General features: G+C 36.4%; 4 protein-coding genes across 18 annotated transcripts; 2 read left to right on the top strand and 2 right to left on the bottom strand.

The window, feature by feature from the left end:
* Positions 1 to 25,422: 25,422 nt before the first annotated feature.
* SPCS3 (signal peptidase complex subunit 3) lies at positions 25,423 to 33,687 on the bottom strand. Its single transcript, XM_068942556.1, has 5 exons — positions 33,315 to 33,687; positions 30,570 to 30,643; positions 27,965 to 28,041; positions 26,377 to 26,492; positions 25,423 to 25,872 (listed from the first exon to the last, which is right to left on the bottom strand). Exons 1-5 carry the CDS (start codon positions 33,455 to 33,457, stop codon positions 25,740 to 25,742), a joined length of 543 nt encoding a protein of 180 aa, XP_068798657.1. The 5' UTR covers positions 33,458 to 33,687; the 3' UTR covers positions 25,423 to 25,739.
* On the top strand, positions 32,975 to 73,078 carry ASB5 (ankyrin repeat and SOCS box containing 5). Of its 10 annotated transcripts, none has more exons than XM_068942552.1 (10): positions 32,996 to 33,389; positions 42,365 to 42,461; positions 42,933 to 43,230; positions 45,045 to 45,337; positions 65,518 to 65,597; positions 66,680 to 66,787; positions 68,349 to 68,499; positions 68,639 to 68,773; positions 70,919 to 71,110; positions 72,886 to 73,078. In XM_068942552.1, exons 4-10 carry the CDS (start codon positions 45,142 to 45,144, stop codon positions 73,011 to 73,013), a joined length of 990 nt encoding a protein of 329 aa, XP_068798653.1. In that variant the 5' UTR covers positions 32,996 to 33,389; positions 42,365 to 42,461; positions 42,933 to 43,230; positions 45,045 to 45,141; the 3' UTR covers positions 73,014 to 73,078. The 10 variants fall into 10 exon arrangements, with proteins under 10 accessions (XP_068798651.1, XP_068798653.1, XP_068798656.1 ...); XM_068942551.1 differs by lacking the exon at positions 32,996 to 33,389 and adding an exon at positions 33,721 to 33,867; XM_068942554.1 differs by lacking the exons at positions 32,996 to 33,389; positions 42,365 to 42,461 and adding an exon at positions 33,735 to 33,867.
* Positions 73,079 to 75,950: 2,872 nt separating this feature from the next.
* Positions 75,951 to 80,647, top strand: SPATA4 (spermatogenesis associated 4). Of its 2 annotated transcripts, none has more exons than XM_068940988.1 (6): positions 75,951 to 76,104; positions 76,194 to 76,323; positions 76,893 to 77,011; positions 77,393 to 77,613; positions 79,212 to 79,325; positions 80,073 to 80,647. In XM_068940988.1, the coding sequence occupies exons 1-6, from the start codon at positions 76,016 to 76,018 to the stop codon at positions 80,159 to 80,161; spliced, it is 762 nt and encodes a 253-aa protein (XP_068797089.1). In that variant the 5' UTR covers positions 75,951 to 76,015; the 3' UTR covers positions 80,162 to 80,647. The 2 variants fall into 2 exon arrangements, with proteins under 2 accessions (XP_068797089.1, XP_068797090.1); XM_068940989.1 differs by having other exon boundaries at positions 75,991 to 76,104; positions 79,212 to 79,329.
* A 194-nt stretch (positions 80,648 to 80,841) lies between these two features.
* Positions 80,842 to 143,730, bottom strand: WDR17 (WD repeat domain 17). Of its 5 annotated transcripts, none has more exons than XM_068942528.1 (30): positions 143,637 to 143,730; positions 122,662 to 122,790; positions 121,362 to 121,545; positions 119,436 to 119,666; positions 113,709 to 113,960; positions 112,882 to 113,004; positions 112,339 to 112,526; positions 110,635 to 110,803; positions 109,252 to 109,343; positions 107,937 to 108,019; positions 107,057 to 107,143; positions 105,571 to 105,735; positions 103,475 to 103,677; positions 103,191 to 103,340; positions 102,966 to 103,096; positions 101,156 to 101,281; positions 98,331 to 98,486; positions 98,011 to 98,075; positions 97,473 to 97,605; positions 95,776 to 95,867; positions 94,735 to 94,834; positions 93,428 to 93,567; positions 90,990 to 91,010; positions 89,693 to 89,804; positions 88,823 to 88,964; positions 88,629 to 88,731; positions 87,645 to 87,746; positions 85,601 to 85,696; positions 85,236 to 85,419; positions 80,842 to 83,603 (listed from the first exon to the last, which is right to left on the bottom strand). In XM_068942528.1, exons 2-30 carry the CDS (start codon positions 122,782 to 122,784, stop codon positions 83,484 to 83,486), a joined length of 3,873 nt encoding a protein of 1,290 aa, XP_068798629.1. In that variant the 5' UTR covers positions 122,785 to 122,790; positions 143,637 to 143,730; the 3' UTR covers positions 80,842 to 83,483. The 5 variants fall into 5 exon arrangements, with proteins under 5 accessions (XP_068798629.1, XP_068798628.1, XP_068798625.1 ...); XM_068942527.1 differs by having other exon boundaries at positions 143,664 to 143,717; XM_068942524.1 differs by lacking the exon at positions 143,637 to 143,730 and adding an exon at positions 132,936 to 133,407.
* Positions 143,731 to 144,179: the final 449 nt, after the last annotated feature.

The following is a 144,179-nucleotide window of genomic DNA, read 5'->3' as shown; positions in this document are numbered from 1 at the left end:
AAGCCATTAAATTATCACAGGAAACATACAGCAGGAAACAAGTAATCACGTAAGTACTAGCCAGTTTTCTCTCCACTTACGTCAATTTTAAATATTAATAATTTTATTCAGCAGCCTGTCCACACGGACAGAACCAGTACCAGAGGAAAGACAATTTTGCTTTCTGCAAATCTTTGATATAATTTTTTCAGGATGAAAAGGTCTTCAGGGATCTCCTCAGTACTGAAACACAACCTGTCTCACAATTCACAAGAGATTAGGAGGAGCAGAAAAAAAATTCTCCCACTCTCAGAAAAGCCTTGGGCCAGGTGAGCAGGTTTCAAAAAAAGAAGATGCATACAATTCTTAATGCTACTATTACTTCTGTAATTACATTTTGCATTTTAAATCTAACCTTTGACTATTACATCCAGAGAGGATTTTCTCTTCTGTTTTCAGCGTGTGGAAGGTGACCGAGTACATATTTCTGCCCCAAGACATAGCCTAGAGCCATAAATACTAAAGCAGAGTTTAGCTATTTCATCCACTATGATCTTCGTTGTTGTGTATGAAAGTGAAACTCAGCACATACAGGGAAGAGACATGCTCAGTGCCTGTAACGGCAAAGAGGAGTCCTAACCACTTAATAAGGAGTTTCTACTCCTATGGGCTGCTACTTCCTCATTATAAGATGACTACTAAAACACAGAAAATACAGAAATACTAAAACACAGAAAATACTTGCCGGTCAAAGAGTTAATTTGTACTAATATCCAACTCCTAGACCTTCAGTAACAGTTTTTACTACCACAAATACCTTAACCGCGGAAGCCGGTGAAAAGTACTCACTACTGATTAAGAGAAGGAGGTATCTTACTAACACACACACATCCTCCCATCTTGAATGCACTGCTGAAATGTTTTCCAGGTCTCAGCTTATAAATCAAAGCCAGGTAAGGAGCTTGCAGGAAGTCAAACTGAAGTAAATCTAAGCTCTACTGACTGAACTCACTTGATGACAGAAACAAGTAAACATAAGCATGTCTTTTTTTTTTGTTAGCACGTAAGTGGTCTACATACCTAACACTAGATTTCAAATCCAGACAATTTCATACCTAGTTTCTTGCTCAACTGAATGAAATTCAGTTTAAAAAGGAGACAGAGAACTTCACAAATATTTACCAGCCTAAATGTCTGAGATAAACCCTGACAGAAAAGACCCCTACCCTGCATTTTACAGTTTTGTGATTGCTCGACCTGCAGCAGGAGAATGCTCGTGTCTAATGACTATCATAAAGCGCATGCAACTGCACAAGCCTTCATGTGGAAGAAGAGGAAGTGATTTTAGAGTCAAAAAATCCTTCTTCAATTTTTTAATGACAAGGAGTGAATTGCAATGTAAATTTCATATGGTAATGGAAACTCTTGCAAAATATTTTAAAACTATAAAATCACCACCTGCTTAATCTCAACATGCAACATATATGCTCCATTACATGATCCATTAATTCTATGTTATAAGTATAGTACGTGACAACATAAATGCTTTAACTGAAAAATTCCTACACTTACTTATTTAGCTACTGTAGCTACACATTACAGGTATGCTACGTGCACCAAGCTACCCACCATCCTGCCACCCTCCACCACCCCTTGCAGCAGCAGGGGTGGTGGGTGGCTGAAGGACTAGCACCCAGTGGGAGAGGAAGCAGGGCAGGACCTCACGTGCAGGGCAACGGGTACATGGAGGCACATTGGGTCGGCTGCAGCAGGCAGCAAAAGCAGCTTTCTGTACGGCCGCAACCAGCCTCCAGGACTGCAATCCCAGCTGCGGCTGCTGTGGCACCACGAGGGAGAGGGATGGACCTGCTCGTAGGCAGAAGGACAGGGAAAGACAGAAAGGATGCCACGAGTGCAAGTGATGGGTGTTTTAGCTGAGGTGCAGGTGTCTCAGGTATGAAGCAGTAAACACTGAATTTTCAAGTAAAGCATTTCATCTTCAGGATTAGGTATTACAAACTGATCAGTAGGATAGAGCCTGAGAAGGGATGAAAAATGAGAAGGCAGAGATAATAATTTTTTATTAAGTCATCTGGAAAAAAGAAATCAAACTTTCTGCTTGGTGGAAAACATGCAAAGTGATTCGGAAACTTACAGAACATCTGATTTTAAGTAGTAAAATATTCATTTGTGTGAAACGAGCGACTGTAACCGCAGATTTTGCCTTAGTTTCCTTGATTTTTTTTTGGTTTTGTCAACTTGTTAGATTCTTAATTAATTAAACAAGTATGTATAAATGAAAAGGTGAGTAAGAAATAGATGGCAAACCACAAGAGCAGTATTAGCTGACGCCTAGGGTCGATATAGACCGATATGCTGATCTCCAACAGTGGAAAAAGCAAGAACAGAACAAGAATATATGAACTTGCCCCAGAAAGAACCTTTTAAATTATTTTCATCTCAAAGGTTATGTCAAGGCTTATGTATTTGCCGTTTAGCAACTGCTCATAGATCTCTTTCAACTACTTATCTAGTGTCCCTTAAACATAAGCAAAAGGTTTCCATGTCATTCATGAACACAATCCTAGTCCTGCAATTTGTTCTGAAAACAACTTCCAGCTGAAACATCTCTACAGGATCATGGCTCTGAACTTACATAAAGAGAATTCATTACTAAATAAGCAAAAGAGTATTCTAACAATACTGAGAAGTGACAGCGTGATTTCTAAAAGTCAGAATATTAGGAAAAATAATTGTATATATCTATAAAAGCCCTGGAAGAATGCAATAACGCTTCCATAGACAGGGAAAAAAAAGCTAACATCTGATCTGAGAGTGGAAAGGACTAACTATGAACACGTTACCAAAGTGCCTCTTGACCTGAAGATTTTTCATGATAGCAAATACGCATGTTGCCTCTATAGACTCTTGTGTTACTTTCATGCAAAGTAAATTGCAGACAATATGCTAAGTTTATTCCATTTAGAAGTGGCAGCTGAAACCTGTCATGTAGAGTTATGTAAGCTGGGAACAGTATGAAGACCTTGCCAGTAGAATGTTTAGCATATTATTTTCCAAGTTGATTTTTGTAAATGTATAGTTTGTATATTTTTTTAACCTCTTTTCCTCTTACTGCTGTAAAGAATATACAACTATATAAAAACATACTTCAGAAGTGACAAATCATATGAGAGATTAAGATCCATAGTGACAGAGCTAACCTCGAGGCACAGTTCTGCTCTCCCGTTTTTAAAGTAACACTAGGACCTTAAAATCCATAGGAGAAGACGACTAGGGGGGAGGGAGTGAGGGGACGACACCTTATGGAATATTACCTAGACCAACTAAGTTAAAGATTATAGAAGAATAAGAGAGCATTCGTTTTAAGATCATCTATGAAAAAACTGAAGCAGCCTCAGTTGCAAGGATTTGCAACTGTAATTCACAGCTGACTCAAGTCTGAAAAGGAGTAAAGGACTGCTTAATTTGAACAGGACTTCAATTTGATTGTTAGTCTTTTTACACATACATTTCAGCAGCTTCTAGCTTGTTTGTAACCACAACTACTTCATTAAACGATCTTGATTATAGGACAAACAAATTTCTGATGCATTACATCAGCAATGAGTAGCAATTTCTCTTTATCTCAAACAGATTAGCTTCACTGATATCACAACTTAATCAATACTGCATGAATCATAATTTATTGCGTATGATGTGAATTGATTTTTCCATATAAAGACATCTTCTATCTCAGTGCAGCTTTTCAAAGTTTACTGGCAAAAAATAGTTCAAAAAATAGCTTTCTGGAATTGCTGACTTATTTGTAACAGGACGAATATCCATTAGTCACTGTTTTCTTGTTTATAGTCTGAAGTTCCGTTTAAAAAAAAAAACAAACAAAAAACAAAAACAAAACAAAACAAAACAAAAAACCTGCAAAACCCTTATTTTATTTCTTATCTCATGTAAGTCTGCATATTCTGAAAGATATTACATGTACGTTACTTGATTAGCAAAGGCAATTTTAATTTAGTAGCCTCAAAGCTTTATGATAATCCCTGAACACCATCACGCTAATATCTCTTACAAGCCAGGAGTAGGTTTGTATAGGGCATCAGTAGAACTTACTCAGCCTCCAGTTTCACATGCAAAAACTGCAAGGCAAGCACTTCCCAGTTTGCTAACACAATGCAGCTTATATTTTCATTTATATCAACTGTGAAATAGGCCTCATCTACAACTTTTTGTTCTTTTCACTTCTGTGAAAAACTATGCTATTATTTTCACTCCTTTAACTTGACATCTCCTGTAATATCGCTGGGTACCTTCTCTTTGGCAACACTAGTAGATCTCCCCTCGCTGCAAACAGATCAAGCTATTTGGTATTTAATACTCCCAAGAAACCTAATTCTTTAATACTTTTAGATATCATTTGCACAGGACCACCTTCCCACAATCACACAAGTCTACACAGCGTTTTGGCTTCAGGTTTACGGGAACGCTCATAAAGGACTCCATGGAACAGATTCTAGGGGAGAACAATTGTATACAAAAATAAAAAGCTGGGGCAGGAATAGAGAAAACGGATAGAACATCTTGAAGCCAGTCCTAGCTTCCCTGCTGAAGAAGCGGAGCCAGCTGTTTGGGCAAGGGTCAGCGTATCTGAGCTGCTAGGTCCTGGCCGCTGGACGTTTGTGTATATGTGTGCTTGGTGAGCTTCAGCTGTCATGAAGCTCTTTAAAAATAAACTAATGAATCGTTATAACTTCCAGTGAGGTAAATAATTATCATCCTTATTTTGCAGATGAGTAAATAAAGATGGTGATTAAATAACTGGTCTGAGGCCCTAGAGAGAATTCAGTAGTTCCAGGAACGGAATACCAGTATCTTTTAGTTTCTGTGTTTACATATTCCCTTTTTAAGGGTTTCTGTCCCTCTCCACTTGCTGGTTCAAGTTACAGGTCAGTCTGTTAGGGCCTCCAGCTAGCTCACTTAGCTCTGAGTCACAGGAAAACCTCACAAGGGATAGAATAACATGTATACCATACAGTATAATACAGTGCAGAGATCCCTGAGCTGGATCCAGAACCATAACAGGACAAGCATATCAGCATAAATTAATTCATCAGAAGAGCAGAGCGACGACTTACTAGCCCAGGCTCAGCAAAGTCCTCCTGCAGAGGTCTGAGTTTTTAGGCCCGCTCATTTGCGGCACAGACATCTCCCCAGCACACACACATCTGTCACTTCATTAGGAGTTAGACACCTAGCTCTATAACGAAATTCCAGCCTGAACTATTTAAACTATAGCAGTATATTGCCGGATAGATAGCCTTTTATGCTGCCAGATTATATCCATATGAACCAGAAGCTCAGCACAGGTTTCAGATCAACTACCAGTTAATCTTGTTGAAAACAATAGCGCTGTGAGGAGCTGGTAGGAGTCACAAACTGAGTCCCTGCAACAGGATCCCACTCTGGCAACTGGTTACACTCTGGACTACTATGCAAGCATACCACTACTACTACTTCTGTACTGATCAAGCTGAAAGCTCTATATTTCAGGTTATTACAGAACAGCACAAAATAAGGTAGTGTAAAACAACAGATTTGAGAAAGCGTTCTGCTGTCTCAGCAGCAGATCATGGCCAAGCAGAAAGAAGTGGTCTGATTTACTTAAACTATTTATCAGTAAAGACTATTCCCTGACAAGTAAAAAGAGCGATGGAATCAGAAGAGGCTGCTTAATAAGGATGACTAAACAGTATCACGTGTGGCATATGGAGATGGAAAGGTAAGCACATTTGCTTTAGAAATAGAAACTGGGGGATACTTGGCCAGCTTATTGTAAACATCTATATTTGCAGACCATGGTCATTTTGAACCAAACTTCTGTGTGATCACTTCAAATTCTTTGAAAGCAGCATATTTAAAAATGGGAAAAGCTCAAACTTTTACTTTATGGGGAGGCTGAAAGTTAACTTCTTTCCTGCTTCATTTGTGTAATAAAGACTTAAGAAAAATAATTAGGAAAAAAACCCACAGTTGTTTCCTCCTTCCATGTTCACATACGTCTTTTGTACTTTCACGCTTCTATACTTTCTGAATTTTCATTTCAAATTGTTATTGCAATTTGTGAATTCAACAATGTAATATTTTAAAGGACACAAATTTGAATAGTTCTATGTTACATACTTCTATAATGCATTTTAAGACTTTTCTTTCTTTCCAAAGAGTCCCTTAAACTTGGAATCTGAGAAGTGTTTTGCTTTTGCTACTTGTTTTCTCTACTAGAAAAAATGTTTATTAGCTTCACTAAGGATAACATAACACCTCGATCCATTTATAGCTATCAGTTTGAAAGTTTACAGTTAATTTACAATGCTTTTAAGAAATATTTTTAAGACTGAACTCAGGGTACACATCAATGAAGCTTTGAAATGAATTTTTAAATTTTGTCCTGCAATGGGCAAAGATTCCAAGAATGCTAATGCGGTCCATAGGCACACCAAGTGAAGATACTGATGTCCGTTTTTGGGGCCATGGTTTCACCTTTGCAAAATTGCAGTAATCCACTGAATCAAATTTAGTATTTGATCAAAGTGCTTAGTGTGCAGGAATAGCTGTTGAGGGAAACAAGAAGAAATAACCGTATTAGAAGGAAGATAAAGAAGAAGAAGCTAAACAAATCAAAAGTAGACTGATAGCATAAATAAAATGTTCGCAGAAGTGGACCATACAGCCATCCTTGTAAACATCATCTCATTTTAGTGAGATATTTGCACATTTGGTAACTCGTGGTATGTCTATTTATTCAGACAGTATTGCTCTGTGAATTTCTGTACACTTTCTTATTTCACTACATTTGTGCATCATCTGAGGTTGTGTTTTTATTGAATTGCTCACTCTACAGCATATTTAGAGATTCTGAAAAGATTTTCAGTAGATAAACAATAAAATATCTAGTAACACGGTAACATAAATTTACCTATATAAAAATGCTTTGTGTGCTTTTTACTATACAAAGATTGAACATACACACTTTTAAGAATAGCTCTTGCAGATGACAGTTTAAAGAGTTTGTCAGAGATAGTTAAGGAGCACTGATAAATTAACTTGAAAATGACTGCAGGAAACTCAGTATGTTTTCTGTTTAGTGGATTAACAGGCAATGTTAGCCTATTAGCATTCTCAGTGCTATATATACACCAAATCACAACTAAAAATATAGCTTCTGTAATTTTAACTTGAACTCCCAGATACGAAAAAGACTCTTCTAACGTGACAGCTAAAGCATTAATAAGAAAATATCTTCTACACAGTCACGTAACAGAAGCCATATGCAGAAACACATACCAGCAGCAGATAAAAATGTTATTACATTGAACTCAGTTTCCCCAAGATACGATTCTTTTCTGTTTTCCAGTACAGAAGAACAACTATTCACGTGAGCACCTTTCTCACCAGTAAAACCCAGTGCTTAACCTGGGTTATTCCCAAGTGGGAACAAAGTGGAACATTAGGGAAACTCCAAGGGAGCTGTACACTTTAGCTAGGAAAAAAAGTCATTGGCAGAAGAACTTGGAAAGAAAGGCAGAGAGAGGGAAAGTAGTGTTCGAAAACATCATTCCATTATCACAAACGTGCAAAGTGCAAAAAAATTAAAACACAAAAAATCCATCACTGTTTATTGCTTATCACATTACAATACATACTCTTCCCTTGGCCACTGCGTTCCCGTTTTGGTGCTACTTCTTGTAGTACTGAATTGCCATGCTGAATTTATCTTTTTAAAGACCTAAGCCTCTGAGATACTACAGGTATTCTGCTAAAGGCTTCAAAAGACAGCTCTAAAGAGTGGAGAAACTTAACTCTAGAGAAAACACTCAACCTGCAGAGTTCAACTCCTTTAAGTCTTCAAAGAAAGGTAGTTTCTGAAGGCAAGTTATTAGGTAATCAATTATTAGCATTCCATTCATCCAAGGAAAAAAAAGTTCAAAACAAAATTGCAAGCAAACTGGTTTGCTTCTTAAAATGAAACAAAACTTTGCATGACATCGTATGTCTTTTGATTTGGCTAGAACATTATTTTGAGTTTTCTCTAGGAGACTTTCTTTGTAAGGTGGGAATTTACAAGGCATAGACTTTAGTTGTGAGTCATTACTATTGTTTCCTCTAAATTTTCTCACCAGCTCATCCTGCATCATTTCCCTTGTTCTCATGAATGAACAACAGTTATGGAAACTTATCTATTCGTAACAAAGCCTGAGAAAACTAATGGGATAAGTTTTCAAATGCCTTGTCAACAAAAATGTAACATTTAATTCTAGTTGCTAATGATTAGGATTGTAGGGAGGATATAAGAAATTTGTTTCCTTATTTAATGTGAACTTACCTAAGAAGTCACACGGCCACAAAGTTTAACAGTAAATAACATGCACCTCTCTTGTGCAACATTGTTTTATGATCCATTACAAGTAAAAAGGAAAGGGAATACGATTTTAATCTTAAAATAATATGCCATTTGTGTAAAGTCAATGCATCATCAAGGCTTCATTTCCCTATTGTGTTTCTGTATTTCAGCACAAGGGGAAAAAATGTTCCAAAATACCGTGGAATTTTACCTCCCTTCAAGATTAATGGGCACTAGTCTGTATGTACATTAAGAGGTCACTTGACCCCATCTTTTGCGCAATAGCCAGGCACACTGGGGATAAGTGAAGGAGACCGAAAAGCTTATTTTCCCCTCTATAATTCATTGCATGTAGTCTTTGTGTTGTGTGTTCTTCACTTGTTATGTCTGTGGAACCCCCTTTGATACCAGAGGAATTTCTGAGCATGACAAGTGCAGTATATTCACATTAGATTCTGTCAAGTGGTGCTTTCCTGCAACAAATTTCCCCAATTTAAGTGAGAAGTCACCCTCATAAAGGTGGGTTTAGATGTAATAAAACATGAAAAATAACTGGAATATTCTTATTTTACTAAATACGTACAAGTTTTAACAAACATTGCAGTACAGACACAGCTGCCAAGAAGCAACAGCAGATGCCAAGATCTTGCAAACTGCCTTCTCATGAAAGGACATGATGACACAAACTCTGAATAGATCTAATGCGATTTCTTTATTTCTCACAAAATACTGACAGTCCTTGAATACAATTGCCCATAAACATCACTAATACTTCTTTTGGGGATCACAAATACATATTTCTCAGGGAACAGCCCTGCGACAGGATTAACTGCCTCCTTCTGCTGCACTTTTACCCATGAAAACTGTCTCCAAAAGGCCAGTTTCTCTCCAAGTTAAAAACTTGCTTGTACACTTAAAAAAAAAAAAAAAAAAAAAAGTGAGATATGTAACAGTGCCATCTAGTGACCTGCAAGAATGCTTTCTCCTGACACCTATTCTCAATTACTTTTTTTTAAAATGAAATCTAGCTCAGAGTATTAGTACAAGGTGTTAATAAAAGATTATCTGAACCATCAATGCAGTTTAATAACAGTGAATAGTTTATTATTTGATTGATTTTAGAAAGTTTTTCACTGTGGGTTTCCATTTCTGTGAGTAACTTCTCTTGGTGCGTTCTAACACTGCTGATGAGAAATACCTTTGCATCAGTAGGGAATAGATGCTAGTATTTTCTCCCGCAGGAAAAGATCACACAGGACTGTCTGTATGGTTGCAGACTGTGCTGTTAGCACCCTGAACAGTTGTATGCGTTTTTACTTGTTTTACATTTAAACCTGAATCTTCTCCCGGTGCATGTTTTGCAGGCCATTATCTTGATCAATACTAGGTGTTTTCAAAATTAGCAACCTAAGATTCTAGCGCCTAAGCTAAAAAGCCAGAATCAGGCCAAAAATGAACCCTTTCATGCTGAGGATCAGTGACACGCACCTACTGCTGGGTTACAGCCTCCTTTTGGGCAGAAGTTTTCCTGAACGGACAGCCTTTGTGGTCAATCACCAGCGGGTTGAACGAGGCCCTGCTGCCCCAGGCTCACTGCACCAGCGAGAAACTGCAAATCCCCAGCGACAGAGGCTGGGGCTGATGCTCCTTAAACAGAGCTGGGTGCTCTAGCACCGTCTTGCTAAAGCAATAAATCTCCTGGGAGTCACAGTCAGCTCCAGCGTCACGGTATCCCCGGGTGCTCCCGCTCCCCGAGCTGCGTGCCGTGCCTCAGAGCCTTCCCAGCTACGGGGAGGCGTCGCTGCCCTGCCTCTGGCCACGCTTGGGACAGGTTTATAGCCAGCACTCCCACAAATAGAGGACATTTCCCAAGGGCCCACCACAGTTCACATAGATTAACTGGTTGACAGGGTTACTGCTATCTGTCTCTTACTGTATTATTTGTTCCAAGTAATCTTTGAAACACTGCTCCATTCCAGAAGTTATTTTGTATGCGTGCTGGCAGGGCTGGATGCCTGAGCTGTTTTCAGGCTTTGGATCCCACCGCTGAAAGCAACCTTTTGGTTGAACCTCTTGCAGTTCAGAGCTAGATGAGGTCTGAGAGGAAGGAATGAAGACCTAACTGTGCTGGAGGCTACAAGCAGGTAACACTGACCATCACCAAATGATGAGTGCAGTTTTAAGCAGATAGTGATAAATACTGTATGCATAACTGAAGAACAGTTACACTTTAATCACTCGAGGAAAACACTGCGTACCAGTAAGTTCTTTAACTCTCTTTTCCACCACTGACAGGATGCTTCCTTCTGAGGCATAAGCCCTTGAGCCAAATGTCATGGGCAGCAGAATCATTCAAAATCTCATCCTATGCCAGCAATTTTGAATGCCAGTTATTCTGGTCCTTTTTATTTACAGTAGCTAAAGTTGGGTAGGGAGAGGAATAAAAATAGTGGTTTGTTTCTAGTTCAGTGGGAACTGTCAAGGCAGGAGTTCCCATTTCATCCCGAATCCTTTTTGTTGTTTTTAGCAAGACTGCTTTGAGACTTGTGTTGTTGCATCACTAGCAACAGATTGGGGGTATCTTGTCTCTTTGCAAAGCAACTGTTCCCACTTAGCATGGGTAAACATTCAGAGCATAGACATTTGTCTTAAAGGAGGTCAACATAACGATTAGCACAGAAACACCAGCCTACTTCAAAAACAGCTATTTGTGCTCCACCACTCAAATATTTAGGAAAAATATTTTTTCTTTCCTACAGGAAACATTTAACTGCCAGTTAATAAATGCATTACATATAGCTTTAAGGTAATTTGCAGCAACAATGGACCATCAGAAATAGAATAATGATGTTGTCCAGTCTTTATCATTCTACGCAATAACCTCTAGCCAGAGTTAATAAATGGAGGTAACCAATCATTGCTCCTAAAAATTTTAAAACTTTGAACCGTAGTTTGTCATCTGTAACTTCCCCACTGGTCCACAACAAATTTGTAGGAGAGCCAAGAATAAAATCTCAGTGTTCTCACTCCAGTCATGGGCTTTACTGTAGATTTTTTTATTTGAAACAGATTCTTGGCCACGTCTTGAGATTAAACTAAACAGTACTTATACATCACATGGCATTCAGTGTCTAGAGAAAATAAAATCAAGGACGTCATTTATGTACACATGCCCATCATTTTGACTCATTTCTTACCAGATTATAGATGGCATTCATAAATATGTGACATAATCATAAATGTCTCAAACAGTGGCAGGCCTGCTCCATCTTAAATACCAAGAAGCCTGAAAACTCATTCATTAACATAAATTCTCTCAAGCCTAACAGGTGAGAAACTGCACAAAAGCACTATGTACCTGAAGTTAAAAATCAAAGTTTCTTCTACCCCATAGTGAAAATGGACACTTTTCGAGCTCGGTTACTTTATGAAGTGAATGCCTGACATCTGCTGGCAATAATTATGTAAGCTGGATACTGTTGTATCAAATTGTCTTCAGTTTACTGTTCAGATTAAGGAAGATTTAAATTATCGCACTGATGATGTAATGAGGTTTCAAGTGACAAGCATAAAAATACTTTTCATTGCAAAATCCAAGATAGCGTCTTAGAATTTCCTACAAAATTTCCTGAAGAAGTGATCAGATCCAATCCTCCCCAATAGGATCAATATTTGTGCATATTACTTTTAATAAATTAGCATAAACAGTTCTAGTGCAATTGAAATTCACATTCCCCTTTTTTAGATTAAAAGATTTTTAGACAGCTATTTCTACGCTAATATTTTAATCATGCTACCAAAAATACATAGTGGCTAACTGCAACAACAGGACTAGAAGAACACCCATTAAAAATGCTGACGTACAAAAGTCCCATTTGTGACAAATATTACAAAATGTGTCTTTATTTAGGCAGATTTCTCAGGAACCAGCAAAGACATGGGAGAGAACAAAGGGTATTACACTAGGGGAAAGGAAAAAAAAGGGGAGGGGCACTGTCCCAAAACTGATAAATTGCAGACTTTCATTACTTCACCCTTTCATGAGCTGCATAGCCTCTTCTTCAAAAATATTTGGAGTTATTAATATAACTCATTTTTACAATATCTGAGCACCTGTGATTTTATTAAGTAACTGTATACTCTCACGTCTCAGTAAAGCTTACTTCAGAAACTAATTTTGTTCATAAAGGGCCTTTTATCATCGGGGCCAGGACATTATAATAAAAATAATTCTGTTGAATCACAGCCAAAAAATAGGAGGGAAGGGAAGAGTATACATAGGAAAATGAGAAATTAGAAAACAGTCTATGAATTCTTTAATATGGAGGTAGCAAATAAAACGCCCTATTTGATTAAAATTTAGAGAGAAAAAACCCTCAAAACTTTCAGAGTTAACAACTGAGCTTTATTAAAAGCCTCATGGATAACAGAATAACCAAAGTCCATCAGTTGCAGAAACTGATCTTTCATTCCAAACAAAAATAAAATTTTATTTGACAAGATTTTCTCTTCCACTCTACTAGCATGACTATCAACCTAATGGAATAGAAGGGAAAAAAATAAAAGCTACTGCCTCCACACAGTTTCATTTTCTCATTTTTTAATCACCGACTGACCAAAATAATAGCATACAATTAAAATCCTGTAGAATATCTTCTGTTGAATCTCTGTATCACAATGCGCAGTTCTGAAAGCGTTCAAGGTAAAAGCCATAGTTTGCTATAACACTGCCAAAGAGAGCATAAGAGTGTGTATAATAAGTTTTCTGAACTCACATCATCTGCAATTCTCTTTGACAGGAGGAAATTAAAAAAAAAAAAAAAAAAAGGTAGATGAATTTCCAAATCACTGAAGAGTAGCAGAACATTGCTAGCTTTAAAGCTAGCAAACAAATTTATTGTCAGCTCCTTAAAGACTTGCAGCAAAATTTTTCAATTAGTGTTACACCCACTAAAATTGGACAGGTGAGTCTTGGTGCTTTAGACTCGTCTCCCCAGATATGTGAACAGCACTGGGAATATATTGCTAAAATTCCCTGGTATTGACTGGCTCATAAAGGATTACGCTGAACTGTAGATACACATACACAGCCTTCCACAGCTAATGGGTCTCTCTGAAGGAATGAACTAAATTTCTATGCTTTGTTTTCTAAAAGAAGGATAGAAAAAAAGAATATATATTTTTTTCCTATATATTTGTAAGAACCGAGTCCATCATGAATCCCCAAGCTACTGTTATTACTGTTATAATAAAGCCCTGATCAGCAAAACTCAGTTAATCACTAAACAGCTCTGAAAGACAGAATCCATTTTATGCAGGCACCAAGAGAAAGCTCTTACACATCTGCTTAAACAAATCTTTTCGTGAATTTCTTTATCTTATAGTAGAAGAAAACCATCTGCAATCCAGCAAAATAACTCTTTAAAGTTTAATCTTTGAGTTTTTTTAAAGAAAGGCATTTTTTGTTTGTTTCAACTCCACAGAAGTTCTTAAAAAAATTTGGGGAAGGAAACTTTTAAAATTCATGCTGATCTGTAACTAAAGCAGCAAAGTCACTCAATAAATAAGGAAAATTACTGACATATGTAAGTGCTAAAAAAAAAAAAAACTTGCTAAAACACAACATGTACTATAATTTTATGGAATCAGCATTTAGCAGTTTCATGTGAGAGCTCTCCATCCCCTCCATGTGCTTACAAGTCATCTATTAGAACTCAGCTAAATACAGTCTTCCTCTCTGCCACAACCACCACCACTTGAGCCCTCCTTACAAGACATCTCAGGGTTTGTTTTCTCCTTGATCCTGCTCCATCCTACTCCCTGTTTGTGACTACAAGCAAGGCTGAATGGAAATTCTTGCTCTCCCTTTCCCTTAGGTCTGCTTGCCACAGCATGCAGCGACTATAGCTAGGTAGGTGCAAGAGGGCTAAATGAGAAAAGAAGAACCATAAGCCGTTTCTGAACTTATTAATGGCTAATTGTTAACTGGTGACTGGCCCACTTATACAGTATGCAAAATACAATGAATGGTCCACCATTATTTGTTCTCGTTAATATCAAAAATAGATAAATTTTATAGTGCTTTAACAATTCCCTTTCCTGGTAGGATAACAAGAGCATAAAAACAAAAAAAATGAGATGGGGCTAATAAACCTATCACACTATTCTGCCACACATCCAGGAAAACAAACCAACCAACCAACCTTCTCTAAAGACGTTCACTGACTTTGAAGAGCATTCATGGCTTCCAACACAGAACTATCCAGTGATAACGCTGGCCTTTAAGGAGCAGCCTACAGTCCATTTTCAAGAAGTCAGCAGCTGCTTTTCAAATTCTGATCAATAACTTACAAGAATGGGGAAAATAATAGTGCAGATTATTCATCAACTCCAAAACAATACCTCTACACACTTATCCCATCAAGTTTCTTTAATGTTTCCTATAAATGTCCTTTTGAAAGGTTTAAGTATTTACAGGAACAAATCCCATCCATTTTAAGAAAATGAAAAATGTTAAATTTGCAATCGCTTTTACCTCAGGGACTTCAGACGTGGTATAGCTCTGTGCTGGAATGGTACAATATAGAGCTGCTTTGCAGTATTTCTACTTATCTTTTATGTTTTTTTTAAACAATAAATAAGATAAGGTTGTAAATTTATATGGCAAGAAAGCACATTAAAATCAGCTTGCTGAGATACAAAACATATCAAATTCCACAAACATACTCCACACCTAAGTCAAAGCTGTTATTTTTAATTCTAAGATTAAGTGGCAGCACATTCTCGAAGCAGCACAGCCTTCTGCTTTTAGTCTTGCCAGCTTTGGTTATAGAAGACTTACTTTGCTTTCTTGCAAAATTAGCTAAGCACCCTGTCATAGGGCTATTCTACAAATACAGAACAAGAAGGATTATAGACTTTGTCACAGTGTCAAGTGTCCAAGTTACTTTCTACCTATGAGGGTTTCTCTGTGGGCTTTTTTTTGATAGCAAGGTGGCAATTCCAGATGCCAGAGCATCAAAGAACCATTAACTATGGCAGATTTTTTCCAAGGCTTAGCACTACTTCACTTGAAGCAAGTCAGAACTTTTATTTCATCCATCTTCTTAGGATTTCTATCAATTTTAAGCAAGACATTTATTTGACCTAAACTCAAGGGTGAACTCCGTAACTGTGAGGAGTATAAAATATTTTTTTGGCCTTATTTATGCGAATTTCTGGCAAATGTTTTCAGTGACATACGCTAAATTGCCTGTAACAAATTTTCTAACCACTTTCATCCTGAGACCAGAAAGTTCCTTTTAAATATAATCATTGGCAAAAAACACTTGAACACCATTAGAAAGCAATATTTATAACACTTTCTACTTAGTCCAGGACTATTACAGCATCAAGTTGTTCAGTTAAAATGCAGCTTCAGATCTGCACTTAAGATTATGCAGATATTATTGCTCATGTACTTATCATATTGCATGCATTTATGCAATGGGATACTTACTGGGAACTAGACTACATTAAATACACTGAAGGAAACTTGTATAAACTGTGAAAAATACAAATATCACAGACCCTACTGATTGATAAATCAACATCTTAACACTGAGGCTATAAAAAGAACCAGAATCATCTTTAAGTCATTCATTTAGTCAGTTCAAGACATTAGTACCCAGATTTCCAATAAAGATTAACTGGCGGGGAACTAAAACTAAACACTCCAATGCAAGCACTTCATAAAAACAACTACTCTTTGTTATCTGATACTACATTCTGTTTTCACATGTGTGTGCAGTTTTTAAATCTAGATAGCAATAAAAACAAAAATATTACAAGTGTCCTCTTCAAGAAGTACAGATGGTTAGCTCCTACATCTGAATTACTCCTGGAAAGATCATCTCTCCATCCATCCTTCTCCTCTAGTTATCCCAAATCAACTATTAGCAATGCTTTGGACAGAGATTCGTTTTAAGTTTGTTCAGTGTCTAGAGCTCTTGTTACCAGCTGTGTCCCTATGGTTACACTTAGTAAAAAAGATCGTATTCCTAAAGCACAAGGTCACATCCACTACAAACATCTAAAGAGGTAAAGAATCTATTGTCTAATCTCTGGCAACTACCATTTTGGGGTCCTAATTCAGTTTCAGGGAACTTCGCTCTTATGCTTCATAACCCAGTGCAGCCCCATCGCAGCGAAGAGGAGGGTGCTGCTTCATCCCCCACAGAGCCGCTGCTCCTCCACCTCAAGGTGGGCCAGGGATGCCGGTGGGCCACAGCTGCTGCCTCTGCACTGACACAGACACCAACTGCTGCCCTCATCAAAACCCACAAGAGAAACACAAAAATCAGGACAATCTCTAATGAGCCAATCTGATCTATACCATCCCTTTTCACACAGGCAAGATCTGTAACATACTTCAATCATCGCAGACAGATTTTGGCCCAAGCTGCTATTTCCAGTGAGAGTTCCATATCTTCCTAAACAATCTCTGTTAATCTGAGAAAACTTTTCCTAATAGGTAATTTAAAAGTTAAATTTTAGTAAAGATTAATTGAATGGGGAAAGGGGACAGTTCAATAATTGTCTAGAATAGCTAAAAAATCTCACTCGCCAGAAAGGCACAAAACCAGATATTCCTTCCATTCCCATCTCCAATAGACACAATGTTTATTTTCCTTCCTATGTACAGTGATGTGTTGTGTATTCCAAGACCTAGAACTCAGGTACTCTTAAATACATACTCCTATAAGCTGTATATTTAAAAATCCCATTTTCAAACTCTGTGCTTCAAGATAGATGTGGAGTGAATGCAGGGAGTCCACTGTCAAAAACTGCTTCCAGAGTACCCCACCTATGACTTTTCCAGACCCATGTACACAGGAAGAATTATTTAATGTGACTTACTACCTACATTTGCTTGTATCTCCAAACAACTACAGCTTCCTCCTCTGAACCTAATCTCTGAATTTCAGTAAGCATAATTCCTATTTTATCACCCAAATCTTTAACGAGAGTAGCGAATAGCACTAGATCTGAGGGTGGGGGAAGCAGTGCACTGTAGCCTTCCTGTTTGATATTACACTGCCTCTAGTGTTACAGGTTTACACGATCTATGTATAATTTTCCACATAATTTTACAATTATCTTCCTATCTTCAAGTATTTTCCCCTTTACGGGGCATTTTGCTATAGCTCATTAATATCATGGAAGACAATGTCAAGGGTCTTATTTCAATCAAGATATCCTGATACTGTCTTACATATTTTTAGGAATGCTCTTTTGATTAGCTCTCCATTTAGTTCTTATTGGGCCTCAGCTTTTAAGAGCCATTTAGGAGTGAGACTTGAGAGAGGTTACAATGAAGTAAAGTTCATTTTTCATCTGGAAGCGGGTCAGAACTTAAGACAGCTGGTCCTTATAGGAAGCTCAGATGATATATGTGAAGAAGTATATAACTTGAAATAACAGCTTTAAATTGTACAAATTGCTTTGCTTCTCTTTTTTTTTAAACACATAAAAAACAAAAAGAAAATACAAAAGAGGAATGCCAGTGGGGGCTGCTACCACATACATAGGTAAATGGCAGGTGCCAACACCCCCCTGTATTTTCCACTAAGCTCAGGTTCTCAAAGCAAAAAAATAAATGAACAAATACTATTTAGTGGGAGATGGAAGGCTGTGAGGGCTGTGAAAAAGAAACTTTTGACTCTCCTTCTTTCAGAACTATGAGAGGAAGAAATAAAAGGGGGAAGGAAGTTAGCTCCTAGAAATAAAATTAGAATAGAAAAAAAAAAAGAGATTTTAAAAGCTGCAAACTCTTCACTTTTACCTCCTAATCACAGCTAAACTAACTTCAACTTAATCTTCAGTTACTACTCTACATAGCAAAAGAGCTTTCCTCCCTGAGTACCCCATCAGCCACTCACAGCTACTTCTAATACCAATCTCTCTTAAAGAAAAGTCTTTTTACACTTAAGCCCCAGCCTCACTTCCCAACTCCCACACCCCCATACCCATGATTATCTTCCATAGGCACATCCAGACCCCTTTTCTTGCTCACCCCAGCCCTTTCTGAAACCTCTCTCGTGAGTCAGGTCTAGCTCATTCACCCCAACACAAGCACTCAGGACCTTACCTGTCACCAAACTTGAAGAACACCGACACGGCAGGAAGAAACCCCGAACAAGAAGCCAGTCTGAACTAATAGCACTGTACCTATTCTCAGAAACAAAACCCCACGAGCAAAGGTCAAAGCCTGGTTCTGGAGGAGGTTCAATGACCACCGTTGGCCCGGCAGGCACCTGCCACCCCAGGTGGCACGCAGCCTGCCTCAGCCAAGCTCCTACCCTCTCGATTAACCCTAGCTAGGGCTGCGCCCTATGCTTGCTTGCAAAAGCACTTCCAAAACAGCCTAAGAACACAAGCCTTTCTCTGGAAATAAATGCAGCTCTTTTTCCTCATAAAGCTTTTGGAGGTCATTGAATTACAAATGTAAAATGAATGACAGTTACTACAAACATATGTAAGGGTGTACGGTAAACACAGCTACAAATCACAAAAATGCTTGCTTGTTAGCACAGCTCTCTAGCATCAGAAATAAATATATTCTCTTTAATCCACTTCTGCTGTGAATGTTTTAAAGGAGTAACAGGTTTTTATTTATAACAAATGGCTGAGAGCACTGCTAACGAGGGCAAGGGAGTAAAGCTAGCAAGCCGATTACAGTTACAGGTGAGATTGGTGTGCTTTGTTAGCACTGCACTCAGGGGAGGGCCAAGAGGACAGGAGGTCAGATAGCAGTTTGCATTGCACCTGAATTTTGGACTATACTCTTACAGATAGAGTATGCTCTGTCTCAAGAGGATAACCTGTGCTGCAGCTAAGTGACTCCTCCAGCAATACTTTCCTTCTGGAAAGACTAACAAGGAACACTGAACTGTCTTGCAAGGCTGAAAAGCACTGGAGTATGCCTGTACGGAAGACAAGACAGTGCTCATCGCAGTCAAAACCAGAACATTTAAAAGAAACCTATCTCAGCCTTTTCAGTACTTGACATTCTAAATTTGCAGCAGAGTATTGGCTTTAATCAAACGTAAGAAAGTACTAACTAAAAGAAAGCTATTGTTCAGTATTGTTCAGTAATCTCCTAAAATTAAAGCTTGGCAGAATCCTGCCCTGTTCAGTATTTGTGTTCCAGTTAATCAGCGTACAAGAGCAGAAAAATCTGTGTGTGACAAAATCCTTCACACCTAATTTATACTAAATTCTCTTGCAGATACAGAGGAGCTAAAGAAACCTCAAGCATTGTTGCTAGATTTAAAAGATTAGACTTTTCACTTCAGTCCTACAGTAAAAAAGGACTGTGTAAACTCCACACAATTCAGACACAGTATACTGGAAAAAGAAAGGTGTTTGAAACAGCCTTACAAATATTTAATAAATTACAAGCCAAGTCTCAAGGAAAAATTGATTACCCCTACTCTGGAAACAAAACAACTTCCTTAACAGTTAAAGTCAAAAAAGGACTTAAAAACTATAGACAAATTAAAATGGACTGAAAAATCCAAAATATATTGCTATGTAGAGAACCTTACCAGTAGGATAAAGACAAACTGAGAGGATTCATGGCATAACGCAGCTAAACACCATCTTAATGGCGATCTCCCCCCAAAACCCCATTTGTGAGCAATAAAGAACAAATTGAGGGCAATACAAATTGTTCCTATATACTGCATTTTGGTCAGTTATTTTTATTTTTAATCAAGTGACTTGTAATTCTAGATAATGTTAACATATAGATTCAGAGGTTGATTTCCTTAGTAGTTTATACATAGAGAATTTAGAATTTTATAATCAGATCCTTAATTGTTCAGCATATGCTGTAGAACCATGGCGTAAATAGAAAAGACATAGAGAGGACTCTAATCATCTTCTCAGGGAAAACAAGAGTGAATTAAGAACTGTTAATTAACAACAGTTATTAGTGGACAAACTAAATCTTAACTTGCATAAAAGGAATATTAGTGTAACACTATATTAGGGGAGAAAGAAAGCTTACCAGTGGAATGCCTAGGACCTGTTTACCTGTGCCTTACCGCTTTAAGAATTTGCAGATTCCAAAAACAGAGGCAGTGAACACAGCTGAGAGCGTTCCCAGGAGAGTGGTGGAGCGCTCCAGAAAAAGACCCAACAGCAGTTTGGCTTGTTTAAGCTACTTTTTGTGTTTTTTTTTTTTTGTTTAATGACACTATGTCGGGTCTGGTTAGTTTAACACAAATATTTACATATGTACTTAGAAGGAGGCACTTCATGCTAAAAAGTATATGCATGTTTCCTTTTCTTTTTTTTTTTGCATGGTAAACTGTTTTAATAAAGAAAAATCTCAATTTTCTTCCAAAATAAAGAAACCAAATAAATTAGAAAAACACTTAAATTTGGAAGTTCAAATACTTGTTTTCTGTGTATTTTCTGATACAAATTTCGAGAACATATTGCTCTTCCATTATCTGTGTTTTCATCTAAATTACTTTCATTTTATAGAACTGTTTCGGCAAAACTTCTGTTTAAATCCTTTTCAGAAGGATAATATTTTCACTGTTTGTAATCCAAAGATATTGAAGGAACTCTATTTTGTATATAAGCAACATAATAATCAGCTCTAGTTTCATTGTTCAGGAAAAAAAATTACTAAAAGGATAAACAAACAGAATAAAGGAATTTATATTGTTTTTCTATTTTCAGTATCTGTGGTGTTAATTAGTAATTACAACTGGGTGTTCAGGGAACTAGAGGTTTAAACACAGATTTTAAATAGTTATTTTGCTTTCATCCACATACGGCTTTCTGTTTCATACTGCATGCTTTTAACAGCAACTGAAAACCCAAGCTACTTTAAGAGCTTGCATTTCTTGGTCCTAGAACAAGAATGCCTGTTTCCAATTCCTCAAAAAAACTGCAATCTGAAATGCATCATAAGAGTTTTTGGTTCAAAAGGGTTTCAAGCTTTTTTGCATTAAGTAAATCACAGCTGCTAGAGAATACAGCTCTATGCATCAGTGCATAAAACATTGTTTAGTTAGTAACACATCAAAGACAACAATTAGCTGTTGGTAGTAGTAATTTGTACTTCTTTGTTTAAGATGTACCAGAAGAAAAAAGATGAACTGCATGTCATTTATTTCCCTGAAAGAAGGTTATTTTATACACGGATTGAGAATTATCACAAGATAGTGTCGTCAACTTATTTTTTAATAGGCTTTAAATAGAGGAGCTGAGGATTTTGCTTCCTTACTTCCCGAACCAAGACGGCAATAGAGCCTCCTACTCTGCTCTGTGGCTGGGAAGCTGAGAGCAAGCAGTTAGGGTATCATATAAGTGCTCATCTATACTCATCTTGTCCTCACGATAAAACTAAGTTCTCTTTTCTAAGAACTTTTACATAAACTCAGTAACTTCTCCATCTCTTAAGGCTGCTCAAACGTCCTCTCACTTCAAATCCATTATAACTTTTTTCCAGGAAAGCCTAGAGCAGCATCAAGGATCACGCACAATTTTAGTATCTCAAAATTGTGCTCCTGTTTGCTGGCAGGAATATACCATTTCTGCTGAAAGAAGGTAGATTTATCTATGTTTTTGACTGCAGATCCTTGTCTTTCTAGTTAAAGTACTTCTTTCATTGACAGCCTTTAAATTCATTAGAAGAAGGCTGCCAAAGGCATCCATGAAAAAGTGGTTGAATGCCAAGCCACAAGAAATAAGCTTCAATAAACATTCTGGAAAATAATTTACAAATAAAATTAAACTACATATTTCTCAATGAAAACAAACAACTCAACCAATAATCTCAAAAAATAATTGAAAGTTGTTTCCCTTCTGTGTGATGGTATTAAATTCTGTGTAACATTTAATTCTTTAAAGTAATATTTAGATTTCATATTAAAGCACAGAAAAAAATAGGATGGTATTTAACAGTGGCTGATTATGCTAGTCTTTGTAAAACAACACACGCTCAGAGAACTGAAATTCACATAAGTATGCTGGGTGACAATGAAAAATTGTCCTAAAATATTGCTTTGAAAATATTTTTAAATTTTTTTAAACAGCTCTCACAGATATTCCAGCAAAGAGAATATACCTACATGTAGCGCAAGTAAATAGCAATTCAGGGGTAATTCATAAATAGTGAAGTTACCTTTTTAAAAGCAAGTTGGTTTTCTCAAGATCAATAGCCCTTATGTCAGCTCACTACAAAAGGGAAGACTGCACTACCCTCTACTGTCAAAAGCGGGGAATGGAGTCAAAAATCCTTTTTCAATGATAGCAAGTTTGTTTCACTTTCACCTGAAATCCAGTAGGTGTGCTGACTGCTTCTTCCCTGTTCGATTGGGTGTTTTTGCATTTTCAGAGTGGTGCTTTCAGTATGACTACTACTTTCATTGAAAATCATTAACTGTACACACTAGTTTACCTGGCCTCATATTAGGGTTTATCTGTTGTTCCCTTACCGACCAAAAGGCATGCAACTTCTCTTCTAGCTCTTCTATTGTCTGTTTTATGCCCAGTCAAGAGTTACCTGTTACCCAATACACATGCTGTTTGCATTGCAATATTCCTGGCTCTAGCCTCCTCTCCTTGTTTGCATCCTTGCTGCTCCAAACAGTGTTTTCTGCAGAAAATAGTTCTGTATTAGTTGTATGCCCATGGTGTAGTGATGCCAGCAAGCGCAGATAGCGGGCTCCTTAATACTAGTAGGAAAGCTGCCGCAAGTACAAAGTTCAGGGCAAGCAGGCCACAGAAACATGTATTCAACTTCTGTTGGATTTTGAAGTTTGCTCTAGGTAGGATTCAAGCTCACTCCAGCCATGAGTCAGAGCCACTGCCAGACAGACTGTGCTGCAAGTCATTCTGGGGTCCCTTACTCCAACAGTGCCTTGAGGGATGGTATCTATACCAAAAGGCAGCACGACTGTAATATGACTTCTAGCACATACCCTCAACACAAAATACTAGGACAGTATTTCTCTAATAACCATTCCAAAAGAACAGGTGAACAAGAACGTGCATTTTTTAGCTAAGAAGGAGCACACTTAGCAATTAGGTACTTTACAAATAATGGTCACAATTTTCAAGTGTAAACTCGAAAGTCAAGTCTTAACAGCGTTAATATTGCCATGTAGGACACATCTTATAAACACATGAAAGTGCTGAGCACGCTCTGAAAAAAAAAAATCATTTAATATCTTCAATTTAGCAAATAAAAAATAACATATAAAGGCCAAGGCACCTTTAGTGGTTTTTCTTTTTCCACCTGGGGGGCAAGGGAGCATACAGAGGAAGCAGGGAGAGAGATAATTAGTACACTTCTAAGGATAAAGATACATCACAGAAAACAACATCTGTAGCCAAAGTATTCCATTACCCTTTCCACGATGACGGACATTACATCCTTCAGAGGAAAATTAAAGCTATAGAACAGCAGCTTATGAAGAATAGTCTCTGCTAAGGGAAGTTTCTTGTTACTTGCTGCTGTCCCATTGCAGACCACAGTTTATTAGGAAAAGAGAACATTTACATGCATAGAGTCTTAGTTCTACATAGTTTGTCTAAATATTGTACAGGAAGCTACAGCTCTGTTTCACATTTAAACTTCCAATTTCAATAATTGTATTCTTGTTTAAAATGTAAAACAAATTAAAATCAATGACCAACTTTCTATTCAGACATAATTCAGAATTCTGTCTTCATCTTTTTCACTATTTGTCTTCTAATCTTAACCTTCCAAACTTCTATATCTCTTCTTCTCAAGGTTTGTCACATTGCAATTATTTTCAGTTTCTGTATTATTGTTCATGATTCGTAATACTAAAAAAAAAAAAACCTTTTTAGCTTTAATTTCAAACTATGTTTGCTCTTATTGAAATTCCCCACTCCATTCAGAACATTCCAGGTGTTTGGCAATAAATCAGCTTCTAATAAATACATAAAAGTACTTATTATTAGAAATGGAACTCAGGTCTACCATGCTTTGCTCAGATTCTATGTCAGAAGAAGAAGAATGGCCATGTGCCCCTCCTTCTGGATTGAAAAAAAAAACAAAAACACTACTTATTCCCACTAAGAAACACTAGCTGGTTAGTATAAACCATCATTACTGCAAAGACCCAGTCCTTATATCCTGTATTTTTTTCCTCTCTATCCAACTATGACAAGCATTTGTACCTGTAGCTAAGGGAGGAAGTACATAGAGAGTAGGATGTGCTGCCACAGATAGGTCATATCTTTTTCAGTAGAGGCACTGACTGAATTTGCTCATGAAACGACTACACTCCTATTTTTCCTGGTTGTTGCAAACCAGGGACTTATGTCCAAATCCAAACTGATAAATCTGTCTATAGAGTCCTCTCCTATACTGCTGTCAGAAATCCTGTACTTCAATGTTTTCCTGGACTTTTCTGGAAAAGATTATCCCATTCCTAGCTAAGAAAGAGCCCTTCCACTGTCTAGTTAGCCCAGCAAACCCTGGAATAAGTGTCTTCATTTATCTTGCAGAGTAGACCCCAGTAAAAAAAAAAAAAAAAAATCAAGTGGTTACTGTGTAGACACAGTCTTTCTTTACTTAAAGCTTGTTAAAAAGCAATTTTTAAAGCTTCCCCTTTCCTAACTGATGTATGCTTAATACACTGAAAAATATTTATTTTTGCTCTACCAGTCAGCTGCATTATCATCTATATTATAAGCAGTTACTAAAGTGCTTTATATCGTAGAACTTCAGACCTGTTATGTTAATACACTCAGATGAGATCTCCAAACCAGCAGACAGATAACAAACCATCAGTTTCCAAAGTAGCTGCCGACATTCCTAGAAAGGAGTAAGCCTACCATACTGCAACATGCTAAGCATGCATTTAGCAAAAGCTGTAAAAGAGAATAGCCATTTCCTTCAGGTACGTGTAGATATTGGACTCTGGATTGTGTACCTAATCTCTGTAGAACTCCAATAACTATTACAGGACCTTAAAAAACAACCAGGCCAGTTTCTGGTTTTAAGATGTTTATTTAAAAGAAAGGTAGTCCTATACCCAGGTGGCCAGCAAAGAGAGTCCTCAGTTTTCCAGAACAAAAGAAAAACCCCAAACCGTAACTCAGCAATTAACCTTCCCTTTAAGTTTCAGCTTCAATGTTTTATTTAAAAAAGAATTGAACTTTCATTTCCTTTCCTATGCTGTTAGACCTGAGGAAATTAAGTACCTTTTATTGGAGGGTTGCAATGGGATGTGAGAAGAAACCGCAATAAAATTTATTCACAATATACAAGTATAAAAATATGTTGCTTAGGATTCAATATTATAATTTAATAACTTTTTGTTGTTTCATAGGTATCTGGGAATGGAACAGACACATGTCCGGACCCTGTCACAAGAGGTAGAATGCCAGCATTTGGTACAACGTTCCAGGAGAGAGTCAAAGTGACGTTCCTGTTTCCCCTGCAAAATCAACAAAGAATATCAGCACAAATACTCAAAGTAATCAATTCAGCTAACGAATACTCAGATTAACTAATCTAGGATACAAATAGCTTTACTGATCCAGAAAAAAATGGGCTTTTTAATTTTACATAAGGATGAAGTAACTTTCTATTTTCATAAAGTTACTTCATGGAACACTCCCTCCTCTCAAGATAAGATTTTTTCTACTATTATTCAACTCCAAAGAAGTTAAGTGCTGCCATGGCTGGCAGCACAGAACCAAACCCACAGATTGACAAAATGTCAGAAGTAGAAGCTCCACAGCCTACTGCCCTTATTAGATGCTTTCTAGTCTACAGAAACAGAACGTGATCTTGGGATATAACCAAACTACAAAGATGCAACAGACTGAAATAATGCATCAAAAGAATATAGCTTCCTTACCACAGCAACATCAACAGGTATGTAAAATGCAAAGTAAGTAAATCAAGTTGCTATGAAGAAAAATCATAATTTACTTACTTGAGACCATTTCCATCATCAAAGAAAAAATATTTTGACTTCATGTCTTTTAAGTACAGCCTTGGATTATCTCCCCTCAAGATGATCTTGTCCCAAAGGACCACCTGGTTCAGAGCCTAATACAATTATAATTAAATCAGGAAGCTAAATTAACAGAGCATATCCAGTAACTGAAATTTCAAGGTATTATCCATCTAGAAAACCTGAATTTGAACTACACGCACAAAAATCCATAAAAATAAGTTAACAAATAACACATTTATTGTTATAATAACAATATTGGGGAGAGGGGGTTATTAGTACTACTAAACAACGAAGCGTGGCACAGGTAATGAGCAGAAACAACAAAAAAACAGTTCAATAAAACATGACAAAACTATTTTAAGGATCAGAAGATTTCAAGGACTACAGAGTATGACTTTTTTTTCCTTTTTCAAAAGTCATATTTATACTTTGTTTCAAATGAAAGATGAATTGTACTATTATGACACTGCCAAGATATTTAACGTTTTTGCTGGCTTTAATGCAAAAGAAAAAAAATTATATTTTAAATGTAAGCATAGTTCCAGGATTTGTATGACTACCTCAAAAAGACATACCTCAAATTCTTAAATATTTGAAACTGTATACTGCTCTCTTGAGTTAATTACCTAGTAAGGATGACATATATTTGCAGGCCTGTTTAGTAACTTATGTTACCATTTAGATAAAGTATTTCGCAATGTGCTTATTTGTGAGAACTAGTGTAAAAATAAATTAAACATCAAACAACATAACAAAGTCCCACTCCTCAATAAAAAGTCCTAAAATTTGTTTTAGCACAAGCAGAAATATCCACCAGAATTTACAAAATTAAGATTTAAAAAAAAGCAAAGAGATAGTTTTGTGCAGCATGTTAAAAAAAAAAAAATCCAAATCTTCACTCCATCCTTCCAATATAACCACACTAGTTTAAACTAGAATTCAATGTTGCCATGGCAATATGGTGTTTATTAGAATAATTAATTTCAATAAACCGTTCCACATAGCTCCTGCCAGGTAAATGAAAAAAGCCCGCAGATATCCCAAGTGAAACATCAGTAACAACCAATTTAAAAGATGCAACAAGGGTCATAATTTTGAGAAATCAGTCAAGATAACGCAGAAGCGTCATGGCTCACGCGCAAGTATTTCTGTGATTATGTGTTCTGTGATCTAAGAACAAAAGATCTGATACAACTGACTGGACCAAAGGCTACTACATCCTATTTCTTAACTGCAGTCAATTGCAGAAAGTTAGGGAAAAGTACAAAAAAAAAGGACAAATAAGCGAAAACAACTAATTTACAGTCCGCTATTGTAAATGGACGACAAAGCTTGTGTTACTCTTTTCTCCCTCTGCTGGGCACATATCAAGTTTCATCAGTTATTGAACCTCCTATCCCTCCAGTTAAACTGTTGATGAAATAACAATTGTGACGGTCAGTGAAACTAGTTCAAACTGGTAGGAAATGCTGGTGCCTTAATTCTTCCCAACAGCACTACAGGATGTTAAAAATAGCTGCAGTACAAAATTGGTAACAGCTTTGACTTTCTTTGTGATACTTACATTGTTTTTTGTTGAATATTCTGCAGACAAATATAGAAACAATTGTTTAACATTCCAGTCAAATATACTCTGCAGATGTATGTGAGTTAAGAAAAATAACATTAAAGAGATATGATTTCCTCAATATTTTAAGAGATTTGTATTTGGCATTATAAGGCAGTAAGCAGAATCCACTGCTAGTTAGTCTGCTATAAAACATTAAACATAAGACAAAATTATTTATTAAATGTCTTCAGGCTATTATTTCTACTGAAAAAACACTGAGGTGTCTAACTATGGACCCTGATCCAATAGCATTAAATAATATATAAATATTTACAAAATGGGCAGAGAGCAGTATTACAGCCTCACAGAACCTGTAATTTCCACACTGAAAAAAAAAAAAAAAATTTACCAGATGACAGGGATATCACACTGAAAGCAACATTATGAATTATCAAATTCAATTACCTACATACTGCAAGAAAAAAATCTGCCTATCAGATCGTAAAAAAATTGCTCAAATTTCTTATCAACAGTAAAGAACTGACAACTGCTATTGGAGATTGCAGCGTAATAAAGCTATCTGATACTTTAAAATACTTGTCTGTTGTTTATTTACCGATAAAATGCATCATGTGCAACTGCTAAGGAAAATAACATTTAATTGACAATGAAGATCAGCTATTAAACCCCCCCTTTTTTTTTTTTTTTTAAGTTCCTGACACACACAGATACGCCTTTTTATTCCATTCTCCATTACCCCAACAAAGAAATGGAACAGATTCCCTAGGCCAGCCTCAAAATATCTGTTGTGTCTTGTTCTGTTTACCTCAAGTCAGAATCATGTTTTTAGCCTCTAACTCAAAAAAGAAATAAGTAAAGAGTTAACTAATTGATTACTGTTACCACAAGAACAGCTGGAACTATTTTACTTGAACATTTTTAGTCATCTGACTGAAAATGGCAAATGATGTTTAAAAAGCCCACACAAAAAGGATTTTGAAATCATTCCTCAAGTTCACCATGAATTAACGTTAATAAGAGTTTGTGAGAACTGCCTCTTCTCCTTCCCTAATTTTCTTTTTGTAACTGTCATTTTATTTAATTCCCACTGGGACTAACCACGTGTCTCCTTTATAACTAGAAGAACATATGTACCAATATCATTTTACAACTCTTATCTTAAAAGAGAAGGTCGTATTTTACAACTCTACACGCTGAGGATCAGCGAGATTTATTTATGTTGGGCACAAAAGATTAAGTAAGGGTTTTATAAGTAAATTTAATACTACTGCTAGTTTTATAAGTAAATTTAATACTGCTGCTACTAAAAACTCCATCTGTTAAAACATAGAATATTTGATGTCCACATATTGCAGACTAATTCTTTTTAAAGAACATTTCTTCCAGAGGTCTCCCATATCCCCCACCCCCAAAAGTATAAAGGTTGTCCGCTTAGAAGAATTTTAGCCTCTTACATATAAGCATTTCAGAAGTAAAACTCCGACTTAAGAGTTCACCTCCCCCGTGCTTCCAGATGATAAAGCCCCTTATTCTTGTGCCTCAGAAACCTGCAAAATCCAATTAACTTGTTTATCCAGCTTTCATATCTATTCAAAATTTACATTTTGTTTGGTATGCTTTATACAATTTATTTTCTCCACAACAGGAAAATAGAAGCACAGATGAAATCAATGTCTTGTCTAAGGCAGCGACAAAAAAATGGGAGAGAGGGAAAATCCCAGCAATCTCAAATGTGCTGCAAAACAAGGCTTAGTGTAATGACCTAACTGAGGTAAAACACGCCGCCTCATCTTTGGTAGTGGTTTCTGCAGAAAATATAGGATTTTTATTTCAAGATTCGAGATCCTAAGGATTCACTCCTATTGTCAAATAATCTATCCAAAATAAAAACAAACAAATCCTCAAACAACCCTGACCCCCATGGGGGGGGGGGGGTGCAGGGGGGGGAGGTTTCTATCAGGGAAGCCAAGAAGAGAAATGCAAAAAGAAAACTTGCACAAAGATAGCAGCAATGAGAAAGAACCTGACTAATTTTGCAGACCTCCATATGCTTCTTGATGAATTTCACACTACTCTGATAATTTAATATCTAAGCAAGTGAAGGATTATGACTATTCTATTTTCAAAGCAAGACAAGTACTTGTATATGACTATGATAAAGACAGAATTTTGAGAGCCATGCCCTCACAACAAGATGAGTTTGAAAGTTGCACCAGAGTTCATTAGACTCAGTATGATAGTCAAAATATCATGTTATGTAATCCCTAGAATTAATTCACAGCTCAAACCACCAATACAAACCTCACTTAACAGTAACACCACACTTCATTACTGAGCCCTATTTTAAAAGCAGGCATAATGAGGAGGAAATGATTCACCCCAAATCATTTACCAGCCACAGAACAGATATTCCAAGTCCTAGATTACTGCTTTAACTCTATAAAATACTATCTTTCACTGCTTTAAATCTAGTTTTCAAGACAAATTGCTGTTTTTCCCCCTCAAGTTCTGAATATCTAAAGATTATAAGGTAACAAAAAATATATGTCAAGATATTCTTTTTTCAAAGATTTGCAAACCATTTTTTCATTAAGGATATCTGCAGTAATGTCAAATGTGACGAATCCCAGATCACTTCTTTCTCTAGGTCCAGTGAAATCTTCTACATTTTTTCTAAGATAAAACAAAACACAAAATTATCTTTTCTCATTATTTCTCTTGTATATTTTATATAAATGATAATTTGCTACATAATCCCCTCATCCGTTTTCTGTACCTTCTTTTAAAGGTTTTTGGTTACAGTGTAATCACGTTGTAAAACAGTATCTGTCTCCTGGAAGGCTTGGAGACCCAGTCCTGAATGAGATACCTTGACACCACAGTAGTGTACAGAAGTTATAGAAACAGCTTCTGGACTTCTCCCTGCTTACAAAAATCTATATCCATCTGTATCTAAATTGCACTCCTTTTCATTATAGTAAAGTATGTGCTAGCCACCTCAAAATATACAAAGCTGACTGGAACATCAGCAGCATAGTTGTTTGTTGGCAAACATTTTAAAAGTTATTTCTGGACTTTCTATAAAAAAGGCCTCTAGTGCTGTCTCATAACGGGCACTCCGACCATTCTGATAAACTAGGTTTTATGTTTGTAGTTCACATAACTTACAAAATCTCCCTCTGGAACATACAGTCATCAAGTAGTAGCATAAGGAAAATGCTCATTTTCCTCTCTACATTATTTAAATGATACAGTTTTGATATCCAGAATTTCATTATAAATTCCCATTTGGAGAAATATCTGACATAACCATATTAGACTGCATTGGAAAAAAATTGGAAATCAACAGTGAAAGACAGCAGATACTTTCAGATGTATTCACAAAGTTTATCAATTTACCAAACCTTCTGTCTACAATTAGGAATACCATAAGCAGATTGTCAATGAACTATGAACTTTAACTCCTAACATAACGGAAAGATTTTAGAAAGTATGGACTTGTCAGTTACGTTTATTCCAGCTTGAAAATCAGCCCATTAAAATATCATTTCGTGAAAACTAAGTTTAGTGATCTCAAGAGAAAAAAAATATGTCTATATAAAACAGCTGGTGAAAAGAAGACTTTTAGAGATAAGAATTTAAGAAAACCACCACCAAAACCTCCTCGTTAAAAACTAGCTATGAATTTCCATCCCTTTGCAAAAATCAACATATTTGTAAGTAGTAATTCTTAGCAGGCATGTGACTTCATTTCAGAATCACTGTCAACCTAGGGGCATAAGGGCCTCAAACTGGGGCCTGCAGATTACTTCCAAGGAGCTCAAGAAAAGCAGCTAAGGTGTGCCACTTTTATTAACACTAGGATCTGTGCACCACTGAAGCCACTGGCAGTACAAATTTCATGCAGGTTGTTACGCATTCGTATGACACCTCTCGCCTTTTCAATTTGCCAGAACACTCAAAATGTGCTTTTATAGCACAGCATAAATACAGGGTGTGTTTTCTTGAGGTGCTAAACTAATCCAGAAAGTGAATGCAGTCCCCACTCTTCATTTGTATTAATCTCCCCTTTCCAACCCAGCTCCCAGCCATCCACTCCTGTCACTTACCTTGGGGTAGCTCCAAAGCTCATCAGATTGCTCCATGAGCTGCTTTAACTCACTAACCTGGCAGAAAACAAACCCAGCAAAAAAATGGACATATTTTGATGGGTTAGTGAGTTAAAACAGCTCAAAAAAGTATCTAGTGAGCCCCATTTCCATGGGCAGATCTGGTAAAGGACCACGCAGCTAGAAGTAGCAGCAAGATCTCCACTTTTTTAGAGGTGGGAGCAACCACCTGCTCAGCTACTTGTGAAACTACAGCCCTTCATGTCATATATACTTATCTGGCTGGAAGTTTTCTATGACAAAGTCTCCACTTGAAAATAAAAAAAATTGCCAAAAAAAAAAAGTTCTGCTGGCACAAGGCTGCATCAGCACTTTTTGTCACGTGGGCAAAATGCTTTCAAGACGGTATTACATATTCTATACCTGGTGCAGATCACCAGAAAATAAGTCCACTCGAGTGAGTCTACTGTCACTGAATCCACAAACAAGGCAAACGCATTACCATCGGAAAAATCTGAGTGAACTAGTAACTGAAAAAATAGCGCTATGGAGATAAACTATATGTTCATTCAGGAGCTTGCTCCCCACAAAATTGTCAAAAAGGGAGATCCTTTGTTGCATACGCTTCACTCCCCTGTGAGTCGCTACCCTGTTAAAGAAAACCCGGGTGGTGTTTTCACGCAAGCATGTGCGTGTGCACAAACAGACCCCGCTGGCATAGTAAGAAAGTTAGTAGTTTAACGCGAAAACCAGCAGAAACCAGGAGGACTAGACGGCCGCGGGCGCCGGCCCGCCCTGCCGGAGGCGGCGGAGCGCCGTCGTGGGGCTCCCTCATTGGCCCCGCGGGGGCAGCGGGGCAGGAAGCGGAGACCTCCCCGGCCCTCGCCGAAACGCCAGCGGAGGCGGGGAACCGGCCAGAAGAGCGGCCGGCGGCAGAAAGCGCTTGGCACCACCCGGCGCGGGGCGAGCCGGGCTGCCCTGAGGCAGCGGGCCCCAACTGCCATCCCTCGCGCGCCGCCCCCCAACGGCCGTTCCCCGCGGCGGCAACGTCCCCTCGCGCGCCGCCCCCCAACGGCAACGTCCCCGGGGAGCAGCCACCCCCTCACAGCGGGCTCCCGGAGGGCAGCCCGGGGGGATCCGGAGCTCCCAGCGCAGCTCCTCTCCGCCTCCCCCCTCCTTCCCCGCGGGCGGGGGTGGGAGTCGAGCGGCGGCCGCGCCGCCCGCCCCACACTCACAGCACGACCCGGGAGACGGCGATGCTGACGGGCACGCTACGCTCCTTGAAGGCGGTGGTGATGAAGCAGCCGAAGGTGAGCGCCGCCATCACGCTCAGCGAGAAGGCGAAGAGCGAATTGGCCCGGGACAGCACCGTGTTCATCTCCCCGCTCGGGCCCGGCCGCCGCGCCACGCAGGTTCCGAGGCTCCTGGCCCGACCTAGCCGCAGTTCCGAGGGGGGAGATGGAGGACGGCTCCCCGGGGCCCGGCGGCGCTAGGACACGGTTGGAGACGGGCGGCGGCGCGTTTCCTCAGGCCCGCAGAGGAAGAGGCGCTGCGGCGCGCGCGCGCGGCCGCCGGGGGGAGGGGCGGCGCCGCCGCGAGCCCGCCCAGCCGGGGGGCGGGGCCGCGCTCGGCCGTTGGGCTGCCGGGACCGTTGGCAGCGACGTGGCTGCGGGTCCTGTGGGAGCCGGCAGCTCCTCTCCGTCTCCTCTCCTGAGCTCGGCTGCCTGCGCCACCCCGCTAGCCTTTAGTTTTGGCGCCGCGGTGCTGCTGCGAGCCCCGCACCCTCCGGTACACGTCTTATCCTTCGGAGTTTGAGGGGCAGCTTTGTGTCCTCTGACTTTCTTCTCTGTCGCACAGCAAAGCTGCTCTTCGTTTGCGCTGTTCTTTTCCTCTCTCTTACCAGATATGGTGTCGAGTGATCGATTTTTTGCAAAGTAGTTTTGTGTGTTTCTTTGTCAACTGCTAGGTCTGGCTTATAGCAGAAAAAGGATTTGAAGATAAGTGTCCGTGTCATTCAGTAGCGTATAGCTGGTTTTTCTTCCCTTTTTTTTTTTCCTTTTTGGTGAGCAGTCGGGCATCACAACAGCTTGCCAGTCTGTGTCGCGTGTGGCTCTGGGAAGAGCCTCAGTGCTCAGTTGCAGCCAGGTCCGTGCAGAGTACTGTGTGATGAGGATGCAGCCATGTCCTCTGGGAGAAGTGCCCAGTGTGTGAGCAACTTCTTGTGGTTGCTTTTTGGTGCCCTCGTCATTAGTACTTGCAGTGTATATTCCTATCTTATTTCATGCATAGAAAAAGGGGTTGTTACAAACCTGAGCATTTGTTGTGAATTAATTGTTTGCCACCTGTTGCGTTTCCAAGGGATTTGCTTTTCAAGGGAAATTGCTATTTCCATCTCTAGTGGATTTTTGTATTTATAGCTATATAATAAGATGGAAATAACATTTGAGGGAAAGGCTTGTTTGTTTTTTTTTTCCTTGATGTGTCTGCCTTGCTTTACCTGGTATTACACCTTGCCATTCATCATGTTATTTCCTGGTGGTTCAGCTATATATCTATACTCATTTCCACTTTGTTACATACATATTAAATAAGTAAATAATTTAGCATCTTTGTTCATGTCTAGAGACCTCATTTAGTAGATAGGCTTCTCCTCAGAATTTTCTTCTTTACCAAATGGCTCAGTGATCCCACACCATTTCCAGGGTGAGGTACTCCATCACTCTATTGGGTGAAGATTTCAGAGAGCTGCTAGCAAAACTTAGCTCATCTAGCAAGGTGGTTTCCAGCTCATCTTCCCAGGCCCCTGAATTGACTCCTTTTCCTGCACCCTGGACTTCTGCATTACAAACCTGAGAACACGTGATATGATGAGTCTGAGGATGGGGGAGAGGAAGAGCATGTGACATAATTTTCTCTCCCCTTCCTTCTAAAAGGCTGTACACTAAGCATGGGTGAGAAACACCTCCTCCTCCCCCTCCAAGAGCCTGCACAGTGGTTTTTTGTACGTTTTACTGTGTTCACTAGGCCTGGTTAACAAGAAAAAGTACTTAGGGCTAACAACAGGTGTCAGCAGTAGTTCAGTTATGTTTAACTTCCTCTTCTCAAGGCTTAGACTTCAATGCTCTAAATTCTGGGAGTAGGAATGGAAGCTGAGCTCTGAGGTGGAAGGCTTCATGGAGACAGAAGGGATAGGGGAAGAAGATGCTAGTTGTCAGTCTCTTCTGAAAAAGATATCATATGTAATACAGGTATTGTTTCTTTACCTCCCCTGTAACTCAAGAGTCAGCCCTGAGACTAAGGGAAGAAATGAAATCTTTGTAGATAAGGGTGGGGGAACAGAAGAGAAAGAAAAAAGCAAGTACTAATGGTCTGCATTTCTACCTGGTCTGAGTATCTGTAACTGTATCTGTATTTGCTTTTCTCTTGTATCTGCAAAAAAAAAACTTGGTTACCTTTGCTCTTGCTTTTAGTTCTTATAGTTGCTAATTAGAGTTTTTGGTTAGATATTAAACAACTCTGCTGCTGGAGAAAACTTAATTGAATGAGACAGAAATTGTGGGAGTAAAGCAGTGAAATTTCCAAGGCAGCAGTTGAGTACCTGAACAAGGCTGAAGTAAAAACGGTCAGCTCCTTAACCAGATTCAGGTTAGCTCTATCTTAAGAGCTAATTCTTAAGACAGATGATTAAATACAGCTGTTGGTTATGTTCTTTTGGATTTATTTTAAAAGAACCTTTAGATAAGGTGACACTTAAAAACACAGTATGCAGGGAAACTCAAATGGTGTGGGGTGTTCAGGGACTGATTCGTTACTATTTCAGAGCAAAAAAGCCTTCTGTAGCCTTTATGTGACTGAGGTAAATCTTGCAAAATCAAGAGAAGAGTCAAGTTTTGAAAGGAAGACAGTTTTGAAGGAGAAAGAAAGAAGCTTATTCACACTAATTCTTGCACGTAAGTTGCCAATTGTTCTGTGAAAATAAAAAAAATGTTCGTTTTGTAAAGAATAGTGGCAATAAGTTAATGTCAGAAGTCATTGTCCGCCAAATAACTTGTGCTCGTCTGAGCAGATAAAATAACCTAATTACAAAACCAAATTTAGAGAATCTTGGGGAGCCAGAAGCATTTTGGAGACCGTTTCAAAGTTGCAGTCGTGCAAGGTATTCAGTATATCCAAGCACGGTACCCAAACGCAGACCAGCAAAGTGACTAAGGCACGGCAGTGCTCAGACTGTTTCTTGCTTAAATTTCTCAAATTTTCTTTACAAAATATTTGGACAGAATATGGAAATAGGACTGGGAGCAAGTGTGAAACTTAGAATTCTCTCTTTTGCCCTTTCTCAGGATTATCCCATTTTGAGGCTATATTTTCATGTATTCCTCTGACCTATGAGTCATGTGTGTGGGGGGTTTTTTTTTGTGTGTGTGTGTCAGTGCTTCAGCAAGATCAAACCCAATGTGCAGCTCGTGATTAGTCTTCTGAGAGAGAGGTTTTGAGCCTTGTTTAGTTGAGATGTTCTATTCTGATGTTCCAGTTTGTAATTCCTTTAATTGTATGTATAAATAAAATGGCAAGTGTTGACACTGACCCTCAACAAAGATTGCTATGAGTTCTTTACTTTTCTGGTGAAGTCAGGGTTGTTTCTACTACAAGTGTGTCTAGTGCTCAGGACACTCTTAGATATCTAAGGCCTTTGAGGTGGCTGAGATTTTTGGGGCGCACGATTTGTGAATTCCAGGTTAGAGGGAGATCGTCAGTTCAGCACCTTTGGCCTCCTCAGGGCTTAAGTTTCAAATTTTACAGGTGAAAATTTAGGTGCCTGTAGCTTCTTTGGCACTTAGGTAGTTAGATTAAGACTTTATGGAAACTTATTTTGATCTAGGGACCCATATATGCTTCCTAAATTTTACCGTAAGTGTCTACATCCTTTAATGAATTTACCTTTTATTACTGCTTGAAATAACCCTTCAAGAGGCAATCGGATGGAGGCTCTTTGGCAGCTCTGGCTATGCAGATGAGAATTAAAATAAATGTCATCAGATATCAGAATAAATGTGGTCATGAACTGCTTAGGGAATCTTTTGTCTCTGTTGCATCAGCCGCCATCCACTTAGCACCTCTCTAGGTGGGTTGGTTTTACAACTGGTGCAGGAAGGATGTGGGCCAAGAGAAGCAGTCTTTATGGACTGCACTCACCTCCTTCTTACCTTCATTTTTTCACTGTAGATCTAAAAAGTACAGAAACTAACAGGATCATCTAATGGCTGAAAGGGAATTTGCAGCAATAGTCCTTTCCCCATCCTGATGAAAAGAGGAAGCCTAGCAGGTTGGGTAAAGGGCTGTTGGTACTAGAGTTATACTAGATTTATGGCATACAGAAATTTTCACTTGCATCTGTATTCCTAGTTCTCCAGCAAGAAAATGTCAGGGAATTTTTAATTTCTGATTTCAGAATTAACTTTATATTTTATAATGCTATCTTATTCACTTGTATTAGAATGCTGGTTTGGAGATGGGACCAAATATTCTTGGCTGCAAAACTGACTCCGAGCATGTTTTGAAGCCCAAAACGGTTTGTTTTTGGCTCCAGGCAGATTTGCTATTGCCCATTACATGGCATACAAAGCCATGTAAGGTAAAGTCCTCTCATACATCACTGGTTTGGCTGAAGCTTTCACACTTCATTGTGCTTTGCATTCTGTGGCAAGAAGCCCATGTGCCATTGATCCACCTCACTCTAGTTTTACCTCATTTGCTAAGTCAGTTCTAAGTTCTTCATCACAAAGTATTTTTATGTCTCTTGTAAAAGTACCAAGTAGAGACTGTCATGCCTCAGCTTGAGGAAAAGAATGTTTTACTAGTTCTGTCATGATGATATCACTTAACTGATACCAATTTTAATGGATGGAAAAACATTTTGAATATTCACACTAGCCACAGGAGTCATCGTATAGTGACCCCTTGACATATGCTTGCAGTATAATCTTTTAACTGTCATCCCTACCAAATCATGTAATTGACTTAGTAATTTGCTTTTATTAGTACCATTTGTAGGCACCAAAAATACACGTTTCACAAAATAAAAGACAAATGAAGCCACTTTTACTGTCTAATCTAGAAGAAAACGTGGTAGATACAAAGTAAGGGAAGGAGGTAATTTCATTTTTTTAATAGAAACAAATGGTAATAAAGAAAAATCAATTAAAATTAAAAGATAGATCATAACACAAAATAAAACCTAAAAATTATGAAAGAAACTTCAAATTGGTGACAAAAACCATCTACAACTCAACTGTTGTTGAGGGAATTATACAAAGGGAATAGAGATTCAAAATGAGGACACCCTTCACCCCATATAAATTACAACTAAACATCTCTATTAATATGCAGCTTGTATATGTGTTTTGATATTACTCTCATGGTCTGCTATTACTACTTAGTTGGAGGTTACTGTCTCTGCAGCCAAAAAGGTGGTAGGATGTATTGCAGCATTTTTCAGTGTAAAGTCCAGCAGGTTAGCTTAAACTTAACAGCGGTTTAAACTGCCAGGTTTTGAAGTGAAATGGCTGAACACAGGCACGTATTCCTTCATGTTGATTTCCAGGAAGGAAGAAAAAGGCAAGAACCTTTAGCAGAGGAATGGAATGGGCAGCTGGAGGTGGTAACTTTTTTAACTCCTGCACAGCAAGGTTTGCTAGAGTTTGTCTGTCAACAGGCTGTGCGTGCCTGCTGTCTGACATGGTTCTGGTTTTAGTAATGTGTCCAAGTACACACGTGACTTTTTGGGGGAATCTTCTGCTATGTTACTCTCGTTATTTTTGTTGCGATAACTCTCCAGATAGGACTGAAACAAATATTCTAGGACAAACTTGTAAAGTTTCCTGGCACAACTCAGATTGGCTTTATTTCTAAACAAGTCAGTTATAACTGCTTTAGTTCTCTAGTATAGATACAGGACGTTACTGTTAGTGATTAGATAGAGCTGTTAAGCAGATCAAACATGCTGATCTGATAATGTTGCTGATAGCAGGGATTGTTTATTAGACTTGTTGTTGAGGTGGAATCTATCACCATTGTGACAAGCAGCTATCCAGTGGGCATAGAGCGAAGTGATACAGATTTAAAATTGCTGTGTATTCTTTTAGAGAACTGAGAAAGGTTATAAAACTGGAATTTCATTATCACTTAAATATCTGAGGTAGGTTTTACGAGTTTAAATGCATGTGTTATAGAGAACATCTGTAATGTCTACAGATACTGATTGGTATTTAAATCCTTGAACAGTAATTCCATTCTCTGGGAAGCCAGATATGCAAGACTATGTCAGAACTATTTTCCAAAGATAGCAGTAGTATTTTCAACAGGCAGGGAGTTAGAGAAAGACAAGACAGCTGAATAAAACTAATTTAAATTCATTACAAGATAGTAGTAGAAAAAGTAAACTTTTAATTATGTTGCAAACTAAAAGTTGTCATTCTTGTGCTTCAATAGTAAAATAACTTGATTTACACAATACCTAATCTGTAACAGACTACTGAGTTTAATACTATGGAGGGGGAAAAAAAAAGCCGTTCCCTGTATTGACTGTATCCACTCAAAGGCAAGAAACTTAGACTTTCTGTAACAGTTTGGAGATCTGGTGGAAATAATGATCTATAGCAAAATCCAGAGGGAAACTATATATATAATAAAACTTATATATGAGAATTTTTGTGTTGAAACTTTTCAAATGAACTGGTGTGTCTCATAGTCTTATGAGAGAAGAGAAATGGTGTTTGAATACATAATCCTCCAATAGAATTAGTGTCAGAAGTCAGAGCATGAAGATGGTAACATTTTTATGAGGCTTATCCTGATCTTCCCCTGTGACATGACACCTAAGGCAACATGTCATTGCCTTGCATTTTGAAAGACACTTTAATAAAGTCAGTAGTTGGGCAAGCAGTAGACTAGCATGAATTATGATAGCAGTGCAGAAATCTGAAAGAAACATGACTTTGGATATCTGTTGTAACTTCAGGCTGTATTATATGCATAGACTCTGGATAGACGTGGCATTAAGGCACTTGAAGAAGAAAAGCTGTAAAAAAGAGATTTAGGCATTCTATGCCTTTATTTTACAGTGTGGTGTTTGCTTCTGTTGGCAATGCAATACAACTTTCAGGTTTTTGTGATGAGAATATGACTTGGTCATATTGTAGAGTAGCCTGTAGAGTTTTTAAGGATAGCAGCAGGATGCAGTGAAAAAGCAAATCAGATCTGAACCAAGTTACACAATAAAAACAAAATCTCCAAAAGAAACAAAAAAAAACCTTTGGCACATGCAAATAATAAAGGAAATGCCGCATGTGACAATCTTTTGAAATTAAATGCTGCTTTCCTATGTAAGGGCTGCTAGGTGAGTTCTCAGTGTATGATTATCTACTAAGATTCTTAATATCTTTAGATACAATTTATTATTCTGGGTATGGGACTGTAGTATCTATGGTAATCATTTTTATATAAATTGCATAGTATTGACAGTGTGTAATATGCTGCATACGACAGAAAGGTAAAACCAGTCAGTGACTAAAGTGGATGAGAGAGGAAAAAACACAGGACACTGAATCCAGAAAAAGGCATACTGTAAGTTTTTGGCATATGAAAATATTAGATTTTTAAAAATCTGTTTCTGTTCCCTAATCTGTCCCCATTTCCACTAATTTTCCAGCTTAAGTCTTTGTACAAACTCACGTCGTAAGCCATCTACACGTCACGTCGTAAGCCATCTACTTGCTTTTGCTGGTTTCTTTCTTTGTTCTTGTCAGAGATGTCCTTAAACTGTTTTGCTCTTATTCTCAGAAAATAGTAGAGAAGCTTGGACTTTTCTGGACTAAAGTTTATGTTCTCTTTCTCCCGCTTTTCCTCTTTCCGTTCCCCCAAAATACTAGTACAGAACTGGTACTTCTGTGACCTCCTCTCTTCATATTTTATAAAGAAAGAGCAGTAACTGGGCTTGACTGCTTGCTTGGAAAAGAAGCCAACAGCTGTTTCTTCTTTTCCTCAATCATCTTTCCATACTGAAAATTAAGCACACCAATCTTCTGAAGTGCTGAGGAAATTCCCAAAATAAAATAAGAGGTCATTAATGTGATTATTTTATTAATCATTACAAGATAGGGTGATTATACATTTTTTTCCCAAAAGTTACTTGCTTAGGTTGTGGGTAAATTACACTAAAATTCACAAACACTTCAAGTTAGCATAAGCAGGTACCACTGCTGGAATACTTCCTTTCTGCTATTGACCACTTACTAGCACGTACGTATAAATGCATTTAAGGGCAAGCTACTTTGATATTCTGTTAATTTCAAACTGTAGTCCTCAGATTAACTACTTTAATTGTCATTATAAATGACAATATTGTTATTTTGAACATACTTTTAGAAATGACATCACAACAAGCTCTGTTAAGAGGTAAGTTAAGACCATAAAGCCTGGCATTTGAAGTTTGTAAACAGTTTGGAAATCAAAATAGTTAATTGCTAGAAATGGAGAAAGCATACAAGAGAAATAACTACTTCATTCTTGTTTTAATTTGCTGGGAGTAGGCTAGAATGCCAAGCTAGAAGGTACCTTGTCTGGCACAGTTTTATGTTCTTAAAATAAAGCAAAACAGAAACCTTAACATTCTTTGTCTGTAGTGTAGCTTGGTTCCATTTTTCCTATGCATTAGGATAAAACCTTAAGCGTTAAAATATTTTTACATACTATCCCTTTTGCAGCCATTAAATGAATGATTATTTCATTTCATACAAGTCTGTTATCCAAATTTCTTATTAAAACCAAATTTATTAAATATCTAACTAGTTTCAGTATTATTTTAATCATTTTTTTTAACAACGATGAAGGCATCTTCAGAATACTGTTGAGATTTAGTGGTCCTATTAATCCCATTTTTTCCCAAGTGAGGAAATAAAGTACAGAGAAATTTCTTTCCCAAATGTCAAAACTATTCCGGAAATGTGAACGTTCAGATTGAACGTCTGGTGTTCTCAAGTGCTTTAACGTTTTTATAGATTGTTACATATTGATGATATATCTCTATTTGGAAGTTGTCAGTGTTCAGCACTGCTGCAGCACTGCTGCAGATCAGCATCCTATTGCTTCACATTGCTGGGCAAATAGAAATTTGGCACACTTACATGTCAGTATTTATACTCTTGTGTAGCTTTGCATTGATTGTCAGCTCAGATTGTCAGTATTTACTTTCACTTCTACTTTCTGATTTCTATTCCAACACCTATAGCTTTCTCTTCCTGTTCTCTCCATATCCATGGGCCTGCCTTCAACCACTTTGTGCTCAAGTCTCAGTATTCCTGTTGTTGAGTCTTCCAAAATGCCGTGTGAGTATTAGCCTCTAAATACGCATTTTGGTTTTGTGACTGAGTGCCTAATAGCGTGGGTTTGCTAACACGCTATAATGGCCACTTCTGCTGAACCTTAGTAGCCTTAGATTAGGATAAATTAAATTGTTCTGTCCACCTGGAGCATTTCAAGTTAAGATGGCACAGAAGAGAGAGAAATGGAGCTAGAATACAGGAGTATTAATGAAAGGGTAATTTTGTCAGCCACTTTTGAGCATGTTTGAGCTGAAATTCTGAAAACTCATAATTTATTTCTTTCATTTTTGTGTAGTTTATAGCTATGGAGGGAAATTTATGAGGGAACAGAAGATGAACTTCAATACAGGGATAACCATCCTGCTCAGTTTTCATATTGTTTCTAATAGTGGAATGATCATTTAACAAAATATTGTATGCATCCACAGCCTTATTTTAGAAAGGGTTTTTATTATTTTTATTGTTACTTTACAGAAAAATTCAACCTGAAGAAGACACCTAACAATTGAAAAATTTCAGCCCAGCATTTTGTCTACTGCAGTTATAAGAAAGAGGAAACAGTATTGTAATGAAAAGGTTAACTTTGACTGCTGCTATTAACTCCATCTATTATGTATAGTAATTTTTATTTGAATTTTACCTCTACAAAAAGAGACTGTTCTGTTAATTAACAAACTGTGGGAGAAGTATAGGTGATGAAGATCACTTATTGTATGAAGTCATATGGTGTAAAGTGAAAAATGCTACAAAGAGAGATAAGTTTTTCTATCAGGTAATTACGATTCTTCTTTATTCTGTGTGGTACATTTGCAAAACAGAGGTACTTCAGATGGCTGGGGAATTCTGGGGACTGAATTAAGCTTAATAATGCCAGTAGAAATTTGGAAGTAGTATGAAATGCCAGGTACTGGATGTGTTACTAAGGAAAATATCATTTCTATTAATGATTGAAACGGAAATTGGCAGTGCTAGCTCAGAACATAATGCCTATTTATCCTTATGGAAAACATGACACCTCAATTCAGTGTCAGATAACAATGTGCCAAATATAAAAAGGGATTTTCGTTTGGCATTTTAAGTACTCCGTCCTACTTCTAACTATGGTATGAGGAGAGCAGTTCCTATTCTAGCTGGATGAGAAAATGTCTATAAATTTAAATTTCTCCTAAATATAAATTTAGAAGAAAATGATTTTTTTTCTCTGACTGATAGAGTTTACACTTTAAACTGTTTTCTTACTGCCTTTCTAGTTGTTATTTTGACTTTTGTGTGGGTTTTTTTTGTTTTCAAGGAAAAAGACTAAATGTCTGCCTCTCTCAAGATGAGCATAACTTAGTTCCCATCTGTTAAAAATCATGATATTTATTCTCAAGCCCATTTCCTTTCTCTTCCACCAGTGCCCTTTCTTCATTCACATAGGTTTATTTGGACATAGTTTTCAGAAAACATCGTTTTTTACTCCAGTAAATCTCTCCTGGAGCCTGGTCATAAGAGAATCTTCATTTTGCCACTTCTTTAAAAATATGAATTTGTAGGTTTGATATTCTGTTCATTGGAGTCAGGGGGGATCTTTGGATGCTGTGACATTTGGATCATACACTCTGTTCATGATGGACTATTGCCAGCCTTCTAAAATGGGTTTTTTTGATCATCAAACAACATCTATGCTCTGGGTAGAGCAGAAAGGGTGTTTCAATTTAAGATTGCTATGGGTAAAGTATTTTAAACTACAATTAAAGATACTAGTACTTTTTTATTTAAAAGGTAACAGAATCCTTAGCTGTACTGTGGCAGTTCTTTATTTTAGGGTTACAGCTTATTTAGGAGTACAGTTCTGTCCTGTGGCTCTTCAGTTTGTGTCATGTTGTGACCCCGTTATTTACTCACTAGCAATTACTCACACTACTGGAACTACTTGTGAGTAACTGCTGATAACTATGAGTAATTAGCTTATGGCTTATAAGCAATTTTTTCTTTTAAAAAAAAAAAAAAACATAGATTCCATTCTCCAAAACTTGCCGAGAAAAAAAGCCTGTCACGTCGTAGGTTTAAAATAATGGGATGCAGCACAATGAAATGTATATCATAAGCATTAGAGATTTTCCTTGTTTTATATCTACCAGTGCCTTTATTGGTTAATTTTAATTTTCTGAGATTTCCAAAAGTATTTTGAAATTTGATTCTTATCATCTGTTCTGAGTATTGCTTTTTGTATAACAGGGTAAGCTATGTATACTAGGTACTTTCATGCAGCCTGAATGAAATAACAAGAAACTGTCAAAGCTGGTATATTTTAAATCTATGTTTCTTCATTAATGTGTATTTCAAGTATTTACTGATGTGGTTCGGTTCTGTCTCTATAATAATAATAAAAAAAGTCTACCATAAACGGAGGGAGCATAAAAGAACAATTATACTTTAGAAGCAGGAGAACTTATCTTAGAATCTGTGTCTGTTATGTTCTGTCTCACTTGAATATCACCAGGCTAGCAGGAGCGGTAGTGAACTCAATACTATGTACAGTATAAATAATCCTCATATTTTGAGCAGCAAGCATCATGACCAGCTGATATTTTCTTTCCTCAGGACCAGTTGTTCCCAAGAGTGCGTGGCTGGAGCCATATGATCTTATCAACACATTTGAGAGCCCTACCCAAACACTGAGAGAGATTTTGCTGCAGCAATGACTGTCATAGAAGAAAGTCGCCCTTTTGCTCAGCAGCTATCCAATGTCTACTTTACTATACTTTCCCTTTTTTGTTTTAAACTTTTTGTGAAGATCAGCCTTGCTATACTTAGTCATTTCTACATTGTAAAAGGGAACCGAAAGGAAGCAGCAAGGATAGCTGCTGAATTTTATGGAGTTCCTCAAGGACAAGGTATATTTGTACTTTTATCTTAGTTTATCACTATTTTTTTTTTTTTGCAGGTAATTATTCTTCTGCTAGCCTCGTTTATTTTCAGTTTGTAAAGTGATATGTGTGAGGGTTTTTTATGTAGTTTTCTCTGTTTAATTTCTAACAGAAAGTATCTGAAGGAGTATTGTTAGATTCCTTGAGTTATAAGTAAGTAAAATTTTTTGTGTTGATTAATATTAAGTTCAGAATAAAACTGAGGTGTTATGGACTATTTCCCGTTTGAAGAGAGGCCTATACTTGAGATTGCCATTACTTCCCATTCTAAAACAATTTTCCCAGTTGCCCCACTTTACCCATGTGTAGGTTAAATTTTCGACATCTGACATGTGGCTAAAGTTAGATTATTCGTAACACTTTAGTGAAAGTAGTTCAGATTTTTTGTGAACAAATTAAGAGAAATTTCTTCATTAGATTAAAATGTTCCTATAATAATTTATTCAAGAAGACATAGTCCTTTGCTTTGAATTAGAGACTTGACATGCATCAGGAAGTTTACGGTTTGTCGGAGTGAACATTTGGGCATTGTTGTGAAAAAACACCCAAATTTCACTGGGTTGAAAGCTCTTGAAAATTCCTTTTTCTGTTTGATGAAGCAGAATTTTATTAGAACTGGGCACTGCTGTTCTCTCAAACTCATCTGCAGTGAGCCTGTACCGTTTTCATTCAGCTCTTTTCTGTGTCACAGAACACAGAAAACTTTTCTCAAATACATCTCCAAGTGCATGATGAAGCCATGCTTTTACGCAGCTTGGGATCCCTGCTGCCTTACTTTTCTTTGATTACCGTTCCTTGTATTCTGAGATCATACTGCATGAATTATACAACAAAACAGGAAGACACTCGCCTTGTCTCTCATTGCCTTCACTGCTCATCCCTAAATACCATGAACAAGAAGAAATAGCCTGAGTTAAATGCAAAGGGTAAACTCTAAAAATGGGTCAGAAACAGTTTCAAACTTAAAGATCTTTTCACTCTTCAAAGTTGGGATAAATGTCTGATATATTATAATTTTGCATGTGTATTTAATTTTACAAACCAGAGAGAGGGGCCTACATCCCAAAGTGGGGAATAGCCTGCTGATTAGGAGGTTTGCCTGAGATGGATTTATATCATGCCTATTCTATATGATTTAGAAAGTACTGAAACCCAGGATTTCCACATCTGAGTATGTAGCATCACATCACTGGATCTGTTACACGTGTGTGAGTATATGTATAGTTATGTATGTCTATGTGGGTGTATGTGTGTACATGTATTTGCTAGAATAGGAGGGAAAGGACTGACTTTCTAGCTTACTGGCAAAAATACGCAGGATGTGGTAGCTTCTGCTCCAAATCAAGAAGAATTTATCATCAAACACTTCCAGCTGCCTCTAAGGAGGATCGTTCTGGGCAGACTGACACACAATCTGAGTAACGAAGGAAAAAGACTGGGGGAAAAACTAGAGGGAAAGGAATAAAACACATTAGGCTAGAGGGTGAAACAGCCCGTCCTGTATTATCTGTTGCTGAACCCAGGAGACTTTAGGTTGACCATTCAAACATCAGATGTCTGACCTGCTATAGCTAAATAAAAATAGTAGTTGGCCCATGCAAAAGATGAAAAATTATCACTGTTGCATGTCACCATTTTGCTCAGGTAGCAGAAGTTTATATTGATCTTAAAGGCTCCAACACGTGATAGAGTTTCTGGTTTTCTGCTTGGTTTGTTTAATAAAAAAAAAAAAAAGCAATTATTTTGTGCTTAAGCTATACTTTTCACAGCTGGCTCTAAGTGTGTCTTAATTTTTCACTGCACTCAGTGTTTGGGTCTAGATTTAGAACAGGCCTAAGCACGCATTCAGCTAATGTTATGTAATAATCCTAGCTCTTCTGCACATAAATAAGGTTCCTCAAGATTACTATTTTATCTTAATCCTTTCTGTACCTTTGCTGTTTCTTCATAGCAGGCATAGCATGTTACTGCTCAACTCACACCTTGTTGTGTGAATTGGTTTATTTATGTTTGTAAAGCACAGTACCTTAGTAGAGTTTTTGGAATACAATATAACAAAATTTCTTGTTCTAAACCACTAAATGATCAAATTAAATACTGAATATCTGCCTAATTAGTGATATTCCGTGTTTTTTTTTTTATTAAACAGAGACATATGAGCAGAATAAAACAAAAAATAGCAAAATAGCCTAATTGAAGGTTATTGTTAAGAAGTAGTTCAGTTAAAGGAAATGTTAGTTTTTATTTTCTAATTTTAACCTGATTACAAATTCTTAAAATCCTGTTAGCGCTGGTGTTTTCAGTTTGCTTGTAATACTATAAAATCACTTTTTGCTGTTATAATGGGTGGGCCAGCATATAGTGCTATAATTCTGTAGAGGAAAAGAGCCTTCAGAAGTAATGCACTGCTAGCAGCAGGCATTATCTTGTGTTCACTGGACTGAGCTCTTGAGCTATAATAATCCTTTCTTTTATGAAACCTGTATAAACGAGGACATTTTAGAGTACAGAGTAGATGATGGAATTCCTGTTATCAAACTGCAGCTCTATAGGTCATTGCAGGATTTGGGGCCCAGGGATCAAACATTTCTTGACTGACTCCCTTTGTTTTGCGACTATTTTTTTGTTGGATACAAGGAGACAGGTTCACCTGGGTCATCTGCCCAGTGCAGTCTTGTTGCTAGATTTAAGTAGGGGAAAAAGTCATATTTTGTTCCTTAATCTTTCAGGAACACTTTCTCTCCAGTTTGGATAGCCCCCAGCCTACTGTGTTAAATCTATCTTTTGGATCTCATGTGTATATGAACAGCAGGTTTGGAACAGAGTCCATAACTAATTAGAAATGATTATCTTATGTGTGTGGCATTGAAATGTAAGAACTAGATCAATGTTCAGCACCAGGTAAGACCAGGAAAGTGCATCTATAAATTCTACTAGTTGTAAATCACATTAATTTGTTTATGGAGATTAAGTCTGAATCAAACTCCTTTTTAGAACTGCAGCAGTATACAGCTGAAAGGCACCTTGGGAGGTTATTTGGACCCATTTACAGTCAAACATACATAGGTTTCCCATGGCAAATGTTTATCCAACCTGTTTTTAAAATGCTTAATAATAGGGAATGCTGCAGCATTTCTCTGTATCCTTTTACAATTTTTACTGTCTTCATAATCTGAATGCTTCTAACTCCCCCAAGATCTATCTAAATCTTTATTTCTGCAAACTTAATATATACATTTTTAATTTAATAATATTTATTATAAAGTATAATTAAGGTATTTATCAGTTGTTCTCCATGTGTGAAAAGCAATCAATTTAAAGACTGTTATTACAGATCTTCTCCTGTCTTGTTTCCAGATCAGGAATTACTGTAGTGAGACTTCTTCCAGTTCATATACATCTTTCTTCAAGTCTAATGTTCCAAGTTAAACAGAGTGCTCCAGCTAAGACTTTATTAGTGCAACAAGTGGAACTATTAGTTGTATAAAAGTGGAGCAGTTATGTGCCATATGTATGATACCCTATTTAATACCTCCTGCAATTATATCTTTTTTTTCCAACAGTAAAGTATTATTAATTCAATCTGTAGCCCACTACAAACCCCATGTTATTTTAACCAGTATTACTATACTATGCATTTGCTTTTTCCTGTCTAAATATATGTTGTACTTGTCTTTAACTAACATGATGCTCTTGATTAAAGACACTTTCTCCATTTTGCTCAGATCAATTCGAAGTCTGTTTCCTTCAGAGCAGTTGCAGTATCTCCAATTTAGTGTCATCTAGAAGTCTTATAAGGATAAATGTAATAGTCTGTCATCCAAAATACCAAAACACTAGTAGCACCAAATGCATGACAGGACTCTGTAGTCTTTTACATTTGTTTACAGTAGATCAATTCTTGTCTTTAAAAACTATGAAAATTTAATCCTTTTTTTTTTTTTTTTAAAGTGAAGTCAATGGTATTACTACTATAAAATAATTAAATGAAAAAGGGATCTATCCTATGATAAAGTACCCATTTACTGGATTATTTTTAACTTTGGCACTGATCTTGTAAACACTTACTCATATACACAAACTTGCCCCATTGAATTGAAAGGAACTGATTAGTTATTTAGAGCTAAGTACTTTGCAATCTGGGCCTATAGCTGTGTTTTAAATAGATTATGTTGCCTGGCTTTTCATGTTACAGTGAATATGTATTCATTGTGCTAGAAAATTTGCAAAAGTCAACATTTTATTCATTTATTTCTCTTACAGAAAAAGTCATAGTGCACATAAGTGTATCTGTTTTAATATCCTGCGCTCTACAAAGTGATCTACGAAGACAAATTTACTTGCAAATTAATTTTGGGATTAATTATCTCCTTAATAGGCTATCTGCAGTTGCAGTGATTTGTAGAGAAGGTTACTTCTCTCAGTGTATTTCCTTAGCATAAAGCACAAGCAATCTGAGAAGCAGAAAACAGAACCCAGAAATCCACTCTCCGTAATTCAGCTGTTGTCCCATCTTGCTGGAAACCAACATTAGAAAAAGGCAAGGAAAAATGATGTCTTTTAAAATTTTCCTTCCCTGGACAAATTCCTAAAATGTATAGCTAATGCACAACAGATTGGCAGTCACTGACTGGTATCATTACCCTTTCAACACTTAATAAAATAAAACCAATTAAATCCACCTGAACGTTACCCTTATCTTAGTTCCTCTATCTGCAAGTACTAGTCTCTGCATATCAGGATTGAAAAAACTGAATTAATGTGTGACTCTTTTCATGCCTGCATACTACCAGGTCTATTTATGAATATAGGATTTTATAATTCAGGCTTATTATTCTGTCACTCTTATTTATAATACTAAAATTCAGAATGTGTGTGTGAAAATATATATATATATATATATATAAAAGGGACTTTAAAATGAAATATAATCTATCATGTTTAGTATGTGGAATTTAAAGGACACTTAGTTAAATTGGGGCTTGATGCAGTTTTGAATGAAATATTTTAATATGAGCCCTTTCTATTTTAAAAAGAAATAAGGGAAAACAAGAAAAAAATCCGTGAAAGCAATTACCAAAATTCTCAGATAAGCAAATCCCTTGAAAATAAAATTGAAAGTTCTGGGGCACTTTCAGAGGTTACCGTTTTCTTAACAACTGAAATGCTACAGATTTTCCAATGTGCATATATTTTATAATAGTTCTTAATGGAAATGCACATCAGAATTATGATTCGAAAATGCCTTACTACAATGAGAAAGAGTAAGTTTGTAGACTGAGAAGTATTTAGGTTTTGGCACCTGCAAAGCAACTGCTAGTAGGCATGCTCATTGAATAATTTTACAAATTTGACTCCCTATGAAGTGGTTGCACTTTGGCACAGAAACTTTCCTGTTTTCTTTGGCAGTAGAGTGTATAAGATGAAAAGCTCCTCTTCTTTCTGTTTGGGCCCAAGGCTCCTTTTTATCCTTATCAACGGTTTCTGGTTACAGTGTTCCCTTCCTCCCCTCTCTCTCCCCTCCCCCCCCCCCCGGGGCTATATTTCAGTTTCATGCTTACTTTGGGTATTTCTTTCTTACTTTATGTCCATATCATGTTGATCTGCCTTGAGAATGAAAAAGTTATTTTCGTTATCCAAACATGACATTTCATTATCCGTTAAACTGGATGGAGTTAATTCATATTTTTCAGAGCTTTTATATCAGTGTGTATGTGTAACCAGGTAGTTAGCACTGCATTATTTTAAACTTGGATACTAATGTATGTTTTTTTTCATCCTTATAAGACTGAATAATCCAGCCATAATAAAAATGAAAGTTGCCAAACTTGAAAATGGTTTTGCTGAACAAATTTGGCTGAATGGCCAGTTTGCCAGTAGGGGAGAAAACCCTGACTACATGCTCTTTTAGTAATAGCCACATTGCTTCTCCTTTTTCCCCTCTTAAATTATAGCAAGAACATTGCACTGAAATATCCGAATCCAGACCTGTGAAGAGTTAATAATTCTGTCTGTTGTACAGCTGTTGCTTGATACAAACTGGAGGATCAAAAGCAACCTTTAGACTCTTCCTGCCGTACCGGCTAGCTGGTCATATCATGAAAGTGCTCTGTATTTACAAGTGTTGCGCTGGAGCTTCAGTTGATTTTTATAGTCCCTTTGCTTTAGGATGAGGCAGTAGGGCTGCAGCAGTAAGTGATTTCAAAGTATAAATGCATGTATCAAGTCTTAAGACTTGTTGAATGTTATTTGGTCCGTAGGATATCAGCTCTACTGGTAAATACTGCTAAGAGCTTAACTTATAAGGAAAAGTCCATATTTGGATAATACAGATAACTTTATTGAAGTTCCCATTCATAAACTTGTGTAAGGGAAAAAGATTCTATTTTTATCTAAATTAAAACTGATATTCAGCAACTGTCAGAATGGTTTTAGCAGCAAGGAGAAGTTGTTACAGATGAACTTTCCTATGAAAGAATTATTTGGCAGAAGTTAACAAAACAAACAACAACAAACAATTAGTCATGTACTTATACATATACCTGGGGTCTGATACACAAGCTAAGTACTTTGACAACATGAAATTGAATCTGTTATAAATGTACTGCTTGAATTATGCTTTTTCTTTGCTATCCTATTTTTTAAACATTATTGTCAACTACCTGTACAGGTCTTCAGAGAATATCACTTTATAAATAATTAAACTATTTTAAAAGTATATTTGAAAATTATTTTAAAGCAGGATTTCTGTTTATAGGGTTTGAGTATGCATTCTCAAAATCTATTATATTGTTTTTGCAGAAATGGAGAGTTGAATATGCCCTGAATTCTTTTAAGTTTAAAAAAAAAAAAAAAGTCTACTGTTGAATGAAGGTAGTCAGTTCTAAGCTGTGCTGCTTTGCTGTATATGCCTTAGCTGTGGATGGTAGGAATGCCCAGTACATTAGCTATTCTTAGTTATACCAAATTAGGCCATCCATGGGATTGTCCCAGTTTAAGAGGGGAATTCGTATCTCTCCTCAGGATTATGAGGCTATGTGAAGAGTATTAAGCTTCACGTGTGCTGCTGCTTCTTGTACCCTGAGAACTGCTTGGGCAGACCTAAGAAACCAAGGCCTTTAAATACAGCTCATAAATTTGGGGAAAAGGCTATGTTTTGCTGTTGGAGCTGCACTGCTTGGAAAGCTTACTTTAATTAAATTTGGAACTGTAGTGAATGATGAGAGCAATGTTTTCCTACTATTCTATTCTAACAAGTTGCAATTGATAATGTCACTCAGCAACAGTTGTTAGGTAGGGAAGATAGGCACAAGGCATTTTCTCAACTTGCATTCCACAGAGATCACAGTTCTATTAATAAAAGCCATATAAGACATCTACTAGCTTCCTGGATACAATAGAGATTCATTTAGTAATGACAAGAATATTGTATGGCATACCTATTCACCATACCACTCAGTGTAAGACACCACATTTAGCGTTTGTTTTTCATACACTGCATGTAAGTTAACGGTGTAAAAATGCTTAAGATAAATGTGAGTGCCCTTTTTAAAAGCTTCAAAAGGGAGATTTTTCTGATGGAGTGTATCACCCCCTCTCTGTGTGCTAAATAACTCTGCCAGAGAAGAGTCATACTCAAAAATAATTCTCGAGATACTAGACATTTGCTTAAAATGAATCAAATAACACCATATATCAACAAGATAAGAGAACCTCCTCTGAAGAATATAATCTACCTTAAAGGGATTTTGGTGAGAGTTATGTGATAGAAATAGACTGGCATGGCAATTCCAGCAGTCAGAGCCCTGGCATATCGGTGCCAACAAAACCTAAGCACGCCTGTTGGCAGGCACTGACTTTTCCCTCCCCTTAAAGACAATCTCTGAGGCTACAGAAACTCTCTTGTGGATGTGCTTGCTGGAACGTGTTTGCATCCTTGCTTCCCTGAAAGGAGTTGAGGTATCCCATTGCATGTATATGTTTGGGGGGGAAGGGGGTTCACTTCCCTGAGAAAAGCATTACCACAAGCTCTGTTTTCTGAAAACCTTTACACATTTTCATCAGTATCATTCATGTTTGCCTCCTTGAAATTTGTGTCTTTTCTGAAGGTGGACTCTGCTTGTCACCAACACAGATACTTCTGGCATGCTTGATTTGCATATTCTAAATTAACTCGCGGAAATCCCCTTCATCAATTGATTTCTTTATTTTTCTGGATGAGATGAGTAATTAGCTTTTGATCTACAGACAAGTACAGAATGAAACAGTATGAACTTTGGTATAACGTAAGATTTTAAAGATACTTTAACAATAAGACTAAAAAATGATCCTGGAGCAAAGTATAGAGCAGCCTGCCTCCAAGGGCAAAGACAACTGTTATTAAAGGAAAGCCATTAGGGAATCTCCAATATTAGGTTGGGACAAGCTGAAATGTACCGTCTGCACTAGTCCATTTTGTAGTAGTGGGCATAAGGCAGCATGAGAAAACCAAAATAGGGTAGCTTCCTGAAGGTGATGTTTCCTTTCCACAGCCATAGATTTGTTGTGGCTGGGGTTCTGCTCTTCGCACGCTTCTCTTGTAGGAGATGTTCTCAAGCATTTGCAATGCAAGCAAGGAGTGAGTGAACTTCTGCCAGGGTTAGATGATGATGACTTTGGGGGAATGCATAACGTGCCGAAGTACTGAGCTCTATTCATGATTGCAGCAAGACTGACTGGTTGGTCATAAATTCATTACGGCATGCTCCATCTGTTACACTAGTGGATGTTATTCTTTGCTATATCTAGAGTCTTCCTGGCAGTAGATAGGAACTCTCTTTTCAGCTCTGTTCTCATACTAATTAGCTGAAGATTCACTCTGTGGTGCTCTATACAATTACCATGCCAGCTAGCCGTGTCATGCTTTGTCTCCTCCATCTCTCCTCCACTATCTGAAGCCTGGGCTTGTTTAGCAGTTGCTTTGGCCGTGCTGACCAGCTTCACTGCTTTGACTTGTTTTTCTCAAGTGTACATATTAGAAAATAATGCTGAGTTACCCCTGTCTGTCTACCTGAAGAGATCTGGAGGGTGCACGTTGCAAACTCACAAGGGAAGAAATACAGTAAATGTATCACTGTTCCATATTTGACTTCTGTGATGGCTGAGGCAGAGCCTTTATCACAGCAGAAATTTAAGCCCTTTCTAAACCTTCCAATCTGGTTCCCAGCATCCAAGAGTGCAAGGTCTGCCAAGTGTTAAGCCAGCACTGCAGGATGTAACATTGGCCCCCATGGCCTTTTGGGATGCTGTTTTTATAGGTAATAGTGATTCTGTAATTATTTCTAAAAGTTGCTTAATATTGGCCTCTTGTATACGGAAGAATATTGAAGGTCTCTTCTGGTTCATTTGTGACAATGTTAAATGACAGACAACTCCTAGGGTACTGGCACTGAGATCCAGGAAGTCTGCCCATCATGTCGCCTTCTATTTACAATCTATGTATCATACCAGCAAGAAAAGGCAGTTTCAGGTCCTATTCCAAAACTTAATGTGACAGGCTCCACATAGACACCGTAGCCCCGTAATTATACTGGTTGAAAAAGTAGATAAGAGTTGCTGAACCTGAAAATGCAAAATACTTTGGGAAGCCAGGTGGCACAACATTTGGCTAAATTGAGGAGGGTTGCACACAAAAAAGGACTAATCTGTGGTATGTGAAAGTATGGAAATTTTCCTCCAATTCTTCCCAGGGTAAATTGCTATTTTTGGAGTGTGGACTGTTTGCATCAGACTGCATCATGTGTTGTTTTGTGGTGGTGGTGGTGTTTCAAGTAACACATCTTCTTATGTATTAGCTAAATGGCATCTCTACGGCATTAAGGGCAGCCTTCAGAATAGAATGGTTCCCCGTTGAAATGGAGGAACAACAATTTCTGTCCCTATGCATTGCCACCTGTTAAGAACACAGTTGTCCCCACAGAGTAAACTCAGCTATTTGCTGGCATGCAAATGTTGAAAGTGTACTGACATTTCTTTTCATAACAATCTGGATAAAAAACATTGCGAAGAAAATTTCTTGAAAGTTTCCTGTAACAGTTCTTCCATATAAGTTAAGTGGAACTAAATATTAGTGAAATGCAACATAGCGGATTATTTAATGTTTGCCAGTTAAATTAAGTCAAAAGGCCAAGCTCTTCAGTAAAAGCCTCCAGTTTCCTTACTCTGAGACTGTAGTATCTGCCCCTTTGTCTTGCTGCTTTTATGCAAGGAGTTGCATTGCTACTGTGAGTAAACAATCTGAGAGCTTTCCTTGATAGCTTGTGTACCAAGGCAGGTGAAAATATGGTCTACTTTATTTACTTAGATGAAAGAACCTGTATTATATACTTGGATGTGTGTTTAGATTTTTATTGTAAATGTTATTAGTGGATTTTGGAACTGTTTAAGTATCTTTAAATCTAAAGGACAGAATCTGAGTACCAAACCTAAGTAGTTGCAAACATTAATAGTTTTATTACCCAATAAGGCAAATAAATTCTCATTTTTATTTTAAAGTTAATGTAAACTAGTGCACGGATGGCTGACTTGAATAAGATTGCGTAACAGTTCCATGTAAGAGATGGACATGAGTTAAAACTGGAGTAAGACTGAAGAACTCCATTTCATGTCCATCTCCTCTTGATATCAACATCTCAGTTTTATTTTCAGTACATTTCAGTTTGATTTCTGATGTTAGTCTAGCTTTCTTTTAAAAGAACCTTTTATTTATGTGCAATTTTAATGTGACTTTTGCATGGCTTTGGCCCAGAAGATGAATAGTTCTGCCTAGAAGAATTTAGTGCAAAGCTGCCTCTAGAGTCCTGAATGGGATGAATTTTGCCTTTTTTAACACATGAAGAAAGATTTTATATACGTATTTTATATGTTACATTCTGATATGCTCCAAAGTATTCAGAGTAAATGGACAATTGTCTTTGTAAGTGTCCTATAGAATAGAGATACTCTTCTCAATATCCTTGCCTTGAAGGTGGCAAATTTTTGAGGTAGTCTACCTCCATTGCCAGCTCATTGCTTCGTATACAGTTCTTTGGAGGAGAGTGAGCAGGCGCTGCTGGCTCCCTTTGAAGCTGTGGCAGCTGTCTGTGCATCTGCTGGTTTCCTTGCTGCTGCAAGTCACACTTCTGCAGATGGTGACAATAGTATAGTGCGGGGCTGGAGTATCTGTGGAAATCAAGCAGTATGAACTACTCCCATGCTGTTTGTACCACCTCACGGAACGGACCTAGCTTCATTCTCAGCTGACAACCTCACCCACAAAGCTCCTACAAAAACATGCAGGTCTTGTCTTCTCAACCCACTGTCAATCCCCGCCCTGCAGTGCTGGATGCTTTGCTGTATCCTAATCCTCACCACCTTCTCCTGAAAGTCTTGGGATTCCATTCTAAATGAAAAGGGAATGTAAAACTGAGCTGAACTCCAGAGTGCTGGAAAATGTAGAAATTGTCATCAGCTATTTGTCACCTGTAGAATAATGCTGATATCTTCCTGACGTGGACTTGTGTGTACGCATGATAAGGTTTCTTGTTCATTGATCATATTTTCCTGTTTTGAAAACTTGAAAAAGATACTACAATTTAACAAGTAATCCTGATATTAAAGTGACATATTTATAATGTGCATGCCCTTTTGCTCTGGTTCAGCTTTTACTTGCAGAGTCTGATTGCTGGATGTGCTTATTTCAGTCTGTGAGACATTGTGGCTGATTCAGCCAGATAGAATTTGAGGAAAATATCTTTCTGAATGCTGCAGCACCTCTGGGAGAATCCAGTTTTCTTCTCTCTTGCCAGAATAGAAGCAGCCCACCTACTTCTGTTCTCCTGTAAAGACATTCCAGTAAGGCACATCAGTTCTCATGCACTGCAAATTCAAGGTGAAAGATTGCAGCTGCCCCTTCTACGTCCCCGTGTCCTACCTCACTATGATATTGCCACTTATTTTTTTCTTAAAGAAAGACAAAAGAGGAACATAGAAAAAATGTGTATTGTGTCAACATTTAAAGGATACATTTTTGCCAAGTACCTGAAAGGGGAGTATACTAGGATAAAAACCGTAATGTTTATTTCCTTTTAAAAAGTTTATAAATGGCTAGTTTTTATATTAGTAGAAGAGGACAGAGAGGAAATAGGTGGAAGGGAAAGGCAGCATGTTAACTCATTACCGGTACAAGGAAGTCATTCTATGCTGGAATTTTATCATGGATCAGCTATTTCTTTTGCTTCTCTGTGCAGATTTCTGTTGTGCAGTAGTTTGTTGCCGTTGGTTTCCTTATATCTAAAATAGAGTGACTTTTGCCTCTTTTGATAAAATTGTAGCCTTAATTTCACAATGGGATCAGACTTTCAAAATAACCAGTGAAGTCTTGCTTTGCTAGTCAAACCAAGCTTTTATTTATTCAAAATGTAGTTTCCAGTTGACGTCTGTAGGATACCATGTCCTGTATTTAAAAAGCAAAGCAAAAACCAAAAAGTGTTTTATGATTGGATTCTTCCTAACTCCGAAATATCTCTGTTAACTGCAAAGTACATACAAGTAAAGCCTGATTCAGTAATAACTTTTTTTCAAGCTGTCATTAATAAAAGAATTGCCGTCCTGATTAACACAGTGCTAGTTTTTCTGTTTTAGACTGCTGTTATGCAAGCAACAAAGCAGTGAATACTTTTACTTTAAGAATGCTTCTTTTTTGGTTTAATGATGAAAAATTAACACCTTCTTTCCATTTAAATCATGTAAATAGTTAAGACTCATGCCGTAGCTAAGCTGATTCTTTCTCCGTTTTAAAAATAGAAAATGCTAGAGCGGTCCTTCCCTTCCCCCACTCACTAGTCCAAGCTAGTAAATGTTACTGAATGGATTTCAGTGTTGTAGCCATTCTACAGTAAGTACAACAAGAGCCTTTGTGAAAAACTGAAAAGAGGGGAAAAAAAGGTAGTAGAAATTCATTTGTGGATGTTCGTCAGACCAGAGCACCTGCACTAATGGTAGACAAGCTTTCCTCGAGAAACAAGTAAATAATGACAACAAATACCGCTGTTCAGAGGAGCTGCACTCACCAGAATCTCCCCAAAAGAAGCCTAGAAAGCGTAGGGGAGTGCCCTGCGAAACGAAAAGCTAGCTGGGGTATTCTGACCAGCCAAGGTTAGTACAGCAGCCGTTTCACAAACTGAAATATGCTAAGCTGACCCAGTTTATGATGTTCTGGCTTTAAACTGTTACTTCTTTCCAGCTGTAATGTAAATGCTTGTTTGTTAGTGGCACCTTATTAGCTTCCATGGGTTAACACAAGGCTGTTGAAGCTATTTTTTGTTGTTCTTTCTGCATGGAAATCAGCTGATCTAAAATACTCTTTCTTGTTTATCTGCTCTGTTTGTTTTATGCAAGTGTTTAACGCTTGACTTACCCTGACTTTTGCTGTCCTGCCACAAGGTAACTGGATACTGAGGGCTAATTGTTTACAAGAGAGAACAGAGAATGAAAGGAGGTGGAGGAATAACTTTATATGCCAAGTTTAGAGGTAACTGGAACATAAGGCAATGGAGGAAATACAGGTGACAATTATTGTATCCTATGCTAAAAGGCAAACTTGCACAGAGAAGTACTTATGAGGTATTTAAGTTACTGGACACAGAGACATTTTGAGCAATGAGGAATAATCTGAATGATAATAGAAATGTTTAGGACTGCTATATTGTATGTTCCATTTTTTTCTAATTTTGTCTTAGTATAACAAGTGTGTGAAAGAGGGCTTTGAGAAATTGTACAATTGAGTAATTAGCAGCTGAAAGGTGGGATTTTTTTTTAAAATAGTGATCATTAACCCTAATTAATAATGACTGTCTCATTATTAATTGGTTCAGAGTGAGCCAAAAAAAAGAAGGAAGTGAAAACTTGATAATGTGAAATCGAGTCAAATGTTTAAAAAGTGGAAGATAATAAAATAGTCAAGGAACGTAGAGAGGGCAGGTGATGTGAGGGAGAGATTGAATATATTTTGTATGAAAAGAGTTATGAAAATCCCATGTAAAGCGTAGCTATATGGCATGTGAATGGGAGGATGAGAGGGATTCTTAAAATAACTTTGCTAATTTCCAGGACTGTCAATTTTAGAATTAAGCAATAATCAAGAATTTAAGCAGCAGTTACTGTAGTTTCCTGAGTAACCATTCAACTGCAACAGTATTGTAAGGTTATATTTATTCATCAGTATTAATATGCAGTGTACCTTTTACCCTCTTACCACTCATCATTTGGGATAAAATTCCATGATCTATAGTAACTTTTATTTATCAACATTTCAGCTTATTAGATCAGCAGTTTCCAAGAACAAGGGCAATCTTCATCAGACTGAAAGGAAGTTTTAAAGATATTTTGTGTAAAAATGTTATCACTAGCTGCTCCTTGATATGGATCAGGATTAGAACAGGCTTTTTTTGCTATTTTTGTAAAGAATTATTCACAGTTAGCCAAGTTTTTGAATTTTTCAAAAAAACACAGCAAAATATGGAAAGTAAATGTTTCTGAAGATTCCATCTTAACAAGGTCCACCTACTTACGGCTTCTTTGTGGTGGCCAAACTTATACGTGTTTTCTGATAGACATCCTGAAGCTTCTGAGAGACTTCTGTTGCAATTGATGCTTCCAGTTGTTGCATGTCGCTTGAACAGCAGTTGTATCTAGTATCAGATCTGAAGGATCCAAACCATATAAGCATCCAAACTTGACTTTCTTCCCCAGGCACGCTAGCATAGCAAAGCCAGAGGAAGTCATACTGGAAGGCATAATGTCTGCAGATTGTAAAATGGGCTGAAAGTGGCCAAGAGGTCAGGAGACATATGTCATAGTAGATGTGGATGAAGAGAAAATGGAGTAGGGCCAGGCTAGAAAAAGATCTTCAGCCCAATGGCATGAGGGCCACAACTAGGCTGTTTTAGCAAAATCTCCTAGATTTAGCAAAAATCAGCACACTGGGCCCAGCTTTTCTGGCCAACTGGGTACTGTTTGCTGTGGCTACTCTCTGACAGAAGACTGGAAAAATACTGAGAATTATGAGCCCAGCTTGGGCAAAATTACTTGCAATCTGGTTTAGGGCTAGAGACCATTTGATGAGCCCAAGTCACAAATTCCTTTAGAAAAAGTCGTCCAAGATCTGATGTCAGCTCAGAAAGTCAGTATTCCTCTTCTGTCAGCTGCTACTTGGAAAGTCCACTGAAAAATTCTTTTTTTGCTTTAGTTATTAGTTCAAGGAAATATTAACAGCCTAAGAGTGCTACCAGCTGCTCCACACACAAATCAAAGAATATTATGTGGGTCTAACAGTCCATTGATTATAGAAGTTTAGCGGTTAATATGAGTTTACATCTTGGTACTCTTGCTGTGGCGTAGTTTGCTAGTTTGCAAGCTACTTTATGCTGGACAAAAATCTAGCCAATTGTTGATCCTTCAGGAAGGTGGAAAAACAAACTATGTGACTAACGGACAGAGGAAGGAGCGGTTGTTGCTGTGCTTTCACATGACAAGAGAAGGGGCCTGACACACTTCTTCCTGCATATGCAAGGCCCAATACAGAGCCAGGAACAACTGCTGCTGCCATTGCCAGTACCACTACCTTCGTGTAGCATAATGTCGCTTCTATACTGGTGGGAGCCAAGCAAGCCTTGTTTGGATATTGCTGTTGCTTTTTTAAAGGACTTTTAATACATTTCTGTAGCTCATGTTTCTCTGTTAAAAGTATGTTGAGTTGCAATTCCAAACACTCCAAATTTAGGAAATGTTAAAAGATACGTTGCCTATGTCACGCTGATTTGACCCTCCGATGTGTTGTAAGACAAAATTTGACAACATGACCTCGTTTGTACTTTTTTTTACAGAACTTCTACTTCGTTCAGTGCACAAGATGGACTATATTCTGAGAATGGATTAGATGTATATATGGAAAAATATACCCAGTGTTTTCCTATTTATTGGAAAGGTTAGAAGGCATGTAGTGAATGAAGTAAGAATTCACAAGAAAAAAGGGATAATTTTTTTTTGAGTTTCATTTCTGAAATTGGATTCTGTGCTTGTCTCTGCTGTGGCATCTAGACGGTTCAAGATGAGTTATCTGTCCTAAAACTTTGGAGTGATCATAGTTATTCTTGATATTATCCAAGGCCGAAATTTCAGAAGTTCCAAGCTCTCATAACTCTAATTAAATGATGCTTTTGTTGTAGGCTATAATGGCTAACTACTCTGGAAAAAATAGGTTATTATATCTGTTTTACAATTTGAGCCTTACAGTTATGTCTTTTAGTTCTGTAGTTATAAAATAGTATGAATGGACAATGTTGTCCTTGTTGGACAAGGGTTTTGAAGTATTCTTTTGTTATTGGGAGAATACCATGGAAAAGACAATATAAATTAATGTTTTTATGTTCAGATTGTGGTTTGGATAGCGTGTGTTAAAGAGCAAGAGACATGAAGATATAAAATAATTTGAATGCTAACTTATTCATTGGATATGACACAGGTAGTCTGGCAAAAATAATGTGTGAGCATATAATATGGCTGTATCAGACGTTGAACTGTGTGGGAAATAAATTTTGTTTTGTATAGTTTTCAAACATTGGAAGTTGTCGACATTTGAATTTGGAATTAAATCCTCACATTTTGAAAGTCTATGTGATGATGAACACTGGAAAGAACATTGGTTTTGAACCAGTCAGCATTTCTCTTTCATGCGTGTGCACATATGTATATGCACATACATACACACAGAGTAATTATATGTTATGTTTATAATTTCTAGCTATATATAATAATGTGTAGTTTAAAGAGGTGAGACTTTCACTGCTGACACATAGTTATCAAAAAACCCAGTTTAATGGCCCCCAAATAGTTAAGAACTTAATTGACACGGTAGTGAACTGCTAAAACAAAAACGCCGTTCAGTGTACAGAATGAGTAGCATCTGCCATGTTTGAAACGTTCTATGCTTACTTGTTTTCTAATATATTGTGAGAAAAAAATACCATGTGAACGTTTGGCAGTGCTTCCCTTACAAAGCTATTTGCTAATACTGATTTTTGAAGATACTAAACTATTGATTCATGTATCTAATTACATGAGGTTAAAGAAGGAAGAGTTTGTCCTGCAGTTCTGCAGTTCAAGCTTCTGTTGATTTCACTGTGAATTTCCCTCTTGCTGAAATTCCAGTTAGGCTCTCTTGGAAAGCACATGCATAGATGCTGGCACTTTTCAAAGTTGTTTTTTTTTCTTTTTTTTTTTTTTTTAAGGGAAAAAATAAAAAGAGCCACTGCCCTTTATAATAAGAAAAGAAACTGGCAGCTGTTTGAGTTCATATCTTAGAGCTGTGTTTACTGCAGGGTTTTACAGGTGAAAGTTCATATTACAGTGAGCTGCTGATCTCCTTCCAAACATAGCTGGACTGCATTAGGAACAGGCCCAACTAGCAAGAACAGATTTTTATTTCGGATTGAAAGAAATGAGTAGGATTTATAATTGCTGCTGGCTGGAAGTGCCATGGGGAGATGGAGATTTAGGTATTGTATGATCTTTTGTAATAATTTCTTTTAACCTTGCCTGATAATACAATGAATATCTTTAGTGTTTACAGAGCAGTGTGGACTGCCCTTCCTGGTAAACTATATATGAGTGAGCTTGGAACTAATGTGGTTTCTAAATTTAGTTAGAGATACTTTGTCTTCAGCATCTGTCAGAGACTACGTCAGTAGGGACTTAATACATTAACAGTTTTTGAGTAGAATATGTTTGCTAATACCACCGTTAGAGACAACAATGACTTTAAAATTTATTCATTTATGTTCTTGTTAATGCTTTCTAAGTAAGAGAAATGGCAAATTTGTAGCAGGAGGCAGGAAACTAGACAAAAAATTAATTCTTTTGAAGAAACCTATGGTATTTATTTATAAGATAAGTATTTATTTTGAACATGTTTTTATCCACTTGATATTCAATGATGAAATATTGTGCTTAATGATAAATCAGTTAGAACGTGAAAAGTTGTTCCAAACTTGGGTTGAACAAAATCTGTCTGCGGTCATTATACTTACAGATTTTTTTTTTATATAGAGCTGATAACAAAACTAAGCATTTTTTATTTAATAGATTTAGCAGAAACAGTTAGCTCTTCAATATCTCTACTTGAAAGCAGGGATATAAAGTATGTCTAGGTGCAAAATGGAGCTTGGAATGGGATCCAGCATCACTTGTTTCTCAAATGTCACTGACGTAATGATATCAACAGACGTCCTTCTGAGCAATCTAGGAGGGAAGGATATATAGGAAGGGAGAATACAAAAAGCATTTCTTTGAGATCCTGCCTGCATCTTTGTTCAGTTTAGAGTTATATGTGGTCACAATAATGTCCTGAGAATGAATATATTTAATGTGCATGAAGACTTAATGGCATTTAAAATTGTATTTGTTGTTTTCTATATAATAGTTAAGTGTCTGCCTTTTTTTCCCTCGTAATTTAGGAATAAAATAAACTGTCGAGAAAGAGAAATTATCTTCATTGAAGACATAGGGACAAAATTTCAAAACCAGCTTTTAAATACAGCTTTTAATGATTTTTGAGCAGTTCTTTGCAGCTGCCCGTAGCAGAAGTTAATATATTCATTGTTTATGAAAGCTTGGTTTAGTGCTGGTTCCCTCTAAAGAAGGAGGAGAGCATTGGTCAAAATTTTCATAGTGATTGTACACATCCACCTTGTAATAGGATAAGTATACTTGAGCTTATTAGAGTGGGAGAGGAAATGTTGACACTTTCTAAATATCAGGTCAATTTAAAATTTCTCAGCTCTGTAATTGTAATATCAAGCCTCCTAAAATCCCAAACAACTTGTATGTGTTTATTTTTTTCCTCAGCTATTCTCACTAGAAGTAAGAATTGCAGAATAGTTCGTTTAATGAATGCAAAATAAAAAGTAAAGGGAACAGCGTGTGTGTATGCACATATGTATGCGCGCGCGCGCACACACACACACACACACACACACACACAAAATCAGAGCTTAGAGCAAATAGTTCTGAAAAAATATTAGAATTTCGATCTTACCTGTGGTCTAGCTATTCCTACAGATGAAAAACAGTTCAAAAAGCTTCACAGGTATTAGACACTACAACATAATAGAAATCTTCTTGCCTTTTTAAGGTCCTGATTGAGATGTTTTAATTGCCAGTATTTTAGTTCTATAATCAGTTCTATCTAGTCTTGTGATAATGTAAAGGTTCGGGGGTGCTTTAATTTTTCTTTTTTTTTTCCACCTGTCCCAATAGCATCCAGTGGCACTGAGTTGCACAGCGTAGTTGTATATTCTGTGAGAAGATGGTCTGCTTAAGTTGCAGTTTCATAGAATGACTCCTTTAGTTCTGGGAAAAGGAAACTAGAAGTTCTTATCTTTTCCATACTGCCCATTATTTTATATGTTTTTAACTATCCCCTCATTTCTATTCTGGTTGAGCAGTCTTAATCTTTTCGGTCATTCTTCATTTAATTCTGTGCCCATTCTCATCACTAGTTTGTAAAATCCTACTGATTTGCTGAATTTTTTGAGAGTACTGCACAGTGCATTCCAGAAGATGGCAAATAATTTGGAATGGAAGATGGATTCTCACTCTGTATTTCTCTCTTTGCACTTGTGTAGTAGCAGCAGGTGAATCTCATCATGCATAGGGATTTTCCTATTGAATTTCATACACCTTAGCAGCGTTTTTAGTACTTTTCCAGGCAAGTTTGTTTGTTTTAGGTCTAAATATCAATGTGTTGAAATTTATAAGTTTCTCTGTGACAACCACAAAATAAGTTACATGATTTTTGTAAAAATTGATGAATTTATTAAATCACAGTAATAATAAGCATATCAGTACTTTGTTCTCCTCTGTACCATAGAATCATTTAATATAAATGCTTACAGTTAATATAACTTTCTTGTCTAGAAACTGATAATTTGAAATACAGTTTATAAAGGGGAGCAGTTCATTTCACAGGACAGTTGACTTCATTCTGAGTATTATCTTTTCTGCCTTGCTATATTCATTCCAGAATCCTTCTGATTTATATGGTTTACTCAATAAATGTTGTTATTATATAGGTTCTTGGGCAGATCGCTCACCTCTGCATGAGGCAGCCAGTCAAGGACGTCTTCTTTCTCTAAAGACTTTATTGTCACAGGTGAAGGCTGTGTTCTTAAAATTCCTTTCCTTTATAATATTACTTAATTTCTCAGCATAGATTGTTACTGTGGATTTAGTATGTTTTGCTTCGCTTTTTTTTCGACCTGAATGTTTCAAAGCATTTGGGAATTGTAAAGTATAAGGTGTAAATTAATATTTAAAATATTTTGCCTATTTTAAAGCTTTCTAAAAATTAATCTTTGTATCTAAATGTACATCACTCTCCCCCTCTTCTGTCCCTGTAGTTCCACTAATTTGAGTCCTCAGGTAAATAGAGCTGGTCAGAAAGAAACTTGTTGATGGGGAAGAATCATTGATTCTGTTTTTTGCATGGTTCTGATTAAAACAAGAAATTTTTTTTTAATAGCAAAGAGAGAGAATGTAAATCACTGAATTTTAATATTGCAGTATTGTGTCATATTATCTGTTACGACATTGATCAGTTATACCAGAGAATATATTTGATATAAGCCAATAAAGATGTTGATTAGCTTTAAAGAAACAAAAACACCTACTGCAGAAAATTTCAAGGGCTCCATTATTTTATCAATCTGAGAACAGTTGTTCTTGCTGAAACCCACTTGACCTTAAGGCAGAGAACCGTATAATCACATAACAGTTTAGATTCAGGGATGTGTAAAGTTTTAAAGAAGTCCACAGGTGGAGATTCCCCAACCTCTCTGGACTTCTGTTCCAGGGTTTGACCACCTCCATGGTGGAAGAATTTTCCTTCATAACTACTTGAAATTCCCTATGTTCCAACTTGTGTTTTGTTGCCTTTTGTCCTATCACTCTGCACATCAAGAGTCTGCTTCCATCTTCTTTACACCCTCTTTATACCTTTATACCCTATTTCAGTCTTTAATATTTCTAATTTAAAAAAAGAAGAGTTGAAAGCATATTTACATTCTCTTATCTACACTGATTGATGAAAGATCCATTTTGTGCTCACTCGATTTATGTATTGCATGGAGAGTTTTAAGCATATTTAGAGTAATATAAACTGTTCTTCTGCATGGCAGTGTAAGGAAATGACTCTTAACAGCTTTTCTATAATCTTTGTATTTATATCTTCTTTAGGGCTACAACGTAGACACACTAACAATTGACCAAGTTACTCCACTTCATGAAGCGTGCCTGGGAGATCATGTTGGCTGTGCAAGAATCCTTCTTGAAGCAGGAGCAAACGTGACTTTCTTTTTCTATATGAATTCTAGTACCTTCATCTACCTGAGCAGGATATATTCCTTTTTTTTTTTAATTGTTATTTTTCTGTACTCTCTCTATTGATTGCATTGATTTCATTTAATTGCAGCAAGTTGCCATCTGAAAGCTAGCAAAGGAAAGCGATGGGTCAAAGAAACACCATCAGAGAGATGATAAGTAAAAAACAAAATGAGAGAGAAAAAGACCATGTAAGGGTATGTGTAAGAGTAGATATCTGACAGAAGAGCAATAACAGGGAAAAATAGATGGGAATTGAGAAGACAGTAGTATAGATTAATGAATTGGAGAAAATCTGTTTGTAGTGTGTCACCAGCTGTACATTATTTCTCTTCTAAATTATATTACATTATTTCTCTTCCAAAATGTAGAATATGTCTCTCTCCTGTGCTGGCTTTCTCTTTCTCTGAGTGGCTTGTAAGAAACAATTCTTTTAATCTCCAGAGTATCGTTTGTCAGACTACACCTGCACACTCTTAAGATTCTTTAGTCTGAGTACAGAAGAGCACTGGCTCTTTTCTTTATTCCTGAAACAGGCTTTCTAGCTGTTATCCCAAAATAAAAATTGGAATTCACAGGTCGCTTTCACTACAATCCAGGCTGACATCCGACTCCCCAGCAGTTTAAATGTGTGCTTTCCCAAACTGCTGTTCTTTATAGTGGAAAGATTGACCTTACATGTTAGTTTTCAGAAAAGTGTAGAAAAATGTCTACAGAAGAAAAAAAAATTATAGGTGTGTTCCAAAAACAATTCCTTTCCACTGCAGCTAACACAAGGGATTCTAAAGACATAAACCTATACACGCTATAGACAAACCTATAAGAACAAATTGTATTTCCCCCTCGCTAGTTTTTTAGTACTTTTGACCATTGGATGTGGGGGAAATGAGAAGGCATAGAGGAGAATATGCCAGAATCCTGGAAAGTTTTCTCTCCACATACCTGTGCCCCTTCTTTTAGTATCATAAGCCCTCAGAAATTTGCCTGCTCACTCTCTCTGTCATTCTCTCAGACTGACAAAATTCAGTTATTTTAGTAGGGGGCTAGGTTGGTGTAAAAACAGTGAGCCTCTCTTATTAAGTCTCTATCCCACGGAATATCACTCCAACACAGAGGTAAAAAATAAAGAAGAAAATGGCATTTAATATGAACTATGCAGTCTGACAGAGGTACAGACAGAAGGTCTCCAATATTGCAACACAGTGTATAATTTTGATGTTATCAACGAAAAGAGCTAAGTACAATTACTTCTGAAAATTCAAAACTTTTTGAAAATTAAGTCATTTACTGCCTGAATATAAATGTGTGGTCTTTAGGATTCTAGGTGTATTTTGTATTATTCAACAAACTAGTTTCAACTGAGGAGTGTGGTGAGAGGTGATCGGCAGCATAGGGACTCAGCAGTTAAGCTATGTTATTCTAAGCAGTAAATTTGTTAGTATTTTAATGCAGTTACTACCTACATCTTGTTTAAAAAAATACCGTTATTTCAGTTCTATTCTTAAAGAGATCTTATGTATTCTAGGTAAACGCTACAACAATTGACGGAGTGACACCTTTATTTAATGCATGTTCAAGAGGCAGTGCATCATGTGCTGAGCTCTTGTTAGAGTATGGTGCCAAAGCTCAGTGGGAGTCCTGTCTTCCTTCCCCAACTCATGAGGCAGCCAGCAGAGGTAAGAAATTAGCTGCTGAACTGACATGGAATAGTTAACAAATGTTGTTAATGCAGCAGCGTTAAAAAAATGTATCCAGTTTTGTCTCTGAAAGAGCTTACTGAAGTCAGGCAAATTCTATCATTCTTTATACTGATAGGTCACAGTGAATGTCTGGAGGTACTGATATCCTGGGGTATAGATGTGGACCAAGATCTTCCTCATTTAGGAACACCTCTGTATGTAGCATGTGTTTCGCAGCAGATCCATTGCATTCGAAAGCTTCTCTACGCAGGTACGTGATTATTTAATTAAAGATATTGCTAGATTTTAAAGTAAGTTTACAGTATCCTCTTCCGAAGTGAGCTGTGCTCAGTCATCAAAACTGGAAATACTGTTTGCAAAGCTTTACTTGCAAGTTTACTTCATGATGAATGTTTTTCACAATGGTTTATTGTAACTCGTTCACCTTTTTTAAGGTATAGTATGAGGGGAAAGAGGAGCAAGACCAATAATAAGGGTGTTCAAATTTTCAGCACCTACTACAGCTTTGTAGATGTTCATTTTCTTCAGGAAAAAATAAGGTAAATGAGAAAGGAATTTTAAACAGTAACCATTGTGCTTTCAATAGATTTTTTTCAGCAGCGTAGTCCCACCCTTTTTCATAATTTAGCATGTTCTGATTCATCTTTTTACAAACTAGAGAGGCCAAGCTGCAAAGAGAAGAGGTAAGGTAAAGTAATTTCATCCTAAATTTCATATTCTAAATTTAGTGTCAAACAAACAAAAAAGAGATATTGGAGGTTTGCTCTGTTTCAGTCCAAATCCGGGGACGCTATCTGCATTCTTACAGGATCATTTGCTATGCTGATAACCACTTTTGTGGGTGTCATATCCCCAGATGCCCTGCTGAATAATGAATTAAAACATATATTTGAATAATTACAGATAGAGTGTACCATCACAGCCTTGCTAGCATTACACTAGCAGTTTTTCTAGTTAATTGCAGGTTATTTAGAGCTTAAGTAGGCATTAAAGTATTCCTCATTGAGTCAGTTTCGTTGTATGATTAACTATCCCGCTTTACCATTTCTAAATTTAAGAACCCCAGAAATGAAATACTTATATTTTGGGATTCAAATATTACCATACATTAAAAACAGTAACAGAAGGGGACTTTCTACGTTCCTTGTTGCTCTGAAGTAGAGAAGGGTATATAAACTGAGAATAATTCAAATCAATCTGATTTTTTTTCCATATTTCATCAGTTCATGAGAATGCACCAGAAGTTTAAAAGCAAATAGACAATGATATGAGCAAGGCAAAGATACTGTGGAAGTATTCTCAAATTGTAATTCAGAGAATAGTGAGCTATTCAGACTCTAAATCTAATTGGTACTCCCAAATCTAGCTATCCAAATCTAATTGGTATTGGCCTGTGAAATTATTATTTACTCAAATCGGGAATTTAAAAGGCAAAAAATGTTGATCCAGTGAGAAAAGTTAGAAGCAATTTTTGGTCTCACAAGCTCAGTAAAGCTCTCTCAAGAAGTAAAAAAGATTTGTTTTTTTCTTCTAGGATAGTCTAGAATAAAACTGTTGGGGCAAAACAAGTTTTAGGGGGATTAATAGCTTACTTATAAGGGGAGTTCTTCCATACTAGCTATTTTTGTTTCACTCTTGTATGGACAATTTTAATCTTGAATATGAATGCATTATTCTAAATTAGTTTAGTCCATTTAAAATTAAGTGTATTAGCAATTCCTGATTAATACAGATGGGTAACAATTGGAATTCTCTGGGTTTGGGGAATTAATGATTTCCCCCTATTCGCTTTCTTAACTGAATACCCCACCTTAATGAGCATTAATTTCCCTTATAGAAAAATTCATGATAAAGGCTGGACTGGATGCGAGTCTATTTTACTACCCTTCACCGTCTTAACACCTGAAAAACTGTAGAAATGGGCCAAGTTAGATCCCTCTTGCAGTTGGTGTTACTCATATGAACTTAGTATTTATAAAAATGTGTATACTAAACCTCAGTTTAGTGGGGTTTTTTTAAAGAGTTTAGTAATGAAAGTGCACTTTTATTTAGAGCAAGGTTTCTTAAACATCTGCAGAAGATACTTTCTATAATTAGGGCAACAATGATGTTCATATTACCTAACTTGATTTTTCTTTCTTTTCTTTTTAAAAAAGGTGTGCATAAGTAATAAAACTGTTTAGAATAAGTATATGGGATTAAAGGAATCAGTGACATGATTACATATAGTGGTATGCAGTTTAATTCATGAAGTAACTAAATTCACTGTGGCGGTCCACAGTGGAGATAGGTTTTTTTTTTTGCTTTTTAATTGATCTAAGATATAAAACATTCTCATTACTTAATGACCATTTTAATTAATATGTTCTTTCTCTTTATGTTTGTATACCACCAGGGGCCAATGTGCAGAAAGGAAAACATTTGGAAACTCCACTACATGCTGCTGCCCAGCAATCTAGTACAGAGATTGTAAACTTACTCCTTGAATTTGGGGCAGACATAAATGCCAAAAATACAGATTTTGAGCGGCCTGTAGATTTAGCTGCCCCAAGCAGTTTAGTGGAGAGACTGTTGCTCCTTCATGAAGGTAAGCTTTATAAGTATGTTTTTACAGTTATTAGTTGTAGTCTTCGAAAAATATGGAAATGTTATAGAAGCTAAAACTGTGCTATATGAAGTGAATATATTTACATTTAGCTAAATTAATTTCTAGCTGTAAAAATACCCAGTAATATTTATAATCTCAGGCCAGAGTATGTTGACCAAGCAGCATCAGAATTTATACAAGCTGAAAAAGTATCTTATGTTTATTAGGTATTTACACAGTTAGATATTTAAAGTACAATGTTTATTGGCTATCTCAAAACTTGTTAAAAAGAAGCAGGATATTTTAATTTCAGATTAAATACGTATTTACTTTTGGCCAGCTATCCCAATATTTTTTAAAATACATTTTTTACTTACATATAAAGCACTTCATTTTGATTGTGGGTAAAAAGTATGCAAGTATTGAAAGTATGGCTTTTTGGTTAAAATCTTGACATCTTTTACAAGGTATAATAGAAACTGTTTTAGTCCATTCCCATATCAATGCAAAGACAAATATTTTTTTAAAGAGAATATTAATGAGTTACCATATACGATTATATCTCATATGAGACAAGGTCCACAATAATAAGTTTATTTTTTGGATTAAATTTTCTTTGCTAAATTATTAGTGTCTGCAAAATAAGACTCTCAAAGAGCATGAAAAATGCTACAAGGGCATTATGATTTAAATATTATAGATATACATAAAAATGAAGTTCTTATTTTTGGTAGCAAAATAATACTGAATGCCATTTGTGTATATGCTATAATTTTCTTAGGGCTAGATCTTGCTTTGCCTTTATATATAGTGAACAAGAGAAAAGACAGCCTAGGAACACTTTTTATTTTTACCTTGAGTAGCTGGTGTGAAGTTGCCATTGGTGCCAGCACCTAGGGCAGCAGGAGTCATACTCTTAGGGGCTGTGCCTTAGAGATAATATCCCAAAGGGAAATGGATTTGTTCAGACAGATGTATGCACTGGATAAGAAAATAAGCCACCCAAATGCATAGGAAGTAGAGGAATTTTTGTAATAACCATGGGCATCTCTTTAGAATGCATATGTGCATAAAATTCAGTTTTTGCCCCCAGATATGATCTGGGTACTGTGAATGCTGTTTAGCTGCTTGCTGGTTCAGCAACCTCTAAAAAGAAGTGGTTGTCTCAATTTAGCCCTAGAGGCCCTTACACTAAATTACCAAAGCTAGTATGATTTTTAGAAACCAAAGATGTCAAAAAACTAAATAGGTATAGAATGTGTGTGGCTTTATTGCCCTCAGAAGTACAGCAATGTGTGAATTTTGAGGGAGTGGAGGGGGCGTAGGGAGACAAAGGCATTACCATAAGATAGTAGTACCACTAACCATGATTGGGGATTCTGAGGTATGGAGATTTTACCTGCTTGTTCCTGTTGCAGTAACGGACAACTTGTATTGCTGTAGCATGTACTTCATCTGTTCTATGAAAAAAACCAGCAACTTCAATCTTTAAAGTTGTTGTCCTCAGGTATTTTCTGGGTGCAGTTTTTTAAATTAAAAACATGAATTCTTTGCTGGATCTCACTGACTTTGCTTTTTAGATATTTGCCTGATTATTAATCAGGTTACAGCAGCCCCTTTTTATATCTTTGAGGAAAAACACTGTAGGAACAGGAAAAAAGATAAAGAATTTACAAAACATGAACTTTTTTAGAGATTTCATTATTGTACAAAACTGTTGTAAAACAAAATACTAGCTTTTATAGTTGTATAATTAAACTCCTTTCTTTTTGCAGCTACACCGTCTTCTCTTTGCCAGCTCTGCCGACTACGTATCCGAAATTACATAGGAAGAGCTAGACTGCATCTTGTCCCACAACTCCAGTTGCCAACAATATTGAAGAATTTCTTACAGTATAGATAACATAGTAATTAACCTTTAGAAACTTGAGTAACAAGTACTTTTTCTTCTTTCTGTATATTTTACATTTTACCTAAAAAAAAAAACTGCTGGGCGGAAAAAAAGCCTTTTGCATATTACTTTAAAAAGTCTTTGACACTCGGTATTGGGATATAATAATAGTTGGGAGCTATTCAGCAACTGGTACCAAGGTGCTAATAAGGCTGAATTGAATGAAGTGTGCTAATGCTCTAGGAAATGATCGTATAGCTTTAGCTTAATACTTACTAATTAGCTTTAGTGCTGTTAATTTTAATTGTATTTATACTTCATAATCTGTTTGACACACTCGAAACACAAAGTTTCTTCATTATTATTTGTTCAGTTGTCCATTTAGAGTCATTATTTTATGTGTTTTTAAATTTATATTATTTGTGTACCTAGAAAGACTTGGTGATAGGTGCATTATATACATCGATAAAATAAATAAAAAATAAATAAAGTGATAAACTTGTTTTATCCTTTCTCAATGCCTGTGTTGTGAACCAGAATTATACTGCTGTGAACATAATCAGTTTTCTTTTTTTCAGCCGTGCACAGTTTATAGATTCCAGGGGAGTATTTCCAGAAGCCTTAAGGTAGAGATACTTTCTGACATCCTCTTGTAACGCAGAATTATCTGGGCTCTCTCCCTAGTTTTTCATAATGCTGCTGTATCATAACTCAAGGGCATATTAAATAATTAGTTGCCTTAGGGAAAAATACATCTAATTGTATAATATCTGCAAGTCTTTCAGGAAGAGAATTTAAAGGTTCTCCAAGGCACATTGTGGAGATGAACATACCTCAGCTTCAACCCCAAGATCAGAAGGCGGATGCAAGGCTTTGTCTGGAAAATATGTCAATTCCTTATAACAGGAGAGGTCTCACTCTGAAAAAGATATTATTTCCCTTACTGTCTAGTTCACAGACAAGTTCCTAAGTCCAAAAATCCCTTTCAGATACCCAGATTGCTCTAGCAGGCATTTCTGTGGTCAGGTTGAAATTTTATTTTTCAACTCTCTAGCCAGAGCAGGAACGCTGACACCTCCAGAAGACATCAGAAGGCCCAAAAGATTTCTGCCTCACTCCTGCCTGTGCGTTGTGATGATTGCCAGTGATGTCAAAAAGGATGGTCTGACTAGTTCATTGAAATATAGTACTACTTCTCAGTCTTTTCATTCAGTCTTCCTTTGAGAACAGATTACTTCCTCAAAGAGTGGTACTCAACTCCTGGAAAGCAAAGCCTGACAGACCTGAAGATTTACTACTTGGCCTTTGTGATTCACCTTCTTCCATCCCTTTTCAACGACTGATTTTGCAGTTGTGTTACTACTGTAAATATGCTCAGTGAAGAACTATGGAGGTTTCACAAAGGAAGAATGCTTACTCACTTGCTACTTTATACTCACCCAGTAAAACAGAGCTGTTCGTTTGAGACTTAATGCTTGTTGAAAAGAAACTTAATTTCCCTGTTTCCTACAAAAACATTAGTGAGGGCCTCTTCTGGAATCCCTGTAAAGGAAGGCTAAACACAAGTACTAAGAACTTCTCAGGAGCCCGTATTGTGCCTACTCATTACAAAACTGGGAGTACATAGTGAACAAATTTAGTGTTGCTGTTTTTCATCCAGAAACTAATGATCTGCATTTTTCTGTGCAGTACCATTACTGTATATTTACCTCAGCATTGTCAAATGTTCGTTTCTAGAATAAGATCACTCGAAGACTCTCACCTTTGGGTGTGCATAGTGCTTTTTGAGTTCCTCTCAAGAAATCGATCTTGAAAAATAAAGAATGAGCTTTCATGTTCCACACAGTAAGATTAATTTTCAGCAAACGTGGCTATACTACAAAAGCTCTGTTTGAAACAAAACAAAGAAATGATATTAGGAGTTTTTTGAGAGTCGCATCAGAGTCCCTGCTGTCTCCTGGTTACCTCCTTGCTCTGGTGGCATTAGGAATGTCCATACTTATCCCTGCAGTCGTTCAAAGAGCAAACAAGGTCATCTTAAAAGCTTGTACCTATTCAGTACTACTTTTTCTTCAATTCTACAGCATTCTCCTTCTACCAGAGGAGTGGTCCACAGCTAGCTTCCAGTAGTGTTTTTATGGCTTGAATGTCAGGTAATACACAGTTGTCAGGGGTAAGCTGCTAGGAGATAGTTATATGAAAATAGAGTCACTTCAGCAAACTGAGCCAAGCTGGATAGGTATCACTCCTGTTACTATGTAACAGGAACAAACAAAATAGGGAATGTAAGTTGTTGCCCTGGTGGGACTACATACTGGAACAGGTCTCTGACAGATTTGGCCACTCTAATGCCACATACCAAAAACAGATGCTAAGTGAAAATAACTGACATTTTGGCCACGGTTTGGTAAAATTATTTTCAAAGAATTATCCCTTTTTAGCCTGAAATGAAACAAAACAGGCTTGTTACTGCTTCCATTATATGCTATATTATATGTTATATTATATTATATACAGTGGGCCGCTGATGGGCTCAATTCCTAGTATGAAGTAAATGTTAAGTGATGTATTAAAATAATATGAATTGTGATCTAAAACAAACGTTGAACCATGCCAGAGTACTGCTAAAGAATACTGCAACACACAGTTTTAAAGGAAACCTCCTTTTCTGGCTGTAATATTTGTGTCATTAACATTAGTTATATAGCAGCAAAAAGGTATTAGAAGGCATTTTCTGAAAGAAAAGTCATAATGCAGTATCTCAGTTCTGCAATGAAATCCAACAGTGCCATCGTGTGAACAGATGCACACAAAGTATCACACAGACACATCAGAAAACGTTTCGGATGCAAGATTTGTCGTGACTTTTTCGGCGGTGTCTCCTCGCCCCCCCCGCCCCGTCACGGGAGGCCGCGGCCCCGGCGGCTCCGCGGCGGCCCCGCAGCCCCAGGGCGAAGCCATCGCCCGCCCCGCCCGTTGCCTCGTAACGGCCGTTGCCACGACGCGGCGCCGCTATGGCCGCCCGGCAGCCGGGGCTGCCCCGCGCCGTGCTCCGCTGGCTGCAGAGCCTCGACCTCTCCGTCTGCCCCAGGCACTGCCGGAGGTGCGCCGGGCCGGGGAGGGAGGGGGGCGGCGGGGAGCGGGAGCCGGTGCCAGCGCCACCTCCACCACCTCTTCGTCTTGTTTCGGCAGGGACTTCTCCAACGGGTACCTGGTGGCGGAGATCCTGTCGTGCTATTACCCGCGGGACATCCAGCGCAGCGCCTACGGCAACGGGAGCTCGCTGGCGGCCAAGCTCAGCAACTGGTCCCGCCTGCGCAGGGTGAGGGGCTCCGGGCGCCCCGGCCGGCCCGGCGCGGGCCGGGGGCTTGGCCGCCCGCCAGCCGTTGGGCTCCGCGCGGCGACCGTTGGGGGCCGTCAGAGAAGAGGCGGCGCAGGGCCAGCTCGGGCAGGGCGGCCAGCATCGCTCCCGCCCCCCTCCGCTGAAAAAACGCGTCCTGGGCAAGCCTATCTGCCAGTCTTGTCAAGTTATAAAATTTAGGAAATACGGTTTGAAACGTTTTGAGGGATCTTGGCGCTTCCGCTTCTTTCCATTTGTTAGTGTTTCCTTAATGTTGCCAGTTGTTTGCGGAGGCAGGACGTTTCAATGCAGCAACCGGTTATGGCCTCCTTAATTTTGATTTCCCACTCCACAAGAATGAAAAGTATAAAATGGATACATCCCGGATAACCAGTTGCTTTTGGGAATGCTGGGCTTATTTTTGTATATGTACAAGTTAGATCTTAGTACTGAGAGGCTCCCTAGATGAATTAACGGCGTTTTATGGGAACAGGAAAACTCGATTCACACAGTAAAGGCATATTCTTCACTTTTTTCCCTGTTGCATAAAGTTTTTTGCAAAACAAAAGCTCAACTTTGCTGAGGAAGTAATAGATGGAACAATTCACTGTAAACCAGGAGCAGCAGAAGTTCTGGTGCAAGACATCTACTCAATGCTAACAAATAGACGGTGAGTTGAGGATGCTTATGTATGGGTTCTTCAGTGTTAGTATTACTCGGTGTCTTTCAACAGCTTTTGCCTCTTATCTTGATTTGACAAGAAATAGCGCAGCTGTGAATGTAAACAGGCTTTAAAGTGAAATTTGACTCTAGAAGAAAAGTTTGAGATGCTTTAACCTGCTGGATTGAGCTCACAGGCATGGATAGTGAGTGAATCAAGCTATTTAAGATAATTCTGTTTTTTTGTTCCCCATTTACAAAATGAAAGTAACATTTGTACACTACAGAACTGTAAAAAAATATTTAGCCAATGCTTTTTTTTTTTTTTTGCTATTTATTATTATTTACAGTAATTAATTCCTAAATGCTTTTTTTCCCTCCCTCCCACCAGACTTAGAAGCATTCAAGACAGGGAGGTTGATTTTACAGACTACTATTATCAGGCACAGTTACCCATGGCTGCCAGATCAACAGCTTCAAAGGCTATCAAGAATAACATTAAGCTAACTGAAATAATGACTGAGCCCAGTGTGAACATAAATAGACAGAAGGCTAATACAATCATTAATATGCACATGAGAATGAGAATGCAAGAGAGGGAAGAGGATCCACGTGAGTATTTGTGTTGCTGGTTTTTGTTTTCCTCAAAAGGAAAAGAGCAAGACCAGAGCTTGTGACAGTCTTATTTTCCCACAGTTACTGTTCTAGTTTCAGGCTGATAACTGAAGATAGAAAGCAGCATGCCTAGTTTGGTTATCTTTGTCATGGTTGCCTAAACACGACTGGGAGATATTGTTAGAAGTGTATGTGTGAGTAACACGAATGGGGATTGGATAATGAGTACAATTTCCTGAAATTTTCCTAGTGTTTAATGATGTTTGAGCTCTGCTGTGTGGCTACGTTCAGCTTTCCTTGTGTGGTATATTCATGTTACGTTGTTGGAGATGAAGTTGAATTTAATAAACAGCACTTTCACCAGTAGCACATTATTGACAAATACTCCCCTCTGCTACTCCTTTTTACTAAATGAAGCTGCTGAGTTCCTGAGATAGGTTTGACTGAAACATGCTTTCTGTAGCAGAGGTGTTACAACTTGCCACTGATTTTCTTTGAAGAGATAAATGGTTTTGAGAACAAGGGGAGAGGTGTGGAGATCGTATGGCTTGCCTTTAACAAAGACCCACAGTATCCTTCTAGTCAATTGTAGGGCTGTACAGTGGGTAAGTGGATGATAAGGAGGATGGAAATTGGCTGAATTGTCAGATCTATGGGTTCTAATCACAGGGTTATGTATAAAGTCCAGCTGGTGGCCAGTTACTAGCAGCCTCCCTCAGGGATCAGTTCTTGGGCCAGTACCATTTATCATCTGTATCAATGGCTTGGGCAAAGGGCACTGGGGAGTCACTGGGATGTTGCTGTTCAGAGGGGTCGTGACAGGCTAGAGAAATGGGCTGGCAGGAAATTCAACAAAGACAAAGGCAAAGTCCCGCACCAGGGATGGGGTAACCCCATGCACCAGTACAAGCTGGGGGCTGACCGGTTACAAAGCAGCTTTGCAGAAAAAGACTTGGGAGACCAGATGGACAAGTTGAATGTGAGCCAGCAAGACGGTAACACACCAGCAGTTTTAGAAGTGATCAGTTTGCTCTGTATGTGCAGTTGGGAGACTGCATCTGCACTACTGCGCGTAGTTTTGGACTACCCAGTACAAAGCATACATTGAAATACTAGACAAGTGCAGGAAGGGCCACCAAGATGGTTAGAGGGCTGGTGCATATGACACACAAGGAAAGGCTGAGAGAGGGTTTGCTCAGCCCTAAGAAGAGAAGGCAAAGGAGAAATCTAATTGCTGTCTATAATTACTTTATGGGAAGGTATGGAAAAGTTAAGACCCAGGTTGCTCTCAGAGGTGCACAGTAATAGGACAAAAGGCAGCAGATATAACTTGGAACATGAATAATTCTAATTATAGATGTGGAGAAAAATTTTTCAGTCAGGGTGGTCATACACTGGAAGAAGCATCCAGAGAGGCTGTGGGATCTTCATCTTCAGAGCTATTCAAAACCAGACTGGACAAGGCCCTGAGCAACTCCATCTAGCTGAACATGGAGGGTAGTAACTGTTTTTAAATAAACTGAAAAACTGAACAATTGATCAAATTCTTAACATCTTGCTGAAATGAATAAGTTATTTTTCTTTTTGTTTTAAAGAGCGCTTTAACATTAAACCAAGTTTGGGACAACGTGCGCTTTGCCATCCTTCTTGTACCACAGCCTCTGAGAACACAGTTAGTATCCTGAAGGAAAAATTTTTTGCTGCATCATGTAAGTAAGTCTTCATTTAATCTTTCAGAACTTTAAGAAAATAGGAGGTGTGGGTTTATTTTTTCTTTTAACATAATGTTGCTTTGAGCTTTTCTTTGGTATGCCATCTGCAGATATTATTTTAATATTCAAAACTGCTGCCCTTTTCTTCCTCAGAACTTCATTTTATTCTGGATTAGGACTTTCACAATATTGAAATCAATTTTTCTCTCTCCAGTTATGCATTGAAGACTTTTGTTTTGTTGGTGAAGGCAGTAATTCGCATAGCACTGATAGAAAGCTTGCCTGTGTAGGGAACTGTAGGATCTGGTCCAGGAAGAGCAGGAAATGAACGGGCATAGCCTGCTTTGTAGCAAGTCGCCGAATCCTACTCAGTGCTGAATCATACAGTGGCCCTATGCACATAAATGCCATCCTCTTCTGCACACAGATAGCAATATCCATAAAGTGATCTGACTTCAACACTTTCAAGGTTGCTTCTATGTATTTTTCCACTTTGTCATCAAGGATAGCCTGCATTGGTTCAAATAATCATACCCTTGGAAGATGGTACTGCTTTGTGTACAAGGCTAAAATGGTGCCCTTCATGTGGCAAGATGAGACTTTCTTTCAATGTTTAACTAAAAAATGGTACAAAAAATTCAAACCAAAAAGCTGTCAACGTGCATCTTAACACTGTCACCTTAAAATTACGGAGTTTCAGTGCTTTTAATCTTTTTTTCCATTTTTTTTCCCTCTTGCATCTAGATTCCTCTGAAATCAGAGGCAAAACAGATGTTCATTTTAAAGAAATCCAGGTGAAACAAGCTGACAGATCCCCTGTTGAGATGGGATGATGTTTGACACCTCCAGCAGACCACTGAAAGAATAAGCTGAACCTGAGGCAAAATCCCAGTGAGTGGAACTTTAAAACACAAACCCTGTTCTGATTAGGGTGGTGGTGATTGCTTCAGCAGCAAGGAGAGACTGAAGTTTACCGTGTGTTAAATACAAAGTGATTCCATTCTAAACGAAATAAATTAAAAACTTAATGTCATTAATTGTCACACTTTAAAATAATACTTTTGCTTAATATTTGTAATCTCTGCAATATTGTAATTTCTGTTTGTATAACAATGCTGTCTAACTTCCTCTTCAGCTTCATTTCTTAATAGAGTTGTTTTACTATTTTAAGTAATCAGTGAAATTTTTAGTTAACCTGAGTCATGCCCTCATATCTTGACCTATTGCACAAGTGTACATCAGGTCTTCACAAGTCCTTTTCAAGATTACTAAAAAAATAAAAGTTGATTTTTTTTTTTTTCTACCTACAGCAAAGATGATCCTGGACTTCATTTCATTCCTACATAATTATATAAGCTTTAAATTTAAAATAATTCACACCTTTCAAAAAAAAAAAAAATCTAGTCCTGGTAATTTTGTTTTCTGGGTGAAGAATGAAGGTAATTTCTTGCATTAGTGTCATCTTAAACTGTTGTAATTCTGTATTTAATAATTTTACCCAACAAACGTTTTTCTTCAACAACACTGGTTTAAAGTGCCATATAAAATTTTAAAAGAAGTCTTCCAAATGGGAAGAGTTCACAGCATGATGTATTTTTTGTATTAGAAGCTAGCTAGGAAAGTGTTCTGCTCTGAGGATGTCACATTTGATTATAGCCTGTGAAGCTTGAAAGCGTGTCATTAATGTTGGTCAGATTCTTTAAACAGAACACCACATTTGATTTTTTTAGGGCTAACTGTTAAACGCTTATCTCAGGTACACTGAGATTTATAGTAATTTAAAAGCATTAGCTAGATTGCTTGATAACTTTCTTCAGTAAAACAGAAATACTGACTTTCACAGAAGAGTCAAACAATCATTTGAAGACAAAGGATTCTTTAATGTTAAAGAGAAATAACTATATTTGACTAGCTGTGCCAGACAATGAAATCACATATTAGCAATCTGAAATTATAGTTGAAAATGATGCATTTATGTTTCGACAGTTGCAACCACAGTTTTAACAGTAGACACAACAATTTTTTTGTGTGTGTTTCCCTCACTCACCACATGAGGTAAAACTACCTTAAAGAAAATGCAACTTCTTTTTTTCCCACAATGACTGCTACCTGACAGATTCCTAATATAAAAAAAGTGCCCTTTGACTTAATTTTCACATTTCAACAAGGAAAAAAATACGAATCATCGCTCTAAAGAGGGAGTAGACTTGTCTCAGATTCCACGTTAAGGCACAACTCCACAAATTGATGCAGTTGTACTACATGCTGTAAGATGTTCAGACTGTGAAATAGCAGTAAGAATTCTTAGGATGCAAAAAGAGATTTGAAGTATAGCAGAGTGGCAGTTGTATCAGTCCTTCAGATCCTAATAATCAAAAACAGGGCTGCATATTCAGTTCTTACCTTTGCTTGCTAAATTTGTATTTACAGCTATTACATACAAGGACATATGATTCATCTGCTAAAAGGTAACAGATCTTTCATTTGACAAAAGCAATTCATCAGATACTGACTGCTGGAAAATTCTTTTACTAACTGAATTTTTATTTCTGAAATGCAACTCTCATTCCCTGGGTTCCATATGATTAAACAAAGGAAAATATTTTCCAAACAACACCTGCAAAAAGTAGAACATTCTCCTGCAACACTTAAGTATTTCTGTGTAGATTATAAAACAGCTAAGTTTTTTTTTTCAATATAGTCTTACACCAGAAATCATATAACAATACTCTAGAACATTGACAGAATGAAATTTTATCTTTCTAAAGATAAAGGGAGAAGAAAAAAAAAAGAATTACTGAGTTCTAATTTCTTTCAAGCTTTCTGGCTTTGGCAGAATACTTGATTGTTTCTGTGTTTTGGTTGGTTAAATGAGGGCACTGCTTACCCATCTGTTGAGGATTATATTATGTCTACCAAAAGAGACTTTGTGTTATTTCCAGTTCCATAAGTTTCTTTAGAAATAGTTCTGCCTTTTTTTTAATTGCATTTTTTTTATATAACTATTAGGATTTTAACATTTATTTTAAAGCAGCAGCAGAAAACGTAACAACAGGTCATGTAAATTTCTGCTTGTGTGCCATCAACTGCTATAATAAAGAATACAGCCAAGGGATCTTCTAGACAGATAAATCTGATTCTAAGATTTGCCTTATGATTAAATGTTATATTATATACAGTTTTAAAATTTAAGTACAGTCTATTGCCATAATTCTCTTCCCATTTTAGCACAGCATTAGTAAATAAAAATATATGGCCAAATATTTGTGTCTGGGCCTTCATGCTATCTGCATGTTTACAACTAATACAAAATATAGAAAGAAAACAAATATTTTAAATATATATAACGTATTGAAATAATTTAAATACATTTGTTGTTTTTTCTTTACAAACCATTTATTTAAAAAAAAGTTTATAAATACCTTTTAGCTTCCAGTGGAAGTATAAGGGGGAGAGTTGCCAAAGGTGAACTTATCAGAAAATAGAGTATTATAATCTAGATATTCAAACATATCTAAACAAACCATTAGTAAACATTTCTGTACGGCTGTTAAAGCATAATATTTAATAGATGAAAAAATCATCTTAAGTACTTAAATTTTACCTTTGTTATAGAAACCCATCTACTAACAATTCATTAAAAATAAAAACGGGAACACAGTGTATGAAACTCAGCTGCAGGATTCTGATGATCCTAAAAATAGGTTGCAGTGGCTACCCTTAAGTCATTCTATTCTTACATATTTAAAAATGTATTCACTAATTTCACAGTTTCCATTATACCAGTATTTTAATAATGTGCAGATATTTGCCTACTTGCTTTACAAGGCATTTGTTTACACAAAAATAACTGAAATATGTCTGCATTGGCTGACAACAGCATTTGCATTACAAAAAAAAAAGACATGGCTGTCAATTAAGTAGGACATTTTTCTTTGGATTCTCAAATACCTTTTTCTTTGGATTATCAACAAATATATATATATATATATAAAATCTTTTTCTTGTTCTCTTTTTATAATTTGCAAAGTCCAAGTAATTTTCCTTCAGGAAGAATCAACTGCCATCTTTATGCCTTTGATAATCGAGGTGAAATCAATATTAACCTCCAGCGTGTTACTTTAAGCACTATAAAGTAGAGTGGAAAATATCTCGTCAGAACGGGTTAAGTCGTATTCCTGTTCCTAATGGTGAAAAAGGATTCACTTTGGCCCACATCAAAGCATCGTTCAGTGAAATAGCAGATTTTCCATCTTCGAGGAAGAACACTGGACCCTGTATAGTGAAAATGTTTAGGGAGGGAAGAAAAAAGAAAACATACATTGCATAAACCTTACTACAAAAAAGAGTTTTTAATCTCAGTTTTATCTGAGGACATGAAAACCATATTTATCTTTATTATCTGCACTCAGGCAAAAATAGTATCCAGTCAAATTAAAGCTCTGATACTTAATTTAGAAAAATGTAATTATTAGGCAAACCGATTATGTTCTAAAATGTGTAGGCCCCAAACTTATTAATTCTTACCATTTTTAGCTTGATTTTATTATAATTGTTGTATTTTATATATGTTTGTCAACTATTCTGTAATTAAATCTACCCTGAATTAGAGTCTGAGATAAGCACATTTTAAAGGAAAAAACATGTTATGTCACTGTAATGTCATTATCTGTGGTGTTCCCCATGTTTCTCCATCTACAAAAAAAGGACATAGTGCGTCCATGAACTCTTTGAAAATATGGAGTCTACATGCATTCCACAGAATAATTTCAGGTGCTCACTATAAAAAGCATGAAGGACAAAGTATTAAATCTATTTGATGGAAAGAGAGCTCTTTGCTAATTCCTTCATTTGGCAAAATACTATCTCAAAGCTGCAAGGTTTTTAAGTGCCTTCTTACAGAGGCACACTCTCTGAATTTGCCACTGAAAACTTGTAAAATCAAGTAATTGGGATATTATACCTTAAAGCTAACTAAATACTGTGAGCTGACCTGCATGGCTAAAGCAGTGATCCCTAACATTCACTCATCCAGACAGAAGAATTTTGTAGATAAGCTGGTGATATCATATCTGCTGTTCTCATCAAGCGGATTCTAACAGTGGCAGCTTCCAGTATCTGTTAGCAATGTTGAAACATTTTCCTCTGAGCCACAGCAGAGACCACTGGTTTAACGTGCAAATATTGGCAATAACGTTTTTTGGACTTTAGGGGGCTCAGTTGTGAATCTTGCTTTCCTCAAAGCTCTTGCTAATATTTTGCGTCTTCAGATTCTGATGCAAAACTATGCTTCTCAATCCCAGAACAACCTTGTTATTTACTCTTTGGGCTGGCATCTTGCATTGGATAGAGGAAACAGACTCAGCTACATAAAAGACAGTGCCACACGGAGGCACTACTTGGAGAAAGGAGCCTTAGTACAGTGTTTTCAGGCCCTGCTAATTTTTTCTTTATGGAAATAATAACATATAGCAAAGGGGTGTTGTAAGGATTAGTATACATTCAATATATTCAAGTGATGAATATCTAGCCTTCTAATAACTGGTTTTAATCAATCAAGTATAAACTTTATTTATTGTTATGGAAATGCATACTATACTAACAACAGAATAACGGCAACATAGGATTGAAAATAAAACATCTCCTGTTTTCATTTAAAACGTGATGAGGTAATAAGCAATGACAGACAGAACATTTGGTAGAAGAATTTTGTCTTTCCCACAGAAGTTTAAGTTTTGAACTGGACAACCACACAATTATTTGATTGGATGATTCTTTATACGGCCTTTCTTATATAGCAGATCTCTGCACCTGTCCTCTTCTGCTACTGTGACAACAGGGAAGACATGCTTCCTTGCAAATGATGGACAAACCTTAGATTTATGGCAACCTTACATCTAGCTGTACCTGTATCCTTAGCCCTGTCAAACAAGAGATGTGAACATCTGAATGACTAGGAAGATTTGATCCAGTGACATAGTCTGGCCCAACCATTCCTTTCAGAGGCTCTTCTTGTATTCGTGTTGCCAATACTGAATACACCGTCTTCTGTGATTCAGATGGCGGGGTGCCTGGCAATTCATCAGTAGGCCTGTGAACAAAAGATACTTAGTTTTGAACTACACGTTCTAATTTGCATTCGGAATTAGACACACAGAGACCTCATTTTTTACATTCATATTCAGATTATATAAAGCAAATAAATATTGTATTAACAACTAGGACATTTAAATGCTAGTAATTTCACTCATAATTTTATATTTTGCACTTACTTGGCTAATTGAGTACAAGCTCTCCATGCATCTAACTCCTCAGAGAGCTGTTCAATTTTCAAAGGTACAGATACTTCCCGTCTTTTTAAAAGCTGACTGAAAAGGAATGAAAAGAATTCAAGTCCAAACTAATTCTAACAATAAATAGTTTCTTAAAAGAAAAACAGACAATAGTAATATAAAACTACTTTTGATTGAATATAAGTGTAACATCTGATCCTTCTTTATAAATAAACTGTGGAAATATTAAATTCCTAGATATAAAAGTACACCTTTTAAATTTGTCTTTATTTCTATTCTTTGAGGCCTTTCTATATTTTAATGCTGTATATGCTTTTATTTCTTAATAATGACAATTTCACTGAAATTAAGAGCGCATTCTTTCTAAAAATAATAGATGTGGGAAAAAATGCAGTTAGAGTGATATGGTTCAGTACACGGTCTAGGATAGTCTTGTTTCATCTGATTACTTGTGGAAAACAATTTCAAAAAGGTTGCAATAGATGTATTCCTTATTTATCAAAATATAACACAAGGGACAGTTTTCACTTGGCCTAATTCAGCAAACTTCTGTTTCAGTCAGGATGCCGTTAAGAAAGCATCCAAGTTTAGCATGTAAGCGCCGAGTTTAAGCCGGCTGCAATCTAAAAAAACAAAACAAACAAAAAACCCCCAACAACCTATGAATCCTGAAAATAGTGGGAGTCAGAGAAAAATTTTCAAGCAGTGTTGTTCTAAAGTTCTCTAAATCCCAGGAAAACTTAATGCTTGACAGCCGAAGTATCACAAACAGTCTGAAAGAATGCTTTTTACCGGTTTCCAAATCAGAATAGTCCTTCTGTAAAAGCATATATTTTACTCATTCTTTTCCATATGTAAGCCTGCTGGTTCAGAAAAGAAAGAAAAACATTCCCCCTTCTCTACTGCTTCCCTAAGTACCAGGGAAGAGGGTAGCTAAGAGGAAAGCAGTGCTGCGTTGACATCTGATGGAAAGAAGTTGAAGAAAAATGGCAAACACAGACCTAAAGCATATTAAGTTTACTTATGTTGTTTTGCTACTCTTGGGAGGCAATTCTCTTGAAACACCAGGAGCTGTAGGAAAGTTTACAATTCTAGAAAGGTGCTAAAGAACTGGATTTAACATATATGCAGCATTTATTCTTGTGGAAGAGCTAAATTAGCAGAAGTTGTTAGCAAAGCTGTAAGTGTTCAGTTAGAACAGCTAGCAGAGCCTTAACAACTGGAGCAACGCCAAAGCAGCTTACATCATGAAATCAGTGACATCGTGGACCTGGCCTTGTCACCCTGCAGAACAGGTGACAAAACCATAAAATTTGACAATCCCAGCTTGTGAGGGAGAGGTTACCACAAGAGATAGGAATCAGTCAGTGGGACAGCAGTGGCCTTACCAAATCAGAGAAGAAAACTAAGTAATTGTGATATATTTTGAGAAGGAATAGTAAGCTATCGTATGCAAGCTTATTTATCTTTCATTGTCTTAATCTTCCTCCTTTGAGGAAGATGCTGTTTAATAAACTAGTACCAACTGATTCATGCCTACAAATAAGGAATACTAGCTCACTGAGCACCAAAAGGTCCAGTCAAGTTTCTTGGTGGGATTGAAGTGAGCGCTCAGTTATGACTCCTTAAATTTGACCCATGTCCTTGTCACTACTGAGCAAGTCTTGGAAAATGGGTTACACATATATACAAAGTGAAAACTACAACTCTGAACATACAATTACGCATGGAGGAAATGCTGAATACTTATCTACTTTAAAAATTTCCTTTTCTACAAGACTAAGGGTTTGACTGAAATACCGGTTTCGCAACTAGTTGCACTACACCAGAGTCTTCTACTTGTATGACGCACAAAGACAGCAAAGAAAGCTGTACTTGCAGGCATGGGTACACACTTGTACACCCTTGTAACTTTCTAACAGAATTGGAATCTCAGCTTTTCAAATTTTGGGAGTTGGGATTATGTAAGGTATATACCATAATAGGGATTGAGATGTTACTGAAAATACAATAATTATATTACCTTGTGTATTCATAAAGTGCAGGTACAATGCTATTGTACTGTCTTCTGATAGCAAGCAAAGCACCAACGTAACCACACAAAATCAGCAACTCATTCCGAAATCTGTAAATGGAAACACATCTCAAGCATTTACAAAAACCCTACACAAACTAATATTCTAATATATGACTTTAAATAGTAGCTTATCTGCATGTCTAGTGTGGGGAATATATGTTGGCTCATTATGCTTACTTTCTTTGTGATATAACTGTTAAGACAGACTTCACCTGCTTTATGCTGACCTCAATTATTAAGTTTCACTTTAAATAGCAGGCACAAAGCACGGTCACTGAGCGCACAGGCAACCACAAATTTGTAAAATTAAAAAAAAAAAAAGCACTCAGACCTTTTACTGTGATAAAACTTTAAATGTAAATGCAGTTGAAAACCACATGAACACGTGGGACAATTTCTTCAATTTCCCCAAAGGCCATACAAGCTAAGCTTTTTGTTCCTTTCAATTCTTCACATGCACTCCTGTGAAGCCACAAGCATAGGTTGACTACCCATCCTACAGGTAAGACATAGCAATCCAACTATTTTAGAGTTAATTTTGAGAGCAACAGCTCTAATTTCCTTAACACTTTGACATAAAAATTTGTATTAGGTGTGGCACCACTGCTCTTTTTCTTCAGGCAACTGAAACCAGAGCTGATCAAAGTGAGCTTCTTCAAATAAGAAGAAAATTTCTTCATCCGTTGTAAATACCACAAAGGGAAAGCAGCAATGAAGTATCTTTTTTTACTTCTTACTAAACTTTGAACGTGTAGGAAAAATTCCACATTCTATTCTCCAGACTGGGAGTTAGCCTGCTTGCTGCAATTTGTTTGTATCCCTCTTTTGGTCAAAAGAGATGCTACCAACAGCAAACACCTACATTTTTGGATTCCAGAAGTTTCTTTTAATGAAACTTCCACTTTTATAAGTATGGAAAAAAATACTCACTCGCTACATTTATGCAACACTAATCGTTCAGTGCGTATGTAACTTAGAAGATCAAGATATGGACAGACTGAATCTAAAGTCCAATCTGAGCCACGAAGCTGTTCTGTTGAAAAATAGAAACAAAAGAAATATCTGAAGAGGCAAGCTATACAAATGACTTATGCTCAGGTAAGTTTCTTCATCCAGGTATCTACCTTTGATATACTGTATGCCAATAGGGAGAGCCTTTTCTGGTTCTGTACTTAACAGATAGTACTTTATAGCTTCAAATACATCTCCGTCTGCTTGAATTGTCTCTGCTAGTTGCATACATTCTTCTACATCAGGAAGATTACACTAGAAAACAAAGAAATATATAATTGCTTGAACATTCTAATAAGATGCACAGAACTACTTAATTCTGCATGTAGCATAATAAGATCAAACTCTCTCTGAAAGATAACTCATTGTCTGAAGGAAATATGTGCATGTAATCCGCATCAAGAAAGTTATCTAGACCAGAGAACAACATTCCAGGAGTTTCAGCAACTAATATATGACTAATGTCTATTTTCATTGCTAATGTTTTTGTGAACTTGTTAACTCTGTTTAACATATGCACAGTCAGGGTTAAACATTAAGGAGGTTAGTAGATTAGACTCTTCCACTACTGAAGAGGGCACGTGAGGATTTAAGCAGACCATAGACCCAAGACATACAATAAATCAGGACTGTACAGAAAACTGATCCTTATTAGGCTGCACTTCACTTATGAGGAGGTTTTAAGTTCTACTGATAGGGAATTCTGAAGATCATAAGCTACTTCTGGAGGTAGCCTGTGCCATGGAAATACTGCACACATAGTAGGATTAAATAATTAAAGTTGCTAATGTGCTATACTGAAAATAAATTCTACGAAGCCTGAACAAAAAAGAGCAGAAAAAGATATTAAATGCATAATGTGTAAGATTATTAGCGATAAATTCATCCTATAAACGTATATGTCCCTAAACACTCTAAAACTGAGAAACAAATCAATACATGAACCTCATGCAAGCGTTGAGATAAACTATTTTTTATTGTACCTTTTCATGTAGGTCATTTATTTCTGCTGTGCATCCAGGATAAAAAGCACATAGTTTTACTAACTGCAGTTTATTATCAGGAATCATCATAAGAAGATCAGCTGCTAAATCCCTGTGCAAACAGAAGAAGACATTTGATAGTTACTCTTCGTGGTTTGTAATAGGAGAAAACTTTTTTCTTTTTTACACTCCTTCTCTAAAGAGGAATTTATTGAACAAGCACTATTTTCAGGTAAGAGCAGAAACAACCTCATTCTCTGAGACTATATTTTTGGTTCAAAAAAAATGAGGCTCAAGATTTCATTCAAAAGCTCACTGAGGCCTGCTGAGGGATGTTCTGCTTCTTCCTTCTCTGATCTCCACTTTCCTCTCTACAGGTCTGTTCCTACTTTCAAAGGCATGATCCTCTCTCTTATGATGCATCTCCCTCTGATGCTCATATGATCATAAGGTAAGAAGATTCGGCTCACTAACCGGCAAAAAATAATCATCTTTTTTGGGAAGGTATGTGTTAATTTTCTGTTGCTCTAGTGAGCTGAATTAAACAGCTGTGAATACAAGTTTCCAAATCACCTCTAAGTGGGTTGGAGGAATACGTGAACAGGGATGGTAAGGGAGAGTAGGATCTCTCTGATTTGAACACCTTGTCATGAACCCATACTCCCAGCCAAACTTCCAGAACATCGAAAGGTAAATGGCTTCTATCTAGAGCACTATGACATCAACATCAAGCATCTCTCAGTCATTCAGAATGAGTACTGCTTCAGTGACATTAAAAAACAGAGATTATAAAAGAAAAGAATGTGATACCTACTTTTATCTACCTGAAAGGGAATTTGTGTTTTAGCAAACTGCCATTTCTGAAATATTCTCTACCTCTCACTATTTGTTACCCCTATTTTACATAAGAAACAGCAGCAAGGTGCACATTCCAGTATTAATAAATTCTTTTGAAAGAACTATTCTATTGAACTTTTAATAACTTGATTATCTTGGTTGTTTTGTGACTCTCCTACACTTATGCAAGCAACATTTCTCCTGTGACCCACAAAATCAACTATGATTTGCCTCTGTGTAAGGCAAAAACTCCTACTGAGTTCCCTTGCATTTTCAGAATGCAGTCCTTGGCTAAAAAAAAAAAAAAAAATTGAAGTAAGTTACTGTCTAATATTTGCAACTGCTTGCTATCCCACTTCCAAGCACTGATCAGAATTAAAAAGTGAAGACACTTAGTTTAAATTTTATTAGAAAAGTTGCATGCTTTTCAAATCTCTAGCTCTAGAAATGAGCTAAATACCTGTATCCAACTGACGGAAAGCTAAAAGGAAGACATTGAAACAGTAATGAACAATTTTGTTATGCAGTTTTACTTTACAAAGGAAAAATCTAATAGACAACAATTAAATTACAATAGCAAACCTATGAGTCAGATTACCTAGCTTTGTGTAACAACAACAACAAAAATCATTCCATTGCCATCTGAAAATCTAAACAAATGCCAAAAGGTCTTCAGGTCTTTAGATGACAATCTGCTATGTCATTAATACACAATACGCACTTTTCCAAGGTACTGAAAGGCCCTTTACAATATAGTGTATTTCACAAAATTTTAACCTATTTTCAAGATCAGTTACATGTGCTGACCTACACAGGCGATTAAAAAAAAAATTAAGTGATTAGAAATTGCTCTGCTGGAGACTGAAATCAAATATTTACTAAAAAAAATCCAAAGAAACCTATTCACATAAAGGCCCTAGAATGTTTTTAAAGAATCAAAACTGAAAACATTGCCAGTAAAAAACCCAAAATAATCAGATGGCTGAGTCTGGACATGCCAAATTCAGTATTTCAAGTAAAATTATGGCTAGTCTTGTAAATAGCAGAAGGAAGTCCCTCTTAGCAGTATTTAGGTGCTAAGCACAAATAAAATGAAGACAGTGTTTTTAAATACTCACAGGTTTTCCAGTGGTGGTAGATTTGAAAGGCTGGGAATGTGTATTTAGTTTTGATTTTTTGTTTGTTTGTTTGTTTGTTTTTTATTTAGAACGCTTCTAAGAAAACATTCCACCAATAACTGGTTTCATCATCAACTAACCAAGGATCTTTCGGTATTCTGTGAGGTCGCTACAACAAAATGCTTCCAGTTGGTGGATACTGCTAAACATAAAAATTAGTACATAAACAGGGAACCCTTCAAATATCAGAGGTCCTTGAGTTTTGACTTCCCCACACATGATTTTATGCATGCTGAGGACCAAAGGATGCTATACTGTGCTGTCAGTATCTCTTTACTGAAAAATATGAAGAGATTCAGGAATCTCTGATCTTTTCCATGTAATTGAAAAATATACTGTAACAACTGCAAATTAGAATCCAGGATTGCAGGGTACAGCTGTAATAGGCGTGCTGTATAGAATATGAAACCTACTGACAAAGATAGATGTGTATTTGGGCAACATACAGCACACTAGCTTAAAATTATATCACGTATACTCAAGCAGACTTCTGTGTGAACATATCCTAAGTTCACAGCCATCTCAGGTACATATTTACCTATAAATGCTGTACTATTCCAAGCATTTGTTACAGTGCTAAGGATTGGAAGAAGTTTTACTTATGAAAACAGAAAAAATCCACATTCTTTTCCTTAACTTCACCTTCACTGCTTCCTATCAGAGGCTCCTCACAATGATGGCAAGGAAACTAGAGAAAGAGCTTCAGAGACTAGAGCTTTAAAAGCTGAATGTGGAAGGTGCCAGAACAACTCTGTTACAATTGTTGCAGTTTGCACATGCCAAACCATGGTAAAGTAAAAGCAATAAGTCAACCTTTTCTTGTTACACTTCTTCCTGAAATGCTTCATTGTCTAACTTAGGCCAACTTAGGCTCCTCTTTGTAGACAGGAGTTCTATTATGTTTCTCACAGGCTACTTCTAAGTACTTGAACAAATACTAACTTTAGCAGCAAAACTGAGGCTGGATTACAATATCTGTTTAAGCACTTCTATCTACTGAATGTTAATTCTCAAAGCACCTGAACAGCTGCCAAACATACCTTAGTATGATTTTCTGCTTTTCACTAGTAGACAAAAATAGACCAGAATTGTATACTTCAAAGTAAAACCACCACAAGGAGAAGGAGAAAATTTAACAGAGATGTGAAGTTTCCCCTATACGGAATAGAGAAACGGCCTACTCCTGCAGAGCTAAACAGTAAACCTGCTTCCTCCTGAAAGTTTTCAGCTCTCCTGTATTCCCAATACCAATATAAAATAATTCCTTGGCTTCTTAGGTGTTTCGATTTTCAAGTACTTAAAATCACTCCATAGATCCTAGTTAAGCTCCTGTTCCCTTTGACTTTATAATTCAATTCTAGCCTTACTCTGTCTGAAAACCTCTCTTCATTTTCACCCAGTACAGACTAGGAGCTACTAAGCTTGTTTTTGCCCAAGCATAAAATCTGGCTGTTTCAGCAGGCTTCACATGACGGGCCTCTGTAAGACAAGGAGTCTTCACTCATTTACAATACATATGTCACGTATTTTGAGATTAAAGTATAATATTTGTGTTCTCTGTGCATCATTGGTCTAATCCTGCAAATCTTACTCAAGCAGAAATCTACCTGTCCATAGTGATTTGGTCTACATAAGAGTTTTCAGAATGAGGTACAACTTTACTGTTTTGTCAGAAAAAAAAAAAAAAAAAGAAGTCTTCTTTGGAGTAAGAAATTCTTACCATGTTGTAACTGTCATACATTTTCTTGCTAGCAATTCTAGGGCATAATGTGTTGCTTGCGCGGCACTTTCTCCTAAGACAGTACCCACACTGATTGCCAACTCCAGTTCATTTCCACGAATCAGGTTTGCCATGGCAAGCTTGCTCAATAAAAAAATTATATCATTAAGGGACACAAGCATTTTGGGACTCACTGTGTTGACCACATTACATTCATTTATGAGACTGCTTTTCACAGAAGGACAAAATATGCATTAAAGAAACTCCTACATAAAATTTGGGCCTCTTGAATGAGTCAATAATTGTGTACCATGTGTGAATTAGTCTTTAAATAACCAAATAAGTTTCCTTTAGCTTAATCTTCCTTTATTCACTCAAAGAGATTTAAATATATATATATATATATATATATATATATAAAACAAGCACAATGCCAAGTCCTTTTAGTCCTGAGTAAAACACTAGCATTCAGAGTACATATTTCCCATTTCTTTTGATGAAAGGAAACTCAAAAAACAGAGATGAATCTCCTGATCTTATTATCTCTGGGAAACTGGACTTGCTGATTGGGATTGTAGAATGTTAAATGTTAGAGAAAATGCCAAAACTTGAAATATCTCCATTTTGAAATAGAAATGTTAATTACTGCTTTCTCTCCGAACAGCCCATTAAGATGGAATCTTACTCGTTTGAGGTGGCGAGGGGGAGGGATAGAAGACGAAGAACACGCTGGGTCAGCAACAACAAAACCCAGAGAGAATAAGGGGAAAAAAAAAAAGATCTGTGAAGTTACAAACAAAAGGAAATTTAATGAAATATGTTTCTGTATTGTCAGCTGCATTTTGGTAGTGATTTTTTCCCCCGTTTACCTAAATATTTAGATTGCAAATTCCTCAAGGTGGAGATTACATATTTTTAGCACAATGAATTTCCAATTCTGAATGGATCTGCTGAATTACCATAACAATATAAACAGTAAAAAACAATACTTCTGTTTATATGTAAGGTATTTTCTGATATAACAAGATTCTGTATTTATTAAGATACACTTAAATAATAACATATGTCTTTCTGTGAATAAGGGTGAAATCTAATCAAATTAGGGGAGTTTTGCCACTGATTTCAATTTTGTAAGCGTCAAACTCTATATAAATATATACAAATCGAATACTAAGGTTAAGTAATACATTTTAGAATGAGGTAGTTATATTTCAGAAACCAGTTAACATTGGGATATATAAAAAGGAAGTCAATGTTGGCCTTTCCATACATATACAGTTAAAAAACATACATTAAAAAAAAATTACCTCTATATTTTCAACAGCCAAATGGCAACATGCTGCAAGTATTGCACGGCCGTCCTGGAAATACCATTCTGCCAGTTCTTTACTGACCTTATGTAGAAGGCTGTAATAACAAAACATGAATTCTGCAAGATCACCTAAAGGTTGGAGTTGTTTGGCTATCAGTTTATAAAGAAGTCGCCACATGTACTTCTGTACCCTAAAATTTCTGTAATGGTATTTGAGTTACAGATAACGACATCACCAACATCAGTGCAATCATTTTGAACTGCGTCTACTACTTATGTCAGTGCATATTCAGATTGTCAGTGTTACACAATCCACCCCAGCATGGAGAGCTCTTCAGATTGACAGGGAAAAAAAAAAAATCAAATGTTTGAATACCCATTCTGTACCTGTGAACTCTGCATGAATATTCCTCTACTTGCTCAAAAACTGCACATGTAAATGAAGTATCTATACACCTTCCAAGCTCCTTTTGTTACTACAAATCCAGCTTGATAATGCCTTTTAGGGTTTTGAGTATTGTTTTAACAAGGAGAAAGGGACGGTTTCTTTTGTGGCCACAAACAATGAAAATTAGGCCATTAGCGTACATTCTTGGAATCTTCACTGATGAAAAAATAGTGGAGCCTTCTGGAGGAGAAGATGCATAAAATAGAGCCTCAAAGATACTTGCTAAATCTAAATCTTATTCTATTTACAAAAAATTCTACTTTAATAAGCTACATATTTAAACATATTTAAGTGGATGGAAATGCACCTTAAAAATCAAACAAATAAAAATAATACCAAGCAAATAAAAATATTTATAGCTGTAATTCATACATATGAAAAATTCATAGAAGGAGGCACTATGGGAGGGATTATTTAATGTAGTATCAGTTAGTTAATAATGGGGTCTCCACCAACTAAGTATGAGGAAATGTAATACTCCCTTTTCAAATGCTACATTACTGGTGCCAAATTAAACCAATAAGGTTTATTTCCTTTGATATGCTGTACTAAAATGAGTCTTTATATTTAAAAAGTCAAACAACTTACTCATTATAATCATCTGTATTGTTTCCATCAGAATTTGAAGATCCAGCTGTTGTGGAGAGTGGTGACATTTGTATATTGCCTTCACAAGCTGCCTAGAAGTGAATAAAAAGAAGCATTAACACACACACAAAGCACTCTGGAAACCAATCATTCGAAAGGATGAATGCAATAAAGGTAATGTTTAAACCAACAAACTTATTCATAGCAAAATTTTAGCCTAGTTTTACTCAGCTGTACAAGAAATTTGACTGAAGTAAGAGACCTCTGTCTTCCTATTCTTCTTGCAGAGGATTTTCCCAGCTTTTGAATAAGTTTAAAATGGACAGTGAATACTAAAACCTTCTTTTTTACTCCTCTAGACGCACATGGTTGTGACTGAAGAGTGAACTTTGTGACCACTCCTTAGTGGGAATTCCAGATCTGAAAAGGTTTACATAATAACATAAGCTGAATCTTGTTCGTTTTTGGCAATAAATTATTTCTAACACTATAGGAGAAGCAATTAAACTGAGATTCTTTCACGTGCTTTTGCTGGGTTTGTGCATTCAGGTGCAGCTGGGGTAACAACACTAAAACTCAAGGCTCAGTTAAAAGGGAAAGAAAATTATTGTCTTTTATTGCTTAATACTATCTGATTAAACCTTTGAGAAAAGGGCTATTCTAGGAATTGTAATAGAAGCAATCCCTGTAATGCCTCTCTTACAAGAAATCTAAAGATCTTTCTAAAGCTTTAATGTGCTTTAAGGTTCAAACATAGTAACTTGTTGAATTGAAGCATACCTCAAAGTTTTATTCTGTGCACTATACAACAACTCTTCAGAAGAAAAGCAAAATACATACAGACAATTTCACATTCATTATTCAAGTTCCCCCCTTTGAGGCAACTAAACATTATAGAGGCATTAAGTAGGCATTAGATAATGTACCAGGGATGATTCTTGAAAGCTTTATTAAACACAAACTGTATGAAATACATCAAAATTACTCACAAAGAATAAAGTAAGAGTGAGAAAAAGTGAAACAGCGAGTGTATAAAGCGTGCAAGATTTAACTCATGTTTAGATTTAGGGAGCAGAAGAGACACACAAGTACGCCAAAATATGTCCGAATACTAGATATTTTCGGAACTGATCTAGTACTCACAGTGAGCTCACTACCAAAATGTGTTTGTGAAGACCAGAGTGTTTTAAAGAGAAGAAAAAAAGCATTTAAAATACAGTTTTGTTAATCTGTTGTACTCCTTTTTGCATTCATTTATAAGCTTGATTTCCTATACTGATTACTACTACAATTGAACAGTTTCCCATAAAGACTCTAAAGAAAGTAGAATAACCGAGAGCTTGGTAGAAACACAAGGGAAATCCTACGTGCCTTAAAAGTTGAAGGGCAGTTCTGACCCCTAGAAAACAAGTAAATCTTTTACCTCAAGTGTCAACCACACACTACTGTATCAGTTTTCATTATGGGTATTTGATTCCAGCTTAGAGAAATCAGGCTTAAAATATCTAAGCATGAGATACCTTTCCACTGTTTCCAAGTAAAAATGGGCCAACAGAACACGAAAGTAAACAAAAGTGTTTAATTATGCAGCCATTTTACAAAAGTGAACAGAGCTAGCCTTTTAAATACTCTTGTGCTCTTTAGACTTAGAAATGAATATTTATATGCATCTCTCATGCTCATCTACATAATAATACCTGTGTAACAAGTAGAGCCTCTTTAAGCTGGCCTCTGGAAGTAAAGAAAGAAACTAGTTTCTTCACATCTCCAACAGCTATACAGTATGGGATGACATCATCATTTTCTTCCTGAATTAACTGATCAGCTCTCCTAATTAAACAAAAAATAAATAAACAAAAAAGATCTACACGTATAATTTATCACTAAACTTGCCTCTCTGATACAGGTGTTAGATTAAGCTACATACAGCTCACTGAAACCCATCTGCCTCTCCAGATCTTGAAAGACTTGCAAGCTACTAGAATATTGCACTAAAGGATTTCCAGTTTAAAACTTGCAATTTATACTCAACACTTCAATTTGCTTTCTGTACATAACACCTTTGTTGAAATGCTTAGCCGTTCCATCACAAAGTTTATTAACAAAAAAAGTAACATCACTAAAATGCTGTAATAGAAGATAAATGCAACTGATGTTATTAGCATTCATCCTTTATTTACCTTTTTTTCTTAAATGGACAAAAGTTACAATTCAATACAGTTTTTATCATCTTACCTTTGCATTAACTTCCTCCAATATTTCATTGATACACCAGGTGCAACTGAAAGAGCTTTGTCCCACTAGAAAAAATTAGCAATATACTTTGCCTGATTATTTTATTCGGATAAGTAGTTCTATTTTTCACTACTTTTAATGTTTTTCCATTAAAAATATATTTGTTATGAGGCTATATGAGTTAAATTGCATATATGAAAAACAATATAACCGAAGAAAGCTCATTCTTGATTTATGATCAATTTTGTTGCTACCCAAGCAAAGCCATTTTTATAAATGTTTACATTTTATTGTTTTTCAATAGTGGTCTGATATTTTACCTCTCCAAGCTCTACCATCAGTTCACAATATCTCTGAATTTGTCCTAATCTTAAATGTATTTCTGCAGCTTCTTTAAGCCTCTCCTCTTTGCTTGGTGCACCAATACCACTTCCAAACTTGGACATTTTTACTGTTGTCAGTTCTTGTGCTTTGGACTGATAAAAAGAAAAAATACTTTCATTAGTTTTCTGTTATAAAAATAATTTTTGTTAAGACATAAATGAATTAAAACCACATGTTACAACGGAATATAAAAACTATTATTTAAGAAAAAAACTCATTTGATAGAAGATTACAACTAACGAAGAGATTATAGTGAACTATTTATATTGTTAAAGCAACTGTATTAGTGTTTGGTTATCCATATGCATTCTTTTCTCAATTATCTTCCTTTAATCTTTGTTACATATTTTCATTTCACTCTTAGACATTTTCTCCTATGTAGTACTAATTCACCTACATGCCCACCATAAAATCTCTGGGTATTTTTAAAATTTCAATAAATACACGTGAACATAAAATAAACAGAATTGGAAACGGCAATTACCACCACTGTAAAGAAGTCCAACTAAAGAAGGAATAAAGCCAGCAAGCTTAACTGGTGTTCCTTGCATCCTCGAGATCTATCACACCCCATGAACCACATGACCAATGAATGACTACTTTATTCCTAACCATTACAACTTTTGTAACAATTGAAGAGATAAGAGTAAATGCGTCCATTTGGCAGAGTCTGACGAGAATTTACTGAAGTCAGAAGCAACAGGGTCACGTTTAACACAAATAAAGCAAAAGTGAGCTTCACTTCATATTTCAAGAATCCCTACTTTTTAGTTCAACTGTATCTTAAATGGATATGTGACAGTGTTTGGCTATTAATAGCTTCACCATACTATACGTGGCGAATGGAGAACAAACTTTGGACATTCATTATCAAAATAAATTGCAATGTAGACCAATGTTAGCTGCTGAGAAAGACAAAGGATCTGGTTTTCTTAATCAAACTATGTTACTGCCCATTTGGTGATCTATCTTTTGTATTATTGCCGTGTTAAAATTGCCAGTAAATTCCCTAGCTGCTCTCAAGTAGGATTTTGAATCAGCAAAAAGACGACAAAAAGTCTTTTAATGAATGTGAACACTTAATTCAGATCCAGAGAATGAACGCAATTACCCTACTTCCTCTAGGTTTCTTGAGTTATAAATGCATGAAATGCATAAGTGCTTGCACTGCAGGAGTCAAGAATGAATTTCCTCATAGGGGTAACTGACTGAGATAAATGTTTTTTGTGGATTTTTTTTTTTTGCTTGCTTGCTTCATAGTATTAGCAGAGCAGCTGCAATTAATACCGTTATCATTATCAACAGAAATGCCCAACACTTAAGAGTAATGAGGTAGGTAGGTCACCCTCACTCACATGAAACAGATGGCCTACAGTAGCAAATAACAGGTGACATCCGACAGGTGTTTAGCCCAGGCAACAAAAGTTAAATACTTCCTGATCCATACTAATAGATATCTTTCCTCTATTCCACTTGTTAGGTTATGGGATTATTTAGTATCTCTGACAGGAATGTCTAGCCACACACCGTACAAATTGTGTATCTGGTTACATATTTATACAGGCAGCTACAAATAAATTCGTAGCCTGGTACTTGAATTTCACCTTGGCATCTGAGTCATTTTTCAGACGCATATCTCTAATAGTGAAGGTTCCTTTTGCACTCCTTCTAGACAGCTGTGAAGTTTACTTCTGCTACCTCTACTCCATTTTCAGGCCAGAATTCCTCTGTCCCTTTATCAGAACATAACTACAAACTTTGTGTTTATAAAATCAAATAAATGTGACCTTACTGAATATAAAAGTACAGTATATATTATGGGGCAGGTAAAATGGCTCCAGAGCACAAACGGTAGTTATGCTTTCTTTTCAATTTCTTGTTTTCGTTATTTTGAAAACTGCTTTTGTAGTTACTAACAATAACATAGCATTTTAACATTGAGTATGCATGAAGCCATATATACTTAGCTAGAAAGTATTGTTCTAACAGACTAGTATTATACAGAGAATTTTTTTTTTTTTTTAAAGTGATTCTTAGCTTGATATACTCTATTTGGAGAGCTGCTTGATAGATTTGTACTTTGTATTTCTGTTAATGCTTGTGAAGCTGTGAGTAAAATGGAATGCAGGACAAGTCAAAAATAACAGCATTTATTTTTTCAAGGTATTTTATATATTATTCATTCATATTACAACTATACGCCTGGTTACATATGTACAAACAGAACACTAAATGTACACAACTAATGACAAGATGCAAAAAAAGGATTTAAGAAACAATCAATTCCACCTCTCTAAACAACACTACTTATGGACATTTATTCAAATGTCATCTACTATCCGTTTCTTTTAGATATCATGTTGGAAGTGGATCTTGGGAAGGATTTTACAGGAAAAAAAACTGTAGATGCATAGATGTGAGCTCAGAAGCAAAGGAAGAATTCCAAAGAATAACGAGAAAGTAGGATTGTTGTTTGCAGGAGAAACAGTTTGCTTCGTTTCTGGAAGCCTGAGTTCGGCAAGACAAAAGAAGTGAGAAAGCTTATATTCTGTAAGGCCTTAAAGGCTAAAACAAATCATGTCCCAAAGCAGTGCAATATGTGATCCAGTACAATTGCCACTAGAAGTGCCAGAACCATCTTGAAATCTTCAGACATAAAATAAATTGTGATCCTTTTGTAAAACATTATATGTTATTTTTAAAGACTGAAATATAAAATTAATTATTAACCATTCTCATATAACGTGTATGCTTCACTTACCATTCTAAATCTAAGGAGATGTTTCATATGCATAATCCCTTTGCAGTAGTTTTGCGGAAGCAAACTATCATCCTGTCCTTTTATTACAGCAACTAAATCCCATAAATTTTTGCTGCCTCCTGGAGGCTGTAATTGTTAGGGGGAAAAAAAGGAAAAAAAAAAAAAAAGGAAAATAGTTGCAATACAATAATGTTCAAGAGAAGCGAAATCTGTTAAGACCTAGAAAAATATTTGTCAGTCAATTCCAAGAAATACAATTTTACACCATTTCAACATTAGAAGCTTTACTACAAAGACATGCGTTAGTTCAAGATGCTAGAACTCCTTCAGTCTTCTTGAAGTCCGTGTAGATACACGAATTCATGAGTATTTGGTTATGTGCCCACATAATTGGGGGCGTGCCATTAGACCTTTCCGTTTTGCTCCTAGATGGATACAATCTCTGTGGTGGTCACTACAGGCATGAAACAACATTCAGCTGCTGGGCTGCAAGAGCTGCCCAAATAGTTGTTTATTGTCTTCTGTAATGCAAAAGGGTGGGCCAGACAGAAAATAACTTCAAGGTTTGTCTGCCACAGTAGCAAAGTTTTTTTTGAAATTTTAAGCATTTTAACTGGTCTAACTCTTGAATCCTTCCCTCTCACTCCAGGACTGTGGGTTACCATTTGACCAATTCTAGAGAGAATGACTAGTTAAAAACTAAAGAAAATTATAAAACATTTGATCTAATGGAGCTTTTTAAAGAATAACAGGATTACAAGTATGGAAGGCTAATTATTTCTGAACTGCTAAAAAGCAGAGGATCCTACTGGGGAAAAGCTATTACCTCCTTTTTCAGTGCCTTAAAGCTTTTATTCTACTCCTAGCAAATTAAGCACAGCACTGTAGTTACCTGACTCAAGAAGTGCTGAACATAGCTCACCAAGGAGTTTTGATTCTTGGAACATTCTAGTATTCTTACATCAGTTTTAGTCTAGAAACAACACGGGGCATCAAAACGTACAATTTTTGTAAGATAAGGAATTCCATAAAAATGTATTTTTTAATAAAAGGGTCAGGATATTTCAGCATTTGTAACTGAAGAGTTTTTCCTCAATCATAACTTTCAATTTAGCTAGGAAAAAAAAAATATTTTGGAATGAGTTAGGTCTTTGCTGATCAGTGTATTCACTTAAATCACAGCAGTGCCTGACCCTAACTATAATTCTAGGTCATCTTTGTTCTCGTTCTCCTCCCAGTTCAGCTCCCATTTAGTTGAGCACTCGCAGGAACCCTGTAGCTTATCATTTTAATTCAATTGCAAGGAGAGAATGGAATGATTCTTAAGAAACATTATAGTGCAATGGAGCAAAGTCGACAGATGACCCAGACCTACAGCTCCCAGAAGGCGATGCAGCAGTCCAGCAGTCCTGACAGACACAGACACTTGGGCAGTTCAAACTTAATCCAGAATGAAGGTTGCCTTTTGATGGATCAAAACTAAGTATTCCAATGTAGTTTGATGAAACAAATCTTTTCACTTTCTCCAGTAGCAAATTCTTATCAAATCAAAACTTTTCCTATGGAAAATTAAAAATATCCCACCAATTCCCCTTTGTGATAATTTGGTGCTCACAACTGACAAATAATTCAGTTATGCACGTTTTTACATGCAAAATTGTTAAGGGATGGAAATGATTTTTGCATATTTTTCTCAGCAACCTTTAAGAGAGATAGTGAAGAAGAAAGCAAAAAAATTTTGTTTTGGAGACTGTCTAAAGAAAACAAAGACAGGCACACTGACAACATCCTTTAAGATCACAATACTTACTGAAAAACATTCTGAAAACCATCTTAGTTTTTTTCCTCGAGGATTTCCCGTCAATTTTTCCACCTCTTGTTTAATATCCCTAGAAACTTTACCACATAGCAAAGGAGGAGCACCAGACTCTACAGCGCGATCTAATAAACAAGAAGTTTAGTACATAAAAATAATTTTTAAATGGTATATTAACAGATAGAAAGTTAAAACAACAGTATGTACAATTTAACTTACCTGTATTACCAATAATCTCATCCCAACATCTATCTGCTAAGATATTTATTTGCAGAGGGTTTATAAGAGGCGTCAATGACCAGAGTCTCACAGTGGAGTCACGAGAGCAAGATGCCATAGTAAATGGACGACTAGGATGACATGTTAATCCTAGTAGAGAGAAAATTTAAAAATGTATTCACGTTTAGCTAATCACCTAATGACTATTTTATACACATTTAAAACATTTAGAAATGCACTTTAATAATACAGAAATAAAGTATTCATATTTAAAATGCTATTACCATATACATCTGCACCATGATCATAAACTGTGTCCAAACATATTCCATCTCTTGTGTCCCAGACTCGAATAGTATAGTCCCAGCTGCCTGATATTAGTAGGTAAGGAATTTCAGGATTCCACATCAGTCCCCGTACTGGAGCTGTATGTCCACTAAGAACATTTATACAGGCATCCTGTGTATAATCCCATATCCGAACAGTACTGAAATAGGACACAAAAGACCCATGTCCATCAAACAATCTAATGAAATACGATTATATCTTTACTTCAGCAATATTCTAAACTTCAAATTTATGAGAATATTTATTTGCAATCTGTTTATAAAGGTTGTAATAAAAGAAGTTGAAGCCTATGCCTTTCATGTTTTAGGCAGGGTAAAAAAAAAAAAAAAAAAAAAGAAGAATGTGTACACTAAAGTCAGTTCATGAGAGTAAGAAACTAATCCATTCCCCACACTCTCTCAGAAACCCACATGCTCCATTACCTGACATGTCAGTGAGAGAAAACAGGCTTTCCCATACACATGGATGCTTAATAAATTTGGCTGTTCGGACTCTTAAGGAGAAAAATAGAACAAAAACAAATGAAAACTGTGACATCTATCTTTCCTATGGCTTTAATAGCCCTCTCCTTTGAGCAAATTATTTGTCATATAGCAGAAGCAGAGGCCACACTATCTTCTTAAATCTGTGAAACTCCTGTCAGAATTGTACAAGTAATGAGCAAGAATTCATACCACCTTTTTTAGCTTCCCTCCACCATTAATCAATTAAGTTTCTGACATTTTATTTTAAGTACTTGGTATTACTGCGTACAACTAACCGAGTAGACACAGAATTAGGAGGTAAAAGAAAAAGTTCAGTTTCTTGAAAAGATTATAATAAATTCTGGCTAACTTCTAATAAATTACCAAAGCTCACTCATGGCAACAAGAGACACATATGGCCAACTTATTACTGTTTCACCAACCCTGCAAAAGGGCCATTTGATGGACCTTGCAACACAAAGTGGAATCCACAAGTTAGAAGGCCACTTTGTATATTTACATGCATATTGTTTTATGTGACCCTCACATACTACCTTTAAGTACTGTGTAAGTGTAGGTGTTGAACAGGTCATTTGAAATAGTTCTGAGTGTTGGACTATGAACTGGAGTGTTACAAAGTAAATTAAGCCTAAAAGACTACTTACTTTCTGTGTAACCTGGAACTAAGTTATTCTACACTTCCCTTCCCTCCAAGTAAAAACAGACGCATTCTGTAAATAATTCTGTAACTAGTACTTATTACATAGTCATGACTGATACAAAATCAGAGTATCTCATAATTACACTATATCACAGAATTTCTGATGCATTACTTCTTGTTCATGTGAAACAGGATTTACAAGTAAAAATATTGTCAAATTGGGCTCTCAAAGTTGGGTCTCTTTAATAAATCATCACATTATGAACTGAAAAGACTTGGCTGGAAATCTGTAAACATAGTCCTCTAATAAATGGTACTGGGGAGAGCAGTGGGAGCCAGTTCTCCAAACCTGTGATCCTTCACAGAAGTGTTCTGTATGCTGTACAGGGAAGTGGTTTGTAATCACAGAAAAATCTCTTTCCCCCTGCTTACCATAGCGTGAGGCTCTGTTCCTCACAAACTGTCATAAAAATAACACTAGAGGGATACCTGAAACCCATTAAAGATCTCCACAGATTCTACTTGGTCATACTTTTGAAAGATATCCAATGAGACTTCAACTCTTGCACCACATCTTTAGACGTAAAATGAATACGTAGTATCATCCTCAGTAGTAAAGGGTTAACAGTCACTACACTACTCTCGGGAAAGCATTTGAAAAGTTACATTAATACAGCAGTTGTGACAAATTTAGATAATTATCCTGCTGCCCAAACACAGTGTTAAGCTAACAGAAAGCTCCAGCCTGACTCTGTACAAGGCAAAGATTTCAACTATTACATTATTCATGGACATAATGACAGCAGAGCTTTTGAAGGTGCCAGTACTAATATAACTAAAGATTTTAAGTTTCTCTAACAGTCCAGCTTGAGGCCTAAAGTTTTCCTAATGCTTCAGGAATACACACCCATCATCAGAGCCACTGCAGAGGATTCCTTCTCTCAGAGGAGACCACCGTACATGAAACACCTTTGCAGTATGCCCTGTAAAAACTTTCAGCGGCTGATCAGAGCTCGTTGCTAAGTAATAAACACGAACATTTTTATCCTCACAACCAGTAGCTATCATATCCCTGTAAAATAAAAATAGAAAAATCTTCAGTTACTGGGATCATAAAAACACTTAGGTTTCATAAATAAATTGCAAAATATGCTTTGTACTTAAAAAATTAACACATTTTTGCTGCTTCTTTGTCTCTTTATGATGTAATGATTGATAACCCAAGTAAATATCCTAAATCTGAAAAAAAAACCTGATAAAGGCCTATTATGTGCAATGTGGAAAAAGGGATTGCACTGCAATCCCAAGTATTAGAATTGGGCCGATAGTTATTTAAATAAAATTTTTCAAGATCTTGTTTTGATAGATTCTATTTCTGAAATAACATTTTTAACTATATTACTCATGAAGAACGCTGCACTGATTTGTTTTTACTCTTGTTAGGATCAATTTATAATACTATGCAACTTACAGTCACTTAAATTTTTTCTGTAATTGTTCCTTCAAGTCCCTTCAAAAGTAGGTGTATGTTGGGTTCCTTCTGATGAGTGATGACATCAAATGTGGAATGTATTTAACCCTTTTATTTTACAGAATTGCAACGCTAGTAGTTACACATAAGTTACTTCAGCTTATGCATATTTATCACTATCAAAGTAACATATAAAGAAAAACACTACATTTTCTCAGAATTGGATAGTAAGCAAAAATTACACCTGTATTGGAAATGTATTAACGTTTTTACATTAAGCGTTTTTCCTTTAGTTATCAGAAGAACCTAACAGCACGTTTCTACCATGTAATGCTGTACAATATAGTATAGACGTTGCCAGAACTAGAAGCAATACCTACATTGCATTGTTGTGTTTTGCTAGAAATAAATATCTTCTGAGAGAATGAAACCTACTGGCTCAGACACAGCACTATGCTGACAAAACATTATTGATTTCAGGACCAAAGCTGGTATCTCTTCATAATATACAGTGCATTGTCGGATTCCAGGCTATTCAAAGATAACTTAAGGGATCCCTGAGCCATATTTCACTGCACAGGGTATACATTTCGCAAGCCTGAGAGTTTGATTACATCAAACTTTTTCATATAGCTTTTCCTCTTATATGTACAGAACCAGAGAATTACTTTTTTACCCTCTCACAGTACAAAGGTATCTTCTTTCAAAAGTTAAGTAGTCCTTGTCCTACTCGACGCATAGCCACGCTGTGCAATGAAACACACTACTGGGAATATAGAGCTGCTGCAAACATATCCTACTCTGAAACAAAATTTCAGTGCTCTAGTATCATAGTTAATATCACAATCCAAAATAACTGTGTGTTACCTTATCGAGAATTCAATTAAATATTATTATTTAGGACAATTAATTTTTTACTCACTTGTTGTTTTGACTCCAGTCACAGCCAAAAACTGCAGCTGGATGTTTGTACTTGTGAAGAACCTTGCCATCAATGGTTCGAATAATACTGAAACCAATTACAGTATATATTATGAGGAAAAAAAATAGCATTCCAAGTAGCCTATCCAAAAGTCAAGTTTGATTCTACTCAAACAAGCCAGATACCACAACAGCATACAAACAAATTTGAGAATTGTTTGCATTCCTACAGCCCCTCAGTTACAGGGCTAACTATGTATTTCTTAATACCACACATTTAATTGGACTGCAGACTTCACGAAATATTCCTTCAGAGGGGTTTTAAAGATGTACGCTGTGGTAATTCCCTCCCTGAAGGGAGATCACAGGCCACAACCTAAAACATAGCTGTGTCTTCAACATACAAAGAGATCTTTAGGGATTTAAAAACCAGATTGTATTATTTTCTAGAATATAGACTTCACATTCTCTTCATTAGGTTTGGGTTGAAATAAGGTGAGTAGCAAGGGAAAGGAGCGAAGAAAAAGATTTTAATTTGTACCAGAAGACAATACATACAAAAATATTCTTGGTGAGCATTTGCAGGTTTTACAAAAAACTACTGTACTCCTATAGTAATACAGGTAAGTTTGGATAGCTTTTGACAAGTTTCCTCTGTGCCCACAGATAAGAAACCTAGAAGAATATTCTTGGCTAAATAAAAGTCAACATTCAGTTTCAGTATCACAGGGTCTTAAACACAATTCCTGTTGCAAACGTACCCATTACTTTTTCTTAAAATCATGAGTTTAATCATTGATGGTGTTGTCAAAAGTGATTGCCTTGAGAAGCACATTTAGATTTTTTAAATTTTATTTATTTTTTATTTTTTGGAGACTCACCAAAATCCATCACCGCTGCAGGTTGCTATTCTTTTGGAATCTTTATGACTCCAGGCAATGCAGAAGATTCCACTCTTTCCATGCTTCAAAAAATGCAAAATACCTATCAATAAGAAATAATTCACCCCTTTTTCTCTTATTTACCGACTCCTCCGTTTTATTACGTTTTCCTACGGGCTTTAACCCTATTTCCTATGGGCTTTAACCCTATTTCTCCCAGTAAAGTATACTGTATAAAAACACATTAAAACGAGACCCCCAAATCGCTGGGATACATCGGATAAAAAGTCCAGAAAACTGGGACTAAGGAGAGGGGGACAATACAACTGCTATGTTTCCTAGGATTCAAGAGACAAGATAGGGTTAAAAGGAAGAATGAACAACCTATGACTATATGAACCTGAAGCTTTAATAAAGGTTAGTTAGTCATCAGCTCCTTTACTTTCTAGGAATAAAGTCAGTTGGCATGAAAAAGTGTGGTAAGTGAAAACTTAAGTGGGATGTGTATCAGTACCACTGCTGGAAAATAGATTTTTAGTAGCCCAGTCAAGTGCAAATCATTGATGTGTTAGACGTGTGTGGGTGGGTGCGCGTGTGCGTGCGTGCGCATGTAAGTTTTTTCCCAACCCTGTCTTCTTAAAGTGCATCCTTTTTCCTCTGATGCAGAAATAGCCACAGCTAACTAGGTCTATCTAACCTACAGGGCCCCCATTAGGGCTATATACTGAGAATACACAAAATAGTACAGAATACTGCAATATCGTATTACACAACCCCTTCTGCCAGTATTAAATTATGCTACTGCTTCAGAACTTGCAAATGCCAGCACAGATTCCAGGTAACACAAGGCAAGGTACTAAATGAGCCACACTGTTTAATGCGTTGCCAAATGCAGCTTTACTGGTCTAGACTTCAAGGACTGAAAATTTTGTCTGGGCCTTATGTTTGAAAATAGAAAACATCACTTCACCATTTTACATTTTGATATCCAGCTTTGAAGTCTGTATGTCCATGTACAGCTACACATTTAAGCAAGAACCGGCTTTACTTTTGCTGTGTATTAGTAAAGGACTGATTTTAAGACAATGAAGACCATCTTGTGCTTCGTCAATTCTCATGACACAAACTCAGTCTGAAGAAGTGAAAAATACTTCATCTGCCTCAGAGATAAAGTAGCAACCACAGCATTCTTACTACATTTTTATGTTATGGTACCTATTTAAAACAAATTAACATTGATCCATCTTTATTTTTTGGCATTAGAGGAAACCAGTAACTTGCATTTAGTAGACCAAAAAAAGTAAACTCATCTTACCTCACTGAACCGGGTTATCATTTTGCCTCTTGGGACATCCCAGATGAAGCCACCATTTCTGGATGTTGCACCTGCTATGCAGTTCAGATCTCCTTTAGAGAAAGACACTTATAAGATCTCACAATGAATACAAGATCACAGTACCATTTGATAAATATATTTCTATTTTTTAATTCAAGAAATGTAATATAAACAAAAGTCAGCAATGGCACATAAGCCGCAAACTGCAGCATTTGATACTAAGTCACAAATACCAATTTCACCAAACCTGATCTGTGTTTCGACATTCATATTTTGAGCACCAAGGGCAATGTAAATGTTGACTAGTCGCAAAAAGTGTTCTTAATGTCTGTGGCAACCCTTGCAGCTAAGGTAACAAGAACATAATGTTTATTTTGCATGTGACTCCTAGAAACCAAAAAGGTATAGTACCTCAATGTTTCAAGCTCAAAGCAGTAGCAGTTACAACATTTTCTTTTACAGCTCCCTATATATTAAGATAGACTAGAAAGAGTGCTGCAGAATATATGAGTATTTTTTTTTCTTAAATCTTGCATCACTGCAGCCCCTGAGCACATCAACAATGCACTTGAGTCTGTAATCACAATACTTCTGCAGGACGGGAAATATGAACGTATGACTCACAGCAGGAACCTGAAACTGAATTCAAAACCCAAATCCAAACCCACCAGATCCTCCCCTCCAGGGGGACACTCAATCTCAAAATAGCTATAACCATATAGCACAGATAGGTAAGTTTCCACTGTAATTTTCTACTGCACTTCAGAGGCATAAAAGCGGGTCTACACAGGGAAGAGGAGCCTAATAGGAAAGCCTACTTATCAACTATTGACATCAATAACTTTATGAGAAAGGTACTCTCAAGCTCAACTAACTGTTCCAGGCTCCGGAACGTTTTTAACAGCAAGTTTCCCACTGAACTTCACAGACTGTTTTGCTGAGAAGATGACCATTTGCAGAAAGAGCACTGTCTATTGTAATGAAGTGAAAGCAGAGTTGTTCTGTGATTCGAATCCTACACAAAGGAGGAAAAAATAGAACTACACACATCTGTTCCAGTTTTTCAGTGCAACATGGAATTTGAATGCCTTAAATCAGCTGTCTACCATGCAAAGACCACCTCCTCTGGGTAACGTAATGCTAGAAAGGCTTTAGAGAGTTTCTTCTGACTCACTACGGAGTACAGAGATGATCCCTCACAAGGATAAGCCGCAATCACTTCTGAAGGATATATTATTATTTCAGTCACATTTAAACCTTATAGGATATCCTAGCATTTAAAACTAATAATTTTATACCACACATTATTTGAATTAGCATTGGTTAACAACAATATTTAGACCTAAAGTAGAATATTCTTACCTGGAGCCCAAGAAAGGGAATAAATAACCCCCTCATTACCAGGAGATGTGTAAACTGCTGTTAAAGTATTTATGTCCCAAACTTTTATTGTGCCATCAAATGATGCTGTAGCAAGAAGATCAGGGTTATCAGGTTTGAATTTACAATCAAAGATGGTCTCAACATGTCCCTTAAATAAAATATAAAGGGAATTAGTATCAGGATCTATGTCTTAGCCAATAACAGCATTTTAACACCATTACCAAAGTGCTCAAAATCTTTTGGTAATAGTTAGTAAATAGAAAAAAGAAAGAAACAAAACACCCAAACGAGAAATAATATCTGCATTTCTCTTGAGCCATTGAGGACTAATATCATAAATTAACATTGCCAGATTCCACTGGCTCAGGTTAAGTTTTTAAACTTTTAGGATCTTAAAAATAATGAAAACTATTTTTATTATACTTAATTTCATTCAGAAGTCCAACTCTAGTTCAAACTGTAAAATACACTATATTATAACTTATCAGACCAGTTATGAGTTTCAACAAACCCTTATGTTATGGCTAACCAGTCAAAATTAAAAGGCATATAATAACCTGAGTTATAACACTCCTCCCTCTCATATATCATTGTTAATAACAGTTGCATAATACACTAAAAAAATTCTGCCCTGGAACAACATCAAGAACTCATTGAGTTGCTACAAAATAATTTAAAAATACTAAGCTAGAAGAACACAAGAAAAAATAAGTTTTAAAATAGAATTAATTTTGCCCTTTAGGTAAAGGGTATCTGACTGAAAAAACTAAGCTTTGTATGTTGATTGTTATGACTCATGCTGTATAATAAATTTTCTGATGTTCCACTCAGTTTTCTGTGTTCTAAATAAGGTCAGTTTATGCTCTACTGTAATTAAAAAATAAAAATAAAATAAATAAAAAAAAATCAATCCTTTACAACACTCACATCTCAACTGCTTGCTTTCTAAGACACGCTCTTGTGGAACTAAACTAGACAAATACATGAAAAATAGATCTATGTAAGGACTTCTTCTTTTAAACCTCAGCTGCTTTTCAGAAACAAAATTCACACAAATAGAAACAGAACAGCAACCAGCAGCTTCTATTCAAACACGTATTAGGATATACCCCAAAATTACTGAAGCCTTTCAAGGAACAAGGGATGGGGAAAGAGGAGAAGAGATAAATCCTCAAGAATAACCAATGCAGTGGAGGTATACAGGCTGTGGAGAAGAGGCTCACCTAATACATGATAGACCAAGTTTTGTACTTGTGCTTCAGAGAAAATCTGTTTTTTTGTCCTTTTAGGCTGAGTGACCTCAAGTACTTTCTGATTTCACTAGCGCTTTCATTCTGGACAACAGAAAACCCTCTAAATAAAATTTCAGGGGGTGGGGGGCGGAAATCATGAAATCAAATTCACAAAATTTCACTTAAAAAAAAAAAGTGTTGTATTTCTGGATGAAAAAAAATTGTCAGAATACTTCCAACAGGATTCATTTTTTTGCAATAAAGAATTACTTCCAACATGTAAGAACTCTCATTTGGGTTCCTAGAAACTTGGACTCTTTTTAGTAATAGCACTGTAAAATGGAAGCAGTTTCTATGAAGACTATCCTCTGTTTTTTTGTTGTTAGAAGAACTTGTATAAACCAAACCTAACTGTACCGTTCTGAAGTTTAGAGGTAGAAATGAGACATACCAAATCTCTAAGGAAATCCCATTTTTTGGCTCCCATGTCATAAAGCCCCACTCCACCATCCATGAAACAGCAGACGGCGTGACCAGGAGGAAGAGAAAACGCTTGGTTTTGGGTTAAAGTTGGAGGAGGAATTGCCTCACTTGTCGAAGATGTATGATGATTTTTAGTAGGCGATTGTGATGAAAATGCTTTATAAATGAAAACATAAAAATAATCATTAATGTGTTTGCATGTTTTACTTTAACAAAAAATATAAATTACAATGAGGAATTTGCTTTGTACTCCAGTGAGGTTAAAAACCAAAGAAGGGAAGACTTCCTATATTAGGCCTTGCCTACTACAGAAGGCCCTTATAACGGGCTTGATCCGTTCTGCATTCATTTGTCTAAATATCCAGGGCCACCAGAGGGAAGTTTGTTTAATTAACGACTACAGAACTGACAGAAAGTCACAGAAATTTTGACTCGGATATACCACGATTCTCAAACAATATTTTCTTAACTTGCATCCACTGCTATGAAAGACAATTAAAATCACACTTACACTTTTTTGGGGGAGGAGAACTTAGCACATGCAAACCATGGAAACCAGTTTTCTTCAATTTAAAATTATCTATAGGGGTTGTACGTGAAACGTTCCAAATACGCAACACACCAACCTGAGAATCTGAGATTTAAAAATCACAAAACCCAATTAATTTTTTGGATTTATTACACTTTTTTCCCATACATGGAGGCATGTACTTTAAAGACTGACTTAAACAAAAATATAATATTGAATTAAATTTATAATCTTAAAATATAATTTTATAAGCAGGCATTATCATCTTCGTGGTAATATCACTATTAACAACAAATAATTATTAACGTTAAATAGTTAGACTTCAGTAGATAAACTCTATGGAATCTCTCTCACTATTATATAGTGATATATTTTATCACTATAAAATACTCTCACAGTCCCACTTTCCTCGTTCATTAGTTCTCCAATCTGGGCTCTAATATCCTCTATGGTGCATAAAAAAGGCAGGAAACAAAATCGGAGAGCAAGAAGTAACAGTCACTAGAACAATGCATGTTTGTCCCTATTCTCCAACTATCTCTAATATGCTGCTAAAGTATGCACAAGAAAAATATTGCTTAGCATAAAACAAAAAATTTGAAGTCATTTGTGTGGCCAACAAGAATAAAACATGTCAAAATCGCTCAGAGTAATTTTCTATTATTTTCCCTAGTTTCATTTATTTTTTCCTACCATACATAAAAGCATATATGCTGTCATTGGTGGAAACGTTAAGATACAGAAAGATTAAATTTGAACACAGTGTTGTATTTATAACCTGTCCATAAATCAGGAAATAATAGGCTTACCTCCTGTTATAAACATTCCAGGTGCACTAGAAACCCAGGCTAAACACTGAACTGATGCTGCTGCACTGGGAAAATTAAAAGTTGTGATACAGGTCAGAGATTCAGAATCAACTAGTCGAATACCATTGTGCAAATTCGCAACAAGAAGGTAGTCAGTTGACAGAGGATCCCACTCTAGCGCTGTAACTGGATCCTCCTCATCTGTCCCTTCAAGAGACTCTGGTCTTAAGACATGTTTCTGACTTTTAGAACCTTTAAAAACAAAAGAAAATAGATTATATCAAAATAAAATCAAATATATTTTTTCAGTGGTTACAAGGTTGGCAAGCATCATTTTTGTCTCTGGCAGGCACGCCATTGATATCTCTCCCTGAAATGCTTAGTAGCCTGTTCTACTGACAGTCCCAGAGACTAATGAAGCTGACTTTGCCATATTTGGCTCAAAAAGTACTTTTGACTCCAGCAGACATTACTTTCTTTTTAATACAGCAGAAAATAGAAATCACTTCGGGTTTGTTAAAGCAAATTTGCACTAATGAAAAATATATTAACTCAGATATATTGCCCAATGAGTATAGGTCTGAAGCAAGGAGTCCAAGATACAAGTCATTTGAGTATAAGTAATCTGCATAATACAGCAAATACAGGCAAAGTAAAAGCAATATGAACTAGAAAACAGAAGAAATCATAATAATCAAAGCAGATACAATTTGTTTTGCAAACATTTATAAAAATGAATTTTAGATTTTTTTTTTCCCAAAATTAGGCATGGAATTATGATAGGTTTTAAAGTCCGAATACACCACTAAATACCTAATCTGACATCTATAAACAGAAGAAATATTTCACTCCATGACTCATATTACCCTGACCCACAATTTTTTTATCAGGTTAATTCCCTACTTTTGTTTTTTATGGAGAGCTGGCACTTAGTTTTATAAGAAAGGGTAGAGTCCAAAGGAACAAGTAACCACAGAAATCACAACTTCAAAAATACAGGTTTCATTAAAAAAAATTTTGTGTCACTCCTGTAGATGTAATGAATTTACATCTACCATGATTCATTTTTTCTACCTTTCAATTTTGACAATGAAGAATACAATTAATTTGTCACATTTTGACAAATGCCAAAATCTACTTTTTTCACTTAATGATTGCTGTAGAACAAAACCTACTCCAATTAGTACCAAAAATACTGTGGGAAAATTGGTGAATATTCTTTCTTAATATTAAAATAACTCACTCTCACTATAATTTTCTGGAGAATATGCTTATTGGTGCACATTATATCTGAGGCAACTTTACAAAACAATTACCAGAAAGATAGGGAATAAAAAAATTAAGACTGCTACAATTAATAGCTGCATAAGCCTATATAAATGTCTTAACTTTTCCATTCTACTTATTTTTACGTATAATATAACTGCCAAGGTGCATGATTTCTCCCACCTCCTTTTCAAGTATCAGAAGTAGGCTTTAAGGTTACTTAAGAGTTGGGCAATGACAGGTATAATCCGATTTAAATATTCAAAGGTAAATATTGGGGAAGGGAGGTTATTTATTGTTAAAGAAGATTTTAAACATTTTTTGAAAGTAAAATTGAAATGGCCTTAATAAAATAAATGAATGAAATGTTTTCTAATTTTGATATCTCACTAGAAATAAAAAATACTGGTTTATGTATAATTCAGATAAGCCTTGTCTGAAAGGGAATTCATGTTTTTTTCTTTGGAGAACTTGTTCAGCAAAGTATCAGAATGACTTCTCATTTTTCTTCCCCTCACAAATTCTCCACGTTCTCCCAAACACTGAAATTTAGTTGCATCTTTTTTAAGCTTACTTTTATATGTAGCAGACTCTTATTATGCACTTTGTGAGCTACATGTGGTATAATTCCTGAAAGAAAGAGTTTTTGATTCTGTAATAATTAAAGATTTTGATTTGCAAAAGGAATTAGTTTAGATTTCTAAGAATTTCTGTCCAGCAGCTTATTCACCAGTTTTAGCAGATCTGAAATTATTGGCAATGTCTTCCTGAAATCCCCCAAAAGAATTGAAAGGCCTTTCACTGCCATTCTGCCCCTTACTACCTCTTCCCTCAAAAGCTCTCTAGCCAGCCTGTCTAGAAACGCCAGCCAGATTGACAGTCTCAGCATTATTCTAGCACAGGGTCTAAGTGTTTATTCCATGAATTTAATTCCTAGAAACCCCAGTCTCTTCCACAACACCTCTTCCACTTTGTGTAAATTGCATAGTCACCTCCTAGAGAGAGATGGGTATTGGAGATTGGGAAAAAATGCAACATTAACATGCCAATGTGGCTCTCTAATTGGAGCAGGGTCATGTTTGGCCAGCTTAGTATCAATGAGAATATCACTGGGATGAAGGTATTTGCCTGAAATTAGGCAAAACCTTTAAAATTCTCGCTCTCACAATGTGCTCTGCTTATGATTCCATCCAGAATTTTTGTGTAAATCAAAGCTGAAAAATTTCAAAATTCAAAACTGACAAAGTAGAATTATCATTTTGCCGTTACTTTTTGTGAAGCTAACTGAAAAGTCCTCTTAAGGGGCTAGTAAGCAACACCAGTCATATTCAAACATTGCAGTCTTCTTTAGAAAGCCCAGTCAACTGGTGGGAGAGTATAGATATCTAAGAGCTATTCAGCTTTACTGCAGCTTCAGAAATATAGTCCATAAGCAAAGCTCACAGAAACCCTAATGGTTAAATTCTGTTTTCCATTAAAAGACGACAGCAGCACTGTGAATCATGTGAATGACTCACAGGCCATTTAAGTAAGCAGTCCTTAATTTGGGAACAAATGAAAGGTAAACTAGTATAGACCACTTTGCTCTAAAGGACTCCACTGTATTTCTTTAAAAATAATGCACTAATCATAAATCCTTGTATGTTTTTTTTCTTCACACTAAATGTTCTATTAGGCTATTGGAAGTAGTCTGGAGTTAATTAAAAGAAATAAAGTACAGCCAAGAGAGAAAACCCTAAGTACTAACAATACCAAAATAAAGGTACTGTGGTCTACTAATTATTCCACAGTGACTCACACTGGAGCCTTCAGTGAATTTTCCTCTGAACTTTCAAGCAATAAACATGAATTGTGGATGCTCAGGTTCGCTCAGGATAACATTTTGTAGGATGTTATTTGGACTGTAAAAGGACTGACTCTTATAGAATTAAGTAAAAAAAATAAAGTAAAATAAAGAAGTTCCTATTAACTGATTTCACTTGGTGACAAACTAAGTCCTGGTCCAAATATAAGTAACAGTATATCTTCTTACATGAGGCATACGAGGGCTGACCTTTGATATCAGAATACAAAAAATTAGCTTTCTATCCCTTGGTACCGGACAGTACCAGGTCTTTGCTTTCTATTCTTCCTCCCTTTTTAAAAATAGAGGACTTATACATCCTACCAATACCACTTTTTTTCTAAGTATTGCTATTTCTTAAAAGCCAGTAGTTATTATATCTAGTCTAAATTCATCTAATCTTTGTAAAGTCAACTAGAAAACCTCAGCTGATAAAATAATTAACTTGGATAAGCCTATGTTTTCAATTATATCCAATGTTAAAATATATGATAAAGTCATTTATGAAGGTGCAATCACAGTAATAGTACTTAGATTGCACTGTCATACTTTTTTCAATGTTATTTAATGCTGAAATATAATTTAATGAATGCATCTGTTCACCAAAACTTTGGTGAACTATTCTTAAACATATTTGTGTTTTTATCTAAACGAATTCATTGTTTAGATAGCAAAGAAGAAAAAAACTAATACTTGTCTGTGTTCTTTCACAGTCATCGTGACTACTGCAATGTCATTATCTTATTACAAGAATATAATCCTTTGAATTAAAACATTCAAGTTTCTTATTGCATGCAAGCCTGGGCTTTGAATAGCACCTCTGTGGTATTTATTTTCTCAATTAGCGCTTATTCCACTTGAATACATCTAATTTTTCTTTACCAAGTCATCCTGTTTGGTGAAATTTGCTTCTTATTTCTTAGCTGAAAAGCAAGCTCTGCAAATCAGCAATTTTTTGTTAACAAAATGAACCAAAAACCAACCAGTACAGTTTTTTTGGACTGAAACAACAGCCTTTTTAATCCATTCCATAAAATGAAGTGTGTTCAGGTTTAAGAAATAGTCAATATTATTCAACAGAAAATACAACATCATTTTTGAATAATTCTGAGAAAGTAAAGAACATGGTAAAAAGTTTCAAAACAAAAACCTGAAAACCTCCTTCTGCAATATGTCAAAGTGCAACATTCTCTTTCAATCACAAAGAATTTTTGAACTAGAATTAAACTGTGTTGCTTAAATCTGTGATTTTCAGTGAAGAAGCTCTGACAAAAATTTTCAGTCAACTGTGCATGCACTGAAACTTTCAACCTGATATTTCTCAGTTAGAAATCAAGAATTGCATATATATGAAGAAGAGAAAACTAATATAAATTTTTATGCTTATTTTATTTTTAAATGATCTTAGTGAATATGTTAAATAATATAGTAACAATGAACTGACTGGAAAACTATCCTAAATACAGAAACGGGCAAAATTTCTCTGAATCTGAACTCAGTTTCAAGCTGATGAAAGTAGTCTCTTCCCCTCAGTTACGGATAAGGCAATTTTTAACCACCAAGTTTTGCATTGTGGTATATACAAAGCAGCTGTTACTGCTAACTTTGTTAGCCAACGCTCTACTTGCATATGTAGGACATAGAAATGACAGATGAAGGATTTAAAATTTCAGGTTTTCATCTACATATTCAAATCATTCTAGACAAACTAATGAAAAGTCTCTGTTCCATATGTATTTAGAGGTTATCATATTAAAAGAGTAGTAGTATTGGGAAATGAAAAAGTCAGTCAGCCAGCACCACCAGAAGCAAGGGAAGCAATCCTCTGTGACATTATGAATGACATCTCAGTAGAATGACCTGAACTAAGAAAAATTTTGCATCGCTGTTGGAACATAGTACTATCTAGAAATCAATGTGTTATTTAAAGAATAGTTTTCCTCCTAATGTTGAAAATCAGTTTTTAGTGGAAGAAAAGAAGCAGTCAGATAAACTCCAAAATAGTCCCTCACAGACAGATATCTATCTTCATAGAAAATTATTTATGAAGTGGAGCTAAAATTTAGCTCCAAAGGTCAACTCCTTATCAACAAGGTACATTTATTACTGCGGTACTGGACAATTTAAAAAGTACATATGAATGTGTTGGGTGCAGTACAGAAAATTGAAAGAGAGAAATTCTTGCCCAGATACTCTTCAATATAAGAGAATCCTGAAGATTATATAAAGTATGACACAAGATCCTATTTCCAAAAAGGCAGAAGACTCTAGAATATGAGATGCAAATAAAATTAAAATCCAAGTCTGTCCATTCAAGAGAACAAATTTACTGGGAAATACAGTACAGTAGAAGATTGTAGCTGTTACCATTCCCTAAAAGAAAATCACTTTGTTATACTTTCCAAAACATTGCAGTGTTATATTGGGAGTAAGTACAAAGAGAAATTGCTCTGCACTCTCCATCTAAACAAACATTTTTGTGATAATGGAAGGAGCAGGAAAACTATGAACTACGAACAAGTTTTATATAGGGGTGTATATTTAATAAAAACTAAAAGAAAAAAATGTAGACTTACACATATATACAGAGATAACTATTTTAGCGTATGAGTTTTTACCTGGCTGAAAAATAGACAGACTTCCATCAGTATGTCCAAATACCACTTTTCCTTTTTTCTTTGGATGCCATCTGAACAGACTGATATCTGACAAGAAACTATGTGCTTCCTTATGTACAGTTACCCCGCTGTCAGGTCCTGAGATAGTCCAAATGTACAAGGGGCCTCTGTGGGACACAAATGCAACCGAATCACCTGCATTCCAGCACCAGCTAAGTGAGGCAGGAATTCCTGAAACATACAAATAATCTTATAAGAACCAGGATACGAAATACAGCGTAACATTACTTAGCCCAGCCTTGCTGCAATTGCCTTGCACAGCTATAGAAATAATTCTTCTACACTAAAAATGATTAAACTGAAATTCAGACAACTGTGAATATCTTATAGCATAAAAATAGGACTATTTTCAAACTCTTTCAGTAATACTTTGATGGGCTGTACTCTATGACACCTACACCCGACTTCATTAGCGCCAAAGACAAACACACAGATGATTGCGGATAAGCCTGGTCCCGCAAAAAATACCTCATTCATTCACAATTTTACTCATCATTATGATTTTTTACCGTAAGGTATTTTCTACCAAGCTGGTAAAATATTGCTAACTTTAGAATGCCTATTTTTGCAAAACACAATGAAATTTAATTTAAAGACACATATATCAGAGACATATATGCCAGAAATATATGCCATATACGACAGAAAATTAGAGCTCTGTGATTAAAGAGAACTCTTGACCGCTTCGCTCTGGATATCTGACAGCTTTAATTCAGTTGCTTAAGGCCTAACTTTAAGCATTCAAATGTAAAGATCTTGACCTTAACACCTCCTACATTCATTATCCTCATAATTTAATAACATGCGACTGAAGGAGTAAGTGACCATAAGATAAATTCCTCAAGCTGAAAACTCTCAGCTGTTTTTATTTAGAAATTTTAATAGGGTAGTGTCACAGAGTAAAAGTACTGTTAATAGGAGGTTTAAACAGATTATCCTAGAATTATTTAAAAAAATAATGAAAAATAAACCCATTTCTTTCACACACCTTTATAGGCTCAAGTAGTTTTCTAAAGAAATTAGTCATTAAAAAATAAATATCAGGCTTTATCTTAATGTATACTTTGAGCCACAATTGAGTTTGTAATAGAATCAATGTGTTTTCCCCCACTTACTCCTTTTTCAGGATATGCAAAAAGTACAAAATTTTCAGAGGTATGTTACATCCTCCAGAAAGGACAGGATAAAGGAGTGCCAAAATGTCTCAGAAGAACCCAAAAGACCAATTGTCCTTGAGTTGCACCCAAGCTATTTTCAAAGTTCGCAAACGCAGGCATCATGGGCACCTGCTAGTTGCCTGCAAGAGCAGAAATACAGGCACTGGTTTTGACTGAAAGGAAAGAATCAGGACTGGGCAGGGAAAGGCAACAGGCACAGATTTGAATCCCCTATTCCTCTGTTATGATCTCCCAATCAGCAGTTTCAAATATAAACTGTTCTTCAAATTCATTGATAATTCATACTTGACTTTGTTGAAGGCTATATTTTATTTGCATTCACCACTGTAAAGCTAGCACAAAAACACACAAGGCTTAAATCTTAATTATTTATCCTTCTGGCTGATGATAATTTTTCTGCTCAGCAAGAAATCAATATCAAATAATAATGGCAAGTTCTTGAATTGGTTAAGTACTTTAAAGAATAAACTCTTTCTTCACCAACTACTAGATAGTTCAGTGCAATCTACCGAAATACATCATCATTATTTTCTAAAATGAACTACAGTATATTTGACCACATGAATATTGTGCTACTGAACTGTTAAACCCCTAGCCTATGACTCGATTACAGTTTACTGTATATGAACTATTATTGGTAACTGTAGATGAAAAAGCTGTAACAAATAGATGTCCATGTCTGAAATACCTTTCGTATTGTCCAGCTTGGCCACAACTTTCTGTTCAGCCACGTTCCAGATAATCACTAAACTATCTGCACTGGCACTTGCAAACATGTCTGGATTGTGGGGACACCAAGATATGGCTGTGATTGTCTTCTTATGCTCAGACATTATTGCCCGGAGCTTGAATTCATTGTATCTGTGATCCAGCTAAACAAAAAGTACAAATTGATTTTAGAAATAAATATTTCAGAAAATCTCTCTAAAAATTGTTGACTTGGATACTAGTTCAAATAAGTGTTGTACTTATGCTTACAGATGAATTTATACCGCATTTAACAATTTTCAGTACTTATTTCAATAAATTAAATTCTTATGTATTTGATTTAGACAGAACATTTTTCAAATAATCAGCACAACCAATATCATCATATTGTCTCCTCTTTTCACTTATAAACTATTATACTCCATTAATAATTACACTCAAACACAATTTTCATATCAGGATTCAAAAATGCTTAATTTATGGTAACGGTACATGGCATAATGATTTATGGTAGCAATCATTAATTAATCTATACACGGTTAAATGGTATCGAATACAAAAATGAATTTGAAATCCTTCTCATTTCTTAAATCACTAACTGTTTTATTAAAAAAAAAAAAAAACCTGACATGGTAAATTTCTGTTCTTTTACTCTCACTAGCGGTGTAACTGATGCAGTTAAGATAAGCCTAGCCACTACTTCCTGCCATCTTCCTTCATCAAAATTCTGAATGTGATAGCATTTCTATTTGTTTGTTTCATGCTGATGTATCTTAACTGGGGGCTTCAAAAGACCACATCACTCTGCAACAAGGAGAGTAATTTGTTCCAGGCAAAGAACAACGGGTCACTGAATCCACAGCTCTGAAGATCTGTGCACCAAGCTCCCCAGAGTGGATTAAAACTATTTCAAGAGACTACTTTTATACTACAGCTTTGGCTGAAATCATGAACTTGCTTCATTACTCTCTCACAATCTGCTCTTCTATGACTATATTCTTCCTGAATGCCTGCTGTATAGACAGGTTGTCTTTCATGAACAGTTATGAACACAGACAATTTCAAAATACAATGTGCACACTGGTTTTGTGTACTAATTCCAACAAGCAGGAAAAATAATTTGGAAGAGATGCCTGAGTGGATGATTGAGTTTTACATAGACAGCTGCTCAGTAACAAACATATTTCCAGAAGTATTGCACAAAGATTTATTGAAAGCATTGAAAGTGAGACAGACAACAATGTAAAATGCAACTAGTCTGTGAAATAAAACAACCTTACCTGATAAATATAAATAGCAAGGGTAGCACAGTAGGCAAATCTGTCCCCACTAGCAGCGCACACATCTTTGTTCCATGGCTGACATCCAGCAGCTAAAAGGCCCACTTGTTTAACCTGTGACATTTTTGCCTATGAAATAGAAATTCATTAAACTATAACATGAAGACAGAATGTTAAAAAAAAATCTCTATATTGTTCACATAACTTTTACATATGTACCTTAAAAACATAGGCTTTATGTTTGAATAAAGTCTTGTTTTATGAGGTACAAATGAACGTATTGGCAATAAAGCCAAGCAGATATTCACAGGCTTCAGCGCTACACAAGAACGGGATTTTAGCATCATTCACAGGAATGAGTTAATGGAAAAAAAAAAAAAAAAAAAAAAAAAAAAGGAAAAAGGTAGGAGAGTGCACATGAAAATCCTGAATAGTTCTCGATTTGCACTAGTTGAAATTGTTCATCATTTTCATTTTCTTCTGCAATCAACGTCAAAATTTTCTAAATTTAAATGTAATTCCCTCTCTGCTCCCTTCCTCTCTTCGTTCCCCACAAAGACAACTGGACAAAATACACCATGTGCTAACATACTTTACACAGAAGTACATAAAGCAATTTATCAACAAAATGTCTTGAAACCTCTAGCTTAGAACAATCATGGATTACTTATTATTATTTCTTTTGGAGAGGCTTTCTAAGTTTTTGTAATACTTAATACTGTCTAGTAAAAATGTTGAAGTGAACTTTGGAAAATAAAAAGCAAGGCTCTTGCATTACTATGTAGTAAACTATACCTTTGATGTCTGAAACAAGATTCTCCTCCAGACCAGCTCTGCTAAACAGTGTTACAAATCTGCACCAAACTGCTGAAACAATATTTGGTCATTATTTTAAGTTGCTAATTCTTTACTGGATAAGAGGGAAATTATCAGTGGTCGGGAATTTAAAAGCTTCAACAGAAAAAGTCCTTGAAGGAATAAGATGATAAGCAAAATACCAGGAACAAATTAAAAAATTAGATCCATTTTGTACTATTGTTTCCCAGACTACTAGCTCTGCTCAGAATGAGGCGATAAGTTACTTTAACGTAACAATACAAGAAACATTCTGCTGGGTCAGACCAATTCTCCATCCAGCCCAATACTTGATCCTCGGTAGTGTAGACTTAAAACTACAAGAACACACCACTTAAAAGTTTACTTCTCTCCACAAATTAATTTTCTCATTGTGCTGTTCTTCTGAATTTTATGTTACATGGCACTTTAATAACCTGTATCTTCCTGTGAGGGTGAAATTGATGAAATGCAGCACTACCTTCATACCAAACACTTTTCCACTAACACAAATGTGTAACTTATATTAAATACTACTATAATGAAATATGACAATTGATATGAACGTGCATACTTTCAACTCAATGCACAATACATTTAGTCAAGCAGTCCCCTATCAACAGGCATTCTTTATTAAGACTCCACTAATTATTTTGCTTAAAAAAATAACACGGGCTTTTTAACGCAAATTGCTAAGCGATTTGGATGTGTAAGAAGAGAGGTCTACTAAGCTTGTATTTATGGATGGCTTAGCTATGGTTAACAGAAGTAATGGTACAAAGAACAACTCCATATGCCTATCCATGCAGTGAAGGAAGTGAGAATTATTAGTAATCTAGACTAGTTCAGCCTAAGATTTTTTAATGGATTTCAGAAATGCAATATGGTTGTTTCCTATAGAACTATTTTCTGGCATAAATTCAATCATGACTGCATTTGCAGATCACATCAAACTTGGAGTTCAGAGTTAATACTCATTATGACACACAAATTCCAAAGTTTTTTGAGAGATATGAAAGTAACAGGAATTAGTTTGAGACCAGAATTGATTATTATTAAACATAGCTATGCGCTAAGAATAAAATTAACACACTTCAAATACCAAAAAAACCCCAAAATATATAACTACGGAGATGCTCTAATTTCATTAAAGTATAATTGCTATTTATGTCATATTAACACAATTTTAATGCTATTTTTGCACATAAACTGTTAAAGTGAATTCATATAGGGAATATAGGAATTAAAAAAAAGTTCACAATGAGCTTTATTGAATATGTTCAGAGCAGGCAAGTAGGGAAGGCCATCAATTTCTACAGAATCTCTCATTTCGCTTAAAAAAAAAAAAGTCTGCATGATACAGGTTCAACCCAATTGTCAACTGATGCAATGCAAGTTCCATCAACGTGCAGAAACAACTGTTTCTTTACATTAACTACAGAAGGCTGCAATGGCCAACCGATTGCAACCACCAAGATTCACAAGGATAACTAGGTGCATCACAGCCTGCAACTATGCAGTGGTCCAAACGGCAGAGCAGGCTCCACATGGCTGCAGAAGGGTTTCATTTCTGCACAGAACTTATATTAACCCACATCAGACTCTGTGAGCATAACTGAAAGTACTACCCATACATGGGATGCCTAGATTACCCATCGCTGAAACCTCCTCAAACATATGACTTCAGCTGGGATGGTAGCCAAACGGAAATATATATGGAAATAATTGTACTTGTATCAGTGAACGTTCCTGCAGAAGAGATCTTTCTTGTGCAAATGGGTGAAGACCAGTTCTGCGACCCCTGTCTGCTTCAGTACGGGCTAAGGTAAGGTCTAAACAAGCAAATTTACTCCTCCCACTATGCTACAGAATGTCTTATTTAAGGATAGAGCTACACGGTGGGTAGATTAATGGACTGAAGAACGTTATAGAGAAAAACATTAAACTGATTAAGGAGGATTGGGATCTTTAGCTCAAGGAGTTGCAGCTAGTGCTTAACAAATAACCATGGAAAAGAAGAGGGGTTACATTTGATTTACCAAGTGTCAGGTAAATTTTTCAAGCCCTACAAAGGGGAGGGAATTTTAAAAAAAGAAAGAAATCGAGAGAGCGAGCTAGGGTGACTTCAAAAGCAATCAAGTATTTTGAGGGACCAACTGTCCTTCAAAACAAAACTGATGAAGAGCAATGGCTAGTTATGTGATGCATTGCTGTGTAACAGTTTTAGGAGAGAGAGCATTGCTTCCAGATATTTGACTGATATCAGTTGTATGGAAGGGGAAGACACTAGCAATAGAATGGAAAAAAATCAGAATAAAAAATTAAGGTGCATCCATAAACATTTTGTGCAAGTATGATAACCATGACCCATAGTCCCCAAAGGAACCTACTGGTTGACAAAAAGCATAAAATATTAATTTTATTAATTAATTTCTCTCTAATGCCTATATATGAGGGATAAAAATGAAGCTGGATGATCAACTGTACCTTCTATTTTCTTAGCTTCTTGTGGTGTCTACTTGGCACATAAATATTAACAAATTAATATGTGAAGGTATCTCTGAAATTATAATTCACCTAGTTTCCAACCTGAAATTGGGAAAGACATTTCAAAAAAAAAAAAAAAAAAAACGAAAAAACCCCACCTTATTTTGGGGATAAGATCAGTGCTTATTTAGAATAAGATCAATAAGATTGAATGATTAGGCTTGACATATTGAAAGATATCCCTAACTGCAGTTAGGGTGCTTAAAGGTTCTGAATAATTAAGTTTGAAATGTCTTCAGAAAATGAGACACCCATATTTAATCTTTGAAAATTCTAATAAAGGAGACTGCCTCACAACAGAAGGGAAATTTACAGAAAAACATGTAGCTCTCTTACAGACCAGCGCTTTGGCAATTAGACTTCCTTTCTCTCTTTACCAACAGTATTCATTCTTCTCACTCTGTAGCAAATAGAAATTCCAGAGATAATACCTTTATAGAACTACATTACCCTGCAGTTCATTTACAATCCATCTCATGTTATAGATGTAAGTCAATAAGGAAAAAGAAATTTATCTTACTATTTAAAGTATCATCATCATAACAAAATGACACAAAACAGTCTCACAGCACCTGATTTTTCAGCTTAGTTGTAACTGTTTACTAAAACTACAAATTCCAGAGGTCATTTCTATTCAGTTAAAAAGTATCAGTCACATATCCAGAAATATTAGAGTTTAGGGCATTCAGAACTACACCACAGCCTTTTTCCACTCTTGATGAAAAAATAACCAGCAACATTAGTAACCATTTTTTTCTGAAATTAAAGTCATTCAGCTAACTACATAACAATTTACTAAAATGAAGAATAATATCTGGAACCAAAACTCTTGGTTGGGGTTCTTAAACCGTCATTTTCCCTGGAATCAACAGGTAAAACAGTAGGCATGGCTATACAAGCAGCACACAGAAAAAGGAACAATGAGGAAAAAAAAAAAAAAGTAGAAGAGAATTGGATACTTATTAAAGTATTATAGGTTTAGTTTGTGGGTTTACTGCATGTCAGATTGATTGAAAATTAATAACACTTTAGCCTGTAAAAGTCCACAAATACTTTTTTCAGAGTAATAGTGCATTTATCTCATTTTATACAGATATAGTACAGTATAGATTACAGTTACCAACATTACTTAAAACAAAACAGTACTTTGGGCTTGGAGATGGCTCCACTCTCAACGCTACTATTTCCATGTTTTCCAAGCAGCTCATTAACAGAGCATTGTTATGCATTTTTTCTCATGTTAACTGGACACCTGTATATTTTAATAGTTTCCAAATGTGTGTGTCACTGACTAGAATTCAGACCAGATTAAAGATGACAAAAAAACATTGCCATCGAATGGTTATAAAATTATTTCAGCCTAGTTCTAAATGCATGTGTGTAAACATCACTGGATATAATGTATTAACTACTATATTTCAAATAGAAGAACAAATTTGGTTGTGCCTTCTCTTCATTCTATATTTACATGAAAGACAAAAAGGTAGCTTTAATATATATATATTTTTTTTCAAGAAATTCACTAACAGAAGTCTCATCTACAAGATTAATTCAAAATAACCATTTCTGATAATTTAGTAGTTTTCTTAAGGTCTGATATGCAAATGAAAATGCGTTATAAATAAGACCAACATTTAGATGAAAAATGCTGCTTTGAGATATTTTATTATTTCACTAAGTTAATAATTCAAGCTTGAAAAGCATTATCTTAAACTTTAGTCCCTGGCATAGATTGTTTTATTATTTTTAAGTATATGTACAAAATTTAAATTACATACGTAATATTTTCTCTGAGCTGTATAATAGAGAGCACTTTAAACTTCATTTACTATTCATTGTGTTGATTTAAACTTGGTAATATTTCCTGCTCCTTAAAATAGAGTATGAAATTCATTGTACCAAAACTTAATTAATAAGAAGAAAGTACACTGAATTTCAAAGAAAATACTATCTAAGAGAAGAAATTACAATTGTGTGGCGTACTGACTGTTTTCTCTCTCGTGAGCATCACGCATCAAAGTGGTTTCCTGAAGATTTCTTCAGACATTCTGGGTTTCAGCTGAACATGCTCATAGTACAAGTGAGAAAGCAGCATTCATCTGAACAGCCTGAACAAAATGGCAGGAAACTAGAACAGTCATATAAATATATATGACCTGTCATATGTTGCATTTTTAAACAATGGTGGTTTTTCAGTCATCCTTTGTTTAAAATAAAAAAAGCATTTTATTTCAGAAATAAGAGATGCATAAGTAATTATACTGGACTTTTAAGTATACATTGAAAAAACTGTGCATATCAAAACGTAAAACGTATGCCAGATTGGGAAAGCTATCAAAGGACGTCCATAGTTTCCAGGGAGATGAAGGAAAGAGGGAGCACAACAAAAACCTTTCTTTTTTCACTTGGCATGAGCAGCAATATTCTAAATCCTTCCTTGTTGCTAAATATAGAAAGAAAAATTAAATTGAAATTCTGCATACCACACAGTTAATGTTATTTTAACATAACAACTGAATGGATTGGATACATAGATATAGCAATATATCAATAACCTAAAGATAAATGCCTAATAATCCCTACCTTAGCATAAGTATCATTTTTTGTGAACCATTTAAGAAAGTCCATGTTCATTCCAAAACCTTGCTGCTCCCCAAAAATGCAAAATCTGGTTCTGATTGTAGAATGAAATCACTTTACTTGATAGATGAAGGAACTAAACCTTCATGTGCACAGAATAATGCAGAATTACTAAAGGATGCAAGAGAAAAGCCTGAACATTGTGTCGTACCACACACAAAACAGCAGTGTCAGTAGCCTGGCAACTGCAGCTCTTTAACAGACACCATTTTCATTTTAACTGAACTCCTTTTTCTCTTCTTCAGCTACTCGGTGCATTTCATTGTTTTTTGTATTCCTGATTACAGAATAATAGCGCTAAGTCCATCATTTAGCACCCTTTAATTATCAGAAAATGTGTTTGCATAGTATACAAACACACACAAATTTGTAACTAGCGAGCATAACCAATAATGCATGCTCATATAGTTAGTGACTGTGGTCCCTTTCATGTATGTCTGGTCCATATGAATGGATCTGCAATATGGTGTGCACACAAAAGTAAATATACAGTATCCTTATTTTAATATCCTCTGTATATACAAAACTCTAGTTTCTGAGCAGCTCTATGCAGTAAAATTGTTAGTGTCCCCTGCTACTATTGATTCAGTTGTGACTGTCTTCCAATTAAATTTGTATGTTCTCTTACAGGGAGTGCTTGCAGTCACTCCTATATATTTGACATATAAAGACTATTGGCCCAGGTACTATTATTTTTGTCAATAATTATTATTTTGTCATAATAATTAAATATGTAGTTTAGCAATATAAAAAATGATGTCTTTGTAAAGACACAGGGCGCATTCGCCCATCCTCGTAGAAAAATCCACTGGAGATGAAAACATGACCTGTGAACTATTCATACAGGTTCATTACATCATTCGAGCGGACCAGTGCACAGCACCAGAGAACTGACAAATAATCAACCTTGTTAAAAACATGGAGGTGTTCAAACCTACCAGGAAATCCCTGGGTCTCTGCAAGACCCACCAAACACTGTGCCAGCCTCAGAGCACTAGGCCTCATTTAAGCACAGTGTAATTAGTATCACCCCTCTTCCAAAGAGGTTTGGAAACACCAAGCACATTACAACGTTAGGAATTGAATTCCTGGCTATTATTCCGCCTGGATCCATCAAATAAAGGATAATAAGAAATGTTCTGGCATGCAGCTTAAGAGCTAACAGATAGATCTTCTAAGATTAAATAGACTAATGAAATTTTAAAAAATTGCAATGTTTCAGGAAGGATCGTTGTGTAACTTCTTATTTAACATGAAGCTTATAGAATTTCACAAGCATAGAATAGAGTGTAGAAAGTAGAAATTATTGGTATGAAACACTGACTAGCACAGGTGAAAACTCACGATTTTGCATCTCATATGCTTTGCATTAAAATGCATTTACATCTATTAATTTATGAATGTTGGGACTCTTAAGATGTGCTAAATCTCTGATACGCTAAAATTAAGCGTATTAGAAGCCCAGAAGAAATCTTACACTATGAAAGCTTTGACAATACAAATATTGTCAAAACTCAGATGTCATGAATTATTTATTCATGATATTATTAGATATTATATTAGATATTGTTATTTTTTATTTATATTAGATATTATTATTAGATACTATTTATTAGATCCATAGGAAAAGAAAGGTTAGAAATAAATAAATGGCAATATCCAATATATCAATTATAATTTCTTAATATATTTCTTAATATATCAATTACAATTTCTTAAGAATCTCATTATTGTGAACAGTGCTATGAATTTCAGCAAGATTCTTCAAAAATATCAGAAGCCTAAGCTAGCTCTCTTACAGTCAGCATTTGCAGGAGAAGTTTCCTAACTTTTGATTATCATGTTCAGAAGCCATTTATAAGCTGACCAGAAAAAGAATATTATTATTAAAAAAATTATTTTAAAGAACAACAGTGTTCAACCACTTTTCAAGGTCATTTTAAACCTCCACAATAAATCCTGAACCAAAGTAGTACTAGAATTAACTACAACTTCTTTGACATCAAAAGGGAAGAAGTCCTAAAAATGTTGTGGAGCTTTGGTTGAAATTTGGAAAAACTTCACGTTTGAAATCACAGCCTGAGCCTACAGTTTGCCCCATAATACTGGATTTTACAGTACTCCCAGTGATTTCACAAGAGGAGCCAAAAAACGTCAGAAAACCTGTCTGAAAACAAACCAAGCAATCAACTCTCCCCTCAAAGGTCACTCATTTCTTGGAAAACACTGCCAAAGCAGGTGGGAAGGAAAGAAAACGAGAGACACAGAAAATACAAAATGTCCTATTGTGCCAGCTCAGCAAACAAACACGAGATACCTCCATTCACCTGGTCTTCTAATCACTTATACACTGGCTATTATATCATCATTTGGGTAACTGTAGTCAAAACTATCTTCCTGCAAGTTGATATTGTTGCCCTTCTCTGCTTATATGGGTCCCAGGATATCTAGTAAATAAATAAAATGTTGAAACACAATTTTAACTGAATGTATCTCTATGTTTCATTCCAGAAGCATATAATCATATCTATTAGATAATCTACAGCAATAGAATGTTAATTTCAAGGTCAAGTGCTCAGAAATTAGAAAGTGCTAAAAATAAGTTGGTGCATGCAATTTTAATTCAGCCACTTTGAGTATCTATGAAACCATCTTTAAGGATATGATTACTTTTTTTTTTTTTTTAAAATTACTTTCTTCAAAATATCACGTTCCTCCTCCACAACATAGAGAAATTTATCAAAGACATGACTGTAAGAATTTTAAAGAAGAAATAATCACTTTTATCTGAAATTAAAAACAAATACATTAAGACAGATACCTGGCTTGGAAAAATTAGGCCAATGATTTAACGCTACAAAATTACAAACAGGGAACTCTTACAAAGGAGAGCGCTGAACTGGCTTGACTACACTTCTTGTGCAATCTGACATATATTTTGATGCGCAACTTTAACAAGATAATCAAAAGAGCAATACTCGGGTCTGAAACAGTCAGATTAAGAAGAAACGCTACCATTTCTAACAACACATCACCAGGAACGTTAAACTATGTACATAATCAACTAGACATTGCACATATCAACGGCAATAACATTCTAATTTGTAGACTACTGGTTAGTCATACAGCACCAGAACTCCCGTTTTCAGATACTGTATGTATCAAGGATTTAGGCAAAATGTCTGATTCCAGTATAAAGCATCCAAGATCCTCCCTAGGAATTCGGTTCTGATCTTGTAACCTACAGCTAGCAGAGTCACTAGAAGATTGCTTTGCAGACAGATTGCCAAGAAAACACTCTTGATTTCAGATAAAGTTACCTCCTGATACATCTCACAACTGAGTCCTCGATGAGCAGTTTTTAAAAAATTATCCCATATCTGAGGCATCCAGATGGAAACGGAAAAGTATTAAAATCTGCTAGTTTTTAATACATATGAGCACAGAACTGGCATTATCAAGTAACATAAGAAAATGCAATAAAAAAGCTGCTGGCTCCCATTTTTCAGAAGCATCTCCTGCATTCCAACTTAGTTTTGATATTATGTTCTCAGATACTAAAAAAAAAAACATGCAAAAGAAAAAAAACTACAAATACAGTTACACAAGGGAGCTTGATACAGTGAAAGAAGTGTGACTTATATTTACTTCCCACCCCAAATCTATGAAAATAGCCGTAGATCAAGCTTGCCCAAGGCATATAGTTATTAAAAATAAAAATCTAAGACATTGTGCAAAGGTTGCTATAGTAACCACTCTTCTTTGGAAGAAAATGTTAATAGTCCCATAAAAAACCAAACATGTCCAATATACAACTTGGAAATAACCCAAGGTGAATTTAATATTTCTTACATATTTTTTGGTTTTATTGAATTACTGCCCACAATTATTTCAATTTAACACATGGGCATTTTATTAAGTCCTCTAAATACTATAAAATTAAATGCTCGATTTCTATGTTGTCACATCTTAAAAAATTCCTACTCATTAAACTATGCAATCCAAAAAAATGCAGCTAGGTGGCCACTAAAGTTCCAATATTTTTTATTCAGTTATCCACATTAATCTTCAAAAAACTCATTTTAGATGTGCTTTTCTATTATTTAAAAAGGCATTAAAACTACTAACTATACCTTCTTAATACCACACCACGGATATTTACTTTTGGTACTAGTAACACAATAAACAACAGTATAAAGAAGAAAAATATAAAGGAGGTAAAACAAAAAAATATTAATTTAAACAATTCTTACTCTTTGCTGTCCTTCATACCAATCATCTTCATCAAACCAGTGGGAAATATAAGTCATCCAAGCCATGAGAAGGCACAGTTGAAATTAAAAAACACAAAATCTGAACACATGTAAGGATAATTACTTCTGTGCTAAAATTTACTCAAAACTAAACCAAGCTACCCAGAGATCAGATCAGAGCTCCGTGATACGATTCTACATTAGTAAAATATTTGTGAATTTGTAGCTTAGCTGAAATACTTTTAACAACTGAAATGCTATCTATATATTGGATGCTGAACTAGAAAATAGAAACCAGTACTGAAGTATGCACAATACAGTTACTAGATATATTCCAGTATTTTAAAATTAAAACAGGTTAGTGCTTCAAGCTGAATTTTATGGTGCTTCTGAGCTCTAAAAAGGAGGTGCTGTTTGAGTCATTCTCCTCTGTCTCCTAAAACTGATCATCCTCCTGTTAACGTGCTGTCTGTAAGAAGTGTGATTCAGTGCACAGAAGCAAATGTTGAAATGTAAAGTGCCTTCAGAATCATGGGGTTTGCTATGTTTTGGTTACATGGGGTGGGGCTTCAAGTGGCACAAATAATGTTACAGGAGGAGGGGCCGCAATTACTGCATATGCCACACGTCTTAGGTTTAACGACAGAAACAACCACATATTCTGATCATGTTTTGGAATTTTAAGAAATCTGCATCTCCACTGTGTGCAGCCAGCAGAGCCTGAAAGGCTCACCTGCAGCCACCAGCCTTGGTCAAGAGCTTTAAAAAGCCTGATTTCACTAATTCATAAGAATTCTGCTCTTGCTCTGCTCTCCCTCACATAGTTTCACTATTTGACTGTATTTATTCCTTCTGCAGCTAATCAGCAAGTTTTAGTATGCTCTCAAGTTTACACGTTGTTAACGGCAAAGAATTAAAAGAGGGAATAACAGCTGTATCGCTTGTACCCCAATTCAGTACTGCAACAGCACACTTCATCAGCTCTGCCTGTTTCAGAACCACCTCACAAATCTTCCGGACTCTGTAGTCACAATAACTTCCAAATCCTCAAGAGGAGTGCTGGCGAGCTAATCTGCCCCCCACCCTCCCAACCACCATTTGCTAAGAGATCTAGAACCCAAACAGCCTATGCCTTTTGGGACTGGATTAAGGAGGTATTTCTCACAATCAGTAATATAATAAATGCAAAAGCTAGACTGTGAAGCCAATTGCTCAATCGACAAACAAACAAAGCAAAAGAAGAACAGCCAGAAGTACCAGATATAACTTAAAATTAGTGGTCAACACTACTTACTGCTTCAAAAGAGGAAGCAATAATTGCTCCTTCTACCACTGGTATGTGGTTCAACATAATTGCCAGCCCTACTCTAGCGCACTTACTTTCCATTAAGGCTGCCATATACGCAAGCTAAGCTCTAAGGTACACAGCAGGTAAGTACGGAGGAGAATTCTACCTTCTAACCTCTTACTCAGAAATTATGCCACCCAATGGAGGAAAAAAAAAGAAACCCAAACAAACATAAAAATCAAAACATCCACTATATGTATGGGAAGCAGCAGCATCAGATTAACAGCAGACTTTTTGCAGCATATATTCCTCCAGATAAACGGATATCAAGAACATACAGAGGAACTGCCCATTATACTACTGAAATCTTCCAAACTACTTCAGGTTTTATAATCTGGTAATCTGGGTACTGAGTAACTTGAGTTCAATTACTTCAACTACCTTCAAAACTGTGTCTCTAACGTAAACAATGTCAACCGTGCAGAGCTGAACAGTCTCATAAGCTATATGGGAAATACAGGATTAATTCAGACACATCTATTCAGACAGCTGAAGAAATGCCCGACCATAGCTATAAAATAGATAACAATAGTGAAACAATTGTTTAACTGTTGAGTGAATATTAACATAGTGATAAAGCCCATGTTTGCAGATATTTCACAGCTTTCCCTTGGAAGCTAGCTACTCTCGCATCCGTGAGTGAATCATTTCACACTTCAAGGGTCAAGACTCACACCCTACAAGGAATGATTCTGACAAGGTACTACATTTTAGAGATCAAAGTTATTATGCATATGCAATAACTAATATCATGTAAATACGTGAAATAAAGAGTAATAGTACCAGTGCATGATACAAGCCAAAAAAGTCTGTTATTATTTAGCACTTCACAAATATTAACTACTCACCATTTAGGGGTAAACTGTAATAGCTATCAATACTGTAACATAAAGCTGCTAAGGGAACATGGATGAATGAACTTACCTTAGCAAAATCCAAGATTGTATTTTTTTCATATCTTGTGGAGCACGGTACATTAGTTTTTTTTTTACATCACCATGTGCATTTCATAAGGCAGGTGAGATATGTAAAAAAAGCCAATTAAAAGTGTACCAAAAATCATTTCAGATCTAATACTCTTCTGAATGATTTATCAATGCTTGGCACCTCCGGCGTATGCTGTCACATCAGAACGCATTCCAGCGTGTTGTCCAAACTTATCACTGCATCCACCACCAAGCCTCACTGTCATGCTTCTTAGGTTGCGCCTCAGGGCTGTGAATGAGCCAGTATGCTTTGAGGCAAGCTGACTTCTACTGCTCCACAGATGTTTCTGGCAAACCCAGGACCACGGACTCTGTTTTTTTCCCCTCTATGTAACAATACAGTATTTATTCCTCATCCCTCAGTCAGGACTTGGAGAAAGAGGTTCCATCAGAAGCAGGGCCTTGAAGCCCGAGCTTCAAAACGGCTCTAGAGCTAATGGGCAGAGGGTGACCAGGTGAAAGTCCCAGATAAAGCTTCTCATAGCAACTTCTCCCAGCTTAGCTGTTTTTACAGAGTCTGATCCAATGTTTCACAGCTGCAGAGCTGGCCTTGAACACACACAGCTAAACCTCTAGCATGAAAAGAAAGAGGTTACACAGGAAGACCACAGAAAAAGACAGTCACAGGCTGGTCAGGCCAATGTGCAGTGGTGGAGCTGGAGAGACAGAGTAGCAGCACTCCTGAAGCCACGTTATCAGGTCAGACGAGTCCATACGGCCAATTTTATGTTTCTGCAGTATAACACAGTAGTGGGAAGTAGCTGTTGCTGCCAACACTACCTTTGAGAATGTAACAACATTCAACATTACAACTAGCTGTGGGTTCTGACAACTTCCTCCTCTGCTCACTGAGTCTGCACTCCAACAGCACAGTGAAAACCTGCATCTTGCCATGACAGGAGAAGACAGAAGGTAGTCTTCTAGAAGACCACTCTTCCTGTTTTCAAACCATGATTTGCTCTGTTTGATAAACTTTACAACTCCAAGCGAGTTACAGTGAGGATGGAAGACAAAAACAGAACAGTAGATGGTTCCTGAAGTGAAAGCTAGACTGTGGAGATGGGGACTATATCAACAAAGGTATCTGGACACTGAGTGAGCCTAAACTGAAGGACTGAGGGCTGTACAGATTGTAGAAACACTGGATCTCAAAGCTGTGAGACCATGAGTTACAGGGATCCAGGGAGGCTGGCTATTTCAGAAAGAGCCCAAACTAGTAAGACAATGGAGAAGGATGGAGTACATAGTCTCTGAGCTTGACGGGTCATACAGGAGATAATGTTGTTTATATAAGACAGTACCACTTATCAACACAGGCAGTATATCCTCTGGGGGATATACACGCATGCAGTCCCGCATAGTTCCAGTATGTGCTGGACCCAGTGTCAGCAGTTATGTACCACTGTAGAATATAGCGACTGAACAAATAAGTTTGGGAACCCTTCATGTAAGGGATGTGTTTATATCAAAAGAGAAGTTTTCTACGTTCTGCTATACTAATTTTTTTTTTAAAAAAAGACTTTTACTAGTTAATATTTACAATCTCAGAGATTTTAAGATTACAGATATAATTTCTTCTTAAGCTTCTGAGCATCATCTGCCAAGGATAATAGAAACTGCTTAGTCACAGAACTAATGCGTTTGAAGTGACAGTCAGCCATCTATACAAGGTTCTTAAGTCTATATCTGGATTCCTGCATCAAATTAGTTATTCTCAAAATGTTGAATACCAATCAGTTGAAGTGATTTCAGAAAAAGAGACTCCCTATAGCTTCAAGAAGTAGATGATTTCATTCCAAGTGAAAACTTAATGTATTGATGATGACAACCTCTGCTTGTCCTTGATGCAGACCTTAGGCAGGATAGAAACTTATGAAATTTCTATGAAATTTCCTCCTACTGGAGATATCCAGTAGGATTAAGATAGGATCCAGCAGGAGTAAAATAGTAATTGTTTTCTCTAAGTGCTTTTAATGATTCTACCTTATGTAATAACACGAAAGGATGGGCTAGCAATCTTAGTATAATGACAGTTACTGAGCTGGTCGCTACCTCCAACAATGCAGATATAAACAGCTGAATACTTAGCCTCACATTTTGATCAAGTAGGCAATACAAGCAAACTAACACAGTCAGAAGGATAGAATGGAAGCGTTGATGAGCTGTGATGTTTTAGTATAAAAATATTACAGTGTGTGGTTATAGTTCAGAGTTTCAAAGTTCAATAGTTTAAAAAAAATGTTGCTCTTCTATTTGTATTCGATCTGAAAGTTGATCTTACTTCTAGGCACTTTAATGCTGATTTTTTTTTTTATTATTAATCTACTACCTTGCTGTCTACACAGGTATATACACCTTAGAAGAGTGTGAAAGGACAAGCTACTGAAGGATATTGTGGTCTCAATCTAAATCTAATTTGTATTCCTAAAAATATCCCTAATATACATATATAGACAGTTTATCTAGAAGACATTGGATAAAAGAACACTTCTGAGCAATAAGAATCTAAACAGCACTGGAATAAACAAGCTGATGCTATACTCCCATGTTATGTTGCAAGAGCTGAAGTCAGTAAGGCATTTCAGTTATGAAAAAAGGACCTTGAAGAAAGGAAGAGAAGCAAGAAAACTCTCCACCTTAACCTCCCACCTATTTTCTATTATTTAATAAGTAGCAGTTGATATACTATGTCAAATCAACTATCCAGTTCTTTTCCCCAAAGACATCTCTCATCACTGTTTGCTTCTGTTTAAATTATATATAAACCACAGAATCGCAGAAGAGCTGAGGTTGGAAGGGACCTCTGGGGATCATCTAGTCCAACCTCTCTGCTCAAGCAGGGTCCTCTAGAGCATATTTCCCAGAATCGCATCCAGGCGGGTTTTGTTTATTTCTTATAAGAAATCAAGGTTCATGTATTCTTACCATAATTCAGTAGCATTAAACATGAGCCAGAATTAAGACTGAATTCCAAATAATTAACTATACTTAACACCTCACAGAAATTCAAATTTTAGTAAGCTTGCCTCCAGATTCACTGTATCTAACTGATTCTACAATGGAACTCATTCTGTGTCAACACACATAGATAGTGTTTTATAATATGCCCCATCACAGCACTAGAAAGACTCTGCCATAAGCAATCATATGATAATGACATAATAGACCTAAGTAACTCAGTGACCCTACGTCATACGACCTCAGTTTACAACTAATACACCCTCACCCTAGAGCTATCGACAGTGCAAGCATAAGCACGGCTTTAGCGGCTATGCAGTCTTTTCCTCATTTGCTCTTTCCTAACAAGCTGTACGGATTTATCAGGACAATATGACATTCAGGATAGCCAGGCCATCTTACTATGATCAGAATAAAACGTTACCAACACATGCACACCATCATCAATACACTTGCACTGGGATGAGACTTTAGAATAACCTTCCATTAAAAGTACAAGGAGAATAAACTGAGCTACTTTTAAGATTGAGCTTGATCAGTTTATGAAGATTAGGCTCTAGTTGCTAACAATAGCAGCAGATTGAACTTGATTATATATCTTTCTGAGGGTGTTCCATAAACAGGTCTTGAAAAACAAATTCAATTAAGTTTTTTTATAGTACTTGTTTTCCTTTTTAAGGAGATAGCTTTAAAACACCTGTAAAGAAAAATAAATTATAAACAAGCGCGTTTATACATATGTTATCAGTTTCTTCTGCTTAGCAGATGCTTCAATTTTATTCCATAAAGCATACATAAACCATTTAAGAGAAGGGAAAGTTAAATGTCTGTGAGATTTTTAAACTCCTTGGAGGTGGGGGGGGGGGGGAAGTAAAACACAAGGGCACATAGCATATGTATGGAGGAAAATTATAGCCTTATTCATAAAGCTGTGTCTATACTGAATTATTTGTCTCAGTTTCATAATTGCTATGGACAGCTTTCAGATGCACTGAAAGCTCAAGTATCCCAGCTTCTGCTAAAAAGAAAAAAAAAAATTTAGTCTGTTAGCAAACAGTTAACGTGGTACGAAAGGTATGTATCATGCCCATAGGATTTCTCTATCTGTACTGTACTTCATTCTGTTTTAATGTAAAAAAGCAGCTTATAACGGTAAAAAACCCTGTCTTGAATGATAATGAACATGTTTTAATAATCACTTTTTAAACTACACTTGGATAAAGTGGATGTTACAATAATCATACTTGGTGTTTAATATCCACCCTAGAAAGGTACTTAAATAAAAAAAATAACAAAAGCACTTTCCCTGTATATTTACCTCAATATGACATGAAATTTCCTTAGCAGGAAAGCATTCAGTATCCAAAGCACAAATAAGTCAACAGGGAACATAACTTCAAGTATGAAGAAAAGTAATGAAAAAGAAAGAATTCTATCTAGCTAGGGAGCTCAAGGTAATATTTAAAAACGCTCAGGGATTGGTCAAGCCCCTCCATTTCCATCATCTGTATTTAGTTGTTAACAGATTTGGTGAGTCAAGAGAGGTTGAACAGCCAAAGTGTGCATGACATCCAGTTGTATATCGTCTTGCACTAACTGTACCCTCCCACAGCTTTGCTAATGCTAATTGAAAATCCACTTTGAGAACTAGCTATAGCTGGTTACAGACAAGATTAAGATGATTTTGTTGGGAAAACATATCAACTCTGAAAATTTTCTCTCTTAGATAATATTTTAAAACATGGAGATCTTTTGCTCTAAGATTTTTATAGAGCAGTCTGCAGCAGATTTAACAGTTCTTTTTGTATACTTCATGGGCCACTTGTGCTCTACAAACACTAAGAATTGCAAAAACAAAACCCCCCCAAAAACAAACAAAAACCCACACCCAACCAATCACCTCTATCTGCAGCTATAAGGTTACACTCTGTTCTCTGAAAACCTGCATGAGATACAACTACTTGCATGTTCATAACCAGCAGGTTAAATACAAAAAGCATGCTGTAGGTTAGTAACAAATTATTACAGAGCTCTTCTGAACACTAGCACAACACTTACGTACACAAAAAGTCTTAATTTTTATATCCTGACACTACTCATGGAATTGCTCGCTGAGATCTGATATATTGTCTTTTGTTCCATTATCATGGTCTCTCAATACAGCTACTTTCAGGACAACAACTAACAACTAGAAAGGGAGGATTAGAGAATTAAAGATATTGAACTTCACAGGTTATATATCTACATCACAAAGTATATTCCTGTCGAAAACAGTCAGAGAACTGAATAAAAGACTAATTTAGTAAGCACAGACTAAATATTTTTTCATCTAAGTGGACACAACACATTCATTTTTCTCATACACAAAAATCCTCTATGCTAGAGGAGTCATTGTCTTCTTAAAGGAAGGATTGTAATGATTACTGGATGAAGGAGTTGACTTTTTGGACTAAGTTTATTTGCCTCTACTTTTTCATACACATAAAAGTTAAAAAGAACTATACTTAATTACATAAGCTGCTACATAAAAATAAGTGTGCATTTTGCTAGGGATTTTTCCCCTGCCCCCTCTGGGCAATATCTTTAGAAAGTGAACCAGAAGTCACCTTTACTCACAAGCGTAAAAGAAAGGAGGAGGTTTGCACTAGCTCCAAAAACTTGCTATATCTGAGGAATTTATTTTTTAAGAATTTGAAAAGATATTTAGGATAACTCTTTTTTGATAGGGTATTTAACTGCTATATTACCACCCACTTAGTTTATTATTTCAAACACTTGTACACTGTATACAATATATGTAAATATGCACAGATACATACATATTTTTATGCCTATTCTTGTGATCTTGTAAATGAAATTTAATACTTTTCCCATTAGGAGATGTTACTTAAACCTCAACTTTTTTTTGTGGAAGTGTGAAGTTAATTGTAGGAGAGTGAATTGATGATACTACCAAATGAACAGATGAGATCATCCTACTTCTCCATTTGTCGCTGTGATTACCCATTTTAGTTTGCGAGCCAAGCAGTCAAGAACAACAACTAAAAGTAGATTATAGTCAAGAACAAAGCAATTTAGGAAGGCACTAATAAGGAAACTGTGTACAATCTGTCTGAAAACAGTGCCATTAATTATTGCTCTTAGATCTTGATTTGTCTATGTAAAAAACATCAACTCTAGCACAAGAGAGAAAAACAAGTGACCTTTTAATCAGATTCTGAGAGAGAATACAGAAGGTCACAAAAGAAAAAGATTAGGATCCAGATTATCAGTAAACCAGGCAATTAATGTCTCATTAAGAACAAGGCTACTGACTGAGGGGGAAAGTTGTTTAACAGGAGGGAGCAAGTAAACAGCAAGGGAAACAACTACATCCAAAACAAAGGAGAAGATCTAATATATTAACGAGAGATGGATTTAAACAAAAAATATTTTAGATACAATGTTGTAAAAAGGGATAAAAGAGGGAAGTAAGTACCAGGGATTATAAAAAATATTATTTAACTCATGGTATTATACAGGCTCAGCAGCTAGATTCAAACTAGCCACAGCTGGAATGCTGAATAATGTTCTTTTACCTGAACCAAATCTATAATCAGTAGAAACATTAAAGAAAAAACAGCATTAAAGAGGGGAAAGACTACATTAATTTCACCAAACATAAGGCCAATTATATATAGCACTAGAACAAAAGACATTAGTATAACTTTTCCAGTCCAACAACTGCTTATGAGAGCTCAGGATCCACCAACATGAAATAGGAAATCAGATGCTGGGCACCGCATAGAAAGGCTCCATTACCAATGAAGATTTTAGAAATTACAAATTTGCAACTTGTCTCCTTACCCACAAGTTCCTCCATAAAACTGAACACAGCAGCCCACATAGCCTAAGGAAGAGCCTGAGCAGAGAGGATGGTGCAATCAAGGCCATCACCACAAACTGAAACAACAGTAAATGAGAGAAAGACCCAGAAGCGCCAAGTTCCCATACAACCTGACAATAGTGCCTTGTTAGCTAATATACAATATTGTAAAACAGTCAGCAAAATTGCATGAGCCTTTACTGATAATCCAACAAATGCAACAGACAGCAGCAAACCCAGATTTTCCAGACTGCTAGGACAGGATAAGGAATAAAATGGCCTCAATGGATTCAGGCTAGGTGTACTTACTGTAAGACTTAAATCGAGGGAAAAGACAACTGTACAAAGCTTCTATCCTTTTCCAGTACCCAGAGCATAGCTCTGCTGCTACCATAAGAAATGGCTAGCCTGATTTACGTTGTACGTTACTGAAATGCACTATATCTTGCCACTGGATTCTCAGCTGTTATAACAAGTTATTAGAATTCAAACATTATCATGATGCTGTCTTCTGTTCTGCCTATTTTTTGCCTCATACTAGTAAAATATGTGAGTTACACTGTATCATAACCAGGACTTGCCAACCTATCTCTTATTGTCCACATCAACCCCGACTTACAAAATGAAAAAAGAGAAAGTATCGGAAAATGCACAATGTAATGACAAGATCTGTAAATGAGACATAAATGAAAAAAATAAAACTACACTTCTAACACAGAAGAAATTTAAACTTCTCTATTACATGATGTTTATAAAGGATGTGCTTCAGAAGGATATTCTTGATATAACCAGTTCGGGGGCTTGAAACAGAAATTTTCAAGTAAGTAGTCATGGTCCATACCATGAAGCTTTACTGATTTTAAAATCTAGGATTATGATCTCTCCTACAGCATTCCAAGTAATTAAAGATCCTACTCAGACTTGATTTCATGTCTGCTATTTTCAAGTCTTCTAAAGTAGTTCCTCAAAGTGCCTTTTCTATGCAAAGTAACATCTCCAAGAGATAAGAGGAATTTATTTAACATAAGTCACTTTTGTTGTTTATTTCTTCATATGTGCAGTCAGCTGTCTTCAGCTTGTTTTCCTAAGTTCTGTTTGCTTAACCTGTAGTTACAGGCTACTTTTGTCCCAGATGGGAAAAGCATTTGAAGCATAAACAAGCCAAGAGCCCTCCCTCCCTGCAGAAGGCAGGTGTTTTCCAAGCAATATGTTTCTTCTAAAGATTGCACCCTCCATGCTTACAGGATTTCAAGTTCTCTCTGTGTGCGCATATACATATATTATATATATTTTACACAAGCATGCTTGCACAGAGATACGCATACAGTGTAGAAATGCCGCAAACAAAAGAGAAACTCCCAATACCATGAGCCCGATCCCGGATGCTTTGGATAACTGCCCAAAGCCTTGAGAGCTACCCGGGGCCGCCCCTCCTCCCCGGGCCACAGGTGGGTGCAGGGCAGCGCCGGGCCGCGGGACAACCAGGCCCTGGCCGGAGCCCCACCACACAGCGGGGCAAGCAAGGCCGCACTACAGGTACTTACTTAGTGACCTACCGCCACGGCCCTCACCTGTCCGCCCCGCAGCGCCGCCAGCCCGTCCACCGCCCGCGCCGCGCCGCGCCGCGCCGCGCCGCGCCGCGCCGCCCCTCGCAGGGGCAAACGAAGCCCGTCGCCCAGGCAACCCGGCGGGCCCGCCCCGGCCGCGCGCTGATTGGCGGGAGGAGAGCGGCCGTTGGGAGGTGGAGGTGGCGACCGGTGGGGCGCGGGGTGGGTGGGGCGAGTTACCTAGCAACGGAGCGGGGCGGGAGGGTGGGGTCGGAAGAGATGACCGGATCATCTTCCGCTATAACGGCTCAGTCAGTCATAGCAAATCATTATTGCTGCGGAAGAGTATGCTTTCCACTAGCAGTTTGTATGCTCTCCCAAAGAAGCGGTTTAACACTTGCTGAAAACAAAATAGTTCATCTTGGCTGGTGTTTCTTCCTTTGTTCTGGGCCATCGGTTTGCTGTCGGTATCCCTCACTGCTGCGAGAGGGCTGCTGCTATGATGCGTGCAGCTCAGCAAGAGCTTTCAGTTCTGGTTTC

The sequence above is a fragment of the Struthio camelus genome, chromosome 4, assembly GCF_040807025.1.
Source record: "Struthio camelus isolate bStrCam1 chromosome 4, bStrCam1.hap1, whole genome shotgun sequence".
Lineage (NCBI taxonomy): Eukaryota > Metazoa > Chordata > Aves > Struthioniformes > Struthionidae > Struthio > Struthio camelus.
This window is presented reverse-complemented; position numbering and strand designations above follow the sequence as displayed.

Coding starts and splice junctions, on each gene's coding strand:
- WDR17 (XM_068942524.1), bottom strand. CDS start 133,001: ATGGCTTGGATGACTTATATTTCCCACTGGTTTGATGAAGATGATTGG. Junction 103,678..105,570: donor TGCAGTGGCTCTGATGATGG/GTGTGTATTCCT, acceptor GTCCTATTTCAG/TACTGTTCGGATATGGGATT. Junction 103,097..103,190: donor TGAGATTATTGGTAATACAG/GTAAGTTAAATT, acceptor CTTGTTTATTAG/ATCGCGCTGTAGAGTCTGGT.
- SPCS3 (XM_068942556.1), bottom strand. CDS start 33,457: ATGAACACGGTGCTGTCCCGGGCCAATTCGCTCTTCGCCTTCTCGCTG. Junction 30,644..33,314: donor GCCGTCTCCCGGGTCGTGCT/GTGAGTGTGGGG, acceptor GTTTTATCTTAG/AAAAAATGTAGAAGATTTCA. Junction 28,042..30,569: donor CACATTTGACATTACTGCAG/ATATCCTTAATG, acceptor TAACTCACATAC/ATCTGCAGAGTATATTTGAC.
- ASB5 (XM_068942550.1), top strand. CDS start 45,142: ATGACTGTCATAGAAGAAAGTCGCCCTTTTGCTCAGCAGCTATCCAAT. Junction 66,788..68,348: donor TTCTTGAAGCAGGAGCAAAC/GTGACTTTCTTT, acceptor TATGTATTCTAG/GTAAACGCTACAACAATTGA. Junction 68,500..68,638: donor TCATGAGGCAGCCAGCAGAG/GTAAGAAATTAG, acceptor TTATACTGATAG/GTCACAGTGAATGTCTGGAG.
- SPATA4 (XM_068940988.1), top strand. CDS start 76,016: ATGGCCGCCCGGCAGCCGGGGCTGCCCCGCGCCGTGCTCCGCTGGCTG. Junction 77,614..79,211: donor AGAGAGGGAAGAGGATCCAC/GTGAGTATTTGT, acceptor TTTGTTTTAAAG/AGCGCTTTAACATTAAACCA. Junction 79,326..80,072: donor AAAATTTTTTGCTGCATCAT/GTAAGTAAGTCT, acceptor TCTTGCATCTAG/ATTCCTCTGAAATCAGAGGC.